The sequence below is a fragment of the Chlorocebus sabaeus genome, chromosome 15, assembly GCF_047675955.1.
Source record: "Chlorocebus sabaeus isolate Y175 chromosome 15, mChlSab1.0.hap1, whole genome shotgun sequence".
Classification (NCBI taxonomy): domain Eukaryota; kingdom Metazoa; phylum Chordata; class Mammalia; order Primates; family Cercopithecidae; genus Chlorocebus; species Chlorocebus sabaeus.
This window is the reverse complement of record NC_132918.1, coordinates 86,351,982-86,464,054: the sequence shown is the minus strand read 5'-3', so window position 1 is coordinate 86,464,054 and position 112,073 is coordinate 86,351,982. Positions and strand designations below refer to the sequence as shown.

The window sequence follows — 112,073 nt, the reverse complement described above, 5'->3', positions numbered from 1 at the left end:
CGACATTTTTCCAGGACTCTAAATGAAGCAGCTGTCAGTCACCAAAGACTTATCCAGTGTTCATCAGATCTGCACATAAATTCGATTTGCCAAAGTCAGTATCAAAAAAAAAAAAAAAAAAAAATCAAACACAGACAACAAGCAAATCTAATAAAATGAACGCTGGGAAAACAGCAAGCTCTGCCCCTTATTATAAAACTCACCTGTACTTCTGGTGATGTTCATAAAAATGGTGTATGAGAAAACAGACTGAAAGCTTAATAAAAGATCAATGTGAGCAGTGACTGCATGAACGGTGTTCAAATTTAGGAAGCAATAGCTGGAACTCAGTTTTGTAGCATTCAGACCATGCCTGGAGGTGAGATTTCAACAGGGTTAAAGACAGACTAAAATAGGCAAGAGGAGACAATCAGAAGTGCAAAGGCCCTGGGCTGTATCATAAAAAGATACTGATAACCCCAGGGATGTCTATGTCAGAGTAGTAAAATTTCAGGAGCAACAGTCACTGTTTTCAGATGGCTGAAGAGCTGTCATGTAGAAGAGAAAATAGAACTGCCAGAGGCACATGAAGGTCAAAATGATTGGAAACCAAGTAAAATAGACTTATGTAGCAAAAAGAAAAAAATCTAACTCTTACAGTTGCTCCCCTCTTCCCAGCCCTGCCAAAATGGAGTGATTTTCTTGAGCAGTGTTGAGTTCCTTACACTGGGAAGTAAGGAATATCCACACTGAGGAGTTATACCAGAAAGTCTAACAAAAAGAAAAAAGATGGTGCTATAGATTCCAGCTAACAGCTGGAAATCTGATAATTCTACTATATAATCTTGAACATCTCCCAGCTACTTTTTCAGTCTTGCTTTGCCCACAAGTGAGGCTATTATAGATAATAAACTCAGAGCATCTTTGCAGTTTGAACATGCTCTGGCTTTTATCAATAACCATATATGGGTTTTTTCTCTTACCTTTGATTCTGCAACTATCATTTATTGACTATTTTCCTTGAAAAGGGTGCTGTAAAATGTTGAAGTATGTTATATTATTATTCCCATTTGAAAGACAGAGAAGCTAACTTTCAGAGCCCATACATAATTTGCCAAAGCCACACAGCTGGCAAGCCAAGGACATAATTCTAAACCCAAATCTGTCTGAAGCTCTTAAACCACATGGTGCATGGACTGAAAACAGTTAAAATTTATTATCTTGGAAGGATTCTCATTTTGTCCTAGCAGTATTTGTTTTGTTGCCAAATCATATGCCTATAAAGTTACACAAATTCCTGATTATCCAAGGATTAACTTGGAGATCAGCACCATGAAACTGTTGCCCTTCCCTGATCTGTTTTCTTTGATATTAATACAAGCCTCCACGATAATTCCTCTTTTCATGTCCTGGGACTCACTGCCCATAAAAATGATACTTCCAACAACGTAGGATGACGTGTCTTTGGCCCCTCAACCATAGTTGCCTCTCTTTGCACTCCACCTCAGTTATTTACTATATGGGCTCAAGACCTATACCATATCTAAAATATTTTCTTTCTGACTATAACAATTTATCCTTTACACTAACTCCCTTATTTCATGACCCCTGAACTCTGATCTTGTGGTGATCTGATGGAAAACTGTTCCCTACTCTCCAAGAACATTACTTCTTGCCCCCTGGCCTCATCCAAACATCTCACAGTGCTTTACCTTAACCTCTTTCTCTCCTCTGGCTCTGGACCTCCCTGTTACACATGCTCATCTAAACCCCAACAATGCATCACTCTCAACCATTCACATCTTCTGCTTCTACATAAGGGTTGCCCATGTGGCTGCTGAAACCAAGCAGCTATGAAGATTGATGCCACAATAAATGAGCACAATCCAATCACAGCTGTTTTCTCAATCGACAGTGCTCAGCAATTCCTAGTCAGTCCCTTTTATTGTTTGCCTCAGCCCTTCCTCTAAACTGTCACCATTCTCCACAAGCTTCTAAATCTCACTGTTCTATTGTAGAACATAACTTGTCGTCGTATTTCACGTTCCTCAAACTTCCAACCTTGCCTCCTCGTTCTCAACACAGGAAACCCCCTTCTACCGCACGGAAGGCAAAAAACAAAGAAATCAAAAATAGAAATTCTATTTGTTTTCTACTAGCACATCTATGTGCATCTGCATTCTTTTTCCCCTCATCTTCATATTATATATGACCTATGTATACTCTAATTTAATGTTGCACAGGCATACCACTAAGAGATTGCACATTGAGTTCCAGACCACTGCAATAAAAAAAAAAAAATCACAAATATTCCCGTTTCCCAGTGCACATAAAAGTCGTGTTTACACCTTAATATAATTTAAATGTGTAATAGCATTATGCCTAGAAAAGCAATATACATACCTTAATTTTAAAATATTTTATTGCTAAAAACTGCTAAAGATCCTTCAGCACACTGCAAACTTTTTGCAGGTGGATGGTCTTGCCTAGATGTTGATGGCTGCTGACAGATCAGAGTGGTGGTTGCTAAAAGGTTGGGGTGGCTGTGGCAATTTCTTAAAATTAGACAATGAAATTTGCTGCATCAACTGACTTATTTTCATGAAAGATTTCTCTGTAGCATATGATGCTATTTGATAAGAGTTTTATCCACAATATAACTTTAAAAATTGGAGTCAGTGCTCTCAAACCACGCTGTTGCTTTACCAAGTTTATATAATGTTTTCAATATTTTGTTTTCATTTTAATAATGTTCACAGCATCTTCACCAGGAGTAGATTCCATCTCAAGAAACCACTTTCTTTGCTCATCCAGAAGAAGCAACTTCTTATCCACTCAAGTTTGATCATCAGATTGCAGCAATTCAGTCACATATTCAGGCACCATCTCCAATTATAGTTATCTTGCTATTTCTACCACATTGGCATTTATTTTCTCCACAGGAGTCTGGAACCCCTCCAAGTCATCCATGAGCATTAGAATCAACTTCTGAATTCCTGTTAATGTTGATATTTTAACCTCTTCCCATGAATCATGAATGTTCTTAATGGCATTGCAAATGTTGAATCCCTCCCAGAAGTTTTTCAATTTATTTCGCCCAGATCCAACAGAGGAATGACAATCTATGGCAGTTATGGCCTCACAATATGTATTTTTTAAATAATCAGACTTGAAAGTTCAAATTATTCCTTGGTCTATGGGCTGCAGAATGGATGTTGTGTTAGCAGGCATGAAAACAACATTAATATCCTGGTACATCTCTATCAAAGCTCTAGGGTCACGAGGTTCATCATCAATGAGCAATAATATTTTAAAAGGAATTTTTTTTTTGAACAGTTGGTCTCAACAGTGGGCTTAAAATATTCAGCAAACCATGCTGTAAGTAGATGTGCTGTCATCCAGGTTTCATTTTTCCATTTATAGAGCACAGGCAGAGTAGATTAGCATAAGTCTTAAGGATTCTCGGATTTTTGGAAGGGTAAGTGCACACTGACTTCAACTGAAAGTCACCAGCTGCATTAGCTTCTAACAAGAGAGTCAGCCTGTCCTTTGAAGCTTTAAGCCAGGCATTAACTTCACTCCAGCTTTGAGAGTCCTAAATGGCATCTTCTTCCAATACAAGGCTAATTCATCCATATTGAAAATCTGTTGTTTGGTGTAGCCACTTTCATCAATTATCTTTGCCAGATCTTCTGGACAATTTGCTTCTGAAGCAGCTGACTTGCTGCTCCATCTTGCACTTTCATGTTATGGAGGTGGCTTCCTTCGTTAAACTTCATGAACCAACCTCTGCTAGCTTCAAACTTTCCTTGTGCAGCTTTCTCACCTCTCTCATAGTTCACAGAATTGAAGAGCATTAGGGCCTTCTTCTAGATTAGGCTTGGCTAAAGGAGACATTGTGGCTGGTTTGATCTTCTATCCAGAGAACTAAACCCTTCTCCCTATAAGCAATAAGGCTCTTTCACTTTATCCCTCATGTATTCACTGGAGTAGCACTTTTAATTTCCTTCAAAACCTTTTACATTCACAACTTGGCTGTTTGGTGCAAGAAGCCTAGCTTTCAGCCTGTCTCAGTTTTTGACGTAAGTTCCTCACTGAACTTCGATCATTTCTAGCATTAGACTGAAAGCGTGAGATGCACAACTCTACCTTTCACTTGGGCACTTGGAGGCCATTGTAGGGTTATTAAATAGCCTAATTTCAATATTGTTGTATCTCACGGAATACTGAGGCCTGAGGAGAGGGAGAGAGAGAGGGGAATGGCTATTGGTAGAGCCATCAGAACACACACAATATTTATCTATTAAATTAACCATCTTATTTGGGCATAGTTGATGATGCCCCAAAACAATTACAATGGTAACATTCAGATCACTGATTGCAAATCACCATAACAGATACAACAATAATGAAGAAGTCTGAAATACTGTTAGGAAAATGGTGCTGAGACTTGCTCAACGCAGGGTTTCCACAAACCTTCAGTTTAAAAAAAAACAGTATCTTTGAAACACAATGAGCTACGCCTATAAAAGGCCAGTTTCTTATATATGCACATATAGGTGTATATTAGGCAAATTTCTCATATATGTAAGGGCAATTTCTTATAGATACATATTTAGGTCTGTGTTTTATGTATATATAAAACGTATATGACTATATGTCTCTGGCTCCTCTATCAGGAATTTTATTGTCAATAACGTACTTTTTACCACAGTTCACTGCAGCCTCGACCTCCCAGGCTCAAGCGATCCTCCCACCTCAGCCAGTCAAGTAGCTGGGACTGTAGGCACGCACCACCATGACCGACTACTTTTTGCAATAATGCACTTTCTTTTCTGTTTTCTTCAAACTATTCTCTTAAAGCCTACTTGTCAATATTCTCAGATTTTCTACAGTTAGCATCTACTACTAGTATCTTTGAAACACAATGAGATATGCGTACTCATTGATAAAGTATTGCTTTTGTAAAGGTAGGATTTTTTTTTTTTTTTTTTTTTCTAACTGAATTAGTGCCTTGGTTTTCACATTCAGCCAATCCAGTAGACTCAGTCTGGGAGTGCTTCAAGGTTAATACTGTCTTGCCATCTCCGGGTGCCCTCTGCTGGCAAAATGAGAGTACAACATGTAAAGAAACAGTTCAGTCTGGTGAAGGTGACACCACATCATACTTACCAATTACTGGGAAGTTTATAAAATGCCACTACTTTGGAAGGCCAAGGCGGGCGGATATCTGAGGTCAGGAGTTTGTGACCCGTCTGGCCAACATGCTGAAACCCCCTCTCTACTAAAACTACAAAAAAAAAAAAAAAGAAAAATTAGCCGGGTGTGGTGGCGCATGCCTGTAATCCCAGTTACTCAGGAGGCTGAGGCAGGAGAATCGCTTGAATCCAGGAAGCACAGGTTGCAGTGATCCGACATCTCGCTATTGCATTCAAGCCTGGGTGACAACAGCGCAACTCCGTCTCAAAACAAACAAACAAACAAAACAAACACTTTCACTTCCGTAATTGTATAACACTAGTTAACATGTTTAAATGTTGCTCATTTAAGCTGACGTAGATAACAGGTGGACTGTCCAATATGGTAGTTACTAGTCGCCTGAGCACTTGAAAAGTACCTAGTTCAAATTGAAAGGCTTATAAATGTACACTGTATTTGAAGAGTTACAGTGGCAAAAACAAATGTCACATATATAATTAATAATGTATTGATTACATGCTAAAATACTATTTTAGATATATTAAAATTTTCTCAACCCATAATTTTCTACCTTTTAAAATATGGTTACCAGAAAATTGTAAATCACATATATCTCTTGCATTGTTTTTCTACTTCACAATATGTTACATTCTGAAGTGATGGTATCAGGTAGAAACTTCAAAGTAGGTGGTAAAAAATGGTTAGATGACACCTGAAATTCTCATGTAGATTGATGGTATAAAATCACTGGGAAAACGAAAATCTGAGAAAGATTTTATCAATTTTTTTGTGTGTTTTAAGATGGACTCTTGCACTGTCACCTGGGCTGGAGTGCAGTGGCACTCTCGGCTCACTACAATCTCTGCCTCCTGGTTCAAGCAATTCTCCTGCCTCAGCCTCCCGAGTAGCTGGGATTACAGGTGCCCACCACCACACTTGGCTAATTTTGTGTATTTTTAGTAGAGACAGGGTTTCACCACGTTGGCCAGGCTGGTCTCAAACTCCTGACCTCAGGTGATCCACCCGCCTTGGCCTCCCAAAGTGCTAGATTACAGGTGTGAGCCACTGTGCCCAGCCAATTTCATCAATTTTTGGATCGATTTTGGAGAATCACTGATGTGTTAAGTGCCGAAAACCACCATCTCTCCTCAGAGTGGGGAGAGGGTAGGAAGCGCCTATGCCTTCATTCAGGCTTATTGAGGGGCATCAGCTGGACCACTGTGAGAGCTTGCCAAGGGGCCAGTCACATGGCCTGTGGGAGCAAAATACGGGGGCTGTGACTAGGGAAAGTAATATGGTTTGGATCTGCATTCCCACTCAAATCTCATATTGAATTGTAATCCTCAGTGTTGGAGGGGGGTCCGGTGGGAGGTGACCAGATCATGGGGTGGATTTCTCATGAATGATTTAGTACCATACTCTTGGTACTGTCCTCGCAAGAGTGAGTGATTCTCCCCAGATCTGGTTGTTGAAAAGCGTGTGGCACCTCCCCTCTTGCTCCTGCTTTCAGCACATGATGTGGCTGCTTCCTGTTCGCCTTCCTCCATGATTACAAACTTCCTGAGGCCTCCCCAGAAGCAGCTGTCACTATGCTTCCTGCACAGTCCATAGAACCATGAGCCAATTAAATTTCTGGGTTTTTTTGTTTTGTTTTGTTTTTGAGATGGAGTCTCGCTCTGTCACCCAGGCTGGAGTACAGTGGTGTTATCTCGGCTCACTGCAAGCTCCGTCTCCCAGTTTCAAGCGATTCTCCTGCCTCAGCCTCCCGAGTAGCTGGGACCACAGGCAGGCACCACCATGCCTGGCTAACTTTTTGTATTTTTAGTGGAGACAGGCTAGGCTGGCTAGGCGGGTCTCGAACTCCCGACCTCATGTTATCTGCCTCCCTTGGCCTCCCAAAGTGCTGGGACTACAGGTGTGAGCCACTGCCACCATACTAAACTTCTGTTCTTTATAAATAACCCAGTCTCAGGTATTTCTTTATAACAATGTGAGAATGGCCTAATACAGGGAGTAACTGCATTTTCAAACTTTGTCAGGGTGCAGAATGCTTCTTCCTCCAGGATAGGTGTGGGCTTTTTGTGTTCTTTATAGCTATTTGTGTGGTTTAGCTTCTCAAAGAGGACCACCTAGAGGGTAACAGGATTGACAGTAGGTAGAAACTGGAGGTGGGCCATTGAATGCTGAGTGCAAAAGATTCTGGGAATTCAAGACGAATGATCCCCGGGGATAGGGGAGGAGAGGAGAGGGCACATATAGACACGCCATTTGACACTTACAGACAGACATGCCATTTGACACTCACAGTCCTGGTGAGGTGGTCCCTTTTCTCCATTCCCTTCCTTAGTAAAAACGACAAAGAAAAATAAGGGACCTTCTTTGCAAATCTCTGAACCCAAACAGGTCTGCAAACATAAACTATAAATAACTGATTAAAACACTAGCTATTTTCAGATGATCTCCTCTGATCCCTATTTCATCCCTTGCCCCTTCCTAATACTCATTAATTTATTCATCAGGTCTTGAGTAAGGCTCTGCTCAGTAAATTGGAATTCCAAGAACGTCAGAGTTGGAGAATGCCTTAGGAGTCCTCTTTTCTTTCCATCCACAGAGTTATCGATGATTTTTGAGCTCTCTGTGTCAGGCATTACAGTAGGCAACAGGGACAAAAGGTTGTATTTGGTAAGAAATCGCTATCTCCACTGTAGTCCGATTGTACCTTGAGGAAATTATCATATTAAAAAGATTTTGTTTGTATCTACTCATAGAATTATAAAACAGCCTGTGTGTTTGGAGAAAGTGCGTTTAGAATGGTTGGAGCACAATATGGGAGATAACTTGCAACTTCCTGAGCAGCTCAATCTAGATAAGCTTTGACTGTTACCAAAGTTCATTTGTTCAGTTTGTCAAATATTCCAGGTGAGGTGAAGTTTTTACTTTTACAAAATGTTTCTATTTTTCTCCAGTAATATACTTTTATTATTACTATTATTATTATTATTGAGATAGAGTTTCACTCTTGTCACCCAGGCTGGAGTGCAATGGTGTGATCTCAGCTCACTGCAACCTCTGCCTCCCCGGGTTCAAGCGATTCTCCTGCCTCAGCCTCCCATGTAGCTGGGATTAAAAGCATGCACCACCACTCCCAGCCTATTTTTTGTATTTTTAGTAGAGATGGAGTTTCACCATGTTGGCCAGGCTGGTCTCGAACTTCTGAACTCAAGTGATCTGCTGGTCTTGGCCTCCCAAAGTGCTGTGATTACAGGCATAAGCCACCACTCCTGGCCGTAACATTCTTCATTAAAGATTACTTTTTCTGATATTTATCACGGCTTTCTTTTGGTTAGTTTCCATGATCATCTTTTTTTTTTTTTTTGTCCTTTACTTTCATTCTTTGTCATATATTTTAAATATTTCTTATAAAGTTGCATATAGTTTTATCAGCCTGACAATCTTGTCTTTCAGTTGAAACATTTAGTTCACAAACATTTAACAACTGAAATATTTGGGTTTGAGTCTACCATCTAACTACTATTTTTTCCATTTTTTCTTAAGTTCTTTTCAACCCAATTATATTTTATTATTTCATTTCCTTCACTATTAACTTCAGAGTGCAGGACAGTTGTCCAGATGGCCTTGGACCAATCCAGTTCTCTCCTTTTTCTTGCTTGTAGTTCTCAAGAATAACTGTAGAATGTGGTGGAAATGCAGCATCCTGAGATATGGGGGGCCTGACCGTAAGAGCCTGGGCTCTGTTTCAGTCTTCCCAGAGAAACAGGATGTCTTTCAGTGCCTTAGCACTGAATCACAGTGAAACACAGTATCTCTGGGTATAAAACTCTGGGTGGGCTTCTTTCCAGGTTCCCTCAGCTGTGCTGCAAGTTAGACCCACACAGATGAGACTCCATCTGTCCAAGGCCGTTTTCCTGATTTTTGGGGGACTGGCTTGTGAAGAATCCTAGGCTCCTGTTGTCCTTCAATGCCTATCGGTAAGTAATAAAGCACTTCATGTAACTTGTGTATGAGTGTGTTGTCTCATCAGACTCAGGTAAGGTGACGAGTGAAGAGTTAGTCTGCTTCACAGGTAGTTTTATATTCTTTTACTACTCTTTTTATAGTTATAATAATACTATTTTACTTCTTCCAAGATAGGGAAGAAACTATGCCTTGCTAGCCACCATGTTTTCTTAGACAGAAAGAGTAAAAATAATCTGGGAATTTGTTAAAAATGAAAAATAGTTAACGCATGCTGGGCTTAATACCTAGGTGATGGGTTGATAGGTGGAACAAACCACTTTGGCACACATTTACCTATGTAACAAACCTGTACATCCTGCACATGTACCCCAGAACTAAACATAAAAATTTAACTTTTTTAAAGGATAAAAAAGTCTATATATTAAGTACAATGTACACTGCTTGGGTGACAGATGCACCGAAATCTCAGAATTCACCACTAAAGAACTTATCCATGTAACCAGCAACCACCTGTACCCCCAAAACCACTGAAATTTTTAAAAGAAATAGAAAAAATATGCAAAATCTCCATCCTCACCTCAGACCTATTAATCAGAATCTTTTTACTTTTTCATAATTTATATATCATTTTCATGTATTTACATTTTTAACCCATGCAATATTGTTTAAACAGTCAATATTCATTAATATTTACCACTATACACTTTTTATTTATACTTATTCATTTTCGCATGTCTGACCTTGCTATTGTGTGCCCACTGTTTCTAGGCCTTTTCAATGGACAAACACAGTTGAAGATTTTTTTTTAATATGTGGATGTGTCTATTGAGAGACAGAGAGATGAGAGACAGACAGGGAGGGAAGGATGGAGGGAGAGATGGGGAGAGAGAGAGAGGCAGGGGGAAGGGAGGGAGGGAGAGAGAGAGAGAGGGAGACAGAGACATAAGGTCATTTTAAATAGTTCATTTCTGTATGAGTGTTAACCAGTTGTATACAATTAAGTTCATGTCTTTCATTTTACATTAACTTTTAAAGTTTGCTTTGTATTTGTAAAATTTTGTTTCATGATTACTTGAAATACCTAATTCTCACATCAAATCTACAAAATAAGGAAATGTTCCATTATATCTAGATTCTACATCTCCCACGCACACATATTTCCTCCCTTCCTATAGCAAACTCAAAAATTTTGTTACTCCCTTTTCCTTAATATAAGCAAATATGCACACATAATGGCATGATCCCCCAACCTCCCTTTTCCAGATACATGATGAGAAACTTTCATGTTTTCTCCACCTTTCTTTTCTCATTTAAAAATATATCCTGTAGATCACTTTATGGCTGAGATCTTCTTCATTTGAAAGCTAAACAGTGCTCCACAATGTATTAATAACAATTACTTCATTAAAAGTATTAAGATAAATTTTCTAACAATCAACAAGATAAGTCAATTTCCTTAATGAATCAGCAAAAGGGCCAAGTAGGCAGTCTCAAACCCCTTGCCCCCCACCAATCTCAATCACACACACACAAATCAAAAAACAAGCAGAAACTTTCAAAACCAACATTGTCAGAACTCCGGAAAACAATCAAAGGCTTACAGCAACCTAGTGAACATGGAATCAAGGAAAAGCTAATTTATAAACGGTTGAAAAGCCTTCTGGCATTTTACTTGCTCATGCCCCACACTCTCCTGACTCAGCAACACTCTTGAAGAAAGCAACCCACATTCCCAGTATGGGATCCTGGTCCCTAATACCAAAGGAAGGTTAGCAAACCTTATATGCAAATTATCATACAGGCCTATTCTAACCTGACAGGGTGATCTGAAAGAGTCATGTAAGGTGCTTATCTTAGTGGGTCTAACTGAAAAAATTACCAAGGCCAGAAACGCGGTGGGCATTATTTGAAAACACTTCAAAGTGGATAAGCAACCCACTGACATCTAAGACAAGAGATTAAAGTTGAGACAACAAACAGACCAAGGCTTAAGAGAGAAACCTGGAAAGAGAGTTTCTTAGCAATCAAAGGTACCCATATTTATGGGGAATTTAGAAGGCCATACGTATGCCAAGGGCAACAACCATGCTCAACAAAGACCTCAAAAGATCTTAAGTTTCACCTTGGGTGAATCTCTTGTCTCAATGAAAATAGAGCTAAGTGTTCAAGAAGGGAAGGGTCCTAGAAAACAGCCAATCTGCAAAGCCTGAAAGAGGTACTTTTTTGTCTCCTGACACTGGCCCCACCTTTGATGTTCAAGGAAATCTCTGTCAAACACAAGACTAAAAAAAAAAAAAAAACACTAAAAAACTATATGTGACAAGCAATATAGTCTCTGCCAAAATAGTTTGGAAAAGTCACTAGACAATGGACTACTACAACCTTCAACAATAAAAATAGAAAATGCAAACCCCAGGGATGGGTGAGCATCTAATTTCCAAGGTTATCATATTCAAATGTCCAGTTTTCAACAAAAATCACAAGACATATAAAGAAACAGAAAAATATGGCCTACTTAAAGGGACAAAATAAATGAACAGATGTAATCCTTGGGAAAGTCTAGATAGTGGACTTACTCTAGTAAGTCTTTGTCTACAAAGACTTTAAAACAATTGTCTTAAATATCAAAGATATGAATCTACACATCCAAGAATCTCAACAAATCCCAACTAAGATAAACTCAGACACTCACATTGAGGCACATTATAATCAAACTCTCAAAAATCAAAAAATATCGAAAGCAGCAACATGAAGCAACTCCCCTTGTACAAGGGAGCCTCATTAGGATTAACAGCCAATTCCCCCGTCAGAAACTGAAAACTAAAAGCATGTGGAACAACATATTTAAAGCACTGAATGAAAAAGACTGAAAACCAAAATTTCTGTATCAGGCAAAAATGAGGGAGAAATTAGGCGATTCCAAGGTAAACAAAAACCGAGGGAGTCTGTTACCACTAGACATGTCTTGAAAGAAATACTAAGGTAGACCTTCAGGTTGAAATGAAAGGACACTGGTAGTAACTCAAAACTGTGTGAAGAGACAAAGGGCTCTGATAAATGTAACTACATGAGTGAATGTAAAATCCAGCACTACAGTATTCTTAATTTATAACTCTACTTTTTGTGTCCTACAGCAGCATTCCCAAACCTTTTTGGCACCAGGGACCGGTTTTGTGTAAGGCAATTTTTCCACAGACCAGGGGTGGGGATAATTTTAGGATGAAACTGCTCCACCCTAGATCATCAGGCATTAGATTCTCATAAAGAGCATACAACTTAGATCTCTCGCATGCCCAGTTCGTGATAGGGTTCACACTGTTAAGAATCTAACGCCACCACTGATCTGACAGTAGGTGAAGCTCAGGAGTTAATGCTCCCTCGCCTACCACTCACCCCTTGCTGTGCAGCCCAATTCCAAATGGGCCATGGATCAGTACCAGGGGTTGGGGATCCCCACCCTACATTATTTAAAAAACAAAAACATAAAAATAATTATAGATCTATACTATTGGGCATAAAATATATAAAGATATAATATGTCACAACAGCAATATAAAGAGAACGAAGTTTTTTTAAAATTATACTTTAAGTTCTAGGGTGCATGTGCACAGTGTGCAGGTTTGTTATGTATGTATACACGTGCCATGTTGGTGTGCTGCACCAACTCATCATTTACATTAGGTATTTCTCCTAATGCTATCCCTCCCTCTCCCCCTCCCCACATATCACAACAGGCCCCAGTGTGTGAAGTTCCTCACCCTGTGTCCAAGTGTAAAGAGAACAAAGCTTTTGTATGCTATTGAAGTTGATGTCAATTCAAACTAGACTGTTATAAATTTATTATGATAAATGTAATCCCCATTGTAGTCACCAAGACAATATTTTAAAAAATAAAAGAAACTGAAAAAGGAAGCAAAACAATTCATTTAAAAATATCAACTAAACACAAAAGAAAACAATAATAGAGGAAATGAGGAACAGAATAAAAGGCATTATCCATATGGAAGACAGACAGGCAGAAGTCCTTCTTTAACAAAAGTTACTTCAATTGTCAATGGATTAATATTCATTAATGAAAAGGCAGTGTTTGGCAGAATGGATTTTAAAAAAATTATTCAATTATATTCTGTCTACAAGAGACTCACTTTAAATCTAAAGACACAAACAGGTTAAAGTGAAAGGAAGGAAAAGGATATTCCATGCTAATGGTAATCAAGAGACCTGGGATAGCTATACTAATACCAGGCAAAATTGACTTCATGTCTAAAAAAATTACAAAAAATAAATAAAGACATTATATATTGATAAAAAAGTAAATTCATCAAGAAAGTACAAAAATTATAACCATATATTGCACCAAACATAGCTTCAAAATATATAAAGCAAACACTGACAGAATTGAAGGGAAAAATAGTTTTACAATAATAGTTGGAGGCTCCAATATACCACTTTTATTAATGAGAACATCTAAACAGATGACCAATAAAGAAGGAGAGGATTTGAATAACACTATAAATCCATTAAAGCTAACAAACATATTTAGAACACTCCACCCATCAACAGCACAACACACATTCTTCTCAAGTGCATATGGAACACTGTCCAGAACAGACCATGTTGGGCCACAAAATAACTCTTAATAAATTTAATAAAATCAAAATCAAAGTATCTTCTTTGATCACAATTTAATGAAATTAGAAGTCAATATAATGAATATGTAAAAACTACAAATGTGTGAACATTAACACATCCCTATAAAACCAATGGGATGAAGAAAAAAAAATCAAAAGGTAAACCAGGAAATAGAAAATAATAAAGATAAACACACACTTACACACACAATACCAAAACTTATAGGATGAAGCAAAGGCGATACTCAGAGGGAAACTTATAACTGTATATACCCATATAAAGAGAAAAATCTCCAACCATTAACCTAACTTTATACTTTGAGGAAACAGGAAAAAACTAGAAGGGGGAAAGAATATCAGGGTAGAGATAAATGAAATAGAGAACAGAAAAACAACAAAATCAACAAAACCAAAAGTTGTTTATTTGAAAAGATAAATGAAATAAGCCTTTAGTTAAGACTGACAAAAAGCAAAGCAGCAAATGACTAAATTAGAAATAAGAGTAGAAACATTACTATCAATCTTACAAAAATAAAAGGATTATCTCAAATTTACAAAAATAAAAAAGGATTATAATAATATGAACAATTGTATACCCATATGTTAGATAATCTAGAAGAAAAGAACCAATTCCTGGAGACACAAATTGCCTAAACCAACTCAAGAAGAAATGCATAATCCCAACAGACCTGTAGTAAGAAACTGAATCAGTAATTAAAACACTCCCAGGCTGAGTGCAGTAGTTCATGCCTGTAATCCTAACACTTTGGGAGGCTGAGGCAGGTGGATCACGAGGTCAGGAGATCAAGACTATCCTGGCTAACACGGTGAAATCCCATCTCTAATAAAACTACAAAAAATTAGCTGGGCGTGGTGGCATGCGCCTGTAGTCCCAACTGCTCGGGAGGCTGAGGCAGGAGAATCGCTTGAACCCGGGAGGTGGAGGATGCAGCGAGTCGAGATAGCATCACTGCACTCCAGCATAAATAACAGAGGGAGATTCCATCTCAAAAAAAAAAAAAAAAAAAAGTATAGGACCAGATGGATTTGCTGGTCAATTCTCTAAATAAATAAGAATGGAAAATAATCCTTCCCAAACTCCTCCAAAAAATAGGAGGTAACAATTCCTAACTCATTCTAAGAGGTACGCATTGCCCTTTTATGCCCACTTTCACTTGTTATTCAATACTGTACCTGTCATGCCCACTTTCACTTGTTATTCAATACTGTACTGTAAATTCCAGCCAGAAAAAGTAGATTAAAAAATATATAAAAGGCTGATATAGTTTGGATATTTGTATCCTCCAAATCTCATGTTGAAGCATTAGCTCCAGGGTTGGAGGTGGAGCTGGTGGGAGGCGTTTGTGTCACAGAGGCAGATCCCTCTTGAAAGGCTTGGTGCTCTCCCCATAGTAATACATTCACATGAGATCTGGTTGTTAAAAAGAGTCTGGGAACTTCTCCCTCTCTCTTGCTCCCTCTCTTGCCATATGACATGTCTGCTTCTCCTTCACTTTCCACCATGATTGGGAGCTTCCTGAGGCCTTCACCAGAAGCAGATGCTGGTAACATATTTCTTGTACAGTCTACAAAACCATGATCCAAATAAACGTCTTTTCTTTATAAATTACCCAGCCTCAACTATTCCCTTACAGAAATACAAAATTGACTAATGCAGAAAATTGCTACCAAGGAGTGGGGCATTGTGATGATGACAGCTGCAAATGCAGAAGCAGATTTAAAACTGGGTAGTAGGCACAGGTTGGAATAGTTTGGAGGGCTCAGAAGATGATAGGAAGACAAAGTTTGAAACTTCTTAGTCTGTTTAAATGATTGTGACCAAAATGCTAATAGAAATATGGAGAGTGAAGGCTGGGCTGATGAAGTCTCAGATGGAAAAGAGGAACTTACTGGGAACTGGAGCAAAGATTACTCTTGTCATGCCCTAGCAATGAACATCGCTACATTGCCCATGTCCTTTGACTTTGTGGAAGACCGAACTTGAGTGATGACTTAGGGTATCTGGTGGAAGAAATTTCTAAGCAGCAAAGCATGCAAGATTTGGTGTGTCAGCTTCTCATGGCCAATGATCAGATATGGAGCACAGAAAGAACTTAAAGTTGGAACTTATCATTAAAAGGGAAGAAGAGCATAACAATTTGAGTAATCTACACCCTGGCCATGTGGTAGAGAAGGAAAGAGCATTTCCAGGTGAGGAATTTGAGCAAGCAACCATTACTAGAGATACCAGCATGAATAAATGGGAGTCATGTCCTAATAGCCAAGACAATTTTAAAAAACGTCTCAAGGCATTACAGAAATATCTGAGGTGGCCCTTCGCATCACAGGCCCAGAGGCCTAGGAGCAAAGAATAGTTTCAGGGGCCAGGCCCAGGGTCCTGCTGCTCTATGCCATTTTGGAGAGATGGTCCCTGCATTCTGGTGGTTCTAGAAGCAGCCAAAGCTCAAAGGGACCCAGGTACAACTCAAGATGCCATTCTGAAAGGCATAAAAGCTGTAAGTCTTGGAGGAATCCACAGAGTGGTAAGTCTGCAGGTGTGCAGAATGCAAGAGTGGAGGAGGTTTGGCAGCTTCCACCTAGATATCAGAGGATGTATCAGAAAGCCTAGGTGCCCAGGCAGCCTGCTGTAGGGGCAGAACGTCCACAGAAAACCTCTACTAGGACACTGCCAAGGGAAAATGTGGAGTTGGAGGCTCCACAGAGTCCTCACTTGGGCACTGCCTAGTGCAGCTGTGGGAAGGGGTTCACTGCCCTCCAGACCCCAGAATGGTAGTCACCAGCAGTGTGCACCTTTAACTTAAAAAGCTGCAGACATTGGACTCCAACTCAGGAGAGTAGCCACAGAGGCTGCACCCAGCAAACCCACAGGGGTAGAGCTGTCTAAAGCCTTGGGGACCCACTCCTTGAACCAGTGTTCCCAGGATATGAGACATGAAGAATTATTTTAGAGCTTTTAGGTTTAATGTCTTCCCCGCTGGGTTTTGGACTTGCTTGCCAAGTCTGTTGCCCCTTTCTTTTGGCCAACATCTCTTTCAGAATGAGAATGTTTACTCAATGCCTGAATCACCATTGCATCTTAGAAGTAAATAACTTACTTTTCATATTACACTCATAAGTGGAAGGAACTTGCCTTGAGTCTCAGATGAGACTTTTGAGTTGATAACCAGAATGAGTTAAGACTTTTGGGGACTATTGGGAAGGAATGATTGTATTTTGCAATGTGAGGAGGACATCAGGATTGGGGAGCCAGGGGCAGAATTATATAGTTTAAATATTTAGATTTCAACTTTAAATCTCGTGTTGAAATGTGATCTCTAATGTTGGAGGTGGAACCCAGTGGGAGGTGTTTGGGTCATGGGAGCAGGTCCCTCATAAATGGCTTGGTGTTCTCCCCACAGTAATGATTTCATATGAGATCTGGTTGTTAAGAAGAGTCTGGGACCTCCTCCCTCTTTCTTGCTTCCTCTCTTGCCATGACACACCTGCTATCCCTTGGTCTTCCACGATGACTGTAAGCCTCTTGATGTCCTCACTAGAAGCAGATACTGGTTATCATGCTTATTGTACAGCCTGCAGAGCCATGAGCCAAATGTCAGAGATTACCCAGTCTGAGGTAATTCTTCCTAGTAATGCAAAACAGACTAATACAAAGGCATCTCAATTTGAAAGGAAGAAGTAAAACTACCTGTTTGCCTATGATATAAATCCTATATATTGAAAATCCCAATGAATCCACAAGATAGTTACTAGAGTTAATAACTGAATTCAGCAAAACTGCAGGTTCTAAGATCAATAAATTAAAATCAGTTGTTTCTATACACTAGTAATGAACAATCAAAAAAGGAAATTAAGAAAGCAATTCCATTTGCAATAGCTTCTAATATACCAAGGAATAATAAGGAATAAATTTAATCACAGGTGTGAAAGACTATACACAATAAATTACAAAACATAATTGAAAAAAATTAAAAATAGCATAAATAGACATTCCATGATCATGGATTGAAAAACTCAGTATGGTTAAGATGGCAATGTTACCCCAAAGGCCTGTGGATTCAATGCAATCCTTATCAAAATTGCTACAGTATTTTTGTAGAAATGAAAAGGCTAATGTTAAAATTCATTTGGAATTGCAATGGGGCCCCTGACAGCCAAAATAATCCTGGGAAAAAAAAAGAAAAAGAAAAAACACTGGAGGATTCACAATCTCCAATTTCAAAACTTACTACAAAGCTCCAGTAATCAAAATAGTGTAGTAGTGGCATAAGGCTAAACATATAGACCAATGGAGCAGAACTGAAGTCCAGAAATAAACTCACAAACTTATGGCCAATTGGTTTTCCTTAAAGGAGCCAAGTTGATTCAATGAGAAAAAAAAAAAAAATTCTTCAACAAATAGTGCTGAGACATACATTAGGTTTCCAGATGCAAAATAATGAAGTTAGAGCCCTATTTCACACACAATTAGGATGACTATCAGGGAAAAAAAGAGAAAAGACCAAGTGTTGATGAGGATGTGGAGAAACTGCTGACGGGAATGTAAAATGGTGCACTCATTATAGAAAACAGTTTAGTGGTTCTTCCAAAAGTTAAACAGAGAGTTACCATATGACCCAGCAATTCCTACCTATATAACCAGAAGAAATGAAAACAGAGACTCAAATACTTGTACTACAATGTTCATTTAAACATTATTCACAATAGCCAAAAGGTGGAAACAATCTAGTGTCTATGAATAGATAACTGCATCAACAGAATGTGATATATACTTAGAATGCTCAGCCATAAAAAGGAACGAACTGCTGATACATGTTACATGAGTGAACCTCGAGCACAGTATGCGAAGTATAACAAGTCAGATATGAAAGGAGAAGTAGGTTGATTTCCACCTTTATGAAATATCTAAAACAGGCAAATTCATAGAGACAGAAAGGTTAGATTGCTAGAAGCTGGGGAAGGGAAAGAATGGGGAATTACTGCTTAATGGGTACAGAGTTTGTATTTTGGGTGACTGAAAAGTTTTGGAAATAGTAATAGTAATGACCAACACTGTGAATAAAATTAGTATCACTGGATTGTACACATAAAATAGTAAATTTTCATACTTTGTTATGCAGATTTCATAATAAAAAATACACCAGCAAAATAAATAAATGCAGAACATGCTAAAAGAAAAAAAGGAAAAGAAATTGCCAAAACAGCTTTAATTTTCCACTGGAGGAATATGAAATACCACCAATAGATTTTTTTTGAAAGAGTAATAAAAATGAACATGTCTCACTACACATTAATTAATTTAAAATGCGGCACTAGACAAAGGTAAGAAAATTTTTTAAACAGAAAATGTATAGAATTAGAACTATTACAAGTGGATTTCAAATCTATAAAAAATGGGTTGGCTGTTTAATAAACAGCATAGGCAGAAATGAACAGAAAATAAAAGTAATTACATCAAAATGAATTCCTAGTGAAATAAATCTCAAAACCTAACTAAAATGAGAGATTAAAATATGTAAGTATTGGAGACTTCCATTTCTAGGAAATAAAATAGACATACTTTTCCCTATCCCTCCCACTACATACAACTAAAACACCTAAACATCATATTATAAAAGCAACATTAGACTCTCAATAAAAAATAAGTCAAGGAACTTCGGAACCTAAGGAACGTGGTTTCCCTGGGCTTTCTTGTTCTCTTACATATATCGGACTAAGAAAACTACAAAGTTTTCAAAACCAGTGGTCCTCAACTTTTTTGGCACCAGGTACTGGTTTTGTAGAAAACAGGTTTTTCACGGACAAGGGCAGGTGGGCGGGGTGGAGATGGTTTTGGGATGAAACTCTTCCACCTCAGATCACTGGGCATTAGATTCTCCTAAGGAGACAGCAACCTAGATGTTCTGCACGCGCAGCTCACAATAAGGTGTGCGCTCCTATGAGAATCTAATGCTGCTGCTGATCTGACAGGAGGCAGAGCTCAGGTGGCAATGCTCACCGGCCTGCTGCTCACCTCCTGCTGTGCGGCCTGATTCCTGACAGACCAAGAACCAGTACTTGTCCATGGTAAAATGATCACTCCACTAAGACATGGCAATCCTAAATGTGTATGTATCTGTGATTAATATTAGGTGTCAACCTGAAGGAGATCTAAATGGCTGGTAAAGTACTTCTGGGTGTGTCTGTGAAGGTGTTGCCAGAGGAGATTGACATTTGTGTCGGTGGACTGGGAAAGACCCACCCCCAATATGGGTGAGTACCATCCAATCAGCTGCCAGTGCGCCTAGAACAAAGCAGGTGGAAGAAGATGGGATCAACTTTGCCTGCTGACTTTTCTGGCTGCCTTCTTTCTCCCGTGCTGGATGCTTCCTTCCATTCGTCCTGCCCTGGACATTGGACCTCAGGTTCCTTTGGCCTTTGGACTCTCTGACTTGTACCAGTGGCTTACCATGGGACCTTGGGCTTTGGCCACAGACTGAAAGCTGCAGTCAGTTTCCCTGGATTTGAGGTTTTCGAACTTGGACAGAGCCGGTATCAGCTTCTCTCCTCCCCAGCTTGCAGATGGCCTATAGTGGAACTCCATCTTATAATCATGGAAGTCCATTCTTTGTAATAAACTCTTTCATATTTATATATCCTATTCATTCTGTCCCTTTGGAGAACTCTGCTATATACATATATATACATACACACACACACATACGGAGTATCAAATGACAGCTGCAAAATATGTGAAGCAAAAATTGATAGCAACTGAAATAAAAAAATAGACAAATCCGGAAGTAGAAACTTCAGCACCTCTCTTGACAACTGATGGAATAAGTAGACATAAATCAGTGAGGATACAGAAGAACTCAACAATACCAATGGCCAACAAGATCTAATCAACATAAAGATGGCCACTGACTGTATGACAATGGTGTTAAATCTGGATAAATCCATCATAAATTGAAAATATTAACGTGAAAAGGCACTTTCAACTTAATGACTTTATGCAGACATAACCCCACAATAAGTCAAGGGGAATGAGTATATAGAACACACTACCCAACAGCAACACATGTTCTTTTCAATGCTTATAGAACATATACTAAAATAGGCAATATCCCAGGCCATGAAACAAACTTCAATAAATTTAATGAAATTGGAATCATGCACAATGTATTCTCTAACCACAACAGAATCAAACTAGAAATGGGAGATTTTTAAAAGGTATCAGGAAAATGGTTCTGGAGCAATTGAACATGCAGGCAAAAAACACAAAGCTTATCCTAAACCTCACACTTTATACAAAAATCCACTCCAAAATGGAGAAAATCTTCAAGATGTAGGGCTAGACAGAGTTCTTAGGCTTGACACCAAATAATAATCCACAAAAGAAATTTTATACACCAATTGATATACACCAATTGGTACTGTCCAGACCAGAAAAGGCCATTTTCATACATACATAAACCCTTAGAGTCAATGACAGAGTCACCTGTGTTTGAGAGTCCCTGCAGCCTGGTCAGGGATGTGAAGGAATGAGGGATTGACAGGTCAGCAGGAAAGGTTTCAAAAAGATTAGTTAGGCACAAAGAGCACTGCTAGTGATGACAAAGATCAGGTAATGACACAAAATAATTTAAAATGGCAGGCATAATTAAGGGTATGTTATGATTTACATGACCAAAACCAAATTTGCATGATTAGGCTGAGGAATTGATAAGAAAAGTGGGTGTGTCCTGGAAGTATGGTAAGCAAGACATACTAGTGGAGTTAATTTACAGGAACATCCAAAGACCATTTGAGGAAAGAGGCTCAAATTTCAACCTTGGGAATAAAACAGAGAGATGGATATTGGTTAGAAAAACACGTAACAAGTTAATGACAATCTACTGGATGTGGAGATAGAAGTAGCAAAACAGTGCAGTAAAGAACAAAAGATCATGGCTGAGGCCTTTCACGATGGAATGTCTAGGAAATCTTTGTGATTTTGCAGGCACCCAGCAGTGAATAAAGCTGCTCCCTTCCTGGCAACATCTTAAAAGAAACCAGCAGCCCTGGACAGCAGGAATCCTCAAATGTTATACCTGAAGGAGTGCTTCAGGCAAGTGAACTGAGATACAGCAGGATAAATGATGTCCCAAGTTCCTGAAACAAGCTCTTAGCAAAACCTGGACTAGGACCCCACATCTCCTTATTCCTGTAGATTTCTTTACTACACTGATTTTGCAGCAGCCTTTAGTTTTGCGTTCATTCAAGAATGATACCCAAACACAATGGGTGGGGGGAGGAATTGGTCTTCCTGCCCTTGAAATGGAGGCAAAATTGTCTTGAAACTGTGACTCTAGGATTTGCAGTAGTCCAAAACCCTCTTAAAGGTTTCTCCAAATTTCTAAGGTGTGCGAGGTGGACAGTGGCCTTTTAGCTGCTTTAAGAAGGAACTTTCTAGCAAACTACCTCTTCACATGGCCACATGGCCATAGCCTGACAATCAGACTCAAGTCATATTCCCCATAAACCACCCTATCACCTTGAGTACCTCTTACCACAGATTAAAGGGAGCTATTTTACTTGCATATTTAATTTTTTAATTGGCTTCTAGATGCATCAACTTTTTCCACTGGCAACTTTAGTATTTATTTAGAGACCAAAGGTTGAAACCAACATACCAATTTTCTTCAACTAAATAAAACAGTATCACCTGCACATCATTAGTACTACTCAAGATCTAGCAGAGACTACAGAAATCATTTAGATTCCCTGCTATATTTGCCATAGAGGAATCTGAGGCCTAGAGAATCTGCTCTAGGATGGCTAGTGACATCTTTAAAAATAAATTTAGTAGTCATTGAAAATATTATTTTTAACATACCTGATAAATTTTTTCAGAATCATTTCCCACATCGTGGCTATTCTATCAAACCAAATAAGATAACAAAATTCTTATGAAGGTAAAATATTGAATAAATCAGTTATTAATATCCATTTTCTCAAAATACATTTAAGTGTCCACAAGGTGTCAGGTATAGTGCAGAGTTGTGCATGGGGTCTTTCATCACTGGAATTATTGTGTGAACACCCATTTACCTGTTTTTTTTCTCCCAAATACATCAATCAAACCACCAAACACCACACACAAAACAAAGCTACTTCTCCAACTGATCCACACTTGGCAGTATTTATTGAGAATTTCAATACACCAGGCATCGTTATCATGTTATACATATTTATAGAAAGTGTATGGAAATGGAGTAAGAGAAAATTTTACTGTTATTAAACAGACCTATTAGGGTCATTTTGTAAAAAATAACAATCATAATAATACTTATGATTGCTATTTACATAACTTTCCCTGAATGTTGTAAAGAAACAACAAAAACATGAGACAGAGACCACTGACTTAACAAATGGATGACTTTATTAAGAGAGAAGGACAAGATTGATATTTACCTTGGTCAAACCATCCAGGAAAACAAAGCACAAAGACTTAGAGAATACTTTGGTTTAAAAACTATTCATAATATCAATATTAAACTTGATGTTTAAAGAACCCAATGAGAAATATGGTGTAGAAAACAAACCATGAAAACACAAGCTTGCATAGATGAATTAATGTAGATGTACAATTGGCATTTAAAAACGGTGGTTTGCGTTTTGGGAGTGCCTTAACGATGTTGAACACCTGAACCTCCCAAGACACATGAAAGTCACCAGCACCACAATTCTCATTTTCCTCAATGAGGTCATGAGCAGGAACAACTTCTGCTGTATGGAGGTGAACTGAAAGAGACTCTGCTTCCATTGGCCTAGTCCAGATGGGTGTGTATATTCCCATCAGAACCCACCACTGGTCACCTTTAAGGCATCCACAAAATGTCCCTCAGAGTTTCACTTCATGTCTAGATAGGCATGTAGTTTAAGGCAGTCTCTTTGCTTTCTGACCTCACACAGGCAACTATATTCCATCAAGGTTCTGTTCAATTCCACGAAATAACTATTTCAAAGCTGCATATTCTTCTGGGGCTTGGTTATAAATCCATGAGCATTTGGAATAACAATCCATTTGTTTTATAAACATATCCACATTCCAAATATCAAAGTGGCACTTACTAAAGAATCTGAAAGTGCCCAGGCAACGTGTAGTCTCTCTCTCAAGAGATCACTTTTCTAAATTATGAGACAAATGACAGCATCACCTCAGATTTCCTGAGCAACTTGATTTATATGAGCAAACTCTTGTACTTTTTAATTCAGCACCTTTTCAAAATATGTGCTGGGATGGATGATTCTTAGGGAAAACCCCATTACAGATAATTCTCATTTTGGAGCATCATTTTTATATTCTATCTCCCCAGTGTATCCTCTCAATATTTATAACACTTTATGAAATAAATACTGGGTTGCCTGTAAGAAGAGAAAAATATAGCTCTTTCTCAGAAACAGCATTTGGCTTGCAGTTTACAGCAAGAGCTGAAATTAGAGACCATACGGATTTCCAACGTCAATTTGACCAGAAGTACAAAAATTCTGATGTCAAAAACCCTCTCGCCAAATTTAATAGCTAGAAATGATTTTTAGCAATTATAGCCTGAAATCCAGCACAAAAATGTATCCCAATTCTATATGTCATAGTATGTTCTCTTAGCTGTCTTCCCTTACTTGTTCTTACTCCTTGATCTTTTGTGAAGAAAATGTCGCTCAAACCCATCTTTCAATTTTTCTGTTCTTTATATAGGAACCTCAGCAATGAATAACAGGGCACTAAGTTACACAATTAATTCTGTCCTTATCTGAAATGCTGAAACTTGCAGTGCTGGTTCCCTATGCTACGAAGTTACTCAAAAAGAGAAAAAAACATTTTCTAGTTTGCTGAGAATGTACAAATGCATCTTAAACCTATTAAAATGTTACTAGGCAGTGTTCACATATGTATATGTAAGGGAAAGAGAATGGTTTTTAGAGCCACATATTTCTACAACTCAACATGAGTACTCACACGATTGTGCTAGCTTGTGGTATCAAATAGAATCACCACTCTGGTGTCTTTCTTATCACAGCAAAAGTTCTCCTGCTTTTCTCTAAAAGTAATAAAATAGAAACACTCTTCACATTAGCAACTCTTCCATTTCAAGTAAATGTCTCTGTTTTGGTTTTCTCCTTTTTTTCTGTTAATGGTTAAGCACTTCAATACACAAGGGTGTTGGTGAAATTCTTACAAATAATCTTGAATGTCTTCACTGCATAACAGAACCTTTGGAAGTATCTTCTATATCGTCACCATAGAAGACAGTCAACTCTCAATTACTCAAGAAGTGGCCACCTGGTATGAATGATTTGGCCAGGAAATTCTCTCTCCTTCTACCAGTCTTTTTGGTCATGCCACTGTTTATTCAGAGGTTGACAGACAACATGAAATAAAATTATGTATTTATTGTGTTACAGATCAGCCATAAGTCAGTGGCAGAAAAGGTCCAAAGCTTCTGATGACAAGGATGCTTGGGGATCATCTGTGAATGTTAGATCTCAATGGAAAGTTGACTGTCAGTCACATAAAGGAAGTAACATACACTGACATTGGTCAGAGTCAAACTAATTTAAGGCAGTACTTCTCCTCACAAACAGCGCTGGCATAAAGTGCAGGTCTCATTGTAAAAGTTACTCTGTAGTAGTGAGATTTTCTCAGTTTACTCTTTCTTTCTTGACTTCTCTAGAATTAAATTTCAGCATTTCTAATGACAGTTGTTAAATACCAGGAGCAACAATATACTGACTCTTCCCTTTAATATTCTTACCTCTCACCATGGATAAAAGAGATTCTTCCACCAATAATTTGAATGACACGGTGCCCCATGCAGCATTAACAGGACAGTCTCCAGTTTGCTTCTACCTGCCCATATTACTTACCATGGGCTAAAAAGAAAAAAGTATTCTATCAACAGTAAGATAAGCAGATATGGCTTCAAGACTCACAGGCACCACCAGAAATGAGAAAATGGGACCATTTTATATAGTTCTCTATGAGCAGTAACAGACAAAGTAATGTAAAGATCTTTTTTCCTTTTTGCTGAAGCATGAGCTTTTGATTTTGTTATGATTGTTGCATCAGAACATGGCACTCGATGTACAATGAAGTCTACCTTAGCACTCCCTACACAAATACCGTCTTCTCAAAAGGGAAAAAGCCTTTGGCTGCAAGTTCTATTCTATTATCAGTCCTTCAGAAAGCTGTTTACACAGAGATCTCACTCCTTTATTAGGCTGAAGATTTTACAGCCAATCATCATAGTTTCTTTCAAGAAAATAATCACTGAATAATGAATCATCTCAGTATTCCCCAAAGTGATGTTTACACAAAGGCAGGACATTAAAAATCTAGGACCTAAAATGTTAACCACTTATGGGGTAAAATGAATGCACCATATTACAGTAGGTATTTCCAATCTGGCACAACACGAATTTCAGACAAGTTTTCACAGTACTAAAGAAAATTAATAATCAGTTAAAAGCTAATTATTTTTATACGGAAAAGTTCTGACTTTGAGGGAAAGTGATGAGCAACGGTCAGCAATGAATTCCCTCATCATCCAGCTCAGCTTCAGTACACATTAGAGAAGAAAAGGAGGGTTAATGGATTGGGTTCAGAATTTTCTAGAGTGAGTTCAGTAAACACAAACACAAGGTCACACATTTTGGAATCTATTGACCTAGATCCAAGCAGTCATTGCCATTCTAAAAAGGTTTTCCTCCTAAGAGCATCTATCCATATCTTTCTTTTCTAATTCAGCTATTTCTCTATCATCAGAACACCTAGGGTTAATTTTCATTTTCTGTTTTTGTAATTTATTGGTATGCTGCTGGTGGTTGTAAAGTAACTTGGGAAATAGCAATTCAATAGTATGCAAAGCCACTTTCTGAAAATCACAATGTTCCTTTAAATACATGTAAAGCAACCGTCCAGTCCCAAAATAAAATACTTATGTCTAATAAAATACATATGTCTAACAGTGGTTTGAACGCAAAAGTCAAATATTTTTCAAGTCAAAACATTTAATTTGACTCTTACCTAACTTTACTTCCAAACAATGATTTATAAAATGTGGAGGAGAGTGGGTGTCTATGTCAAGCAGCCTTATGATAAGGCTCCATAACATATTGTGCTTATTCAACAATACAGGTGTTAATGAGGCCTGGCCTCCAAAGGACAAAGATACAGAAACAGAAAGGTTTTCCAAGGCCAGAAGTATTAGTTTACATCACACCATTAAAGCATAATACATTGTGGGCCTAAAAATTAAACTGCACGTGTTCTAGCAGCAGGAACAATAACAACAAAAATAAATGCTTCCACATTTATATAAAAATGACCAAGTAAAAAGCAGAGAACACAGTGAAAAGTGTCTGGCAGTTCATTAAAATACACGAGTTGCTTCTATAGTCTCAAACATTATTACATTATTTGAATGAGAAAAAGTAAGAGGATTTAACTAGCTGAATTGCATTTCTATCTCCTTATTCATAGGGTAATAATTACTCTGATATTATTTAAAAAGTTTGCTTTACACAAAAATAAAATAAACATAAAATATTTTAAAATTGTAATCTTTTAAAAACCTTTAAAAAAAGTAACAAATTTTCAATAAAGATGTTGAATTAGCTATCACAAGGGAAATACCACCTTTGGTCACTTACTAAGACAGCTGAAACACTAGCATTCCGGGGAAGTGTTAAGTGGTATGAAATTTTTTTGAATGAAGTACCTCCAGTTAACATTTTACAATAATAAATAACTGGATGAAGTACATGAGAGGCAAGAGAAATGCAGAATTTTTGAAGTAAAACTGATCATTGTATGAGATAGAAAAATAAATATTTATGAAATAAAAAATGGCAAATGATTTTGCCTAGTTATCAAATAAAAATACACTGTTTTTTCCTTTAAAATTACAATAAAAAAACTTTGAAGGACACGAAACAAAATCACAGGGCAGATAAAGAAAAATATAGCATTACTATAAGTAAACAAGGCCTAAGCTTTGGATATTGAAACCACTATCTGGAATTTGACTTAAGGCCAGGACCTTCCATTTTGTCTCCAACTTCCTTATTTAAATGGAGGTTTTTCTTTATCATAGCTATAAAAAGTCCTGTTGTTTTCCTTTTCCTCCATTTCTCCAAAATAACTATATAACGAAGGGATGCAGATTATCTTTCTGATTAACATTTGCCCAACACTTAATTCAGATGATTTTACTTAAATTCCTGTAATACAAACTTTATGAAACTACAAATCTTTCTCAAAATGAGCTGTTTGAATATTGCCCAACTTTAAAGACTATCTGAAAAGATAAGGCAAACAGAAGGCAATTTCCAGTAGGAAAAAAATTAACATTTTTCTCTAGTGACCTATATATTTCTTTCCTAAACAAATGCCATATTGAAATGCCAAGAATTTCAGATTTACACAATGAAAAATAATAGCAAGTCAAGTTATATATGAAGGTGGGGGGGAGAGAGAGAGAGAGAGAGAGGGAGTACAAGTGAGCTTGATTGCCATTTGTCAGCTAAGCAGTATGGGAAAATAAATATGGCAGTAAGGTCAGCAGCTACACATAGACTCAATTTCTTGAAAAGGGGCTTGAAAGTCTTGTACAAAATACAATCCCTTGCACAAAGGAATACAAATGTTTAAAACCAAATACTTGGCTGGCTGGATGCAGTGGCTTATACCTGTAATCCCAATACTTTGGGAGGCTGAGGCAGGTGGATCACTTGAGGTCAGGAGTTCGAGACCAGCCTGGCCAACATGGTGAAACCCCCTCTCTACTAAAAATACAAAAATTAGCCATGCGTGGTGGCACACACCTGTAATCTCAGCTACTCGGGAGGCTGAGGCAGGGGAATTGCTCAAGCCCGGGAGGTGGAGGTTGCACTGAGTCAAGATTGCACCACTGCACTCTACCCTGGGTGACAGGGTGAGACTTCATCTCAAAAAAAAAAAAAAAAATACTTGGATAAATAACCACTTTATCAAATTCAACTTCAAGTTGAATTAATCTAATTATTGGTACATAAACACAACATTATTGAGAGGTTATCAACAAATATAGATATGACTTTAAGCAAGAGAAAAACCTCAGTCTACAGCCAGAGAGAAGGATGGCATCATTACTTATGCAATCATCTTTCAATTCCATTTCCTTGACTCTACAAGTAAATCAAAGACAAGAGATGGAATACAAAGTTTTTCATATATCTGAGTTAAAATTTCAGAGAACTAAATTTTTGTCAATAAATACCAATAAATGGTCCATTGCCCAGGGGCTTCGGAAAGCCCTGCTACTGAGTCAAAAGCTGAGGAACTGTTAAAGAATGCTATCTAGGCCAATCTCCCCAGGAGGGCTGAGAAGGAATAGGAAAACCTCTAGAGTCCATCTAGTCAGAATAACATATTTCAATTGCTTCAAGAGTTTCTTTTTTTAAAATACTTTATGGTAGTGAGCTTCTTTTCCTAAAGAATACAAAAAGCAATACAAAGGCTCTCTCCTTCAAAATATCATACACTAATGCAACAAAAAGCTATTTCTTATATTCTTTTATTCTGCGTTGCATCCAAACATTGTTTTACTTTGATCATTCATCTCCATAAAATCTGAATTGCTAATTAATGCCTACTCCCTAGATACCAAATTCCATACCTAACAAAATGGCAGTTTACAGAGCTCTTAGATACTATATTCCAAGAAGTATATGCAGCATAGAGGTGGCCAATATTCAGAAGCTACATTTTCTTATACTGCCCAAGTGATTACAAATAACCAAAATATTTGAAATGAATTAAAAATTATTTATGGTCAGAAATACACTTGAGGATAAATCCCAGGAATGCAAACACAGGAGAAAAAAATAAGTGTAGAATTCATTCTGTATCACCCAGTAATATTTTGCTATAGTGAGTCCATTTTCAAGGAAGATTCCTAGGTTTTTAATGCTTGTAATGAAAACCTGGGGAGGGGAAGAAAAAAGGAAACACAATTAAGGAAAAACCTTTGAAACTCAAGACAGCTTTTTCTCCCTGCCCAAGTAAAATAACTTTATTTCTATACATTTCAAATGGTACTTTATTCTTGATTGTGACGTATATACAGAATCAATGTGTTAGTTTAGTATTATGCATCAAATGTACGTCTAAGACAGTAAGGTCCCCCTCAAAAGGTGATATACGTAGTTTGAGAAAGAAAAATACGAGCTACTTTGTTAAATCGGGAACAGTGAAAATGCCACCAACTGATGGAAGCTTGAGGTGGAATGTTTTGATGAAGATGTTTATAATGTCCAACTAACCTTATTTTTAAAATAATGCCTTTTATCTTCTTCTCAGTATGGGATGCAAGTCAGAATGGGGGGAGGGAAGCTTTCTTAAAAATGCCAATGCTGGACAACCTCCATCCAGAGATTCTGATTTAAGTATTCTAGAGTGTCATTTTTGCAATGGTATTTTTAAATAACAGCAGAAAATGTAATTTAAAGACATTTTGGGACATTATTATTAGACTTAGAAATGAATAATAACAATATCACCTAAGTCTTCAAAAATCCTAACCAAAAAACGCATCAATTAATGAGATCTAATATATCTGCAAAGTCTACTGCACTCTGCAAACGTCTTTTACATACGTAATCTTTCATGATCCTGACAACTCTGACACTTTCTATTTAGACTGCCTCCATTTTGTAGAGGAGGAAATCAATATAAGAAACTATCTTTTCCAGCATTTCATTTTACAACTCTCATAAATATGTACATAAGTGAACCCAGATCCTTGCAAGAGCAAATACAACCCAACTGTTCGTCTGTCAGAGGCATTTGAACCAGAGCGACTCCATCTTTAACAGCGGCTGGATAAAATAAGGCTGAGACCTGCTGGACTGCAGTCCTAGGAGGTCAGACATTCTAGGTCACAGGATGAGATACGGGGTCAGCACAAGACACAGGTAATAAAGACTTTGCTGATAAAATAGGCTGTGGTAAAGAAGCTGGCCAAAACCAAGACGGTGGCAAATTTGAACTCTGGTTGTCCTCACTGCTCATTATATGCTAACTATAACGCATTAGCATGCTAAAAGACACTCCCACTAGAGCCATGACAGGTTATAGATGCCATGGGAACATCAGAAGTTACCCTATAAGGTCTATAACGGGAAGGAACCCTCACTTCCAGGATTTGCCCACCCCTTTCCCAGAAAACTCCTGAATAATACACCCCATGTATTAATCAGCATATAATCAAATAACAATAAAAATGAGCAACCAGCAGCCCACACTGCTGCTCTGCCTATGGAGCAGCCGTTCTTTATTCCTTTACTTCCTTAATAAACTTGCTTCTACCAGTTTATTCTATGGATTCCCCTAGAACTCTTTCTTACACGAGATCCAAGAACCTTCTCTTGGAATCTGAACCGGGACCCCTTTCTGGTAACACATTTTAAAGGTTTCATCCAGTTTAGATATCCCTATTTTTTCTTTATGCTTTGTTCCATTTTTCTTTTGCATAAACGTTACGTGGGAGTTGTGCATGCATATTTTAAATCTAATTAATAAGAGTCATGGGCAGATAGGAAACAAGAGCCACTACAGAAAATGTAGTCCTGCAGATCTAAATGGAGGTCACCATCACCCTTTAAGAATCTGATAAAGAGCTGGGTGCGGTGGCTCATGCCTGTAATCCCAGCACTATGGGAGGCCGAGGCAGAGGGATTACTTGAGTCTAGTCTGGGGTGACATGGTAAAACCTCATCTCTACAAAAAAAAAAAAAAAGAGAGAGAGAGAAATTAGCCGAGCATGGTGGCACACGCCTGTAATCCCAGCTCCCTGGGAGGCTGAGATGGAAGGATGACTTGAACCCAGGTGGTGGAGGCTGCAGTGAGCTGAGACCATGCCACTGCATTCCAGCGTCGGGGACAAAGTGAGACTCTTGTCTCAAAAAAAAAAAAAAGTGAATCTGATGAAAGCTTCTAGAGGAAAATGTAAATAAACAGAATATCTTACAACTTAGAGTGTTCTGTTTTCTGTTTTTTGTCTTGTTACTATTTTAATAAATGAGGAGTGCTACAGCAATGTGCTGAGAGAATAACTTAATTTTGCACTCTAGTGGAACACAGAATTTGATTTTTCCACTACAACATGAGGCTTATATTTTTTTAAAAAAAGATCCTAAACTTGACCATACATACTCTTCTTACCTTTATGAGAGGACTCTGATTTTGAGAAATGCCGTGTGGAACTCTGCTGGTTTGTAAAATGAGTGTAATCCAAATCTTCATCATCTGTCATGATAGGTGGTGGTGGCCTAAAAGAAAGCCAGAATTTAAAGGGGCATTCTAAGTAACGCTTACTACAACTCCACCTCTCATTGGATTGAAAGGTAAAAACATTTTCTCACGAAATCAAAAGCCAAAATGCTTCAGAATTCACACTGTAGTTCTTGGACAGTTGCATGGCCTTGAATAAATTATTTATCTTCCTGTTCCTTTGTTTTGATGTCATAATTCAATAAAAACAAGTATCTCCTCAACAACTGACACACGTTAGGAACTGTGCTAGATAAACAAAGATTAGTATGATGTGACCACTGCCATTTGTAAGAAATAAACTTTGTTTTGGTGCATCTTCCCAAGAAAAAATAAGAGAATAAAGAACAGAAAAGAAGAAAATAATGAAGTCAAGGAAGAAAGGAAAGGAAAAAAAGAAGAGGGAAGGGGGTGGGAGGCAGAAAGGAGGGAGAAAACAGAAACAAAATTTCATGATCAAAGTTCCTTTATCCACTAGGTGGCAAAACAGATCTTAATATATTTGCAACTTCTATGTAATACATTTGTAAACAAAATAAAAAATAAAATAAAATTTTTACTACTCTAAACTTTTTATTAATTACTTAACATAGATTTATGCAAACATGTGGCACTGAAGCAGAAAACCTCTCATTCTTTATTTCCCAAAGGTGTACTCAAAGTTTGCACTAAAGGATGGTACCAGATTAAGATTTATCAAATACACAACCATACTGTAAGCCATTATGTATATTTATATGTAAAATCTAGAAACCATAAGTATTCTGAGGTTTGTAAAGTTAAAATTGGTTTGGTACAATGGGCTCTGTCATGTAAAAATAAAAGCAAGTGTTTTCACATTTTTTATCTTGTCCTCAAGCAATAAATCTTTCCCTGGGTATTCAGCATCGAGAAGAGGTCAGCATGGGATATAAACTGGTATATGTGCTGAGGACTATCCTACAGGTTCTACATAGATTATCTCAATTAACTTTCAGGACAAGTCTATATGCTAACTATCACATACATATTTTAGAGTCAGATTAGGTTAGATGAGGTAAATAATCTGTCCATGTTCACACAGCTGTTAAGTGGCACACCCAGGCCTCAAACTCAACTGGATTTCAAAACCAGTGTTCTTATCTACTCTAGTATGCTCTACTACATAGGTGTGTATTTTTATCAGGAGCAGCATCATCTGTATACAAGACTGTATGTATATATGTGTGTTTATATATACGCATTTGTATATTTTCATAAGTATACTTTCATAAGTATCTATACATATACTTTCAAATATTTCATGCATTTGTTATATACATATAAGTAATGGAAACAGTGAATGATACATTTTTCTAATTTTTATTTTTAAATCATTTGTTTACAAATATTGGAAATGAAATAGTGTTTTTCTTCAATACCTGATATTTATAACACTTATCTTTAAAAAACAATGTAAGACTTGGTAGAAAAATTGAGACAAATCAATCTGACGCTAGGATTAAAGAACTTAGCTTCAAATGGCAACCAAGTGGCTTAAGAAGTGACTCAGGCCCAAGAAAACAGAGTTGGTAGGTAGAGTGACCCAGTCTGTTGCTCTCTCTTTTATTAATGTCATTAGGCAGTCAAAAATCAGGAAACAGAAGTTGAGCGGGACTCACAAAAACAATCCATGATTATTGCCTCACCATCAACTCATCATCACAGAAAAGCATGCTAAAGTTATGAAACAAAGCACAGGATGCCCAGAAGTTTTCTAGCATGTCCACGTAAGGATAAACAAATCAATCTAGAACGGCTTCAGTGCTCTTAAGTACACTGTTCTGCTTAGTTTCATGTTACACAGAGAACAAATCTTGCTGCCAGGAGTCCTACATCAAATTATTTTGTTATACCGGAGACAACTGTTTTAAAGTTAAGGGCACATATATCCAAGTTAGAAAAATCTTATTAACCAACACTTTGTTGTATAGTTTATTGTATTAAGACTGCCTGTTTCCTACCTTTCTCATGAAATAATTTACATCTTTAACTTAGTGATATCGCCAAATACTTATAATTCACTTCAAAATTCATTTAAGAAACCCTCCTAGACACTTAAATCAGGATGTCTCCCTATGTTCTTATCATCTTGTACTTCTCATCCATAGTACTTAACACAATCGTAATAGTTATTTGGATAATTATTTTTTTAAATTACAAACTCATGAGAACATGACAGAGTTCGTTCTTGTTGACTGATGTGTACCCCAATTACATGTGAGCAACTATTAGGCTGCTCAATAAATACTGGATAAATGAAAAATGGGAGACAAATGTATTTCACATTCATAAGAATGCTCAAGGAATAAAATGAGATTTATAAAATATTTATTTTTTCTAAGGAAAAAATGTAAGTAGAATAACAATATCACCATTATAAAATCCTGTAGTTAAAACAATTTGGAACACGGGTTGAAATTTTTTCCAGTTACAAGAGTTAGAATTCAGATTGCTAAGTGATCCTCTATTTCCTTAAACACAGTAGAAAACTTCTTTCAATAGTGTTTTGTAGTTCTCCTCACAGAGATCTTTCACCTCCTTGGTTAGAAGTATTCCTAGGTATTCTGTGTGTGTGGTTATCATAGATGGGATTGAGTTCTTGATTTGATTCTCAGCTTGAACCTTACTGGAATATAGAAATGCTACTGATTTTTGTACATGGATTCTGTTTCCTGAGACTATGCTTAAGTTGTTTATCAAGTCTAGGAGATCATAAATGACATAAATAAACGGAAAAGCACTCTATGCTCATGGGGTTGGAAGAATCTACATTATTAAAATGTCCAGGCCAGGCACGGTAGCTCATGCCTGTAATTCCAGCACTTAGAGAGGCCAAGGCAGGCAGATCACCTGAGGTCAGGAATTTAAGACCAGCTTTGCCAAGACGGTGAAACCCTGTCTTACTAACTATACAAAAATTAGCTGGGCAAATAGCTAAGACATGGAATCAACCAAAATGCCTATCAACAGTTAATTAAAGAAAATGTGGTATATATACACTATAGAACACTACACAGCCATAAAAAAGAATGAAATCATATCGTTTGCTGCAACATGGATGCCTCTGGAGGGCATTATTCTATGTGAATTAACACAGAAACAGAAAACTAAATATTGCATGTTCTTACTTATAAGTGGGAGCTAAATCCTGGGTTCACACAGACTTAAAGATGTGGATAATAGACACTGGGAACTCCAAAAGGAGGGAGGGAGGCAAGGGCTGAAAAACTTCGTACTGGGTACTCTGTTCACTATCTGGGTGACAAAGTTAAAAGTACAAACCTCAGTACCACACAATATACCCTTGTAACAAACCTACACATGTATCCCCAGAATCTAAAATAAAAATGGCAATTTTTGAAAAATAACAACAAAAGTTAAACACACATACACAAAGAGTAGAAAATTCTGTAACAGACAAAGAAATTGGATTGTTGACCATAAGTATTACAAACTGTACATGAGAATTTGTTTCTCCTCTACTAATACTATTACCACACTTCAGTAATAAACATCTTGACCTAGGAAGTGCCATGTTTTTCAATCCTTGAAACCAACTCTTTCTGTATGGCTAGCTAGCTAAACTTTCCCACCATGATTAAATGTGAAAGAGGAAAGCCACAGATTCTAACCAGAAAGCACACATTCTGATATTAGTTGTGCAAGGTATCTACGTATGCAAGATACATAAGCTTTAACTTCCAACAATGAAAATACAGGTTTCATAAAATTCTTACTTTTTTTTGTCATATATACAATCCGTCTAAAATGACATTTAAAGGCAAATGCTCCTCTAAGGTAAAAACAAAAATTTCTATTCTACTAGCTGTAAGTCACTTTTCATTCACTTGTAATAGTCATTTTTAATACAGGATCATCTGATTATTCACTCCTTCAGTATGCCAAATATTTCTGAAGTATGTATTACATTCCAAAAACTCGTTTTCAGACTTTAATAAACTTTAAGAAATCATCCAATACTGTTCCATCATATACGCTGTCAATGGTATTACTATTCTAAAGAGACCAAGGATTTGAAGACCGCAGAATCAGCCTAAAGATGATTTAAATTCATTTGACTAAAAAAAAGGATAATAATCCAGATGTATTTACTTAGTGAGAACAGATTAGCTGCTGCTTCTTTTACTTGGATACTTTGGGAATGTACTAACCTATAGAGTTCTAAAAAAATGTTCGGCATGTGCTTAACCAAAAGCTACAAAAGAAACAGCTTTTATATAACCAGACAGAACATGCCACTACTGTTCTCAGAGCAATACAAACCCAGTGTAATTTTCTGCAGGGTTATCTTCTGAAAGCAAATGAGTTTTAAAATAGAGGATTACTTTTTAAGGACACTAAACACATTCACTTGAAGGAGACAAGTCTAGGAACTTCAGTGTGGACATGAGCAGCAACAACAGTGTCAATTATTCAATGAAATAAACGTTGTAAGAACTGATAAATAATCATCAAGAATAAAATTCAAATTTGAATAATTCAGAGTTCAAAATGTTACATTTAGTGTTACTTTTTTGTCTTGTTTTTAACAGTTCTTCACATTCCAATCATGATTTCCTTTGAAAGGTAACAAAAACCAATTAAAAAAAAAAAAAAGAGGTTACTTCCCCAGAGACTTAAATGTTGACAACGTGAGGTAGAAAGACAGTAGCTGCTCCATAACTATGACGCATGACTGTTTGAGATAAATCAGAAAGTATGTACACCATAGCCACACTTATCTGTCAAGCAGGATTTAGACAGTCTGCAAGGATTCAAGATTTTGTCAAGGACACTGGGACTCAGAAAGAAAGGAGTTTGAGCATGTACAAACGTCACACACACACGTCAGTGTGGCTATGAAACCCGGTAAAAATTTACAACTCGAAATTTTATTTAGGAAAAAAAATGACTCTCATTCCCCAAGCTGAAAGCATAAATTCAGTGAATGCAGAGGTAAGAATCAGTCCTAACAAAAAGAACATCCTTCCTTATCCACCCCAACTTTTGTGAAATCCTGATTTGATGTGCACAACTCAATTTAAGACTGGAAATAAAGTTTGAAAAATAACTCCGAACATCTTGACACTACCTTACAAATGCAGACTTTTGGATCTCCTCTCCAAAAAACATACACTCTTCTTAGGCAACTGACATCTCCTTACTCACCCCAAAGTCAACTTCCTCATTTCCTTTTCAGGTGTCATCTTACCGTGCTGGCCTTTCATTCTTAGAACGGTGAGGTTCATCACTCTCTTTCGACTTTGAATATGCTGCTTTAGCTGCTTTGGGCTATGGACAAAAATAAAAACAAACCAACAAAAAATCATACACACACATCCAGCCCAGAATCATCAAAGAGAATAATACACACAATCCGGAATCATCAAAGGGAAAGATGAAGTTTAGAAAATATGTTTATCATGCCAAGCTCTTCCTCAGTAATTTCAGATTAATTATATTTACTTGAGCAACATAATACATTTATATATATAGCCACTCCAGAGGTAAAAAACTTATAGCTGCAAAGGTATGTTTTGGGCTTACACGGAAGGTGTATTTAGCCCACTCATCTGACAGCGTTGGTCAGAGGAGCCAGAGGAATGGGCTAAACACACAGGAACATGCTTCCCTAGATGGGTGTGCTTGGCCACTGATTATTAACATAATAGCTACACGGTAACTGACAAGAACCAGTGTACGCCCAGAGTCTACGCAATCCAGGTTTGTGCACTCGAACTTCTTTCCGCACACCTGTCTTAGGCTGATTTCCAGCCAGTAAACTAAGGCACATTCAAGTCAACTTTTCCAAGAGAGGAACTGTATCGGTACCAGTTATAAAATAAAAATTACAGAAGTCATGATACTTGCTAGAGATGTGGCCACTGCCCTCTGACACACTGGATTTATAATCCTTAAATACCCTTTCCTAGTTAAGGTAGCAAAGAATCTGAGTAACTCCTGGGCAATTATTTGTGGCTTAATTTATTTAACAGAAGTATTTGGGAATCCTTGACTAAAACAGTATGTTAGAAAAAATCCTGAATTACTGAGTTAAAGAGAGAGCTAAATATACATAATTAATATGAGAATAATACGTTCATTGTTTTGAGACTAACACTTGGGTGAGCAACAGGAAAGAGTACAGCAATACTATTAGCAGGGTTTCTACACCTTCTTTTTCCTCACAACCATTACTGAGACTGTGAGGTGGGACCAGAAGCCCAATGGAGGAATTTGTTCAAGAGAGACCACTGCTAAACACCAACTGTATCAGGAATACACAACCTAGGTTTCATTCTTCTGGGCCTAAACTCCCTCCCTAAAAACCCTGTATTGTACAAATTCTCTCCCTATTCCTCCATTCTTTTTCCACCTAGCTTGACCTTCTATTTGTTAGCTGTTTACACTTTGTCTTCCTCTGTACATTTTACACTACTATCAGAAAAATGTCTTTGTCTTTCCATGGAGGTCCAAAGTGTTGCCCTGTGCACTGTCACTGATGAATAAAGTCTGCTAAACTGGAACTTGCAACTACCACAGCAGAATGAATTGCAGTAACTACTTATTTTGTCTACAGTTTCTGATCAATGAGGGGAAAGATAACAGTCAAACTCATTCTAGATAGGTCTTGCACTGTGACATAAATAATAATTGTTGATAAGTATGTATCTTTCAGTCTGCCACAAACCATGTTACTTCAAAGGAAAGAGAAACGGGTACATGATAGAGATGAAAGATAATGTAAGCACAAAGAAAATAGAGACGGGAAGAGAAGTTCATTGTGGAAAATACGAAAGCATGTGAAAATATGAAAGCATGTGAAAATACTACATTCTTCTATAATCAAAGTACTGTATATGAAAACTAAGACTGTTCATGACCAGAAGCACTTGCATTTTAGTCAGTCTTAAAGGGAACAGAATGAGTTTTCAATCTTAGCAGTAACTTTTTACATATTTTCAAAAATTCAGAGATTTTTCATGCTGATGGAACCTTCACAGATCAGATTCACATATGCAATACAGGTAATTTATATATCCATATATCCTAACTATATTTGCAGAGCTTAACTTAAAAGCAGAGTCCCCTTTTCATTTCTAATGTTATTTCTAATTGGAAAACAAACAAAACACACTCTACCTTCCACTCAGGGTCTTGCTTTCTTTTGTCCAAAGATGGTTTCTCCCGCTCCTTGGCTTTTTTGTAAGCTTTCTTTTCTTCAGCCATTAGAAGTCGAGCGATTTCCTAAACAAAATACAGTCAATATCATTAACTGCAGAGTTGCAGATAGAAATATATTAGGATATTTCCAAAGAATATCAGCTAAACTCATTAACTTACTTCATCCTGAGCTACTTGAGCGGCTCTCATGTCCACCTGGGTAGCCTATGATATCAAAAATACAAAAACAAAGAATTTAATTGGAGTCTATGTCGTGTGTTTTCAATATCCTGTACAAATCAAGCTGGTTTATGAAACTAATTGTGACACACATTCCTGAGGTTGATAATCAGTTGGTAGGCTTTCACCAACCAGAGTAGGAACTCTAGATTTTATCAAATCCTACAGCAGGGTCATGGAGAACTATCATGGAGATGGAGAGATGGAGTTATGGACTTCATTGTTAATGCTTACTCACTAAGCAAAACTGGATACTTTATTCGTATTGTCTTGATTTTTCCACTCAATAAAAAAAAAAGGTTTCTCAATTGATAGAGGACTATTAATATAATTTCAAGATGGACTAAATTCACACACACAAAAAACAATACCCATCAATATATCTCAATATATCTAAACTTTTGCCTTCAACTTTGCTCACCAAAAGTTCTTCTTCTTGTAGTTTTCTGGCAATTTCAGCATCATACCATTCCTGATTCCTATGTGTGGTTCGTGACGGAGCAGGTATAGTTTCTTTCGTCACTCTTGGCTTAATTCCTTAAAAAAAAAAAAAAAAAAAAAAACCTCAATGTAATAAAATAACTGAGGATGTTTTCTGAAAAGTTATGAAGTTTAAGATAAAGGACATTTTCTTTAATAGCTAACAATGACAGTAAGACCTCCACTCCAGAATTCAGTGTGGGGTGCATTAAAAATATTTTTGCCTTAGGAATGGAAGTGGCAATGTAGAGAATGCATGCATTTAAACAAAGATATCTAACCAAGCCTGCCTGGTAAAAAGTCCCCTCTCACATAGTTTCTGCAACAGCAGAAAATTATCTAAGAAGTTGCAAGTGAGGCCCCGGAAAAATACAAAGTGAAAAAAAAAAGTCATTGAAAACAAAAAGAATTTAAAGACAAGCAAATTACAGAGTCAGAGTTTAAAAGAGGCTACACTGTCAAGGCTGGAGGAGAGGAGAGGCTTCTATTTATCTCAGTCTGCATACTTACTACTTCAGAGGGAGCAGAAACAGCAGCACCTGGTAGTCATGTGATAATACCTGTTAGACAAGCAGTGGCCCTGCCATGGCTTTTGCTCTGAGAGTAAATAAACCCACTCACTTTAGATCTTCCCCACAGCTTTGATCAGACTGATGGCACTGTGACATCTTAGGGAAATATAACATCAGAGCTATATTGAGAGCACAATGACCAGAGTTCTATTCCAATTTATTCCTATAAAGCAATTCTGGCCTTAAAATTTTACTCGACAGTGTGAGTGTATTATATTTAGAATTAATAAAAATTTTGAACACAGTGAACAAGATTATTCATCTGAAACAGTTCATTTCAGCAAATTAACTATTCAGAGGACAAAGAAAATGTACTCCCAATTGTCTCTTTATGCCAGTGGTTGTCAACCAGGGCTATATATTTAAACCACATGAGGGTGCTTTGAATACATATAAAAATATTTGCCCCAACCCCCACAGATTCTAAATTAAGTACCCTGGGTGTGCCCTGTCCTTGGGTAAGTTTGTTTTAAAACTCCCCAGTTGATTCTTACTAGCAATTAATATTGGCATCACCTGTTTAGTGTAATATATCCATTAAAATTACCGTAAATTAAAATGCTTTTTGTCAAAACCCCTCACCACACTTGACTCACTTGCTATTAATTTAAAAAAAAATAAAATACAAGCAAACACTGGGTAAATGATGAGAATGTAAGTATTTTGTGAAGCCTATCTTTATACAACTTTCAACCTGGCTTCTGTGGCTTCAGAAGCCACAGACTCATACACATCTGTATTTCCTTCAAAGACTAGTAAACATGGCTTTCTTAGCTTCAGACCTAATAGAACCTGATTGCACAGACCACTTCAAAGCATCTCTAGAGCCACTGAGTCTTATGCTGGGCTGGGCTTAATCTAGATTTCTGAGTGGTTTGGGACAGCAAAAACAACAACAACAACAACAAAAAACAGTGGCATAGTCCCAAGAGTGGACCATCTGAAATAGAATATAAATCTCCCTGAGTTATTTAGCTTAGTCATAACTAGGAAGGCAGATTTCAGAGAAAATGAAATTAGATATGGAACTCAGTACTGGGCAATGTCAGTGGACAAATAGTCTGCTATATATACCATGTTCCAACGTATAGAAAAAATGATACTTCAATAAGCAGCCCAAAGCTTAATTAAGGATGACGGAACATGCCTAGCTCCTTCACTTTTGCCATCCAGGGAAATAATACAGTGGGATGTGCTCAAATTTCAAGAGACCAAATTTTCTCCACTATTACGCCTCCTTAAGTACACCACAGAATTAGCCAAGAAGATTTTTCACTTTCAATTTTATTAAAGACACATTGTTTTAAATTCTACCAAAGGCAATATTCCATTGAATAGTCTAATTCAGTTTGACAGGGTGATAACACTACAACCTCTGGCAGTTAAAAAGAGAATGATGACTCAGTAAGAGTCAGAATCTGAGGTAATATCTCTCAGTTCCAAATATTTAGAGGGGAAATGGTTTATTTAAACCCTTGATGTATCATTGGAATGTGTAAATCTCATTAAGTAGAAAATCCCCACAGCTTGGAATACTAAATTTCTGCACTGTCAGGATGCCCATTCTCTGCAGTGTCCTCTGGACCCAAGGTGATAAAAATTTTTGTAAGGATATAGGAAAAGAACTCACAGAGAAGTGTAAGGCCGTCAGTAAAGAAAACAAAGATGTCTAAATTTTTTTTTAATGTAATTAATGAAGGAAATTAACAGACTAGCTTCCTTCATCTCAGTATCCTAAACAGACTCTGGAAACTAGCTTTCAAAAAAGCGGGTGAGTGGTATTTTCAAGTTCCATATATATCTTAATTTAACACTTCCTTGTTTTTTTTCTATTCATCATCCTTCAGTTGGAGAACACAAGAACATCCCTAAATGAACACAAAACTTCAGCCTTAAATAAATTTACAGAATAAAATTGTTCAAAGTACTGATATTCAAGATAAATTTATTCTGAGCTTGGAATAAGGTAAAATGATAGATTCTTTTTGATATCATGTAAGAGTATTTGTAATAAGCCAGTTTGACATTTAGGGAATGCCACAGTATATCTGACTAACAATTCACAGCAGAAAAGTGCACATATTTTATGGCCCTATGAGTTGAGAAGTTAACCTGCAGAAAATGATAAGCCGTTAAGAATTTATACTCCAACAGAGAAGTAACTCTGAAAGGTTAGGTACACCCATTGCCCTGTAGATAGTTATCTTATACTTAATTTAAAATTTCATTTTGCACTCCCTTTCAACTGATTCTATTAATGCTGCTCCGCAAATGCTCTTAGAACCAGCTGCTTGTCATCCTACTAGTTTCTTCATTATTAAGTTAAATGTAACTTTGGCTTGTCCTAACAACTTTAAGAATTGTGCTTTTACAACAGCAAGAATAGATGCCACTGCCTAGTAATTATATTTTAATGTAATCCTCTGACCTGTTTTCCAGGAAGTTACAAAATCAAATGCCTACAGAGGCTAGAAAGGTAAAATGTAAAAAGCAAGCTGAATATAAAATGATAGAAATAAAGCAGCTCATGTTGTAGCCATTTTAACATCTGCCTAGTAACACGGTTTTTTAATCCCTTGTGGTGGCAAAATAAAAAACAAAACAAAACATTTGCAATTCTAGTAGTGGAGCCTGTGAGTCAGTGTTTAGTGTCATGCTTCCTAAGTCTACTTAAAATATCCTGGAGCATAACTAAAAGCCATAAAGCCTAACGAGCCCTCAGAGCACTCCTGAAAGTCAGATTCACAGAAGCAGAAACACAGAGGTCAGTGTATCACCATTCTTCCTCCATACTTCCCCCTCGCCTCTGGAACCCCAAAATGTCTTTCCAAACCTGAAAATGGTGTAATTTCCTCATAAACCTACTCAAGAGAGATTATATCACACTTTCCTCTACTTTTCCACAGCTCTTTGTGCCTCCCTAACAAAGTGTATCTAGTTTGGAATTGTTTACAAAGCCATCTTTTTGGCTGAAATCCAAGCACAAAGCCGAAGACAAGGATATTTGCGGCAGCTACTCAGAATGGCTTCTGGAACTAAATTTTAATTTTCTGCATAACCAAGTCCTTTAATAAGAAATAACATGACAGGAAAAACCAACTTAACCTGAATCCACAACCTAGAAACAAGTTCTCTGACCACAGATAGGGCTCGACTGGCTCCTTGGTACTATGATTCCTAGTGTTACAGCCACATGGAAAACACCACCTCAGCAGTTTATAGAAAACAGAGCCATTACTGTGTCAATGATGAACTTCAGAGTTAAGCCTCGGTGGTGCCAGAAATTTGAGATTTATCTATAATATTTACCTCATTCCTATATAGGTACCAATAACTTACCTGTATTGGTACTTTAAAACACCAACTGTAGAGTTAGAGCTGGAGAAAGTTAGAGCATAAAAAGTAACTTAATGCAGTGACTTTAAACTTTAAGTTCCTAAGAATCCACCTCCATGTCTAAAGCATGTCCAAACTGCCAGGCCTTACTCCAGAGATGATAATAAATGTGAAACCCAGAAATTTCCATTTTTAGTTAACAGCTGATTCTGATGAAAGTGAACTGAGGCATATTATTTGAAAAACACTTTCTTAGAAGACTGCCTATCCAATTCATCGTTTTACAAATGAGAAAGATGAGGCCTAAAAAATAACAGTATTTCCGGCTCTATCGGCCTTTTGGTTAGACAAACACTATCAAGACAGGCTCATCAGCTCTTCTGGGTTCACTGAAGTAAAACCAGAAATTCGGGAGTTTTGATTTGGTGTCAGAATCTCTGATACACAGTCTCAGTCATTGAAGAACCACATCTGGAATGGGTACCTCTAATAGAGCCTGGGCCTGGAATAACTCTCCAAGGAATCAGTGCATTCTCACAGAAGGGACAAGTTACAAATGTTTTCCTCCTTCTTACAGATCTGAGATTAAGTGTATACCTTTTACAATATGTTGCTCTAGGATTTATTTCAAAGTCATGAGCACAAACTGGAGAGAAAGGAAGGCTGCTTAAGATACTTATTAAATTCATTGGTTTGTAGTTATATACATGATACCAGGACTTCATCAAGACTGTCCTCTATTACCTGGGTCATGGAGGTGGAGCTGCTCCTCACTCTCTGAGAATGGAGGAGTCCTGGGCCTGTGTCTCCTTTTTCTGTGCTCACCTTGCCCATGGTCCCTCCCATATACAACTTCCTTGCAGTGAAGCCCTGCTTTTTGTGAGGACTTGGGTGAAAGTCGATCTTGGTGTCGAGACTGTTTTTCCCAATTTCGAGTCCGATGGTTATTCTTAGCCTCCCAGTCATCACATTCAGTGCTCAGAAACACTTCACCACTGACTGTGGGAAGCAGAGGTCTCCGGGGCCTCTCCTGAGTGGACCATTTCCTTTCATGCTGCTCATTGTTAATTTGGGGCTTGTCCCTCTCTTTGCCAGAGCTAGAGGACGACAGGGATCTCTCTGATGAACGATGTTCTGCCTCTTCCAAGTTCTCCAGTGGATGTTCTGGTTTCTCTTCCTTCTGCTTCACAGTCTTTCCATCTCTTTGGAGTCTACAAGGTCTTGAGAATCCAGAACCCAATTCCCTGGCCCTCCTTGACCCTGGTTGGTCTGAGTGGAGGCAGAGGGATGTGAAAAATAAAAATGCAGATTAATTTAATGAGAGTATGAACTCATTACCCAGGGGAGAGTCTGGGCCCCAGTTTAAGGTACTTTAAAAATGGAGAAAACTGCTTTTCCAACTTAACAAATTGAGAAGAGGGGATGAGCATTACTGAAACAGTTCATGCATACCTAAAGAATTCTGGGTATACAGTCAAAATGGTAAGAAACTAAGATTAAGTGAAACAAATGTGAAAGAAGAGCTTGATCATGATTAGGTAGAGCTAACAACACTTTAATATTTGCCAATAACAAAATTATAGCCATTAAACATTAAGTTCTATTTATAAACCAATTTGAAACTAATATAGAATAAAAAGAGGTTGAGAAATCTTGTAAAACAAAAAAATTAAGCTTTGTAATTTCCGACAGAGGCTTTCAAATATTCTTACTGGAAATGTCAATAAAACTGTATCAGAATATTGCTAGTTTCTCTTGAGTTCAGAGGAATGATCCACAGATTTTTATATTCCTCCATCTGTCCACTTTATGTGGCCAAAGTAAACATACCCAGTCACTTCAGAAAATAGCCCTCTATTACAGGTCAACGTAAAAGAGGGTCAAGTAGATGAGAATTTTAAGTGAGTATGTGACCCTGTTATCTTTAGATAACTGTTATCAATCTTAGTTGAAACTTGACAAAGGAAAAAAATTCAAAGGGTTGCTTTGATGGAATATATAAAAAGGAGTTGCTTCCTAAATACATTTCAAAAAACTGTATTATTTGTATAAAAATACAATATATGCTAAGTATATGTCCCCAAATTTAACATAAACTTCAAAAACAGCACAAATATAGTGCTTTTTCAGGTCGTTTTTAGGCACAAGTATAATGTGAAAACAAAGGCAGCAAATTCATATGCACTTTACAAGAATATACTGATTTAACATTTTCTAAAACTTTTACTACGTTTTGGAAAGAAAAAAAATCTCAATTCCATGGAAAATTGCTCTGATAGCTAAGATTCCATGATGGCATTAACCACTCGCTGAACTGCATCAAAGAGCTGCCGTAAGTTGATGAGATATAAAGAAAGTAAAAAACTATATGTTTTCCTTTAAACTATTTCATTTGATATTAATCTGTTAAAGGAATACAGCAAGAAAGAGATATGTGCTAAATGTACCAATGATGTAAGTTTCCATTAAAAACCTCAAATTGTTTCCTCTTGAGCTTTCCAAAAGAAAAGAAAGCTTGCTTCCAAAGACAATACTAAATTAAAATCTGTTTTCTAAACAGTCTGTACAAGTATTTATCTTCATCATTTATGGTTAAGTTTATATTTTACATAAAATCAAAAGCAAAACAGAAGAATTACCCAGTGATAAAAAAAAAAAAAACCTGCTCTTTTAAATAAACTATTATTTTAAGTCTATCATGACAACATGAGAATCAAGTGACTACTGCTGTAAAGTTATATAATACAGACCAGCTACTTAATGACCACATCCAGGGAACAATGGTTTACAATGTTAATAAAAATGGGCTCACTCACGAGTTGCACAAGTGAAGCCTACCTTCCAGCTCAAAAGAAACAAAAAGAAATGGGTTTTGACATGAATTTGTGATGTTATGATTTTTAATTCCTTCTAAATAGTTAATTGATATTCATAGTTTTACTTTTAGGAAATAAGTTGCAGAATTATTACAGAGCTGTTACTACATTTTTACAGAGCTGACTGGAAAAAATTTATTCTCTAATAATAAATTTGTTGTGACAGCTTTAAATCTTGGAAAGAAAAAGATGAGGTGAGGAATCTATCTGAATGCTTTAAAACCTCATACAGTTGAGGATTGAGACTTGTTTCTTGAGATCAAGTTATTTGGCAAATATAACTTACTCCCTCACTGCCAAAACATACATAGGTATTATGTATTGACATATACATAATACATATATATACATACACACACATATATTTATACACATATATATCTGCATTTTATATGTGTGCCTCCATGTTTGGCTTTCAAAATAAGAGAGATATACAAAATATTACATTATACACATATAACACTGATATATGTATAAATAATAAGTACTTCACCAAAATTGCATTATCTGATCTTCTTAACATGCAAATGAAGGATTTACTTTTATAATCTCCATTTTATTTAGTACATAACTTCATTAAAATTAATATTGTTCTAAGGAGGGGATAGGACTTGAACCACATGGTCTTATGACTCCAAAGACCATGACTTTAAAAAAAAAAAAAAAAATCACTAATATGACTTCAGTAAGAGGCTTTGAAAGAAAAACATGGATTCACTAATAAATAATATATGTCATTTAAGAGTTGATATAAATTTGACAAATGTTTAATACAATTTTAAATATGTAGAAAATCTATAAATAATCATTCTAACAGATAATGTATTAAAGTTCGAGTTAAATAAAAGTTGAAAAATTGACCATTTCTGTAATGATATAGTGATTACTATGCAAGTGAGGCAAAAAATCAAATAGATATACAAGGACACACAGAGAAGTATAATGAAAGAATATCCCAGATGTGTTGGAAAAGGACCACTGCAAAGAACGGAAGGACTGTTTTGTAAATAAGAGCTGAATTGTAATATGGTTTCCGTGGAACTGAACTTGGTCTAACACAAGGGCATATTCATAAGGACTCCACGTTCAACAATATATGATCTCCCAACACCACAGCTGAGGCAAGAGAAATTTGAGTATTTACATGCACATGTTCCGGAGGTCACCACTTCCTGTTCCTCAATAGTCCCTCAAAGTCTGTCTCTCCCCAAAGAAACAAGCACATATGCTATTCTCTACAAATTTATCAGTGTAATGAAAATAAATATAGAATACTTTTAAAAGCTTTTATGTATCCCTGAAAAACCAATGAATTCTTAACATAGTATCCTGCCCTAAAGAAACAAATCGGGATGACAGTACTCTGATCAAAAAGACAGGTTTGATCTCAATTCAAGTCAGTATAAGGCTTTAAGAGGGGAATCCTAAAATTAATACTTTAATACATTTAATTCCTTGTCATCCTAATGCTTTTATAGACTGAACAGTTTAAAATAATAATGTTTACAGTGAATACACCTCCAAAGCAGAATTTTTAAAAAAGGGAAAAACACCAGACCACATTTCTAAGATTTAAATTGAAGGTGAAGAGTAACACTTTACTTTCTGATCTTTAGTATAGCAAAATGTTGCAGTAAGTTTTCTTTTTAAATGACATAACATATAGATTCATCAGAAAAACCAGCAAAAAGAAAATGGCTATCAAAAAAGAGATGAGTGTTTTACATACAGAGGAAGAACACATCAAGCAATAAACTGAGAATCAGCCTGCTGACTAAAAAGGCTGAGCTCTACTGATGATGGTAAATTTAGAGCAAAAAATGTTACTGGGCAAAATTACACTCAAACTATAATAATCCCATCACCCACATATACATTGCTTTCATTCTACTCATCAGAGAAACACATACTTACCTTTCATAATGGAATTACAGAAAAGCAGTTGATGACTGGTTTGCAAGGCCCTTTAGGATCACTGACCTTAAATTCCTTACTCTCTAAAAGTTGCCTTTAGGTTTTGTTCACTTGCAATCCTAAGTATTGGTCCTCAAGCTGAATTTCATTAAATACTGACACTTGAAACTATAGGAATGTCTTTGCTTTGACAGGTCTTTGAAAAGGACTCAACAATACTTGCAAATACTCATTTCCCAACACATTTTTAAGATAAATAATCACCACCACAACTGCCACCACCACACCATCACCACCACCACACTGCAAAGCAGGCACCAGAGAGGCAAAACCGTGGGAATCACTCCCTCAGAAATCATACTATACGGTAATCAAATAGCAAAGAAAGGATTAAAAGAAAAACAATGAACACGGAAATCTTAAAATTTAATATTGTTTGTCATCAGCAGGCTAAACCATTGGCCTAGGTTTAAAAGACAAGAAAGCACAGAACAAAGCTTCGTTACCCAGTAACTGATGCATGGTATACCTTCTTTCTTCATACCACTTTCCTGCTTCAAACAGTACTGCTCAGACTTCTTGAGAAAGGTTAAGTCCAGAGACTCATCCACCATTTTCCACAGCCCATTTATGTGCTTAGATTATAATAAAGCATTCCAAGTTGCTGAAGTTTAAAAGAATGCATGCCAATTCTTACAAAATCATATTCAAATTTGAGCAGTCATGAAAGTGGCTCTGGTTGTCCAACTAAAGAACAGATAAGGCCAGGCGCAGTGGTTCACATCTGTAATCCCAGCACTTTGGGAAGCTGATGTGGGCGGATTACTTGAGGTCAGGAGTTCAAGGCCAGCCTGGCCAACATAGTGAAACCTCGTCTCTACTAAAAATACAAAGATTAGCCAGGCGTGGAAGTACATGCCTGTAATTCTAGCTACTTGAGAGGCTGAGGGAGCAGAACTGCTTGAGCCTTGGAGGCGGAGGTTGCAGTGAGCTGAGATAGCAGCACTGCACTCCAGCCTGGGTGAGAGAGCAAGACTCCATCTCAAAAACAAAACAAAACAAAGCAAAACAAAACATGAATTTATTAGATTCAAATAGAATTCTGCCACATATCTAAATGTACCCAGTGCCGGGGGATAAGAGAAACATTCCCAGATCCCTAAGGTCACTTCATGAACAAAATTAAAGGAGTGTTTGATGGTCGAGTCTAAGGATAGAATAGATCATGATGCAGGAATTGTTACCTCCATCTTCATAATAGTAACTATCTGTATAAGCACGGGTTGCTGGGAACTCTGGAAAGTGTTTCTTTCTCTTTTTTTCTTCCTGTAACTCCTTCTCTTGCAAAAGGCGAGCTATGTCCTGCAAAGACAAGAGAGAATGGAAACATGCATTACCAAAGAACAACTCCATACAGTGGGGTGTGACATTCCACTGCCAAGTTTGTATGTGCTCTGTCCATGGCTCTCTAGACTTTCTGGCATTAATTTCACATCTTCAAATGCCAGATGATTGCTCAACAGGAGTAGCACATGATCTAGATAAGTGAGACAGGCTTTTTTTAATTGAAATTTAAATCTAACAATATAAAGACATTCAAAACTCAGTACTTCCTAAAGCAAGTTACGCAACAGAATTTTAAAAATACATATTTGTGGGTCCTTTTTTCAAGCTGATGATTCAGTAAGTCTAGATGGGGCAGGATGTAGTAATCTACAAAACTTTATAATTATAATTTAATTTAAAAACTATTGAAAAGAACTCTTACGGGGATTTTGATTTCACTTTGCATTAGAATACCACTGTCTTAACTGAAAAAGAGAAAACAACCTTCCTTCTGTCTCCCACCTGTTCATCCCCAGGCAAATTTTTAGCAGTTATCGAGAGGCACTGTGAGGCACAGAATGATGAATAACATTCCGTAATGTTCCCTAAAAGATTATCATCCTTTTATGAAAACAAAAGTTTCATAGAAACTTTTAAATAAATAAATAAATAAATAACTACAATAAAATTAAATTGTAAATGCCTCAAAAACATGTCCATGGGAGTACAAAAGAGGGAGTACGATTTTTGCTTAAAGGAATCAGTACAAGATTCTGCACTGTGTTCAGCTTTGAACAGAGAACTGAATTCCAACAAGCAAAGTCGAAACAGGAAACATCAGCAAAGCTGTGAACATTTTAATGGGCACCTATCTAAGGAACAGCCAATAGTTCAATTAGAACATGAGATACGGTGCGCTGCAGAAAAAGCTGAGGCTAGAAAAACAGTCTAAGGCTGGATCACAGGAATTCCTTTTAGACAATCTTAAGAAGTCTGGTGTCTGTAACATAGGGGATGAAGAATTACTAAAGGTTTTGAGCTGCAGTGTGACAATGTTCTGAATCTGAAGATTATTTCTATGAAAGCCCCATAAAATAGCCTATAAACTTATAAGCCCATGCACACTTTTAAGGAGAGAAGTCTATAGCTATCATCAGATTCTTAAAGGCTCATACAAATATGGGAACGATACTGACTGGTACAAATGGTAATAACAATCATTGGTAGTTTGAGGTACTTACTTCTTTATATTTATCAACAAGGAAACAAGAAGTACTAAATGTTAACGTTAACGTTCATTTAAAGCAAGAATTACTATTCTTCAAATTTCATGAATAGGTGCAAATGAAAAATACATTAAGATGGCAATATACAGTTTAAAAAAAATTTAAGTGAATTAATTTTTTTCACATCTATGCAGAAACAAGCTGGATGCTCAATCTAGGTAAGTAGCAATATTTATCCATACCCTCAGCTGTTTTTTTTTACTATTCATCCAAATAGCCTTACAAATCTGACTTTATGCCAAATACAAACTTAAAATGTACCATTAAAACACTTTTAACTGACACATATATACATACTTTTTGATAAGTAATCTATGTAAACGCCCATGCAACAGTGTCAGACACTTAAGTGGGCACTCACAAAATGTTGCAACTCAGAGTGAGAGGTGAAAGATAACATAAGCCTACTTAACACAAGTATACTTTTCATGAATAGAACTCTGAATTTCTAAGACTGATGGAAAAACTGTCTCCTAAATCTGGAAGTTAAAATTAATCTCTTTTCCAGTTCAAGTTAGACATGGCTTAAAGAGACACTGGGAAAGAAATAGTCACTACTAATATGAATTTGAGGGGAACTTCAATTCTTTATCTGTACAACGAAAAGTCTAAACTATTCAATCTTAAAAAAAGCCAAATATCTTTGACTCCCTAATGTATCATTTTAACAACTATGTCTACAAGGTGCCAATCCCTGTGCCAGATTCTTTAGCTTTAATATCTTACAAAGTAATGTATCAATCAGGAAGAGAGGAACGGGACTGATACCCTATTCTCCAAAAAACTATTATTTGTTACAGAAGAATTTTCCAAATTTCTATAATATTTTCTACAGAAGTAGAAAGAAATGCAAACATTTCTTTGAGCTGTATGTTTACTAAACAACCAGAACTATATTTTCCTAAGTGTTTTGCTTTACAGTAAACAAATATTTCCCCCACTATAACTGAGGAAAACATAAAGGAAAACTACCAGGTCCAACTTCCAGCAAAAATTATAAACTATGCTCCACGGACCTGGTAGACACAGCTTTATTAAAATGATAAATTAAGGAGTCAAAGACATTTGGCTTTAAGATTGAATAGTTCAAACTTTCCATTGTACAGATAAAGAATTGAAGTTCCCCCCAAAATTGATATTAGTAGTGACTATTTATCTCCCAGTGTCTCTTAAAATCATGTCTAACTTGAGCTGTAAGAGAAGAGATTCATTTTAACATTCAGATTTAGGGGATAGTTTTTCTATCAAAGTCTCAGAAATTCAGAGTTCTATTCATATAATTGCTTATAACTGCCCTCCTGCTACTGAATTTAGTCCTAATGGAAGCATAGTAATATGCCACTCTCTCAGTGTAAAGAACCAGGAGAGAAAAAAAGAATTATGCCCCTTCCTTATAGTGCATTAGTTTGTCAAAGAAAGTGCTTTTAATCAAGTCAAAAAAATAATAATCATATGTCATGCACCTTAGCACCCAAACTTTTTTGCTCTTCTAAGCTCTCAGCTCTTTTTTGAAAGAAAAGGTCTGCTAGGCTTGAGGAAAGAAAGGACAAAAATTCAATGGAAAACTGCCACTATACTATAGCTGAGGTTTAGCACAAGTCCGCTCTCCTCCCTACTTTCCAACATTACTATGCAATGAGTTTCATTAGATAATTTCAATATAAAGTAAATCCCCCTGCAACAAGCTGAAGATGGCAATTATCAGTCACAGTACTTGGATGTAGCTAACCAGCTTAGTCACCTTTGATATAAACAATCTCCTTGGTCCTCAGCTTCCTTCCTGTTAATGGGCAGTCTAGAACAGCACTTTCCAAGCCTGTTCCTGAGAACACTGGCCCCAAAACTTTATCCAAAAAAACCCCACAACTTTCAATAGAAAGCATGCAGCATATCTAACTCTTCAAGATGCATATTAGCAAATTTTAAGACTTTAAAAGAAAAAAAAAAAACACCCGTTATCTTCCAGTAACCTGTAATTTTCCAAATGTATGACAGAAGCTTCTGTTCACATTTTTAAAAAATTCAGATAATTAATGTTCTACATAACTTGGGAAAACAAATCTAAATGAACTCTTAGGCTCTTTTAAAGTCATTTTTAGTTATATTTTAATTAATGAGATAGACTTCTGGGCTGATATGTAAAAATAACCCTGTTCGATAGAAGACTTCCTAATAAACACATTAATTGAAATGGGAGTTTACCATTGTATCTCACCTCTCCCTTCTGTTACCCAAGCTCAGCTAACTCTGGAAAATTTGAAACTATAACCATAAGGAAGGAAACAGTTAAGGATCTCTAGAATACTAGAGAAAGGTAATTTTAATGAAAACACAGATGTAGTGATTCCCTTCAGTAGACCAGACATGTGCCCTGTGCCAAACGCTTTAGCTTTAAAGAATAGTGCTATGAGCATTATCTTACGGTAAAACAATTAGCATAATGTAAGATGTGAAAACATGGCTTTAAGAGAAGCATTAATATAAACAAGGTGCAGTGGCACCCAGAGGATCCCCACACATCTTTCCCAAGTAGATGACAAGTAACTGAAACATGGTGTTGGGTTCCTTGGGGTATTTTTGCCATTTACAGGTTGAGCATCCCTAATCCAAAAATCCAAAATCTGAAATGCTCCAAAATCTGAAACTTTCTGAAGCACAGACATGATGTTCAAAGAAAATGTTCATTGGAACATTTTAGATTTTGGATTTTTGGATGCTCAACTTGTATATGATTTATATCATATAAATATATAAGGGATAGAGAGTTATAACATATAAATATATAATGGATAGAGGGTTTTATCATATACATATATAAGGGATAGAAGGTTATATCACATAAATATATAAGGGATAGAGTTATATCATATATATATATAAGGGAGAGTTATATCATATAAATATATAAGGGATAGACAGTTATATCATATAAATATATAACGGATAGAGGGTTATACCATATAAATATATAAGGGATAGAGGGTTATATCATATAAACACATAAGGGATAGAAGGTTATATCATATACATATATAAGGGATAGAGGGTTACTTCTCAACGTTTCACCTCTATCCTCCAATGGCAGTGCATTTCAAAAAGAGGAAATCTGGAATTTAAAAACAATCAAAGGTGATTTAAAAATGTGACTATCAAATGACTGTCAGAAAGAAAAAAAAGAAAATCATTCCATTTAATTGCTAAACTTCTTTATTAACTAGCAATTAACATCTAACTCGGTAGGGATGTCAAGGCAGGTATAAATCCAAAAGGGTTGTTTGATAAAACAGGAAAATATCAATTCTATGGATGTAAAAACATCAGTATAATAATAAGAGAGGAAGACCTCAACAAGAAGCCTCCCATCTCTCTCCCATCTCCGTTTCTAGTCATATATACATATATATAAATTTATTTTTACAATACTTACAACACAGGAAAAATTTTAATAGCTAAACGGTATTGTTGTTTCATCTAGCCTCTAAATACTACCAAATAATGTGTAAATATTCTTTTAGAACATGAAATTCTAATCTAAGAGTGCTATGTGTAAGTACCACGGTTCATACTAGATTCATTTTTTAATGTGAATTGGTTACTAGGCTTACCCTGAGCAGTTTATGCTATAAAGGGCTTCAAATAGTTAAACTAGTGCCACAAACTTTTCATGACATGTTTGGCCATGCTAATATTTATTTAAGGTGAAAAAAAGTTTTTCCCTAAAATAGCTGCAAATTCACATATATTTTAAACCTAAGTTTAAATGCACACGCACACACACACACACACATCTAGTCATGCACATAGGTACACACACACTTTTAGAGTTTTATTTAAGAATAACTAAGTTAAATTAACTGATTAACCTTAACCCATTTTTGTTAACCACTAATTCACAGGGTCCAGTATACCCAAAGTCAACAAGCTCCTTCCAATACGAAGCCTAGAGAGAACTACTATACTCGAGAAACTATGTAAAAGAGCTAAAAATAAACAAACAGAGACAGAAGAGCAAGACAGAGTGAAAGAGCAAGAAAGTGAAGAAGAGGAATGAGGGGAGGGAAGGTGATGGGAGGGGAGGGAAGGTGAGGAAGGTGAGGAAAGCTACAAATAGCAAAAAAAAAAAAAAAAAAATTTTTTTTTTTAACTTTTCCACATCAGTCTCCTGCATGGAAATGCCACTTTCCTTATATCTGTGCTTTGTTAACAAACACAATAAAATTATACTATGACAAAGCTAGAAATGCTAATTTACACATGCAAGGTTGTATAACTCTACTACCTCTTACACACAGTGTTGTTCAGAAAAAATTTAAAGAAAAAAAAAAAAAAATCTCTGTTCCAAGAGAAAAAGGTTCTCAGTCTCTACATCTGGTATTTTATGGGGTGGTAACTACCCAGGAAAACTGACCCCAAAAATCTCTAAAAGAGGTTTGGGTGGAAACCCAGAGAGAGATTTTCCACAGCCCTGCTGCTGAATAAATCCTTATTAACCGAGTAGACTCTACGGGGAAGCAGAAGAGCATTGAGGGGAAAAGGGAAGAAAAAAAAAGGAGGCCGGGTGCAGTGGCTTGTACCTGTAATCCCAGCACTTTGGGAGGCTGAGGTGGGTGAATTACAAGGTCAGGAGATCGAGACCATCCTGGCCAACATGATGAAACCCCATCTCTACTGAAATACAAAACATTAGCCAGACATGGTGGCAGGCGCCTATAGTCCCAGCTACTCGGGAGGCTGAGGCACGGGAATCGCTTGAACCCGGGAGGCAGAGGTTGCAGTGAGCGGAGATTGCACCACTGTACTCCAGGCTGGAGACAGAGCAAGACTCCATCTTAAAAAAAAAAAAAAAAAAGAAAAAAAGGAACTAAGAGAGTTCATGAGTAACAAGCAATTCTTTTTCAAAAATTGGCCAGAAGAATTAGCACTACTGTCTCAGTATTAGTTTCCTCTCCCTTTCAGGCACCCTGTTACCAACAGACTAAAATAAACAAGCATTTTCATATATCTCACAATGACAAACTTAACTCATGCAAATTTTCTTCATTTAATATTGACAACATACTAGTCAGCTGAGAGTCACAATTTTCTATCATAAAAGACCACCTCGGCACAGTAGCCATCTTCTCATCTGAGCTATGAGTTAAAAAGTCAAAAAGTCTGAATGAAGTTTATACAGGCTTGTCTAGTCAACACACCTACACAACCGGATTTCTCATTTAACTTTTCCACTCTTCTGAGGGCAAGCTAGTGGGAGACCTGTAAAGACAAGTGTGTGAATGCTTGAGGACCTCTCAAATCGCACCATACTGAAACACACTGAAGCCTGCTGAATTCCGCCCTATGCAGCACATCTCTCTCTATAACAGAATCAAGGAAAGGGCAATTATAAATTTAACATGCACCAGGTGCTCCAAGTACCTCAACTCATTTACCTCACAACAGCCCTTTAGGGTATGCACAACTACCGTGAGTCAACCCATTTCGGAACCTGAGGTTCTGCGTGGTTAGGTGCGATGCTGAAAATCACACAGCTAAACAGTTAATGAGCTAAAATCCAAACCCAGGTGAGTGTAACTCCAAAGTCCACATGTTTCATGTATGCCACAGTACATCTAAGTCAGCAGCAGTCAGGAGACCTGAATTGTACAGACATTTCTCTGGCATTTTATAACTTGGAATCAGTCACTTACTTCTTTAATACTTAATTTCTACATCTTGAAACTGGAGTTAATCACTGAACTGCTGACTTTATATAGTATTACCAAGAGACTACTTACTGTGATTACTGTTTAGATTCTACATAATTTAAATAAAGTGTTTTATTTTCTCTTTCTATCCTGTTTTTCCCTAAATAGAGAAAAAAAACCCCACAGGACAGCAGTAGCATTTATAAGAAGCCAACTTCATTACTCTGGTACTTTTTAAATAGAAGCGTTCCTGTCTACAAAATATAATCACTTCTTTTAGTTCCCAGTGTCATCCCCAAAGCAAAGTCTTGACTATAAAGAGGCAACACATTAAATACTAAGAAAGCCTCCTGTGTATTACAGGAAGTATCAAAAATAATCCCTAATTTTACTTGCAGTTCTGATTATCATGCGATCATGATTTGTTTCTCTAAGAAACAACTCACTACACTCATACCAGGTGTCTCACATTCATCTGGCATTGAACAAGAAGTCTCCCAGGAACAAGAGTGGCTCAGTAGGAGTAGCAGTGTATGTAGGCTGTTTACTGATGACCCTGACCATATCTATTTAACAGGATGATCATAAATGCCAGTTTGCCCAGTACAGTTTCAGTTTATGTAATTACAACACCATGCTTATAACCCTCAAAAATGTTTCTGGGTGCATAACAAACTATATTGTCATCCAACTATTAAAAATAATAAATCATTTTTTTCTTTATTATAAATCAAGACAGTGACCAAGTACGGCATAACAGGTATGAAAGCAGGTAGCACAGAAATGATGTAAAATGAAATAAATTGTTCATAAGAAGTGCTGAAACTAAGCTGGGCACAGTGGCTCATGCCAGTAATTCCAGGGCTTTGGGAGGCTGAGGCAAGAAGATAGCTTGACCTTAGGAGTTTGAAACCAGCCTGGGCAATATAGTGAGACCTCGTCTCTACAAAAAAATAATTTAAAAATATTAGCCAAGTGTGGGGGCGTGTGCCTGTAGTCCCAGCTACTCAAGAGGCGAGAGCACCACTTAAGCCTGGGAGGCGGAGACTGCAGTAAGATCACACCACTGCACTCCACCATGGGTGATAGAGCAAAACACCATCTCAAAAAAAAAAAAAAGAAGTGCTGAAAATATAACACAAATGGAAATAATAGCTAATGGTAAATTCAAGTCTTCTCACAAACCAAACACTATTAGTAATTTTAGTCATTTTCAGCCTTTAAACAATACGACTTAAATATATAGAGAGAATCAAACTGATTAGTCTTTTTAACCAATGGATCACAGGAAAGTGAAACCTTTAAGAAAAAGAGAGAGAATGAGAGCAATGCCTGCTCCTGGCCTCTCCCAAGGACTACTCCCTGCACCCTGCACAGGCTCCACTCAAAAGTTGGCTCTCTCTAATGCTGCAAGAACCACCCAGGGGCAGACGCCTTGTAGTAAGCTGAACAGTGTGCCGTCTCCAAATTCATTTCTACCCAAACCTCAATATGTGACCTTATTTGGAAACAGTCTTTGCAGATGTAATTAGTTTAGCTGATGTCATACTGAATTAGGGTGGGTCCTCAATCCAATGACTGATGTCCTTCTAAGAAGACAGGAAGACATAAAGATACAGACAGAGAAGAAAGCCATGTGACAACAGAGTGATGAAGTGATGCAGATACAAGCCAAGGAATGCCAAAGATTGCCAGGAGTCAGGACCTAGGAAGAGGCAAGGAAGGATCCTTCCCAAGAGGTAGTGTGACCCTGCCAACACTTCAGATTTTAGACTTCTAGCCTCCAGAACTCTAAGACAGTACATTTGTTAAGCCAAGTTTGCAGGAGTAATCTGTAACAGCAGTCATAGGAAATTAACTCACATCATATGTGAAATTATCCATTATCTCTCAAGACTTTTACCACTTACATAGTCAAGAGGGTATAAACCATGGTCCACAGAGGAAAATGCAGCCCAAATAAGAGGCATTCTGCTTCCCATTCAGCAACCTTCATTGAGCCCGTGACTACAGAAAGTTTTTGCTCTAAAGCTGGGCACCCCTTTCTCCATGAGGGAGAGGGGCAGTAACTAAGTTATACCTCATCCTTCTTCTCCTGAATGCGTCGTCTCTCTGCCTCAATAGCCAGCTTCTCCTGAATTTCCTGAGCAATTTCACAGTCTTGTTGTTCACTAAAAAGCAAAGGTGAAAACATGAATAAGGAAAATAAAAAATAATGTATTTCCTAAAAATAATAAATACAATTTATTGAATAGTCACTATATGAGAAGTACATTATCTTTCTCACTTTATCTTCAAGATAAAGATGCAAAGAGGCTCACACAGTCACATTTACAGATGAGAAAACTAAGGCCCAGGGAAGTTAAATCATTTTCTCAAGATCACAACAAAAATATGTGGTAGAACTGGAATCTCATCATCACACCCAACAATGGAAAACTCCATGCCTCTTCTATACCACCGTATCACTTCACCCCACTGGGGCCTGTTCTCGGTCCTGCCTCTACCACTAATAACCACAAATCATTCTGTCATGCCATTTTATAAGCTTTAAAAGTTTACACTTAGTAACTTCACATTGTAAGTCTAATATACTATTCTTATCTATTGAAACCAAAGAAATGAAAATAAATGAAAATCTACTCAGAGCAATTCCTATATTTCTCTTTATTCACTCATTATAATAATTAAGAATCATACACAAAATCATGGACTTAGTTTTCAAAGGCCTCTATCGCTCTTCATTCAAGCATCTACCTAAAACTCCCAAATTAATGTAAAATCTATATAGAATTAAGTGACTAACAACCACATTGGATGTGATAGTAAGTGGGAAGAAAGGAGAAGCACCGCAGAGAAGGCAAACCCAAATGAAGTGTTAAAGGTCACAAGTGACACAGAAGATGTACCTTCTGGTACAGAAAATAAGTAAGTGAAGTTTCATCTGAGCTTAATGATTTCAAACCGTATTTCCAAGAAGTACCAGCTCTGGTTCAGTCAGCTAATTATACAGACTCCTGGGAAAGCGCAACGGAGAAAGCAGCAGTAAGCAAGCAACAATCCTGACCTGGGACAGTAGCCCCTGTATCCAGACTGAATAAATGGTTCCAGTTCAATGAGAACGGCAGCATTTCATCCTTCCTGAGATGTCCAGCTCTCCAAATTGCAGGGAGTGAACTGAAAGTCTTCCCTTCCAGCTTACTTATTTCATCCAGGAACAATTCTAAAACCTTGAAGTCTCAGGCAGAAATATAATACCTGGTTCTTCTCTCATTTACGACCTATAAAATATTACTCTCTACTCCTGATTTATATTTGAGTGGTTTGTCTTAATAATTTCTGAATAAGCTCATTATACTGTTATTAACCTAATTCAGGATTTTAAACATCTGCATCAACCTCAGAACTGGCCTTTCTAACAGAAAATAGTGAATAACGTAAAGGGCAATGAATTTAGAACTCTAGGACATTCTAGCTTTGGCTCTCACCTTAACCTGTGACACTGAGCCTCGTAACATCTCAAGTATCTCTCTTCCTCTTTTATCTCCATTACCATGACCTTCACTACCACCACTACCACCACTGTCTTCATTCAAGCCTCATCATCTCTTAATTTTACCATTGCTCACAATAGCTGCCTTCAAATCTTGCCCACTCCAAGCCTTTACCCACCTACTCTCCAGAATAAGATTCCAAAATGGAAATCTAAAACTACTTCAACGGTTCTCCATTCCTTATAATTTAAACTCTACAAAACCTGAAATCTTTAACATAACTTATCGTGACCTTTATGATCCAGCTTTTGACTACTTTTCTGGCCTCACTTCCTACTTCTGCCCGTAAATGCAGTCTCCACTCCAGCAATACTGAACTTCTTGCAGTTAACAAGAGATTCCAAGTCCTTTTACCTCCTGCCCTTATGCATGCTGCTCCTTCTGGCTAGAATGGATTTCCCCATCACTATAAACTTATAATTAACCTTCAAGTTTCAGATTAAACATATCATCTGTCTTGTGAAGCTTTTCCCAGTCTCTTCTCTCTAAATAGGCATGAAATTTACATTTCAATGATCTGTGACTCATGCATGTATCTCTAGATAGATAATGCTCAAGGTGTTTTCCTGAGGCCCTTAAAGGTAACGGCTGTCTTATTCATATCTCTGGTCTCCTTTCATGGTGCCAGATTTAGCACGAATCAATAAAAGTGTTTATTTACAAAGCAAGGAAGCTTAAGAAAATGATTAATAAAGTCCTCTCTACAAATAATAAACAGAAGGGCAAACCCTTCCTATAAGTTAGCAAAAATGACTGGCTTTCCCTTTTTACCTGAATATGACACTAAACTAAATTAAGGGGTTCCTTCCATTTTTCCTTTACCCCTTCCTCCTCAACACAGTATCTGTGGTTGAATCTACCCACATTAAAGATTTAGGAGGTAAGAGCCACTCTCAAACAAGAAATATATCCTGGGAGCTTTATAACACTGAAACAGTATAAAAGTCACCGTGCCACAAGAAACCTGAGAAATAATCACTTCCGTTTATCTGTCTGTTAAAGGAGGCTACTAGAGAGAACTTTTGTCACACACTGAAGTTATGAAGATAACTGAGTCTACACTTCAGAGCTTTTCAGAACATTCTGTCATGTACTGAAAAGCAAGGAAAGTAAGAGCAGCAAACACAGCTAGAACACAGTAAAGGAACCAACACAACCCACAAAGTTCTTTGATGTCCACTATTTCACTGGACTCCCCATAGAAACTACGCGACAGAGGGGACAGAGATTATTTTCCCCATGTTATGGGGAAGGAAAATAAATTGGAAAATAAATTCAGCGAAGTTGACTAACTGGCCCAAAGTCATACAGCTAAAAAAATGTTAGAATTTACACCATCATCCACATGTCCTTAAACCTGGTCAAGTGTTCCAACAACAACAAAATATTTTCAAATCAAAAAAACTGTTAGATATCCACTGTAAGACTGTAATCTAACAGTAAAAGGAATCAGAGGAACAGAAGTAGGCTCCTTTTCCCCTGCCCTGTTTGCTAGCTCCACAGAGAAAACCAGTCTTGACACTACCCCTCCCACCTCCCAAATCCTCACAGGTCTTTGTAGCGCTTCTGGAGCTGGGCCTGTGCTTTCAGATCTTCCTCTTGGAGCTGCTTGGCCACCTGGAGATCATGCTGGACCAAACGGTTCCGCTGAACGTTTGATGCCAAATGATGCTCAACTGGAACAAAAAGATTGAGGACAGGAATTAATAATGTCTTAGTTTGTTAGTAATAAATGCCATAATAATCTTAAGAGCTTTACCACAGCAATAGCTCTGCATCCAGCACTTCGTTTTATTGTCTCAACAACAATATATAATAGACAGCAAGGAATTAATATCCCCACTTTTCCATTAAGTAAAAAGAGGATCAAAAAGATTAAATAATTTGCCTTTGGTCACACGGCAACAAAGTGGCAGTGCCAGGACATCTACACGAATATTCTAAAGCCAGGGCTAATGCTCTTTCTACTACTACATGTTGTCACTCTATTTATTAACTGCATTTTTCAAAACTTTAATTTTGTATTTATATGTGAATTCACAAATCATATATTCACAAATATGTACTTTAACATAACATGCGTAGCTTAGATTTACTTTCCATCACTACACGGAAAAAAAGATTCAGAAAAATCCACAATGTGATCTCATTTATACCATGGTTGCCTGGGAAAACTGTTCAGGTCCCTATCCGAGGAGCAAGAAGAGATTCTTCTACGCATGCACCCCAGATAAATCTACAACCATTGTGTCCCTCCTACAACAAAAGGCAAGAAAAAAGGTTCAAACCCCTCTTTTCCTCCTAGAGATGCAGCAGTCTACTAATCCCTGGCAGCCTGTCTTACTGAAACATGCCCAAAACTTCACTGCTCACCCAGGCATCAACTGCCTAAAGAAATCCTTCAGAATGTATGGATGGTGACGCCAAGTGACTGTGCTCTCTCCCTACCTAAGCCCTAAGAAACCAGCCTCAAGCTACCACTAAAAAAAGAAAACTGAAGGAGCATAAATGAGAGGTATTACTCACTCTCTTGTTCCTGCAGGCTGTGAGCCAGGGTGTGGTCCTCCAGGACAGCGAAATCTCGGCATACTACAGAAGATGAAGGAGGAAAAAGAGACAGGAAGGCTCATTAGTAATACTTTAACATACAAAGGGAAGGACTTTTCTTTTACTTTAAAAAAAAATCAATTCTAATATTTCAGAATTACAAACTTTATAATTCTCAATGCATAAAATAGTGACTAGCTAAGTATGCAGTCTTTAGTCACAAAAATCCTGCTTAGTGCCAAGCACAGGGTGTCACAAAACACTGGTTAGCCTTGGCCCCTGGCCTGAGGTGAGAACACTTAGAGAATCAGATTCCAGAGGTCTAGAAATTCCAATCCACTTCCATAAAAGGAGGGTAAGTGCTGCTGAAATAACAGAAGTATCAATCATGCTTTGCATATTGCTACTGAGAGAGAAGTGGGTTACTGCGTAATTAGAGGTGTTAAAAGAAATCCAACCTACGCTTCTCTGTGGTTCAGACGATCCTCTCCCAGCAATTTATGTCCACCCTGGTGTCTCTGAAGGAAAAACATATTTTCACTAGTCCCTCAGGTAGGGCAGAGTTCTACTTTAAAAATTCTTAATTTCTTAAACATTCTTTAGTGAGTCAATCCCCAGGGACACAAGTTGGAACTAGGTCTCTAGGTCCCTCTAAACTTTGGGCTGCCCCCAAATAATCTACAAACCAAAAGAAAATGGGAAGCCTGAAAGAAACCAGGAATCCGCCCCAACTCTGCCTCCACCTGAAGATCCAGGCACGGGTATTTCCTGACCTGTCTTCTTAGAAGCAAAACGGGAAGAAATAAGTCTCGAACGTCCATGTTTACCCCCAGCTGCAATTTAAACTCCTGCTTCGTAAATATACAAACAGACAAAACATGAAGGATTCATCATGGAAAGTGCTGTTTTAAGAACGTGTAGTTTAAGTGATATGTTCTCACTCTATTCCAAGCATGTAATTCATGTTTTTGTTTAAAAAAAGGAAACTCCCCAAAGCCTCAGATTACTGCAATTGAGCAGGACTCATGAAACAGTCCCTAGAGCTTAGGAAAAGTGGGAGACATTTTTCTGCAGCTTTGGATTTGCCTATGAGCACACTTAACTGAAACAGAATGAAGAACATTCCTTTGCTGTTCTTCGCACTTACGTATATTCACATATACACTCAACATAATTGTGTCCTTCACTACTGAGGGATAATGCCACAACAAGGGAGGGAGATCTTGGGGAGGTCAAGATTATTTTGAAACGGTTTTGAACGGAGGAATAATTCTTGCCCAAGAACTACATTAAACTGAATACAACCTGCTTAATCCTCACTCAAACGTAACAGCAAAACCAGTAATTCGAACGGAAAGCCCTGTTCTTTTTCATCAGCTATATTCTCAACGAATTCTAGTATCTTGAAGCCCAGGTCCTAGTTACCTTATATTTCACAGAATAAAAGTACTTTCAAGATGAGCTAGATAGCATCCTCATTTAATAAGTGAGGAAACTGAAAGCCAGAAGGAAGAAGGGATTTTCTAAGGCTGCACAGAGTTCACTGGTGACAGGGCTTGGCGTCAAAGTCTAAGCCAGCAAGAGCTCAAGAGCTCTTTCCCCTTCCCTGACACAATGACGGCCCTCCTTCCCTCCAGGTAAACCATGGTCAGAATGGACGGAAAGAAAATATTCTACATTAACCAGCATATACTCTCTAAAACACTTCAATTAATTAATATCTGATTTTTAAATGGGTAAGACATACATGGACTTAATTTATAAAAATTAATGAATTAGCTAAAATAAATATAATCAAATCTTGTGTAAAGAATGTTATTTTAATACACTGACCTATCATTTAAAACACTTTTAATATACTGGAAACGCCTGTGCTTATATATTAAAGTCAGTCTTAATTTTAGATTATGATTAGATCAAATTTTAAGATTAATCTTAATGATTTTCAAATTATGGGTGGCAACCTATTATTAGGTCAAAAAATCAATTTACTAAGCCTGAGAAAAGCATTTTAAAAGTCAATGGTCTAGAGAATAACAGAAGACAACTGGCCCTCATAGCCCAGAGTTTTGGATTCATGGTTTCAATCAACCACGGATAAAAAATACTCAGGAAAAAAAAAAATGTGGCTGTACTGAACATGTACACACTTTTTTTCTTATCATTGTTCTCTAAACAAAAGAGTGTATAACAGCTATTTACATAGCATTTACACTGTATTAGATATTATAAGTAATCTAGAGACAATGTAAAGTATACAGTAGAATGTGTATGAATTATATGCAAATACTAACACATTTTATACCAGGGACTGAAGCATCCATAGATTTTTAGTATCCATGTGAGGTCTTGGAACCAACTCCACACCCCACCCCACAAATACCAAGGGACTATTATAAATCACACACAGTACAGGAAACTAGTTTGGGGAAACTTTTCCAGTATTATATATACACAGATCACAGAAACACACAGAGATGATAGGTACTAGTGAAAATGTGAAACACACATCATTCTACAGATTACAAAAAGTTTAAAAGCCACTTCAATTTACGTTATTAGGTCAGAACGTTAATGCCAAAAATATATTTTCTATGTTTCTAACACCATGCTAACTAAAATTAAAAATTATGAAATTATTACATTTTTCCATGTAGAGAATCATGTGAAGAAGTACAATAATTTTAAAAATATTTCTTAACTTCAGGCAGCAGAACATTAAACATTAAAATATACTGTTTGTGGATAGGTATACCTATGGTAAAAAAAAAAAAAAAAAATTTATAACATGGCACTGACACAAACTTAACTCCAAAGAGTAGTTCTCTCTCCAGAGAGATGAAAAGGGGCATGAGTGCCTTGGCTGCACAAGCCATTCTACTGCTTCAAAAGCAAAAACAGAAAAGACACACAATAAGGCAAAATATTAACATCTGATGCAGGTGGTAGGTTCATGGGTTTCTCTATTTCCTGTGCTTTTTAAATGTCTTAAATATTACATTTTAAGTTATAGAACTAAATTAACTTAATTTCATGTTGTCAATAGCACATATTGCTAAACAATGAACATGAAGATATGGCTTGACGCATTATAATAGGTGTGAGAAATTTACGAATTACTGATTACCTTGATGACTCTTCATAATGATTTCTTAGTATCTAAACAGCAAGACTAAAGTATATTCTATTATTGTGATTTGTCCCTACATCTGCAGAAGCTGAATTAGTACCCAAAAGATATGAGCAGGGCCTGAGCTAGTCAAGAGGATCTAGAAGATTTTCAATGATTATGAGGAAGTACACAAACACATACACACAGAGCTGCACTGTCAAATGCACTGACTCAGCCCTTCAGAGTTTACTAGCAGTTTCCAAACATATAATCTCATTTATACCGAAATATTACTTGCCCAATATATAATTTCTTCTGAACCCACTCTAGTTTTTTTTCAAGATTTGCCTCTGTATTCCCTGCATCAGTATTCTAGTACAACCTGGAAAACAATCACATATCCAGTCAACTTTGTAAATCGGTAACCAGATTGGGAATTACAGAAACTATTTCACAGGCAGGCCAAGCTCAGAGCCTGAAGACAACTTTTCTCCTTTTCCAACCTCCTCTACCTTTGATGTAAACAGTATAAACAGTCCACTGAGGATAAACGGCATAAACTCGTCTCCCCACGTTTCCCTGTGGGCACCTTCCCATTTCTCAAACTTTTCCCCCCTATGTTTACTTTCACTCATCCAGAACTCAGGCTGACCTTCTTGCCATAAGCCAACCCTATCAATGGCTCCTACTACTCCCAGCCTGCTACTAAATGAGCTTCCCGCCAGAGTCAACTACACAACTGTTCTCCTTTGTTCCCACCCAGATCTCAAGTGTCTTGCAGGCTCTCCCCTCTGCCCATTTTCCCAGTGTTACGGATGGTGGTTAAGTCTCTTTTGAACATTAAAAGCCGTGCAACTCTGCCTCATTGCTTAGAAGAGCATCAACAGAAAAAAACGCACTTTGCTCTGAAATTCGAGCACACAGTTGCTTTCCTATCCAGCTGCACGCTCTTCATGGCAGGGACTTTGTGGGTGTACTCTCTGCACCTTCCACACAACGTGTGCTCATTAATCGAAAGAAGTTTAAAAAAAAAAAAAAAAAAAGCTGGATCATAAAGTCAATCAAGAGTAGGAGAAAGGGAGAAAATAATGCCATAAACAGAATTAAACGCTGCTATTATGACAGCATAACACACATAAGATATGTCGAATATCATTTAAACAATTTTAGCAATAAACAAACTACATAAAACTAGAACCCTATCCCCATTCTCATTAAAGGAGTTTCAATGATATGTTAATCTAAATACAGGCCTACCTTGGAGATATTGCAGGTTTGGTTCCAGACCACTGCAATAAACCAAGTATCACAATAAAATGAATCACATGATTGTTTGGTTTCCTAGAACATATAAAAGTTATTTTTACACTATAGTCTATTAATAGTCTATTGATAAGTCTATTAAATGTGCGACGGAATTCAGTCGAAACAGGTTATGTACATACCTAAATTTAAAAACACATTATTACTAAGAAATGCGTGCTACACACCTTCAATTTGTAAAACACAGTTTGTCCAAAGTGCAATAAAGGAAAGTGCAATAAAATGAGGGATGCCTGTACACACAAATTAGTATACGGTGAATTAATTCACAATAGGCCAAGCAGGTCTCAGAAACGGAAAGGACGACTGGCTGACATACATAAATATGTACATATATACACCCCCCCATCCATTTCCTTAAAGAATGGTTTTCATTGAGATGTTGATCTCCCCCTAAATACATGAATGGCATCGTATGCACCTAATAAACACTCATTTACTCAATAAACATGTGTTGAACTCTATTTCAGGATGAATGAGTCATCTCCAAGCCATCAATGAGGTGAAATATCAGAGAGGAAAACAAGTATAACGTAAGTTAATAAACACTGTACTAAAGACAATTTGTTGTACTAAAGAAAATTCTTTGAAGTCATAAACACTGGAGCAGTTATGCTTGTTATGAATTGGGGGTAGATGTAAGAAGTGGGGGTGATTTAAACAGAATGCATCCAGAAACTTTGTATCAAGAAACCTTAAAGTAATTAACACGAAATGTATCTCAAGGTAAGTTAAAATTCCTATGGACAGAAGTGGTAAACATTCTTGGCAAAGAGGCCAATTATGGACAAAGCCAAAAAGATGAAAATCCACAGGCCATTCTGGAGTTGTGTGTGCCTGGAGCACAGAAGCCCCAAAGGGAATTACAGCAAGAGATGTGATAGGAAAGCCCCGGTGCACCCTCATGAGGAACTGGTTCCTTTCTAGGCATTCCAGGTATACAACTTACCTGAAATGTACCAAGGAAAATCAGGTGATCACCACCCCGCTCCACCTCACGCCAACCAAACTCGACCTCTCATAGTTTTTCTTTTTCTCTTTTTGCATTTGCTTCCTAAGTCTCTCATTTTTGCTTTCACTTTATTGCTTCTCCTCACATACCTTTTTTCAGGTACATCCGCTTGCCAACTTCACCCCTCCAGCTCCAGACACAGCCCACTCCCCCATTCCCTACCAATAACTGTAGGAGCTTTCCATAAACTTCGATGCAGAACTACTCGTTCTCCTTCTACAGGTAACACCCTTGTCTGCCCTACCATTGGCAATTAGTAGAAAAATAGAGACAAAATTTGTATACTTTAATAATTCAACATTTTAAAGGAATAGAGAAAAAAACAAACCAACATTGATTTGAATGTCTCTTAAAATTCTGGCCCAAATGACAACAAATTTGGAGGCCTAACATAGTCTTTAACTTTTTTTTCTTAGGCATTAACAGTACCAGATTAAGATCTTCTCAGCTTTCACCAACAATGAAATAAGTAAACTGAGCATTTTTCATAAAACATATTTAAGACTGTTATTTTAGAAAGCTCATTTACAGCAAGTTTCTCTTTCTCACTCAGAAACAAAATAATCTTTCGAAAGTCTGTTTCAAAGAGGTGGTTCAGACTGACAAGCGATGGGGTAAGTCTTTAGAATTCCCTTATCTTTTTCTCAGAGACAAACAGAAGCGCCCCTCCCAACCCCTGCCACAACCCCCACATACACACATACCCCTAAGGGCAGCAGAAATTTTGTTTACTCTTCCACTTAATGAACACAGTCTCAAATTTTGGACAAGAATCAAGAACTTAACTTGTATTTATACTGGCAACGCCAGTGAGAAAAAAACTTAGTGGGGGACATTTTGCTAAACAAATTCTGCTCAAAAGTTTAAAAGCTATGCACAAGATTAACTAAATCTAAACAGTGAACAGTGCTCCTGCTATCAAGAACTCCTTTTTTCACCTCAGTCAAGTAAGCAGAATGAGTACATATTTCAACCAAACCCAGAAATTTCTGATTCAATGAGTGGCTATACATTCCTTTCATACATTATCCAAAAAATGTGCACATTCCCAGTGCTTTCCCAACTAATTCTACATAACCTAAAAAGGAAGTGGGAAAAAAAGCCATTCCCCTTCCCTTGTTCTTTTACCCTACATCCTAATTACAATTGCCATGACTCATCTTTACAAGCTTCCACCCACATAAAAATGCCTGGATTAATAATACATTAACAAGAGGCTATTTCTTTCACCTATGTCTGTTTTCCCTTTTATAGAATGGTAGAATTTTGTGAATTATTCTTTTTATGTAAATGCTACAAATAGCAAATGGACTACATACTCTGCTTTGAAAGCAGGGATTATGCTTGCTTTCCTTTGTTCTACATACACGAAAACATCTACTATGAACAAGAAAGATATTCAAGAGATACATTTTGTCTTGTGAAAGTTTGGTAATAACAGACAGCCACAACTGACTTTTATACAGCACTTCACAGATTACAAGGCACTTTCACACGTATTCCTCCTAACCATCTGAGGATAAAGGCTTTATCAACATCCCCATTTTATTTACAAGGAAACTAAGGCTCAAGAGAAATAAAACGGCTTGAGCAAGACTACCCAACAAATAAAACAAATCAACTGGAAATCAAATCCACCTCTTCTGGCCCCAGATATTTCTGCTTAGAGTATCAGGGGAAAAAAAGGGGAGGGGTTATTATGAAATACTAGTTAAAATAAGATAAATGTGCATTAAGTTCTTTAAAATCAAGGATAAAAGTAATTTTTAGTAAAGATGGCACATGTATTCAGAAAGTGGTTTCCAGGTCCCCCAAAACGCAAATAAAAATGAGACCTAGTTTACTTTGCCACACTATCTCCCAAAAATAGACTTCTAGCAATCATAGTCGGCCTATATTTACACCCGAAAAAAACAGCAATAAAAAGTTCCTTAATTGTATACACGTAAGGGGTTCAAGTGCAGCTTTGTTACGTGGATATACTGTCTAGTAGTGAAGTCCGGGCTTTTACCGTAATCACCACCTGAATACTGTACACTGTACCCATTAAGCACCTTCTCATCTCTCACCCTCTTCCCATCACCCCATCCTTCCGATTCTTTCAGTGTTTCCTAAGTGACCTACGGGACACCCTAGGTAGTGACTACAGTGAAAAATTTCAAGGGAAATCTCTCTTTGGGACCTACCACTTGCCCTCATCTCTCTCTCTAACCCTCTTTTCAACATCCACAAGTTTCTCCCCACTTGGGTGGAGAAGATACTGCTAAATTTTAGACTCATGTCTCTAAGATATATTCATGACACTTTGAAATAATAAACATATTTTGTAAAACTCTTATGCTGCCCTACAAAAGAAATGTCTCCCTAATCGGTTAGAGTTTCTTCTCTTTATTAAAAGTTCTAATAAAATTACCTGAGTAAAAGAGAAATGGGATTCAGAGAAACTGAAGAGAGCTTATCCTAATGACAAATCCTCTACATTCTCAGCCTCAGCAATGTTTATACAGAGATCAACAGAATGACATCAGTATCACTACCACCAATACCATTAGCAAAACCAACCCCTCCTCCACTCCCATCAGCAGGGCAGGTAGGGAGCTTAGAGATGCTTGGCTGTAGACAGCAGACACTCTCTTACGCTCACTCAAATATCTCAATTATGAGCCCCATAAAAGCAAACATAGCTCTGAGTTGCTGACCACTGATAACTAAAATTTCTCACTTTCAGGCTCAAGGCTGAAAACAAAAGAACACTTAAGCAATGCGTGAGCAATTCGTTTACTAGAGAACAAAGGGTAACACAAACTTTTGATCCTTCTCCATTTTCTAGTGTTCTAAAATTTTCATGTCATTGAAATTAACAAAATCTAACTACAGTATGACAGTGGGAGGGTAGTGGCATCTAATTTTGGCTGAAGTTAAGCAAATAATCTACATAGGTGTTCCATCTTCATTTATTTTGTTACTAGCCAAAGTAATCAACGGCAGGGCTACTTTTCTAATTAAGTCTCTAAATGCCCTGTTCTTTCCAATATGCCATGGTACTCCACCTGTCTGGGAGCTAGATGATCCTTCTAAACAGAGATCCATAATACAATTAAATCAGATTCACTGTCTTGTAGTTATTATCCTTAGTACAATAATCCCACTACTAAACTGTCCACAAAGTCCGCACAGAATTTCTGTAATTCCTTTCTGAAAGACGAAGATTTTCATTCTACACCTTATACAGATGACTAAAGAACCAAGCAATATTTACCAATATTTCATCTGTTTAGAGATTCTTATGGTTATTGGTTTTGGTTTCTGTTTTTGGTTGCTTGATTGTTGTGAGAATGAAACACAGAGAATGGGAGAGCCCTGCAAATGGGCAAGAAGCTTAGTCACCATTACTACACAGATGGTGGTGAGGGAATCACTGCGTTCTATCTGCCCAAAGCACCCATCCACCTCTCTACCATCTAGAAAATTCACAACCAACCTACAAGACCCCATTCAAATGTCACCTATGTAGCTGACTCACAAACATGCAGCAGACTCATCTATTATTTTCTTTCAGTACTTTCATAGCATGTAGTTTACAGGAGTACTGTAGCACTAATGATACTATTAAAAAATTTTACTCATGTTTCCCCAGCATACTTTCTAGATCCTGAAAAGCAAGAAAAATATTATGGATCATTTTATCTCCAACATTTATCCCAGTGCCCAGGATAGTGATTTTCAAATAAATGTTTGTGAAAAAGATAGATCCTTAGAACAATGATGGCTAGTGCACAGGACATAACATGAAATGTTGGATTTTTCCACCCACATCCATCCAGCATATTGACTCATCCACATCCTCCAGCTTATCTGAAACAAGGCTATGGAGCTACATGTCTATCAACACGACCTCAAACAACAGTAAATTCCTTCACCTGGAATTTCAGATTTATTATAACGAAAGGATATGTTGCCTAATAGAATCCTAGAATACCTAGAAAAGTGATATACTCAGGCACGTGGTCAATTCTTGGTTTCTTTGGGCCACAATTAAACAGATCACTCAACTTACAAAGAAATGATGGCTCTGAGATTTGTAGTAATATTCCCAAGATCACCCAGTTAAATGACTGGCACTGTTAAGATAGAGCTCAGAATCAAGAAAAATGTGTATACACATATGGATATATTTGTTCAGCTAAACAATGCAATGGGGTGCTTAGGATATATGTGGCATTTAAAGCAGACAAAGCAGTATGTGCTAAGGTGCTAGCAGGAATTTGCACCATCTGGAGCTAGTCTCCTAAATTACTGGTTTCAGAAAACTGCCCCACATCCTTAGAACTCCCCTGTAGTTGCAAACTGCCAAATCATTCCAAGAATTAAAAAGTGTTAATAAATTAAGTATAAAGTGAATAGAAAAAAAAACAACTCGAGGTTTGTATCCAAAAAAGAAGAAGAAGGAGAAAAACCTTCAGAAATTCTAGTAACAGAAACACATTTTCAGGATTAACTATCCTACAATAAACATTACAGAGAGAATGCTGCCTTTTTCACAAAAAGTTTTACAAACACCAGAATAGTATAACTCAGGATCCTCTGCAAATTTCTTCCAAATATCTGACCTGCTAAAGTCACCTTCTTGGTTACAGTACCAAACTGTTAAGAGTATCAAGAATCTGTAATCCCAAGGAAATATTTCCAATAATAATGGTCCTAAATGGCAGACTAGGCTTCCTAGTTTCCTCAAATGCTGCTAAATTTCAGTCACTGTTCATAAAAAGATGCCAATTATCACTTTATTAAAATTATAGACACATTATCAGGAAGGGTTTTAATAGCTGTCAAATTCAGCCTTATCTCGTCCAAGCAATCATCTGGACTCCTTTTAAATGTTTCAGCCACTGGAAACCCCCTTTACTTTAAAACACAACCCATTTTTCCGATAACCAGAAGTAAAACTGTCTTCAAAAGGACAAAATCTGCCAACCTATGGTGATTAGGTTCCTAGTTCCAGCCTCAAAGCACTCACATTCTCCAGAGTATATGTAGGTGTTTTGTAGAAACAAATGATATTCTGACGTTTGTTGGAAAACTATCTATGTAGCATATCATACGGGTTAATGCACAGGGTAAGTCCCAAATGTATTCTCCATGTTATAGGCTGAGGCTAGGGCTGATCTTATGCCTCCCTATAGTATATACCCTGACTATAGCTGAAACACTTGACTATTCAATTTAAATTTAGAAGGTACTAGAAAGGATAATCAAAATTCTAACATTAACAATATACTATGGGATTACAATGTAGCTTATCTTCCTTTTTAAACACTTGTTTTTTCCAATTCATCTTCCCTGAAGGAGAATCTGATAATCCTCTTCAAAACATTTCATAATAGAGAGATACATGTTTTTATTCTAATATAAGCATCTAAACAGTAAATATAAGAAATATTTACGAGGAAGAAAATCAGTAGTAGTAGCAATTTTATTGATTCATTTCATAATGCTCCTCTCAACATTAACAAAAGTAAACCCCACATGTGGTCCCAAATTTGTCAACAATCTTCCTGAGCAGCAATGTAAGGACAGAAATAGGAAAAGTTGTTCAGTTTTCATTATCAGAATGGAGAAATTATACCAGCTCTTCACTGCAAAGAAATGTTTTATTAGCATCAACTGTACAAGTAAATTCAGTTATCATGTGGCAACTTAAAATAGGGAGCACTAAATTATATAATGGCATCATCGACAGTTTTACAAGAACGGTAATAAGTATAAGTTTTAACTGTGTGCCAACAACACACGCACACTTCAATAAACACACTGCGAAGAATCATTTTGAAAAGTAAAACTACTGATTGAATCCCAACATTTCATTCTCATGCAATTTATCAAAGTATGTTCCTGAGTTACATTTTTTCTAATCTCCTAAACTCAAAGTTAAATGAAAACCCCAGTAACCCAAACCACTTGTTTGGCAAATAGATATGTTATAGCTAACCGCACATACACTAGATTGCAGGCAAGTGGGTTTTGAAAATGCTGAGATGATATAAGTCCTCACATCAGAAGTACTACTTTAATATCACAGACCATCTACATCATTATCAGCGACCACAGAGAAACTGGGTAACTTACTGGGAAAGAGAAAACGGCTGAGTCAGAATTTCCATCTGACAGGACAAATGATCTGGAGTGAGAGGAACAGTGAAAAAGCAGGGGAAAGGTAGCAAGGTAGAAACAGAGCAGTCTTTACTTATATTGGTTAAACTGTCGAACACAGATAAAACTTTCCATATAAGGTTTATCTGATTCGGCTACCATAAATGATTTTTAAAATGCCCACAAACATGGACCACCTCACAAGCTTCCTGTGTTAAAGGAATCAACTGTATGGATTGGTGCTTTGAATCAAAAACCGTTTTTTTTGGTGGGAGTAACAAAACAGAAGCTATCCAAGAAAAGTTAAGACTTAGACCTTGTCTATTCTTAGAAGATGCTGAGGCAAGTATTAACAGAAAGCACTCAAGTTAAGCTTCCTTTCTTCTCAAGAAACATCCCATAACCTCAAAATGAGCTCAATCAGGAGGTCATTTATTCTGAGTGCCTATCAAATTGATTCCTGGGCTCTGTCTTTCTATTCCCACCAAGTAGTCACTAAGGTTCTCTTAAAAACCCCAAATGACGTGCATTCCTCACAGTCTAATGCTCAATGGAACATCTATTAGAAATGGCATCCTGGCTGGGCATGGTGGCTCACGCCTGTACTCCCAGCACTTTGGGACTCCGAGGCAGGCAGATTGCCTGAGCTCTCAAGTTCGAGACCAGCCTGGACAACAGGTGAAATCTAGTCTCCACTAAAATACAAAAAATTAGCCAGGCATGGCGGCATGCACCCGTAGTCCCAGCTACTCAGGAGGCTGAGGCAGGAGAATTGCTTGAACCTGGGAGTCGGCGGTTGCACTGAGACGAGATCGTGTCACTGCAATCCAGCCTGGGTGACAGAGCAAGACTCTGTCTCCAAAAACAAACAAACAGAAATGACATCTTTAAACTGAACCAAAATCAATATGTTCTATCAATCCAATATCATTCTATCCTTTAGTGTCACAAACAATTGTTTCACACTATATATGGTAGCCACCAATCATATGTAACTGTTACATTAATATAATTTTTAAATTTCAGCTCTCCTCAGTTTCACTAATCATATTCCTAGTGCTAAATAGCCATACGGGGCTGGTGGCTACTACTCTGGACAGCGCAGAATACAGAACGTTTCCATCATCACAGTTGTTCTATTAGATAGCACTGCTCTAGACGATAATCACAACGTGACAGTATGACAGAACTAATTTAGACAACTGGACCACTCAGTGAACCTGAATTAGAGACCTCAGCATTTAAAACCATTTTAACCTTCTGTATGTGCATGCGTGCACAAGCATGTGAGCTTGCAAACACAATGATGTTATAATTTGTTTTGCCATTTCAGACAACCAAGGGTCTTGAGTTTATTACTGGTCTTGTGTCAGCCACTGATTTATCTTCAAAGTGCTTGGATATTTACATTTCTCCTATGCTGCTTCTTCCTCAGGCCTAACGTAATAGTTTTGCTAACCTCAGTAGAGTGAAAGGTTAAGAGCTATCCTACATTTATCTAGCAACCATGGTGCAGATACAGTCACAGACACAAAGTGAACCAATTCCTGATTAGAAAGTAAAGTGAACCAGGTATTCAACATAGTTAGAGGAGTTCAATTCTTGAAATACAACTGGTACTGAATAAACCCACCAAATCTCTAATACTTTACCAAACACTTACTGAAGTACCCTGGATTCCAATGAACAAATGTGAACATTTATGAATTTCGACTGGCTCTTGAAGTTAAATGAGTCACAACTGAAGAAACATTCTCCTAGATTTCTTGTCTCCCGTACCTTCTTTAAAAAACAACTGCATTTTACATGGTTGCTTTGCTTTAGAACAATACAGGAATATATGAACTTAGCAACTAAATAATTACTCTTAAAATCATAAAGATGAGTAAAAAGGAAGCACTTCTGCTGTTTTTAAATTGTTCAGTTTACTTTTTAAATGGGTTTATAAAATTTCATAATTAAACAAAGAGATGACTTAAAATTATACTTAGAGAAAGATGAAACTGTTATACAGTAGCTTCTGCAGTACACTGCACAGAACACTGGCTCTTTGAGATACTCAGTGAATATTTATTGCATAAGGAAGCAGCATGGTGTAACTAAGAGAACTCCTACTTTGATTCCAATCCTAGCTCTGTCACTTACCAACTAAATAATCTTAAACAAACTAACATCACTTATGTTTATGCCCCTGTAATATGAGAGAAATAATAACCATCCAAAGTACAGTCATCCCTGGGTATACATGAGAGGGATTGGTTCCAGAACCCCAAAGATACCAAAATTGATACATACTCACGTCCTGCAGTTGGCCCTGTGGAACTCAGGTATATGAAAAGTACCTCAGTATATACAGGTCTTGCACCCCGCAAATACTGTATTTCTGATCTACACTTGATTGAAAAAAAATCCATCTATAAATGGACCCACACAGTTCAAACCCATATTGTTCAAAGGTCAACTGTACTTGAGCATTGCAGGAAATTTTAAAGGTACTTATCAATTATTCTCATGGAGGTAGTCAGATATTCTATGGAAAAAAAACAGGCCACTGATAGCCATGAGGCATCCTCAAAAGGGTAAATACCATTATATAAGCAGTAGTAGACAATGTTTTCCAAAGCAATTTTTCACAAAGCATATCCAGATAGTAAGAATTCATTTTATTTTTTTTTCCCATGTATTCCTAAAGAAACTCCAACCTTCTGTTGTTTCACTACTTGAATGGCACTTTTCCTGGCACTTACACAAGCCCTCAAATGGTTTGGCAGCCAGTACTCTGTTTGCCTTAGCCTAGAAAGAAAAGCCACCCATCTCCCTAAACCTCTGCAGGATAAACCCGGTCATGCCCATTAAAACCCAAAGATCGCTTCCAGCCCAACTGAAGTACAAGTTTATACCAGGGGAAGAAAACCCATTCTGGTTTATTGGCTTCATATGACAAAAGAGCTTCCTTAAGGACCAGCTACTGCGAGTTCTATTTATCCTTTGAGTCACATATTTCCATTTTCCAATTCTCTTCTGCAACTAGATACTTTGGCTAGCACATTCTTATTAGAATTAGTAAATTCATTTCAACTTTAAACGAATGAGAGCAATATTCAAAATTCCCCAACAACTTTCCTTTAGATAGAATCACGGGATAAACAAGCATGGTAAAATAATTTCTTAAAATCTTGCTCCCATAAAGCAAACCGCAATGCTCACAATTCCATTGTGATGACCATTTGTCAGAACTCTATACACATTTCTAGAAATCTTGGATTATGGAAATCATAAGGTAGGAACAGAAAACAAATGTGTAAACCTTGAAATTTCTGCAATTCCACTGTTAGGACACCACATGCTCAGTAACTGGCCATGTTCACTGACTAGAAATGTGTTTGCCTAAAACATACCTTGAGACCATGGGTACATTCCCAGAATCAAATCAGTTTTATACAATCTAGAGGGACACTTCCACCGAAGATCAGGAGCTATGTCTTCCTAATTTTAATAAAAGTAAGCTTATGTTAAAATAATATTTCTTTCCCTGGAAATACAGTCTATACAGAATAAGGTGACCTCACAGTAGACTTGAGGAAGCCAGCCAGTGTTTCAAAGTACATGCAGAAAATCCCCACACAGGTAACAGAGCGTTACACATAGATTTTAAGAAGTGATTCTGTCAACGACTTTGGCCCTCCAAGTAGTTTCACAAGAGTGGGGTAATTTTTTTTAAGAAATAAATTTATATTCCCCTTATGGGTACTTAAGTTACACGTGAACTCTTGATAGTTCTCTATTCCCAACAAAGGCTGAAAACAAGCTAGCACTCTGAGAACAGAAAAGCAAAACTTTATGCTGCCAGTCATACTGAGAGACTCCAGTAAGGAGGATGCTAAGACTTCAATAATATACAAATAAACAGAGTATACAGAGCAACAACCTGGATCTGTTTTGAATTTTGCTAAGTGTTTAAGAAGTACTTACGAGTATTTTGAGTGCAGATCAGGACTCAAATACTGCTTACTTATAGGCTAAAAGACCTTGGACAAGTATTTAATTTTTTTGAACCTCAGGTTCCTCATCTGTAAAATAAGGATCAATGTTGTGAGGACTAAATTAGATAAGGTATGTGAAGGGCCAAAGAAAGCATCTGCTACTCACTAAGCAGCAGCTCAATAAATAGAGCCTATTATTGGCCTCATCAAAGTTAATAAATCCTTGTAATTAGTTATTTTCTATTAGGTATTAGTTCTAGTGAGGTCCCACTAAGTCACTGATTAACACAGATCTAGTCACTTATTTAGTACAAAATCTGTGCTGGAATATGCAGTGAGTACTTGCTGTTAGGAATCTGCAGAAATGATCCCAGTGCAGGCTAAGGTGGGAGGATCACTTGAGGCCAGGAGTTCAAGATCAGCCTGGGCAATATAGTGAGACCCTAACTCTACAAAACAAACAAAAAAAAATTAATTATCCAGGAATGGTGGTATGGGCCTGAGGTCCTAGCTACTCAGAAGGCTGAGGCAGAAGGATCACTTGAGCCCAGGAGCTTGAGGCTGCAGTGAGCTATGACTGCACCACTGTACGCCAGCCTGGACAACAGAGTGAAACCCTGTCTCTGGAAGAAAAAGAAATAGAATCTGAAGCAATGTTTCCTGGCAAGGAATAACAATATAATCAATAGTTTACTGCACGTCTAAAGCTCTTTCTAACTCCATATGTCCACCTGAGGGAGAACATGTTTCCTATACACATTGTCCACCTGAGTCACGCGGAAATCAGAATGTCTAAAATGTTTAATAAGCTCCTCCACTCCAAACTTTTTCAGCTGAATGTCCAAGATTAGAAAGTTGAATTCTATGTGAAAATTATATAATTATAGTTTACTAAATAGAAGAATCATCAAATTATCACCATCAAGAAGGGTATGAAGGAAAACTGTTGAGTAGAAGTGTAGCCAGGCAAAATCTAACCAGCATATTAACATGCAGATTAAAACTTTTTGGCATAGCTAAATCTAAATGTAGTTTCCTAATTCTGTATTTTAAGTTGCTGTAGTAAAAGCTTTCTGCTACATCTCCATGACACTTTAGCATCTTAAATGTAATAAATATAGATTTACTTGCCCAATTTACAGAAATATAAGGACTTTATCATAGTATATAAGGCACAAGTAAATTATAGTATAAAGAGCCCTCTTAATTCCAGATACCTGTCAGAGTTTTAGTCTTGGCTCTGTCAGTAGCTTATCAAGTGAATGAACTTTGACAAATCACTTTCCAAATCAGAGCCTCATGTTCTGACCTGTGAGGAGACAGATTAAATTACCTCTTAAGAATCTATCCAACTTAAAAATAAGGTAGAATGAAATGTAGTTGATTTGGTATTAGTGATAGACATTTGTCTCTTGGATACAAGTATTACACATCATGTAAAAATGTAATAATTAAAGCCTATTCATCTAGGGCAATTGCCATGCTAACTTTCACCTACACCAAATATTGCTTTCTTCATTGTTGCTGTTGATTTCACTATTTCTAGCATCCAAGATAACAAATATCTGCTTCTATCCATCTGTATAGTATATTTAACCATAAATTTTAATCTTTTGTTAAATCTGGCGCCTTTTAAAAAGGTGAGCTTTTCCTGTTTCAACTAACAGTTCTCACAGGGTCTTCACTATCAGAGTAAAAGGAGACCATGTTATCAGTCACTAAGTGTCCAATGAATATAAATGTGGACTGTGACATTTACTAAAAGGTTTTCCTGGGGCCAGATGATCAGAGTACAGCCTGGGAAAGTCAACACTTTCCATATTCAGAAGGCTTCTTGAAGATCAGCAAATTTTTTATGTTCATCTGGAACGTGTTCTAAATGCCCTAGATTTCTCTACGATTGCTACTGAAATTGGCTTCAGTACAACCTACAGTTTGCTTGGTTAACACGTAATACCCTCTGCAGGGGAAATGAAAGAAAATCAGGGGCAGCCTTTATCTGTGAACAGGAAGACGAGCTGTCCAAATCCTTTTCTGCTATAAAGGAATCACTTGCCTCACTTGTTTCATATGGAGTCAAAATTATTTAGATGGTTCAGAAAATTTTGAATCATAACTCCCTTGAAGCATACATTTGTTTTTCATAGCACTGCATATTTTAAACCAGTGTTAACTTCTAATACACCATATGAACCTGAAAGAGACCATTCTAAAATAAGTACAAATTGAACATATCATCCCCAAAGCAAAAAGGCTTCAGTTCATTCTTTTGCTCATGCTCTCTCCCCTTTTCAATACAAACCAAGACAAGTTTGCAATCTGTACATTCATTGTTTCCAACCCAAAACTTTCAGATTCTTCACAATTGTCTCCCCTTATATCAAGAATTTTAAAAATACACGCTATGTTCGACTTGTTTAAACTGTGTAAGAGTCTTCCCCCCTTTATCTAAAAATGAATCTAAAAGAGAAAATAGTACACATAAAAATTCTGATGGAACCCAATACCATCTAAGAAACTAACTGAATACTCTAGTAAGAGCAACAAAATGACAATATCACTTTACCAGAACGTGTACAAAGATTACCAGGGTCTTACAGAACTAAAATTAATCCTTAAACAAGGAAGACTGTTGCCTCCAAAGGAGACTACTCTGACTTCAGGAGTTGTCCATCGCAACACCAATCAACTTCCTACAGAAATTTGAGAGCTGGACCAACTCACACAACAAAAAGCAAAAGACTTGCTATTGTCCTCGACTCCTATGCCAGGGAATTCATGCAAATGATCATAGCTCTTACTCTCATGTCATTAATTTGGTTACCTCGAATAGCGTGCTCACTGAGAACAAATTATCAGATATTTCCTAAGTTTTCTGGAATAGCTCCTATGTGTGAGGACCTTTAAGAAATACCGAGATCAGTCAGAGATCAGCTTCATCTTGAGAGAAATAGCAGCCTGATACACAGCATGAAGACATGTTGCTTAAGGAAGTAAATACTTAAGGGAGGGCTGGAGAGATACCCAGGAAAGAAGCAGGAGACTTTACAGAGAAACAGCATTTGAGCGAGGCCAGGGGTTGGGAGGTAGGACAGAAGTAGGATATAATATGTGGACATTGAAGAAGGAAATTCTAGATAGACAGTTAGTAGGGCTCATAGGATCAATGGTGTGAAAGATAGCAAAGTGGAATTATTTACAGGTCAACTTGAACAGTAATATCAAAAGAAATGTATACTCCTGCACTTTACAAAATGTTTCCATATCCAGTTCTGCAGTTAATTCCCAAAGCACATTAAATATTATCTCCAATGAACAGATAACGAAACTGGAGCTCAGAGATACTGTCTTCTCCGAGTTCTTACAGCTAATAAGTAGTAAAGAAGAGATGTGAAACCAGATCTTACAAATCCATGTTCAAAGTACTTCCCTTTACAAACAAGTTACTCAGTTGAACTTGAATTTTATACTCTAAGCTAGATTTCAATTTGCATAAATTATTTAATGTACTGGTAAATTAAAGAAAATACTGCAAAATAATTCTGGGAGGAGCTCAATTACTGAAAAGATGCATAACAGAAATGCAGAGAGTAAAAAGGTGGCCTGTTACACTTCTATTTAAAATGTAAATGAATGCCAAGTAGTAGGAATCAGAAATGTGTCCATTTCTTACCTTCCTTCAATTGCACAAATAGGTTCAACATCTGTTCCCCACATTTCTGGGAAATACATAGAGGAACCTATAAATTGGGAACCAAGAAAAAGCTATCCAAATAGAATTCTGATAAACTCTGTAACTACTAAATACGAATAAACAAAATCCCGATCATTTCGACTACATTCTATAGGGCAGATTATATGTTTCATTTAGTAATCAATTATGAAATAGAAAATAAATTAAGAACCTCAAGACAGTCTATGGGAGACAGGTACCCTTTGGGTTTTAAGAGTCAATTAAAACTTTACATTTGCATAGTCATTAAGTTCTGTAACAGTGACTTCGCTCAGTCATCATATCCAACTTCCTGTGGTATTTCAGCAAAGTCCCCTTCACTTGGGTGGTCACCAAAATACACCTATTCTGTTGAAATTATTAGAATCATCCCTTTTTACTCACAAAGCATCTAGGTTTGGCTTGTAAATTATTTGATGACCCTGCCTTTAAGCCCCAACAGTCATTCTACTTTGGGGAGTTTGGGTGCCACGGAAACCAAATTCCTGGAATTCAGGGGTTAGCACAGTAAAACTCCCTAACCATTGTCTCCACCTACAGTCTGTCCCCTTTAACATACACACATAGGCAAAATGATCTTTCAAAGATTAGCTCTATGGAGTTTCAATGGAGAAACTATAAAAAGAAGGAACGATTTGTGGATACACCAAAGACCAATGTGAAATAATGAGGTCTGACCAGAGAATGCTGGGAAAACAACAGAAGCAAACATGTCAACTTAGAATCCAGCAATCACTGACAGAATTGAAAGTATTTTCTAGGAAAAGCCAGAAAGGGATCTATAAATGTAGTCATTGAGCGTGAATAGCCCTTTCCCAAACAGCTACTGGTCCAGATATTAAGGCAAACTCAAGATGTACAGATGGGAAGAACGTGGAACATTAAGTGAGCCTCTTTCTATTTCTTCTATGTCAGGACTCCCATCTAGACAAAAAGAGTCTTTCACAGTATTTGTCAACTCTTACATGTTATATTTACACAGACCTTCATAACATAAAAAGAAAAATCCAATATTTTCAAAGTATTTGGTGGGAAGATGCTACTCAAAAATTAGTGAATATAGTACTTAAAGTCAATCATGGACTCCTCCATAGTCAATAAACAAAACAGAATTTGTTGCTGATGGGGAAGCAGTGAAGAGGGAAAGATATCCTTATAAGTCATTCACAGTTTTACTACATGCAGTTAAAACTCCTGAAGTTAATGGAAAATGACTAAGCCTTTATGACTCATTGGAAAAACAAAAGCCAAAAAAGTCCAGGGGAGACTCCCCTGGTATTTGGTCACTGAGGAGCTGTATCAGGACTGGAAATGCTCATCAGGCAAGATGAAAAATCTGGTGATAAATCAGCCTAGGTACCTCCGATACAAGTCTTTAAAAAGATGAAATGATACTTCATTCACACAAATATCTGTAATAAGTTTTACACAGGGCCAATAATATAAGCTAAAATAAAATAAAATAAAATAAGCAAACATTTTAAGGTGGTTGAATCTGTTCAATATTCCTGAACTTCTGAAAGCCCCACAGACCCTTACTCAGAGCTGGCATATGGCATAATCTTACTTTACATAAGATTTCTACCTACATTTGATTTTGAAAGTCCCCAGAAATTTACCGGGAGTGTAATTTTTTTCTTCTTAAAAAAAGAGGCTGGATGCAGTGGCTCATGCTTGTAATCCCAGCACTTTGGGAGGCTGAGATGGGTGGATCATGAGGTCAGGAGTTTGAGACCAGCCTGGCCAACACAGTGAAACCCTGTCTCTACTAAAAATACAAAAATTAGCTGGGCGTAGTGGCAGGTGCCTGTAATCCCAGCTACTTGGGAGGCTGAGGCAGGAGAATCGCTAGACCTGGGAGGCGGAGGTTGCTGTGAGCAGAGATCACACCACTGCCCTTCAGCCTGGGTGACAGAGCTAGACACCGTCTCAAAAAAAAAAAAGAGAGAGAGAAAGAAAAATGATTTAAGTCTGTACTTTTTGAAGTCACTTCAAAAATTAAATAGGCTGTCATAAGCGTTCAATCAACAATAATTCCTAAGGGCATCATTATATCAAAGCAAAGTTATGATAAACAGTGTTTATACTGATAAATGAACTGTCCAAAAAAAGTTAAATAAGAAAGTTTTTTGAAAGTTTCATTGAAAATGGTTCCAAAACAAACCTTTTTTTTTTTTCTGTCTAGTACCAGGTCGCAAAAAATTTAAGCTTTGCCAATCACGTGGTCTCTGCTACAACTACTCATCTCTGCCTCTATAGTATGTAAGCAGACTTACTTACAGACACTGAAATTTGAATTTCATATAATTTTCACATCACAAAACATTTTTTTGAATCATTAAAAAATATAAAAGCCACCCTGAACTACCTTGCTATATAAAACAAGTGGCAGTAGTTTGTAGGTCCCTGCAACAAATTCCAACTACGAGAGAGGATTACTGCTCATTCTTTATCAGATAAATGAGCTGTCACTGCAAAAACTTAAGAAATTAGGAGAAGATCCCTGTATTGAGGTGGCCACAGTATACTCATTCTGTATTTTCCAAATGCCAATGCATAAGTCTGAGTACATAGTCTGTATATAAAAACTACAGATTCCTGAAACCATCTCTAAGAGATTTAGCTAATATCAACTAGGGCTAGGAAGGTGTTTAGATCCCCCGTATCATTCTGATATTGAATTAAGGTTTTTAAAACCATGGACATGGGCAAACTGTATATCTAATAAGAACTGTATCCAGAATATGTAAAGAACCTCCAAATTCAGTAATAAGAAAACAGTCTATTTTAAAATGAGTTAAAATTTGAAACAAACACTTCAACAAACAATATAAGAAAGCAAATCAGCACAAGAAAAAAGGCACAACATCATGAGTCATTAGGGAAATACAAATTAAAGCCACAATAAGATATCATAACACACCTGTTAAAATGGTTAAAATTAAAAAAAATTAAGTGGGCCCTGAAAATATCAAATGCCAGCAAGGATGCAGAACAACTGGAGCTCACATAGCTTGCTGGTGGGAATGCAAAATGGTACAGTCATTTTGAAAAACAGTTTGACAATTTTAACATGCACTCACCATATAACCCGGAAAGTCCATTCAAGGGAAACAAAAACTTATGTTCAAATACACACGCACACACATACAAAAAAAAAATTTGTACACAAATGTTGAGAGTGACTTTACTGACACCCACCAAAACTGAAAACAACTCAAATGTTCTTCAATGAGTGAATGGATAAACAGTATGTTTGTGGAGACTCAAAAAACTACTTACTATATGATCTTATTTATATAACATTTTTGACAAGGCAAAACTACAAGGGCAGAAAACACATCGGTGGCCGGTGGGGGCATGAAACGGGGGTTGAGAAGTTTCGGGGTTAGGAGCTGTTCTGTATCTTGATTGTTGTGGTGGTTCCAAGACTATACCATTTGTCAAAACTCAGAACTACACACTAAAAAAGAAGGAATTTTTACTGTATGTAAATGATTCACTGAACTTGACTAAAACGACAAAGAAAAAGCAAAGAACCACTGATAAATAAACAAGACTGGTAATACATTGGTTCTGGTTTATTAGAAAGTCTCCACTGCTTTGTTTTTTTTTTTTGTTTTTTTTTTCCTTTTTCTCAATGTAGGCTAACAACTACCATATGCATACACACTTAATGTATGTGTGTATGCTTTTTTAACAAAATAACAAAAGGAAATAATGATTGTTTTCTGCTTAACAGTCCTTTTAAAAGTAATATCTGAGAACACTTGTGCTGGTTTTTAAATTCAAACACCTGGAACATTCTAGAATCAAACATCTAAGTAATCCCCAAAGTCTTTCTAAATATAAAAACTAATTATCCTTTGTGGGTCTTATCTAAGATCTAGGTTATCCTGGTTTTACATTTTTGAAGCACAGGACCCCTTTAAATGAGTCACCAGTTAAAAACATTAATCCAATGGCACTTCCAGTGGCTATCTCTGAAACAGCAAATATAGTTATTTTAATGTTTGTTTTCTCCTCTATGGGTCAAAGCGATTCATTTCTAAATATGCTTCTGTACTTGGAGAACCGGGATTTCAAGCAGCATTTGCTTAGGTTTAGTGGTCTCCATAACTGTTTTCTTTATGAATGGTAGAGCATCACATGCTTTTTGTCACTGAGGAAAAATTCACTTATCTCAACAAAAACTGTTATGTCCCTAACAAGGGCTGAGGAAAGACCATGGCCTACGACTTTATTTCTCCAATACGTTTAATTTTAGAGTTTCTACCTTTCAATATTAGCCTCTTTAGAATGAACATACCAGAGAAGACATGCACTTTTGCAAGATTTTTCAGGTAGAAAAAAGTGAGGCAAGAGTGTGACTTCCTATAGTTCACTCAGCAATTCATTTGCTGAATCAAAAATAAAAGCTGTAAAAAATTTTAATTAAACCTATGTTAACTCAGCATCCATATGATACATTACCCTTAAAATAACTATCCTCAGAAAAAGTCTTATTATTTTCATTCTACTATCTTAAACATATGGCATATCACATAAATGAAACACATCAGAAATGAATCTTATGCATCTACAGAATAATTTAAAAGAAAGAAGGGGAAGAGAGGGAAGGAGGAAAAGGCAAAGAGAAGGTAGGTAAAAAGAAAAGGAGGGAAGAATAAGCTGTGTAAGTAACTACTCACAGTTCTAAACTTTTCTAATTCTAGGCCCCAACGTGCCAATTCCTATCTACTCATCCTCGGTGGTCTAATACAGCTCACTTGCCCGCCCTGACCCTCAGATTTTCATCTGGAAAACAAGGAAGTTGGCCTAGAACAGAGTTTTTTAAGGCCTTCTACTCTGAAATCTCTTTTTAAAGTACCAATTAACTATGGTTTCCCACGTGTGAGCTGTCCGTTAAGTACCTGTTAGTTTAAAAAATATGTATTTTACAAATTAACAGTTATATCCATTTGAAAATTCCCTTGGTCATTCAAAAAAGTATTGCAAGTCTACATATGGCAATAAACTATTTTCTTCCCTTCTGTGAAAGCCATTTTTGGTGCACATATGAATTCAGAAAGTTCTTTCAACAACTCCATGCATTCCACACCACAGCAAAGATCATGTTCATGTGCCACGGAAAATGTGTTTTATTGTGGAAATACCCTCAACACAACACGCGGCACACAGCAGACATGCAAATTATGTAAGATTCCTTCCTGCTCCCAAACTGAGCGATACTGCTTTGCACTTAGAACAAAAAATTAAACCTCTTACTCAAGTAAAAATCAAAAACACAAACCAGCATTTAGAAAATTTTACGAAAATTCTATTCTTAATGATTATCCCCAAAGTCAGAAGAGAAAGCAACAAATTACTTTCCTTAATTTTTCTATGTAATACATATGTATGCTGAATGAATTCTATTTACAAGACATACCCATAAAAAATTAGAAAAAATATCCAAGTTTGTATAAATTTCATGCTGGTATAAATGATAAGTGATACACGTGGTTTAAAAGGTATTATCTCTGCCTTTTAAAAGCTTATACTCTGAAAAATACAAAATAATTATGCCAGAGGTAAGATTCCTAAACCAACAGAGAATAATAATGTATTCATCAATTCACTCATTCATTTATTCACACATGCAAATACGTACTGAATAGTTGCTGACTACTTTAGACCTTCATCCAAATGAGGGTAAAGCAAGATAACTAAGACACAAAACTCCTAGCTCAAAGAAACCCAGCCAGGGTCTCATTAAAAAGCAACAACCAAAACAAAAACTGTTACGGAATTTTGAAAAACAGGGAAAGTGAGTATGCCCTGTAGCCAGATATATGTACATCTCATGGACACTGCCATCTGTTTAGATGCCTAGTGTGCATGTAATAAGCTTTAAATTTCTTAGACTACTGGGTTAACTGACTGTACCAGACATAATCTTACGTCTTTCCCCCTTGAAGTTCCGGATGTATGCCATTAACTTAATTTACCACATTATGCCACTGGAGTGTCCTGAACCTAAAATAAATGAGTGCTTTCTAGGTATGTCTCCTTTTACAGACATTTCTAAAAATGTATTAAATTGTACCTTTCACTAAAGAAAAAGGATTTGCTCCCAGAATAGCTCGCTACCTGTACTTCAAGAAGTCAGTCACTCCTAGGTAAACTGATTTCCGATGTTCAGCAGACACACGCACACCAACACACACAGTGTTCACCAACTCTGAGCCAGCAGACCTTTCCACCTAAAGAATATAAGACTAGAACATAAAAAACGAGATTGAGAGAACTGCTGTAAGGAAAGAAAAATAATGGAGAAAATAGGAGAGGCTGAAAGCATGCACTGCATGGCTAAAAGTGGTAAAGCTGTAATGCTTAAGATATTGCGAAGAAGTTGATGAAATGCCAAAATGTCTAGAAAGGCTTCGATCAACACCTTGGTTAGAGAGGGCTAAACGGCAAAATTATGGCAAGTGGACAATTCATTTACCCATACAGGAACTTGGAGAGCAAAAGTAAAGTAGGTGGTCTTGATTACTGGTTCAGAAAAGAAAAATTCAAAGAAGCAACTAAAACTGACCCCCCCAAAAAATGTAAGTTTGTCAAGTGATTAAAAGTGTTCATTTTTAGAAAAATATGTTTTCAACTCTGAACTCTAAACTAAGAAACTTTCAGAATATTATTGAAACATGCCTGTTCCTTTCCCTAACATTCGCAAATTGCATTTTGCATTTCAGTTATAGATCTACTGAAGTTTAAAATGGCTGGAAATTATTTCAAATCTAGAACCTCAAATGTTTCAGAAGAAATAAAGTATTATTCCTGAATATTGGCAACAGTATTTTCCATTACAAAAAGTATACAGATGTTCCAAACATACTTTTAACCAAAAAAAAAAAAGGATGTGCTGACACTTAGTTGACTTGATTCTTTTCACCTACATATGAACTCAACCATTTCCCTTCGTCTCCCAGTTTAAGAGATTTACCAAGGTATAAATACTACCATAGATGTGCGTGTGTATTTTCAAAAAGTCTGTCTAAATGATGAGTATTTTTGACTTCCTTAAAAACTAAGTAAGCAAGCATTAGATTTCAACCTAGGAAAGATTTTTAAATATCCCCTTACCCTAATGTCAGCTGCTACCCACGACCTCTATTGAAATGTTCACAACAAAAGGTCACAGGGTGCTCCATCCTCTCCTAAACAGCAATGGAAAGGGGCACACATTCACTACACTATTTTATTCGTAATCTCTATTGAAATCTACCCCACGATACCAACTTGAATATAAATTGTAAGTGTATATAAATCTACCAAAAGTTTAAATTAAGAAGTAGAGTAGACAGATACAGGAATTTTTTTTGAATGGGCTTCAAATATCTACATCAGAATATTAAACTAATTACTACTACTAACCCTTCTCAAATAAAGTTGGAGTTTCAGTATTACCACAGTCTCAATGTTTGCGCATGTTTTACCCTATCAGGGGCACCAGCTTCATTCTCTTTAATTAGGATAAAGACACTGTTAGGGAGTAACTGGGCCATAATTAAGAGTTATATTAAGGAAGGATACACTTTATTAGACTTGAACACTTTTCAGATCAAAAAACTTCACCACCATTAATAGGACATTCCTAGAATAATACATCATTTCCTTTGATGATCTTGGAACCAGAAAAGTCAGATGTTTACAAAGACAGTGATCTCATCAATTCCCGACCATCTTCAAAAGTAACAAATATTTAATTCTAACTTAATGAAAGAGCCACACTAAATTTCCTTACCAATTTACCAGATTACATAAAAGAGATAGCCAAACACCGTATTACGCAAAATGAAAGCTAATTTAAATGTATTAGACTTTAGAGTGTGGAAATCGAAAAATCTTGCATTTTTAGATGGAAGGTATTTGTGGAACTCCTTCAGAAACAATACGTTAAAATAAATCATTCATATATTGGTAAGAAATCAGAAAACCTAAGAGTAATACAAATGTATATAAAGAGTTTTATGTTTTTTCCAGGTCACTCAAATTAATAGGGGATTGGATAAAATCATAGCACTATATGATTAATACTATTCATACCAGATTTTGTTTGAACTCCAATTTTCATTCTACTCATGATGCACTACACACTGCACCAGGATCACTCTTTCTCTAGAGACAAACCCAACACAAACGCACACAAAAAAACCCCTTATATCCAAAAGCAAAGGATAACCAGACAATCTCTAAGATAAGAACTCTCAAAGTATTGATCTGCCTTTCCTATCACTCAGGCTCCTTAGTCTTGACAGCAGAGTGAAAACTGTTTTCCACAAGTGAAAGCCCTAACTCTTCATCAAAGCCATACCCGGGACAGAAAGGTAGAAAAGTGTTAACGCTAAAATCTCACGCCTAAGCTTTAACATCCTTCTGGAACAATAAGACCGAACTAGGCCCATTAGAAATTCTACATCAAATCAGTGACCACTAGTCACTAGTCTCCTAGTGCTTGAAACTCTGGGAAAGCCATCAAGCAGTCCTTAATTTTCTTGAGATTTCTGGGCTGGCCTGAGCACACACAAGACCAACTGAGTCAAATTAAGCTGGTAATAAAACAAGCAGTTCCAAGAAACCAAATATTATTTTCAATTCCACATCTCCACGTCACCTCAGGCTACAATATTCAGTCCCAACAAATGACATTCCCAACAAAAGGCGACTTTGCAAGCCCTTGGAACGTAGGGGTCTGCAGTAGCCCTCTGGAACGTCTATGCTTCCTAGGATCAAAGAATAAACAAAGATAACTCAAGGCACAAGGCGATCCAGCACCTGAGATCTCAGTAAAAAAAACAAAAAACAACAAAACAAAACAAAAAAACACGCTAGGTCCTGAGGCAGCTGGTGGAAAAACAGAGAAGGGAAGTCAAAAGGCTACTTGCTGTCAGCTGAAACCAGGTCAGTACCAATCAATCTCAATTTTCCCGGTCATTGGTATAAAAAGCAATGACAAAGTCATCAGTCCCCTGCTCCCCCGTGTTTTTTGTTTGGTTTTGTTTGTAAGAAAATGCTTATAGTGGCTTCCCGCCCGCGCAGAACACAGCCAAGACTAAACTTTTAAACCTTGAGGAAGGTGGGAAAGTCAGTGAGCCAGCCAGACGCTGGCCTAGGAAAAGTAGGGAGAGAAGGAGGGAAAGAGTCATGTTTCAAAACAAAGGCTCCACACGGAACCGAATGTCAACCCCTCCCCACTTCCCAGCCTTCAAGCCAGCCAGGCTGGGCCTCGATTTTTAAGAAGCGTGGTAAGTCAGATTTACCCAGGTCTTCAGCGTTCACCGAGGCTTTGCCATGCACGAGAACACGGGCACAGCCACTTGCTGGGGGTGGTGCTAGTCCCCCTCAACCACCCCCTGGAGAAAAACACAGGCTCGGAACGTCGGTGACTTGCCCAAGGTCCCACACTAGAACCTGAATTCAATTCCCTTCACGTCCAGGCAAGGCCAACGCAGGACGGGCGCCGGGCGAGGGCCGCGGGAGCCGCAATGACAACGCCCCTGACCTGGGAGAACCTCGGGCTGCGAGAGGGGAGGGTCCCGCGCGCCCTCCCTCCGCGGCCCTTACCTTCCTTGACTCCAGGTAGCTTGGACTGGTCGATGCTGACTTCAGCCATATTGGGCTGGGGTCCCGGTTGCCCCTTTAACGCGGGCTTCCAGGCCACCGCCGGCGCCCCGAGCGCAGCAGCAGCGCCGGACGCGGCGCAAAGTCCGGCCGGCAGGGCTCGCAGGCCGGAGAATGGAGCGGGTCGGGCGGGCAGGGGTTGGTGACCAAAGCAGCGGGAGACGGTCCCCGACGCACCAGGCTGGCGGCCCAGCTGCCCCGCCGCCACCACGCGGCCCCGCCGCGACCACCTGCTTCGCGTCCCCGGCCCCAATCGATGCCAAATACCCGGAGCCCGGAAATGGGCCGGGGCCGTCCAGTACGGAGGGAGAGAGGAGACAGAAAGGCGGGCGGGCGGGCCGGGTGGGGGAGGGGGAGCTGCAGGTCTGTAACCGCAATTGCGAGTGGCTGGCGAGCGAAGATCAGCGCCCGCTGCCGCCTCTCCGTTGTCTCCTTTGTGCTCAGTGACGCGCCTGAGGCTGGGGCCCCGCTGTGCTCCCGCCCCCGGGCCCTGCCCCCCTCTCACGGGAGGGTCGCGTCTTTAGGTGGGGGCTTTGTATCCTAAAGACCTCAACAAAACGGCCACACGGGTCACCCAAAACACAATCGTTCCCGTGAGCGGGGGAGTCAGCATTCTGTGGTCTGGATCTGGGACTGAGATTAACACAGGATGTTTACTGCGTGCCTGCCTCTGTCTCACACTCTCTTGGCGCCCGAAATTAGAAGAGAGATGATAGATGGCCATAAAAACCCCGAATACAACGTACAGAATAAAGAGCAGCTGATAAAATTCCGGGCCAGTTTGGAGTAGAGTGTGTACACAATCAGCTGGGAGAACTGAGTCATTCATTCATCAAAATCGCATGAATGTGTCTACCAAGTGTGATGTTAGGTACTGCGGGTGGTAACGAGGCGTCAGACTTATCTCTGTTACAGAGCTGCACACACTGGACTGTAATTGTGACATTTCTCTCTCTCCGAAATAGACAGCCTCTCCTGTTTCATCTCCTGGCAACAGAATGCACCCTCCTTGTGGGAAACTACCTCTTTCTCCCCTCCTCAGAGGTGAGCTTCTCTCCCAAACGTGTGCCATGTCTGAACCTCGACACTACCACATCACTCTTCGCCCTTCCTCCATCGACATGGGTTCATCAAAGGGTGGCTGGATGACCAAGACAGGTCAAGCAGAATACTTTCCTGGGTACATAAAGAGATATACATTCTATGTCTTGTGGAAAAGGTCTGCCTCTACGAGATGATGAAGCCAAACTGAAGACAGAAGCAAAGAGAAGAGAAAGGGAGATGAGGAGGGCATGTTCTGATGTTACCACCTAGCAAAGCAGGATATCCCCAGAGCAGCTGGCATTTCGGCAGCTCCTGGATTCTGGGATCTACAACCAGCAAACTCTCAATTTATCCTCTGTTTTGCTTAAGTTAGTAATAAGTTGATATTCTGTCACTCACAGCTCAGAGTCCCAATATGAGAGGCCACATAGGGGAGGTTTTATTTGAACTTGACATTGAAAAGTAGGTGGATTTTAGGCTAGCAAAAATTTAGAAGACTTTCAAGGCCAGAGGGTAGCAAAGTATACCCCACAGACCAAATCTACCCCACTGAATTTGAATGACTGTTTTTTATATGTTCAAATAATTACATTTTAAATCACTACATAAATAGAACATAATATTTTCAACCTTGCCTCTTAAACCTCAAAGTCTAAAATATGCTTTACAGAAAACGTTTACCCACCCCAGTGCTAGGCAGAGATAACACTCAGCAAGTTAAAAGTGGGAATAAGAAGGAAGTGGTAATAGAAAGATAGATTTATAGGGATTTTTTAATTGTCCTGCAATCTAGTGATTTTTTTTAAACTTCCTGTGGTCTAGAGAATATTTATAATAGCAGTATTTGCTGTTTCCCTCCCCAAATCTGTTGTTTCTACTTCTCTACCAAGCCGTGCCCTTGGAAGCCTATAGATAAATCACTAGGCCCCCTTGACCTGTGGCTTCCTGTTGTGATTGACTAATGGGAAGCACTGGCAGAAAATCAAAAGAAGGAAGGAGAGAAATATCAGGGTATTCTTCATGCCTTTAACCCAAAATTTTGGCCACAGTCCTGTCCCTCTATGACTGCAAGGCCTGTCTAGAGGCCTCTTTTGCATGGCTTCAGCTCTCATGGGTCAATAATAATACAATTTCTTTCCAGTGCCCCTTCAGGCCTAGAGTGTAATGACTTCCCCTAGTTCCTTTTGGCTCACTGCAACTTCTGCCTCCCAGGTTCAAGTGATTCTCATGCCTCAGCCTCCCGAGTAGCTGGGAATACAGGTGTGCACCACAACGCCTGGCTAATTTTTTGTGTTTTTAGTAGAGACAGGGTTTTGGCATGTTGGCCAGGCTGGTCTGGAACTCCTGGCCTCAAGTGATCTGCCCACCTCGGCCTCCCAAAATGCTGGGATTTCAGACATAAGCAACCGCACCCAGCCTCCCCTAGTTCTCTTAACCCAGCTAATACCTCTGTAAATAGTCTCTTCATTACATTCTTTACAGTAAAATCACTTTCAGTGCACCTCCTGTTTCCTACCTAGACTGTGACTGTTACAGTAAGATATGCCAAAAGTAAGATATGCTTAAAAATATGATACGCTTACAATAAGATATGCATAAAAATATCCACGTTACTGGTCTAGATTTAAAAAAAAAATGGAAACATATATATAATAGCCACAACTATTGTTTAGAGAATCAGCTGCTTTCACCAGAAAAAGCAGTGAAAACCAGGAGCCCTTTTCAGGTACTAGAGCAGATGACCTGGAAATCCACCGCATGGTTGGGCTTTCCTCCTCCTACTCCACACCTGTTCTGTATAGGCCCCCAGGCTGAGCAAACAATTAGAGTTCAGCATTACAGAGTAGGCAACTTCTAGCAAAGCACTGACAGTCACACGGGGAAGAGCTAGTATCTTTTGAGTATTTATAGGGAATGAACATATGGTGAATTTCTGTAACAAGTTTACATCTTTCGGTGTCCTGAAATGTCCATTTTGCAATAAAAAAGAAAGCATAAGGATTCTCAGGAAGGACACAGATCCTTAATTTGGGGCAGATCCCAAACAAGTGATTCAGCATCAAAGCACAACTTGAATGCCATAGTGAGAAATAAGGATTTTATTTATAAGGCAATGTGGAGGCATCAATTGATTTTTTTTCTAGGTGGATAGTTACATGATACATTTTCTACTTTTATAAATTGAATTTGGTAACAATAAAATACTTGGATTGGAGTAGGGAAACACTGGTCATAAGAAATGAAAAGTCCAGTTTGAAAACTATCAAATTCCACAAAGGCAACCCCTAGTTAGAGCTACTAGAAGGTAAGCTCTGTGAGGACAGGGATTTATCTGTTTCATTCCCTAATATCCGTGTATCTAGAATTGTGCTTGGCACATAATAGGCAATAAATATTTGTTGCATAAATAAATATAGTTATCCAATTTTATTATCAGTAAGAATCACGAATTAAAAGTAAGTTAAGAAACAATATAGGCAAAAGAATAAATTACACTGGACCTTGGCAAAACAGGAAAGGGGACCCACAGAACTATACTTCTGGAAGGAATTGTCCATGTCCTTGGCCCCCACTGCTTCCTAGCTCATCAGCATAATACATCTAAGAGAGCAGTTCCAAAAATGAGGATGTAATTAGAAGTGTTATTCACTTTCACCAAGAAGACTGTATTAATTTTCTAAGGTTGCCATAACAAAATACCACAGACTGAATGGCTTAACTAACAGAAATTATTATGTATGTTTTCCCAGTTCTGGAGGCTAGAAGTCTAAGATCAAGGTGTCAGAACATTTGGTTTCTTCTGAAATCACTATTTTTAGTTTGCAGATTGGATTAGGGCCAACCCAAATGTCTTCCTTAAAGACCCCGTCTGCAGTGTGGTCCCTCTGAAGTACCGGAGGCTAGGGTTTCAACATGTGAATCTTAGGGAGACATAATTCAGCTCATAATAGAGACTATTAGGACAATAGTCCAACCATCCTGTTTAGGCTCTTTACTCCAGGCCTTGAGGCATTTTTGTCTGGACTCTCATATAACATTTCCCCAGTTGCTCAAGTCCCCTCACTCTGCCCTATGGAATTCATAATTAGTTACTCACAAAATTCCTCATATCTCCTTTGTAACTATTCCCTTTCCCTTCTTTTCCTACTGGAACTCAGGTGTCACCTGGGGACACTGCTCTTCCAGGAGTCCTCTAAATTGGAGGCTGTTCCTTCTTACGTACCCTAGACCCCACTGGACCTGGAGGTGCCATGGTTGTCTTTATCTTATTGCCTTTTCTAGAACATACATCTTTCCTATTATTAAATATTTTCAACTTCTTTAAAGCTCATATCATCAAATTCTATCCCCTACTACGTATCCTTATGGCAATTATCTGTACACTTCTGGGTAACTTCTTATTCCTTACAGATGAGACCTTTTTTTCTCACTGTCTGTCATCACAGAACACTTGATAATTTCAGTGTATACTATAAACATACAGAGTCATTCCTTCTGGTAACCTGATCTCTCTTTCCTTGACTTCCTTATTTTTAGCTTTATTTTTTTTTCTGAGACGGAGTCTCACTGTGTCACACAGGTTGGAGTGCAGTGGTGCAGTCTCAGCTCACTGCAACCTCCACTTCCCAGGTTCAAGCGATTCTCATGCCTCAGCCTGCCAAGTAGCTGGGATTACAAGAGTGCACCACCACACCCAGCTAATTTTTTGCATCTTTAGTAGAGAGGAGACTTCACCATGTTGGCCAGGCTGGTCTTGAACTCCTGACCTCAAGTGATACACCTGCCTCAGACCCAAAGTGCTGGGACTACAGGCACGAGCCACCACGCCAGGCTTGACTTCCTTATTCTGATGAGCTTATACCCCATTGTATTAGCCTGTTCTCACGCTGCTAATAAAGACATTACCCAAGACTGGGTAATTTATAACGGAAAGAGTTTTAATGGATGCCACATGGCTGGGGAGACCTCATAATCATGGCAGAAGGCGAATAAGTAGCAAAGTAACATCTTACATGGCTACAGGCAAGAGAGCTTGTATAGGGGAAACTCTATAAAACCATCAGATCTCATGACACTTATTTACTATCAGGAGAACAGCATGGGAAAGACCGGCCCCCAAAATTCAATTATCTCCCACCAGGTCCTTCGCACCACATGTGGGAATTATGGGAGCTACAATTTAAGATGAGATTTGGGTGGAAACACAGCCAAGCCATATCACCCTATCCCATCTGTCTTACTCTATTTTTGGTTGCCTATAACAGAATATCTGAAACTGGTAATTTGTAAAGAAAATGAATGAATTTATTACACTTATGAATGCCTCCAATTGAAGGAGTCCCATCTGGTGAGAGCCTTCTTGCTGGTAGAGAATCTCTACAGAGACCCAAGGTGACACAGAGCATCACATGGTGAAGAAGCTAAATGATCTAGCTGAGGTCTCTCTTCTTCTTATAAAGCCTCCAGTCCCACTCCGATGATAACCCATTAATGATTCAGCAGTGGATTCATGCATTCATAAGGGCAGAGCTCTCATGACCCAATCACCTCTTGAAGTCTCCACCTCTTCATACTGCCACGTTGGTGACTAAATTTCAACATGAGTTTTGGAAGGCACAACATTCAAGCAATTGCACCATCTCCACCAACTCCTCTCAGGGTAATTCATTAGAATTTGTCGTTACTAAAAACTCATCCTTTGTTAATTTCAAATGTCTTCCAAGTACCACTTCTATCTCTCCAACTCACTCCTAGGGGTACCCCAGTTCAACAATTCTTCAATTACACAAGAACCTATAATCTGTTTGCCCTACCACCCTGGTACTGCCTCTCACATGACCCTATACCCATTTTCTTCTTAACTGGCTTAAATTTGACAGCTCATTTTGATAATCACTCCCTACTCAATACCCTCAATTCCCTTGTCACTGTCTTCCTATTTTCTACTTGCATAGCAATATGCAAAACATGGCTAATCTGCTATAAACTCTACATATTGCCCTGATCAATTAATTTCCTATTCCAAAACACACTGATAGCACACCTTCTTCCCTTATACCTACAAGGTCCCTAGCCTCTTTTTACTCTTAGTGTCTCAGATTTGTGAGAAAATAAAAGCACTGAGGTCAGGCACGGTAGCTCAGGCCTCTAATCCCAGCACTTTGGGAGGCCCAGGTGGGTGAATCACCTGAGGTCAGAAGTTTGAAACCAACCTGACCAACATAGTGAAACCTCATCTCTACTAAAAATACAAAAATTAGCCAGGCATGGTGGTGCATGCCTGTAGCCCTAGTTATTCGGGAGTCTGAGAATCGCTTGAACCCAGGAGGTAGAAGTAGCAGTGAGCCCAGATCTCCAGCCTGGGCAACAGAGCGAAACTCTGTACTCCACTGCACTCTAGCCTGGGCGACAGCGAGAGTCTGTCTCAAAAATAAATAAATAAATAAAAATAAAAATAAAATAAAACAAGAGCACTAAACAGAGAACCTCAACATCATGCCCTTTCCAAATCTATCAACCCATCTACTTCTCCTAAGACTGACATCTTCACTTGGACACTGGATATTTGAGTGATATTCAAAACATTTAACAATCAGAATGGCAGAAGCACGAACATAGCACCAAAGCAGTTTGTGGGACTTTCTTCGGTTCCAGTTGTTACCCTATAGTTTCTGGATGGTGGGCAGGTCCAGGAAGTTCCAAGGGAAAGGAGGTTGGAGACGGGAGCACTCAAAGGTCTCAGAAGAGCAATTATTTACAAACTGTCCTGAAAGTATGTTAATATCTTAACAGTCATTATTGCTTTGGTTGTGCATGTCTGTTGAACATCAGCCCTGATGAGACCCCATTTCTTCATTTTTCTCAAAGATACTACTCCCCACATTTTCTTTCTCTACTGCATCATTATTTTTTCCTCTAAAACTTGCTGTAATTCCTCCACCTTAACAAACATTTGCCATAGCTCCAGTCCCCTTCAGCTATTATCATATTTTTCTGCTCCTATTTACAGCAAACCTCTTTGGAATATTTGTCTATTCTTATGGTCTGTACTTCCTACTCTCTCATTCTTTCTTGAATCTATACTAATCATACATTTATCTACACCACTCCAAAAACAAACTGTTCTTATTAACATTAGCAGTGACTTCCATGTTGCTAACACAGAGATCAATCTCATTCTCCTTTTATTGACTAATTGTCACCATTTAACCAAGATGACTCTACTTTCATGTCTGAAACATTGTTTTGCTTTTGGTTTGTTATTTTTATTTCATTTTGTGTTTTTCTTATCGCCCAAGACAACTCTAAACCACTGACCACATTGTGGAAAAGTGACCTAAGTCAATGAATGCTGTACACTTGAGTTTCTTTGGATGGTGTTATCTGCCAATTACTGGAAATAGTTATGGGCTATCAACTCTACCTCAAATGTTTCTACCAGGTTACAAAAAAAGTATGTCTGAAATCAAATTCATACATTATATATGAATGTTCATATATTATACATACATAATGAATGTATGTACATATACACATAGCCATATATATATATATATATTTGCGATGGAATTTTGCTCTTATCACCCAGGCTGGAGTGCAATGGCATGATCTTGGCTCACTGCAACCTCCGCCTCCTGGGTTCAAGCAATTCTCCTGCCTCAGCCTCCCAAATAGCAGGGATTACAGGCAGCTGTCACCATGCTAGGCTAATTTTTTTATTTTTAGTAGAGGAGGGGTTTCACCATGTTGGCCAGGCTGGTCTTGAACACCTGACCTCAAGTGATCCGCCCACCTTGGTCTCCCAAAGTGCTGGGATTACAGGCGTAGCCTGACCCTAGTCACATATATTTTTATATAACATATATACACATATTTATATGTATGCATACACATTTATTAGCAGATAGATACAAAGAAGTCATAAAGACTGCTTTGAAAAATGTTGAAGTCCCAATTTCCTATCCTTTATGGGTTCTGACTACACAGTCTATAAAAGATTTGTGAAAACACAGACATTATTTTGGAATCATGCCTTGGGAATCATTGCAAAAAGTAAAGGCTGAAAAGCTCCTTTGGCTCTTATACCTTGTCCAAATAAAAGTGTAGAATCTCTTTGAAATATTTCAGGCAATTCATAGAGCTCCACATATTTTGAGTACCCACAATTTTACTAGTGAAAACCTATTTCTTGCATTCATTAAATGATGCTCTAGATTTCCTATTATTAATCTAAGATTTTAAAAATAGCTAAAGGTCTTACTATAACTTCCTTTAGAGTATGGCCTTCTGATAACAATCTGGTTTACAATACCTGCAGTTTGAATTCCTAGCTAGGCAACTGACTGCCACTGTACTGTACGCGAAAACGAACCACCTCCCCCGCACCCACACACACACACTTATATCATTTCTTATCATAGTCTTGAGTGTTTCCGCCCCCATTTTCCAAACATTTAAATGTTACAGTGTTTCGGATTCAGACAGTACTCCAATTCTCAAACTACTTCTACTTCCTAACTATTCTTACCCAGGAGGATTTATTGAGGAATAATGTTGCATGAAGCTTGTTTTAAAAGTCTTAATCCCATTAACCAGGGAGAAGCCCTTATGAACTAATCACCTCTTATAGGCCCCGCCTCTTAATACTATCAATTGGTAATACCTGAGTTTTGGAGAGACACATTCAAACCATAGCACCAATTGACTACTTTTTCATACTAATTTGAATATTTAATTAGCACTTATTCCTGAATAACCAAAACTGATCTCGTGATGTCTTCAATACCTATTGCTGCTTTGTATACTTCATCTCTGTATTCACACAGTTGTCACATCAAAAACTTTACAGTCGTCTATTCTTTACTCTCTTTCACACCCTACATTTATCCTTCAGCAGATTCCGTCAACTCAAGCTTTAAAATAAAACAAAAATTCCACATCTCATTTCCTGACTGCTACCACCATGGTCTAAACCCTCATCATCTCTTACTTGGATTTTGGTCGTAGCCTCCTTCGCAATTTCTTGTTTCTGCTCTTGTTTCCCTGGAGTTTACTGACACAGGAGCGAGTGACTTATATCTTAAAGCATGCCACAGCATATCATGGATTTGTACGTGAACCTTGGGTGGTATCTCATCTTCTCAGAATACATTCTAAAGTGGTTAGCATCATCTGCTAAAGTCATCTCCTGTGCTTCCTCTCATTCCCTTCTCACCGCCCTGCCCTCGTATTGACCAACTTGATGTTCTTTGAATAAGCCATGCAGAGTCTTGCTTCAAGGCCTTTTCACTTAACTGGTCCTTCTTCCTAGAAAGGCCCCCTATGCCAATAACTGCGCGATTTACTCCTCCAATTTTATTCAAGTGTCTGCTCAAATGTCACCTTCTTCTAGTGACTTCCCCTGATCTTATCTAAAATAGCAACCCAATCTGTCATTCCATATCTTGCCCACTCTTTTTTTCTCTCCAGGTCAGTTATTCCTGCCAATATTGTGTGTCTGTCCAATCTACCACAAAGACTGAAACTTTGTCTATGTGATTTAATACTGTAATTGTCAGTACGTAGAATAGTGTTGGCACGTAATAGCTGCTCATGAAATATGTGTTGAGTAAATTGCTGGATAAAGCATTTGGTAAAGAATAATTGAAGTGTATCTGGACTATGCTGATTAAATAATACTTTTCCAAAAAGTAAGGTTTTTAAAAAAAATAGTGGCTTTTTTTTTTTTTTTTTTTTGAGACCAAGTCTCACACTGTCACCAGGGCTGGAGTGCAGTGGCGTGATCTCGACTCACTGCTGCAACCTCTGCCTCCCAGGTTCAAGGGATTCTCCTGCCTCAGCCTCCAGAGTGGCTAGGATTACAGGTGCCCACCACCACACCTGGCTAATTTTGTGTGTGTGTGTGTATTTTTAGTAGAGACAGGGTTTCACTATGTTGGCCAGGCTGGTCTTGAACTCCTGACCGCGTGATCCACCGGCCTCAGCCTCCCAAATTGCTGGGATTGCAAGTATGTGTCACTGTGCCCAGTCAAAAATAGTTTTTAAGAAAGGACTTTCAAAAAAAGAACGTACACCTTAATAGACAGAAGGTGTAATTTAAAATATTTAGAGAAGCAACTAAGTTAAAAAGAAAGAGATATCTCCTGCTTTGCCCTGAGGGCACATTTGCTATACCAACATGTTGTGAAGTCTAATTTTTCTTTATGAGCCATTTATTTATTAGAGATAAATGTCCAGTTTGAAAAAGAAGTAAAATAAGAAATAGATTATCAATAGCTATTGTCATGTGAGAGATTTTCTATGGCTATCATAAGGGTGTAGGCAAGAGACAATGATAAAGTGAGTCAATGTGGAGCCAGGGCAAGGGAATCTCTGCCAAGAGGCTTGGCAGGGACTAGAGTAGGACGATAGCAGTTTTCATATCTAGGGATAGTAAACATATTGGCACAGGTAATGATTCATATAAGGAGCATAATGTAAGGAGGGCTATGAGCTAACACAGGAAAATTCAGCAAAGTGCGAGCTATGGCATAAGTTTCCTAACCTGTTAGCTACAAACATCTTGTATGATAGAGTTATTATGGTAATTTCTACAAATGTATATGTGCATCAAAAATTATCTACAGACTATAAAAAAGTTTTTCATAAAGCATAGTTTGAATTTTTCAATGAATACAACTGCAGCTGTGATTAATACATATAAAATTTACAAATATTATTAAGATCATGTGATTTGCAATTATGTATTTTTCAACCAACGGTTACAAAAAAGAAAATACTATGTATGGAGGGAAATCTTAATTAAAAGATCTTCAGCCAGGCACAGCAGCCATGCACACCTGTAATCCCAGCACTTTGGGAGGCCAAGGTGGGCGGATTGCTTGAACTCAGGAGTTCCAGACCAGCCTGGGCAACATTGTGAAACCCCATCTCTACCAAAAATATAAAAAATTAGCCGGACATGGTGGTGTGCACCTGTGGTTCCAGCTACTCAGGAGGCTGAGGTGGGAGGATCACTTGAGCCTGGAGAGGTGGAGGGTGCAGTGAGCTGAGATTGTGTCACTGTACTCCAGACTGGCTGACAGAGTGAGATCACGTCTCAAAAATAAAAAATAAAAATAAATAAAAGTAGATCTTCAAGCTGGAAAAGATTGGAACCCAATTTAAAGTATGAACAATTCAGTCAATTTTTCTGCAGTAGGCCTATAGTTTAGGAAATTCCTTTTCTACAGGCTACTTTTCTTGTGATCTCAGATTTGTGATATTTCCTCAAGATTTTGTTTTGCCCTATGTGGAAAATGCTTGAAGTATGAAGAGCGTTCAGTGCTAGAGAGAAGTCTGGTAAAACTATACAAATATAAGTGGGAAATGTAGACATTGATTACAGTAGCTACCTCTGAGAATGGAGGAAAGGAAAACAGAATGTAGGAAAATGCATGTCACAGATTATTGCTTTAAAAATGACCACAACATTGCTTCTCATCACACATGCCCTCCTGCCGTACGACATTATAACCCTCCATCAAAATGTGAAATTGATTTCCCCTCCCGTTGAACCTGGGCTGGGCCTGTAACTAATTAACCAGTAAAATGCAGAAGTGACATTCTGAGACTTATAAGCCTTGACATAAGAAGGCCAGGCAACTTCTGTTTGTTTTCGTGCTCTTAAGGAAGTCAGTTGTCTGGCTGGGTGTGATGGCTCATGCCTGTAATCCCAGTACTTTGGGAGGCTGAGCTGGGCAGATCGCCTGAGGTCAGGAGTTCGAGACCAGTCTGGCCAACATGCTGAAATGCTGTCTTTGCTAAAAATATAAAAAATTAGTTGGGCATAGTGGTGTATGCCTGTAGTCCCAGCTTCTCGGGAGGCTGAGGAAGGAGAATCACATGAACCCGGGAGGCGGAGGTTGCAGTGAGCCAAGATGGTGCCACTGCACTCCAGCCTGGGCCACAGAGGGAGACTCCATCTCAAAAAAAAAAAAAAAAAAAATTCTGACTATCCTAATATGCTGTAAGAAACTGGCTATATGGGAAGGCTATGCGGAAGAAAACAAACACCCCAGCCAACATACTCAATGGAGCTCCCAACTGACAGCTGACATCTAGCTGATTGCCAACCACTTTGGAAACTGATCTTCAAAACCCACTTGAGCTATGGCAAGAGAAGCCACATGGGACAGAGGTAAGGTGAGCTCTCTGACCTTACCCAATTTGCAGAAATTTGAATAAATAAACACATGCTAATGTATAAAGCTAATAAGCTGTAGCGTGCTCTATTATGCAGCAACAGATAACCAAAAGAATATGTTTCAATTATATACGTAAAGACAAATATGGAAGCATGTTTACCTTGATTCTGAGTGTGGTACATTGGTGACTATTTAATTTTTCATTGGAAATATTACCTAACTAATAACATTTAAAAACATACTTAGACTTGAACTTTTGCCCAAGAAGGAATAAATAATTCTAAACAATTTCTTCTCCAAAAATGATGAAAAAGCTAGAGAAAACATATGAGACAAATGTTCTGAAGCACTAGGCAATAGGTAGCATGACTCTGGCAGTGGAACAAATACAAACTGTTTTTCCTCCACTCTCACACCACAATAACAATCATCTAAACAGAAGACTTCCATCACCAAACGTGTGAAGGGATTTCCTTATACACCACACAAACAATTAGTTCTGAAGCAGACACCAGCTGGGTGAACTCCAATCCAATTCTGACACTATCTACCTGGAGGTGGTATCAGATCCAGCAGCTTAGGGCTCAGTCCCCAAGACTGTCCCCCGCTTCCTACGCCAACCACAAGTCCCAAGTTGTTCTACCTGTGCTTCTGACCAACCAGCTATAAATCAGGGGTCACACAACCCCCTTTCTTGGGTTTGATTAATTTTCTAGAGTAGGCCAGGTGCGGTGGCTCATGCCTGTAATCCCAGCACTCTGCCGAGGTGAGCAGATCACCTGAGGTCAGGAGTTCGAGACCAGCCTGGTCAAAATGGTGAAACCCCATCTCTACTAAAAATACAAAAATTGGCCGGGCATGGTGGCAGGCACTTATAATCCCAGCTACTCAGGAGGCTGAGGCAGGAGCATCACTTGAACCCACGGGGCAGAGGTTGCAGTGAGCCAAGATTGCGCCATTGCACACCAGCCTGGACGAAAGAGTGAAACTCAATCTAAAAGAAACAACATTTCTAGGGTAGCATGCAGAACTCAGGGAGACACTCACTGACACTTGCTAGTCTATTATAAAGGATATTACAGAAGGATCTAGATAAAGAGGTGCATAGGGCAATGCAAGTGAGCAGGGGAACAAAATTTCCATGCCCTCCCTGGGAGCCCCATCCTCCAGAAACCTCCATGCGTTCAGCTATCCAGAAGCTCTCTGAAGCCACTCCTTTGGGTTTTGATGGAAACTTCATTATGTAGGCATAATTGATTAAATCATTGGCCATTGGTGACCAGCGTAACCTTCAGTCCCTTCCCCATCTCTGGAGGTTGTGGGGTGGCCCTGAAAATATCAACCCTGTAACCATGACTTGTTTTTTTCTGATTACCAGTCCCACCCTTGAACTTGCGCTCACACTCCTAAAGCGACACAGGGGCCGCTTGCCATTACTCAATCATTAGCATTCAAAACAATCTAAAGATTTTAGTTGTATGCCAGGAAACAAGGTCAAAGACCAAATATATGTTTCACAATATCACAATGACCCACGAGAGAAGAGTAACACATGCAATTTAGCCTCCCACACTCTTGCCAACTTTGTACTTGGGGCCTATTTCCCAACATTTACGAAGCAAGTAGAGTCCAAGACGGGTCTCTCTGGGAAGGCAAAGAACAGAATGCTGACCCAGCTGGACCTTTTGGAGTAGGCTACCAAAGAGGACAGAGCTGCACACAGGGGCTCCCAAGTCCTTGGTCAAAGCCTGTACTGCATATATGTAACATGAAACTCCATGAGGCTTAACAGAAAGTAGCATCTACAGAGTAGGGAATGAATTGTCACTGGAAATGGGGGTCTTGAACCAGACCCCAGAGAGAGTTTTTGAAACTGGTGCAGGAGGGAATTCAAGATGAGTCACCAAGTGCAGTGGAAAAAGCAAGTTTATTAAAAGCTACTCCATTACAGAGAAGGGTGTCCTCAGAAAGCAGGTGGAGGCACCTGGTGTGGTGGCTCATGCCTTAATCCCAGCATTTTGGGAGGTCGAGGTGGGTGGATCACCTAAAGTCAGGAGTCTGAGACCAGCCTGGCCAACATGGTGAAATCCTGTCTCTACTAAAAATACAAAAATTAGCTGGGCGTGGTGGTGGGTGTCAGTAATCGCAGCTACTCAGGAGGCTGGGGCAGGAGAATCACTTGAACCCGGGAGGCGTAGGTTGCAGTGAGCTGAGATCGTGCCACTGCACTCCAGCCTGGGAGACAGAAAAAAAAAAAAAAAGCAAGTGGAGGAATGTACTGTCTTAGTTTTACGTTTTTCATATATAGGGGTCTTGTCTATGTAAAAACTAAGCTAAGCTGTGTCTATGTGCAGGTGAGCAGACAGTATGACAAATTTATTACTCTATTGACTTAAAGAGAACTGGCTTTGACAGTCTGGTGTGTGAGTACATCAAAGCATAACTGTTACTATCTCACAAACATATATCGTTATGGATATTGGGACACCTGGACTTTGTTACTGTAGGAATGTTTCCTTGCAGGTATCATTCGGCTGTTTCCTTTACTATAACATCCCATGAATGTGGGTCCTGACCAGCAAGGAATGTGCTTTGCTAGTCTCAAAATGGAGTTGAACTTTAAAGGGAAGGAACCAGAGTTCACACATTACTGTAAGTTAAAGTTACAACCATTTTAAAAAACTGTTTAGGCTGGGCACTGTGGCTCACATCTGTAATCCCAGCACTTTGGGAGGCTGAGGCAGGTGGATCACTTGTAGTCAGGAGTTTCAGACCAGCCTGACCAATATGGTGAAACCTCATCTCTACTAAAAATACAAAAACTAGCCAGGCATGGTGGCAGGCGCCTGTAATCCCAGCTACTCGGGAGGTTGAGGAAGGAGAATTGCTTGAACCAGGGAGGCCGAGATCACGCCACTACACTCTAGCCTGGGTGACAGAGTGATACTCCATCTCAAAAAACAAAACAAAACAAAACAAAACTGTTTGACAGTTATTAATGTTAAATGTACACTTACCCTATGACCTTGAACTTCCCATAAAAATGTGGGCTGCAAAGGAAATATCACCTTCTATTCATTTTTGTGCCTCATTATCCTTTTCTCTTTACTCCTGCTGCTCTCACAACTCCCAATAAAGCGTTAGCACTTTGTAGGTTTTGCCACCTATTCTCTTTTCTTATAGCCCCAGGCAAATATAATTGATATATGGAGAGGAGGGGGCCTCAAAAGCCAATCCTCAAGATGACGTTTTGGGGTTAGATCAGCCACGTTCTGGAAGTCACAAGGACTCACTTCATTTCTGTTGTCAAGTGAAGTGGCAAAATTACTGGCCTGTAATGAATCACAATTATTAAAAACTTCACCTGTGGTTAAGTAGAATGAGGTGTGGGTAGAAGGAAGGGCATTAGAAAGTCAAGTGGTTGTTGCAATTGCTTTGTACAGGGGCGTTTATAATTACAAAGTTACAAGAACTGCAAAAAAGAAGTAAGTAACCTGATGGGTCCCTGAGGCCAGAAATAAAGATTTTTGGGGAGTTTGAACTTCTAAATTCCTTGAGCTCTCACAGCCAGCAGAATCAGTCCTGTCCACTTGCCAGAAGAAAGCAGCCCAACATAAAGACCATGTAATAACCTCACTCAAAGCAGGTAACTTGCAATATGACTTTTGGTGTTCTCAGGATCCTTGACTCTCATTCCTCATTGCCTCCAGGGCTGATACTCTAAATCAAGTTTTGATAACAACCTGAGTAGGGAAGCACAGCCCAAGAATTTGCTGTGATGATTTCTTGAAGCCTGGCATTGGTGATGGCTTAGAGTAAATGAAGTGGAGATGCCATTTTTTTTTTTTTTGAGACAGAATCTTGCTCTGTTACCCACATTGGAGTGCAGTGGCGCAACCTCGGCTACCTGCAACCTCCGCCTCCCAAGTTCAAGTGATTCTGTTGCCTAAGCCTCCCAAGTAGCTGGGATTACAGGTGCATGCCACCGCACCTGGCTAATTTTTTTTTTTTTTTTTTGTATTTTTAGTAGAGATGGGTTTCATCATGGTGGACAGGCTGGTCTCAAACGCCTGACCTCAGGTGATCCACCTGCCTTGGCCTTCCAAAGTGCTGGGATTACAGGTGTGACCCACCGTGCCTGGCCAAATGTCAAAATTTTCATGCCACATTACTGCAGAATGTCAGAGGACTCAGGGAAGTGGAAATGTTTGAATGGATTTGTTATGCCACAGCTGAGAAATACCACCTAACGCCCAAGGATACTATCTCACTAAGGTACTAATGAATGCACAGGTGAGGAAGGCGCTGAAATCATTGAGAAGCTCAGTGGTAGCTGCCTTCATCAGGGGAAGATGTTGCTATAGAACTAGACTATCTAATAAGTATGAAGAAAGTGGGCCTCTGGAATGGTACAGGCCATTGGAATAGTACCACGGGAAGTACAAGTGCAAAGTTAATGCGCAGAAATACAGGAGTGGCAATCAGAGAACTTTGGCTATCAGAGAACTATGGTGATGCCCAATAGATCATGGATTTCCTAGGGATGACAGATAGGTGGAGACGGAGAGAAAGAGAGATATCAATCTGCTCTAAATGCCACTTCGGAAAATCACAGCCCTTTCAGTTTTCATATCTAAGTCTGTTCACAGACCTAGGTCCTATGGATTGAAAGGGGAACTAGATACATGCAAGTACATCAAACAAATTTCCTCCAAATTTTCCCACAGAAACCTGTAACCATTTGACAAGGCAACTTGTCCTAGGTGATTTTAAAAGACTGTTAGGTGTGAGGACTGGACTGAGTGCTATCAGGGAACCTGAAATGTCATCTTAGACACCTGGTGAGGAAGGCATTTACAGAGGACAGGTGTTAAACGGAGTTTTGATCCCAGTCTGTTGCTCAGTGGGTTCACTGTGTCTATAGACTACCATATAGTTATTTCCATAGCCGGGATATGTATAATCAAGATGGACATACTTAGACACTGGCAGAACCTTTACATTGCTTCTTTGACCTTTGTAATAAAAGCCAACTTAAAGTGCCAACTGCAGCTTCTGAAACTTACATCTCAACCCTAAAGATAACAAATAATAAATAATATATTTCAAAGGAATGGAAGAGATGTGACCCCCTGTCAAATATTTAAGAGATGCAGGGAAGTTAGGAGCACTTTTCTGATCAGTTAATCTGTTCAATCTCTGTAAAAGAGAGTTGGATCATAGTAGATAGCAGGAAGCTACTATAACTTTAACCAAATTATCACTATGATCATTGCTACTACATCAGATGCCAAGAACTATGAAGGATCTGAGATTTTATTCCACTTGCAAGCAAATAAGTTAGCTTGCTACAGTTTCGTGGATGAAACATGAGATTCTTGGGTTAGAGACAAATTACAATTCACTACTCACAGAAATAGCAATGGCCAGAGAATCAACATTGGCACCATTTTCCCAAACGTCAATTCACACGGCCCGAAGTTGGTATAAGGGTCAAATGATTTTTGCACACTAAATAGGATTTGTTACAGGATAGGGATCTCAAACTTAAGGATCATTAATCTTTTATAATGGGCATTAAGTGTGCTTGACCTTTGCCTTGATGGGATTTATCTTTCTTATTCTAGCCTCTAAAGCAACCTACTATTTGTTTTGAAAGGGGATGTTATCTTTATCTTTGTATTAGGTCATTCTCACATTGCTCAAAAAAAACCAAAAACCAAAAAACAAAAAACCTGGCTGGGTGCAGTGGCTTACACCTGTAATCCCAGCACTTTGGGAGGCCGAGGCGGGGGGATCACATGAGGTCAGGAGTTCAAGACCAGTCTGGTCAACATGGTGAAACACCATCTCTACCAAAATACAAAAAAAATTAGCCAGGTATGGTGGTGTGCACCTGTAGTCCCAGCTACTAGGGTGGCAGGGGCAGGAAAATCGCTTGAACCTGGGAGGCAGAGGTTGCAGTGAGTGGAGATCATGCCACTGCACTCCAGCCTGGGTGACAGAGTGAGACCTTGCCACAGAAAGGAAGGAAGGAAGGAAGGAAGGAAGGAAGGAAGGAAGGAAGGAAGGAAAGGGAAGGAAGGAAAGGAAGGAAAGGAAAGAAAGAGAAAGAAAGAGAGAAAGAAATAAAAAAGAAAAGAAAAATATTTGAGACTGGATGATTTTATGAAGAAAAGAGGTTTCATTGGCTCACGGTTCTGCAGGTTGAACAGGAAGCATGGTGTCATCAGCTTCCGGAGAGGCCTCAGGGAACTTACAATCATGGTGGAAGACAAAGGGAAGCGAGGCATTTCATACAGCTGGAGCAGGAGGAAGAGAGAGCGAGGGGAGGTGCTACGTGCTTTTATATTACCAGATCTCACAATAACTGACTCACGCACTATTACCAAAACAGCATGGAGGGGATGTTGCTAATCCATTCATGAGAACTCTGCCCCCATGATCCAATTACCTCCCACCAGACCCCACCTCCAACACTGGGGATTACAATTAGACATGAGATTTGGTAGGAAGATAGATCCAAACCATATCAGTCTTCCAAGACTGACTGTAATACAAACATAAACTTGAAAATGTTAAATTGAAAACACAGTCTAAAACAAAGAGGCAGGGCGCAGTGGCTCACGCCTGTAATCCCAGCACTTTGGGAGGTCAACGTGGGCGGATCACAAGGTCAGGAGATCCACACCATCCTGGCTAACACGGTGAAACCCCATCTCTACTAAAAAAAAGAAAAAAAATACAAAAAATTAGCCCAGCGTGGTGGCGGGAGCCTGTAGTCCCAGCTACTTGGGAGGCTGAGGCAGGAGAATGGCATGAACACCAGGGAGGCAGAACTTGCAGTGAGCTGAGATGGCGCCACTGCACTCCAGCCTGGGCGAGAGCGAGACTCCATTAAAAAAAAAAAAAAAAAAAAAAAAAAAAACAAGAAAGCCAGTTCCTGCGCTCACAAGAGATGCAGAAACATTGGATACCCATTCAGAATTGACTTTCATTAGCAAATGTATTATTGTTACTGAAGCACATTAACCCACCTACTGGCATTTGGTATGCTATTATTAAAATAGTGATCCCTTTAGGATAGAGGGTCAAATATAGTTTGCTTTTACATGACTATGTTAATGGTCCTAGCCTCTTTTGTAATATAGTCCTCAATTATCTTGACCATGTTGATCGTTTTTACATTCTGTTGAATATCATACTGGTTCACTCTACAGATAAGATCATTCTGATTTGTCTCATAACTAAGAAGTAGCAAGTATCCTCAATATCCTAGTAAGACACACATAGAGTAGAAAGTGGAAATAAACCCCATAAAGATTCAGGGACAATGGCCTTGGGCATATTTAGTCATTCCATCTAAAGCAGTGGGTCTCAGCCAAGGATGATTTTGTCCTAAAGAGAAATTTGGAAACGTCTGGAGATGTTTTTGGCTGTCGGAAATCACAGAAGGGGCATGGCATCAAATGGATAGAGGCCAGGGGAGCAACAAAACATCAGACAATGCACAAGACAACCCCCTCGCAAAAAAGAATTATCCAACCCCAAATCTCAATAATTACAAGATTGAGAAACTTTGCCTTAAAATAATAAATATGATGCTTCATCTTAAAACCCCTAAAGAACAAAAAAAGATATAGTGCATGTGAACCCCTTTGAATTGTTGAGGTAATACTTACAGCAACTGGTAATACTACTTTGACTAACTGAGTGACTTAAAGG

The 112,073-nt window shown here is 38.0% G+C and overlaps 1 protein-coding gene across 2 annotated transcripts; it reads right to left on the bottom strand.

The window, feature by feature from the left end:
• Positions 1 to 29,367: 29,367 nt before the first annotated feature.
• Positions 29,368 to 92,448, bottom strand: CCDC50 (coiled-coil domain containing 50). 2 transcript variants are annotated; one of them, XM_008009531.3, is made up of 12 exons: positions 92,062 to 92,448; positions 63,119 to 63,181; positions 62,142 to 62,268; positions 59,119 to 59,209; positions 49,987 to 50,104; positions 44,697 to 45,221; positions 39,986 to 40,101; positions 39,505 to 39,549; positions 39,304 to 39,408; positions 37,373 to 37,452; positions 32,032 to 32,138; positions 29,368 to 29,792 (listed from the first exon to the last, which is right to left on the bottom strand). In XM_008009531.3, exons 1-12 carry the CDS (start codon positions 92,108 to 92,110, stop codon positions 29,773 to 29,775), a joined length of 1,446 nt encoding a protein of 481 aa, XP_008007722.2. In that variant the 5' UTR covers positions 92,111 to 92,448; the 3' UTR covers positions 29,368 to 29,772. The 2 variants fall into 2 exon arrangements, with proteins under 2 accessions (XP_008007722.2, XP_008007723.2); XM_008009532.3 differs by lacking the exon at positions 44,697 to 45,221 and having other exon boundaries at positions 92,062 to 92,437.
• Between the last annotated feature and the right edge of the window lie 19,625 nt (positions 92,449 to 112,073).

Coding starts and splice junctions, on each gene's coding strand:
- CCDC50 (XM_008009531.3), bottom strand. CDS start 92,110: ATGGCTGAAGTCAGCATCGACCAGTCCAAGCTACCTGGAGTCAAGGAA. Junction 45,222..49,986: donor TTACTATTATGAAGATGGAG/GTAACAATTCCT, acceptor GCCTCCACTCAG/ACCAACCAGGGTCAAGGAGG. Junction 37,453..39,303: donor AGCAAGACCCTGAGTGGAAG/GTAGAGTGTGTT, acceptor TTTTGTCCATAG/CCCAAAGCAGCTAAAGCAGC.